At 46.7% G+C, this 144,179-nt stretch overlaps 1 protein-coding gene and 1 pseudogene across 5 annotated transcripts; one reads left to right on the forward strand and one right to left on the reverse strand.

Moving 5' to 3' along the window:
* Positions 1 to 18,722: 18,722 nt before the first annotated feature.
* On the reverse strand, positions 18,723 to 78,048 carry LOC139265775 (interferon-inducible GTPase 5-like). Of its 5 annotated transcripts, XM_070883173.1 has the most exons (5): positions 62,716 to 62,854; positions 38,749 to 38,846; positions 37,026 to 37,208; positions 21,002 to 21,153; positions 18,723 to 20,327 (listed from the first exon to the last, which is right to left on the reverse strand). In XM_070883173.1, the coding sequence occupies exons 4-5, from the start codon at positions 21,019 to 21,021 to the stop codon at positions 19,136 to 19,138; spliced, it is 1,212 nt and encodes a 403-aa protein (XP_070739274.1). In that variant the 5' UTR covers positions 21,022 to 21,153; positions 37,026 to 37,208; positions 38,749 to 38,846; positions 62,716 to 62,854; the 3' UTR covers positions 18,723 to 19,135. The 5 variants fall into 5 exon arrangements, with proteins under 5 accessions (XP_070739274.1, XP_070739273.1, XP_070739269.1 ...); XM_070883172.1 differs by lacking the exon at positions 37,026 to 37,208; XM_070883168.1 differs by lacking the exons at positions 21,002 to 21,153; positions 37,026 to 37,208; positions 62,716 to 62,854 and adding an exon at positions 77,933 to 78,048.
* LOC139265494 (interferon-inducible GTPase 5-like) lies at positions 63,830 to 73,315 on the forward strand (annotated as a pseudogene).
* Positions 78,049 to 144,179: the final 66,131 nt, after the last annotated feature.

Below are 144,179 nucleotides of genomic sequence, written 5' to 3' on the forward strand. Positions count from 1 at the left end.
TAAAAAAAAAACTGCATTATTATCTGTTTGGGCTTAAGTTCAAGTTAGAAACTGACTCATATCACTATTCTCAGAAAACAAAGGTATCAATTCCAATGCCTCTGCTCGCATCCAAAGATGGGCGCTCATGCTATCTGTATATACAATGTAATTTGCCACAGACCAGGCACAGAGAACTGTGCTGATGCCCTCAGTTAGCTACCATTGCCCACCCAGGGGTGGAAATGGCACAGCCTGCAGACTTGCTCTTAATGATGGATACATTTGAAAAAGTCACCTATTACAGCCTGCCAGATCAGGACCTGGGCCAGCCAAGATCCTTTACTGTCCCTTCCAAAAAAAACTGTCCTCCATGGGAGCTGGTCCAGTTTCCCAGCAGAGATAAATGGAGATCAAGCCGTTCCAGCGGCGTAAAGATGAAATGTCCATACAGGCAGACTGTCTTGTGGGGTAATCGCGTGGCTTTCCCCAAGAAAGGCAGAGAAACGTTCATACGCAACCTACACTGCACCCACCCAGGTGTAGTAATGATGAAAGCTATAGCCAGATCCCATATGTGGTGGCCCGGCAGTGACTCAGATTTGGAGTCTTGCATTGGCGCACGCAACACTTGCTCTCAACTGAGCAACGCATCCAGGGAGGCATCGCTAAGTTTGTGGTCATTGCCCTCCAAACTGTTGTGTATCTGTAAAGCATGCACTCCCATGTTCTGCCACCACGGAGCTCATCCCCTGAAGTCCCCAGGGGTCCCAGCGTCCCTTGAGAGCACTATACAAAAGCCGACCGCTAAGGCCTGTTCCTCACTGGAGTATCTTAAGACTGAGGTCAGTGTTACTTTAACCTCCCTGTGTGCAGTCTCATCTGTGTTAGGAACGCAATAACTGGCGACGAGTATACGAATCCAACGCAAAGATGCAGCAAACTGTGGGCATCCTGGAGAAATTCAGAGGGTGAGGATTGGGAAGCCTATGTCAAACGGCTCAGTACTTTGTAGCCAGCGAGCTGGACGGAGAAGGAAGCGCTGCAAAAAGGAGAGCGGTCCTCTTCATGGTCTGCCTCATGAAGAATCTTCTGGCACCAGTGAAACCCACAGAGAAGTCATATGAGGAGCTGTGTACACTGGTTCAGGAGCATCTTAACCCAAGGGAGAGCGTGCTGAAGCCAACGATCTGAAGGTCAGGAAGTGGCGAGCTATGTCGCAGAGCTAAGGCGACTTGCAGGACAATGTGAGTTTGATGGCTACCTGGAGCAAATGCTCAGAGACCATCCGACAAAAACATTTGACTATAGAGACACCGACCCTCAGGAAGGCCATTGTGGTAGCACAGGTGTTTATGTCCACTAGTGATAATACCAAACAAATCTCAGCACACATGTGCTAACATAATGTTCATAAATTAACTGGAACTGTGTTTGTGAGCAGAAACGTACAGGGCAGAAACCAGAAGTCTGCAACTGCCAACAAGCCTCAGGTGACCCAGGTGACTGAGTCCGCAACAAAAGGATGAATGCAAGGCATTCGCACCTTGTTGGCGTTGTGGAGGCTTCCATTCAGCCTAATCATGCCCCTTCAAAAGGGTATGTTTGCAAGAGCTGTGGAACAATGGGGCACCTCAAACGAGCTTGTAGATGAGCTGCAAGCTCTACAAAACCTGCTAACCATCATGTAGCAGAGGAAGATCGGTCCATTGTGGATCAAAGCAATTTTGAGCCTCAGAAGGCATATGCTGAAGTACACGGGGTGCACACATTTGACAAAATGTCCACCTATAATGCAAAATGTAAGATTAAATGGCTTACCCGTAGCCATGGAACTGGACACTGGTGCTCATGTGTAAAAAAAAATGTTTGAGAGACTGGTGCAACAAGGCATTCAGATCAGCCCCGAGTTCCATCCACACGAAACTGAGAACATACACCAAAGAGCTTATCACTGTCCTGGGCAGTGCCATGGTCAAGGTCACCTACAAGGGCACAGAGCATGAAATGCCACTCTGGATTGTCCCAGATGATTGCCCCAGTGCTTGGAAGGAGCTGGCTGGGCAAGATCCGCTGGAACTGGGATGACATCCGAACGCTATCACATGTCGATGAGGCCTCATGTACTCAGGTTCTTAACAAATTTCCTTCCCTTTTTGAGCCAAGCATTGGAAACTTTTCCGGAGCAAAGGTGCGGATCTACTTGGTCCCAGAGGCACGACCCATTCACCACAAGGCGCGTGATGAGGGAGAGAGTGGAAATAGAGCTGGACAGGCTGCAACACGAGGGCATCATCTCCCCAGTGGAATTCAGTGAGTGGGCCAGCCCAATTGTTCCAGTACTCAAAAGTGATGGCACGGTCAGGATTTGTGGCGATTATAAAGTAACTATTAAGTCGTTTCTCGCTTCCGAACCAATACCTGCTAATTAAGGCAGACGACCTATTTGTGATGCTGGCAGGAGGCAAGATGTTCACCAAGCTCAACCTGACTTCGGCTGACATGACGCAGGAGCTGGAGGAGTCTTCGAAGGGCCTCACCTGCATCAACACAAAGAGACTGCTGATCTACAACAGATGCTCATTTGGAATTCGATCGGCTGCAGCGATCTTCCAGAGAAGAATGGAGAACCTACTTAAGTCTGTACCACGCACGGTGGTTTTTCAGGACGACATATTGCTCATGGGTCAGGACACCGTCGAGCACCTACAAAATCTGGAGGAGGCCCTCCAGCAACTGGATCGCATAGGGCTGCGGCTGAAGAGGACGAAATGCGTCTTCATGGCAACAGAAGGGGAGTTTTTGGGGAGAAAGATCGCGGCGGACGGCATTCGGCCCACAGATGCCAAGACAGAGGCTATCAGGAACTCTCCCAGGCCATAGAATGTCACGGAGCTGCAGTCGTTCCTGGGACTCCAACTATTTCGGTAACTTCCTACCGGGATTAAGCACCCTCTTAGAGCCCCTACATGCGTAAAGGTGAGAACTGGGTAAGGGGGGAAAAAAAAAATCAAGTAATTGCTTGAGAAAGACAGAAACATTTTATGCTCCAACAAGCTGCTTGTATTTTATAACCCGTGTAAAAGACTTGTGCTAGCATGTGCTGTGTCGTCTTAGAGGCGGGTGTGTATTACAACACGCTAATGTTGCGGGGAAGTTGCAACCTGTCGCCGATGCCTCCAGGAACTTGTCTAAGGCCGAGAGAGCCGACAGCATGATTGAGATAGAGGCATTAGCGTGTGTGTTCGGGGTAAAGAAAATGCATCAGTACCTGTTTGGCCTCAAATTTGAGCTGGAAACCGATCACAAGCCCCTCATCTGTGTTCGCTGAAAACAAGGGGATAAATACTAATGCCTCAGACCGCATACAAAAGGTGGGCACTCACGCTATCAGCATATAACTTTACCATCTGCCACAGGTCAAGCACCGAGAACTGTGCGGATGCCCTCAGTTGGCTACCATTGCCCAGTACGGGGGTGGAAATGGCGCAGCCTGCAAACTTGGTCATGGAAGAGTTTGAAAATGATAAATCACCTGTCACGGCCCACCAGATTCGGACTTGGACAAGCCAAGATCCTCTGCTGTCCCTAGTAAAAAACTGTGTACTGCATGGGAGCTGAGCCAGCATCCCTGTTGAAATGCAAGAGCTAATCATGCCGTTCCAGCGGTGAAAGGACAAGCTGTCCATTCCGTCAGACTGCCTATTGTGGGAGTAACCGCATAGTGCTACCCAAAAGGGGCAAGGAGACGTTCATCTTGGATCTCCACAGCACACACCCGGGTGTAGTAATGGCGAAAGCGATGGCCAGATCCCACATGTGGTGGACCAGTATCAACTCTGACTTAGAGTCCTGTGTACGGCAATGCAGCGTGTGTGCTCAGTTGAGCAACGCGCCCAGAGAGGCACCACTAAGTTTGTTGTCCTGGCGCTCCAGACCTTGGTCGAGGATCCATGTCGACAATGCGGGCCCGTTTCTGGGTAAAATGTTCCTGGCGGTGGTGGATGCTTTTTCAAAATGGATTGAATGTGAAATGTCAGGAAGCACCACCACCACCACCATTGAAAGCCTGAGGGCCATGTTTGCCATCCACAGCCTGCCTGACATACTGGTCAGTGACAACGGGCCATGTTTCACCAGTGCCGAATTTAAATAATTCATGACCCGCAATGGGATCAAATTTGTCACCTCGGGCCCATTTAAACCAGCCTCCAATGGGCAGGCAGAGCGGGCAGTACAAACAATCAAACGGAGCCTTAAATGAGTCACAGAAGGCTCACTCCAAACCCGCCTGTCCCAAGTACTGTTCAGCTACCGCACGAGACCCCACTCACTCACAGGGGTGCCCCCAGCTGAGCTACTCATGAAAAGGACACTTAAAACCAGACTCGTGCTGGTTCATCCCAACCTGCATGATCAGGTAGAAAGCAGGCGGCAGCAACAAAATGTAAACGATATTTGGGCCACTGGGTCACGGAAAATTGACCCTGTGTATGTGCTGAACTATGGACATGGTCCCAAGTGGATCGCGGGCATGGTGATAGCTAAAGAAGATGTTTGTAGTCAAACTGGACAGTGGACAAATTTGTAGAAAGCACCTGGACCAAACGACGTGGTTCAGACTGCCCTGAACAACCCACAGCAGACACCACCTTTTGAGAACCCACAATACACCCAAAAGATCAACGACACCACGCCGGACCAGGAAATTGAACCCATCACACCCAAGGCCAGGCTCACCCAGCAGCCCTGCAGGGCCAACAACATGCCAGCCCAGCGAAGGTACAGCCAACACACCAGAACAGACATTTGTACCGAGGCAGTCCACCAGGGAAAGAAAGGCTCCCGACCGCCTCACCTTGTAAATAGTTTCCACTTTGACTTTGGGGGGTGGGGGTGGGGGCGGCGGGGTGAGCAGGGAGTGATGTTGTGGATCTGTAAAGCATGCACTCCCATGTTCTGCCACCAGGGATCGCATCCCCTGAAGTCCCAAGGGATCCCAGCATTGCTTGGGAGCACTGTACATAAGCCGGCCCCCAAGGACTGTTCCTCAGTCTGGTGTATCTTAATAAAGACTGAGGTCACTGTTACTTTAACCTCCCTGTGTGCAGCCTCATCTGTGTTTGGAGCACAATACAAACCACGTTGACTTAGCTGGTCTGTTCCTCGGCAGAATGTTCTTGGTTGTTGTGGATGCTTATTCAAAATGGATTGTGTGTGTGATAATGTCTGTAAGCACGTCCACTGCCACTATCGAAAACCTATGAGCCGTGTTTGCCACGCACAGCCTGCCTGATGTCCTTGTCAGCATCAACAGGCAGTGTTGCACCTGCGCTGAATTCAAGGAATTCATGACCCGCAATGGGATCAAGAAAGTCACATCTGCCCCTTTCAAGCCCGCATCCAACGGCCAGACAAAACAGGCAGTCCAAACCATCAAGCAAAGCTTGAAACATGTGTCGGAAGACTCCCTGCAGACCTGCCTGTCCCGAGTGCTGCTCAGCTACCACACCAGACCCCACTCACTAGGGTTCCCCCAGCCGAGCTTCTCATTAAAAGCGCACTCAAAACAAGGCTCTCCCAAGACCATCCTAATCTCCAGGATCATGTCAAGGGCAGGCAGCATCAACAAAGCATGTACCATGATCACGCAAATTTGTGTCACGCGCTATTGAAGTCAATGATCCTCTATTTTTCCTCAACTATGGACATGGTCCCAAATGGCTTGCTGGCACTGTCATAGCCAAATAAGGGAGTAGAAGGTTTCAGATCAAACTCGCAAATGGACTAACTTGCAGAAAGCATTTGGACCAAACCAAACTGCGATTCACAGATTGACACGAGCAACCTGAAGAGGACAGCATCAACTTCAACCCTCCGACACACACAAGTGGCAAGCGACATCACGGTTGATCACGAAGCTGAACTTATCCCCAGCAGTCCAGCAAGGCCAGCTGTGCAGCAGCTCAGTGAAGGCTCAACCAACTCACCTGCACCTGCATTTGTACCGAGACAATTGACGAGGGAGCGGAAAGCCCCAGATCGCCGCACCCTGTAAATAAGTGTACTATTGACTTTGGGAGGGAGTGATGTTATGTATGCAACACTATGTAACCAGCATTCTACCGCCACAAAGGGAGCACTGTATATAATCAGGCTTCCCATGCTGTACCAACACTCTGGATTTAGAATAAAGAGACTAAGGTCACACTTACTGATGTCTACAGTACTCAGTTACATTGCTTTATTCGAGACATAACACTCTATTCTTCTATTCTTATACCCATTAGCACGTGGCACCGATAGTAGCCCGGAGATCACTACCTTTGAGGTCCTACCCTTTAATTTTCTTCCTCGCTCCCTGAAATCTGCCTGTCGGACCTCATGCCTTATTTTACCGATGTCGTTGGTCCCAATATGGACTATGACCTCTCGCTGTTTACCGCCCCCCCCACCCACCCCCGGGATGCCCTGCATCTGCTCTGTGACATCCTGGACTCTGGCACCAGGGAGGCACCAAACCATTTGGGAGTCACGTCTACAGCCGCAGAAATGCCTGTCTGGTCCCCTAACTATCGAATCCCCTATCACTAGGGCTCTTTTGTTCTCCGTCCCTCTCCTCTGTGAAGCTGAGCCACCCGTGGTGCCTTGGAATTGGCTCTGGCTGAATTCCCCAGAAGCACCATCGTCCTTACCGATACTCAGAAGTGAATATTGGTTTGAAAGGGAGATGGACTCACGGGGAAGGGCGGGGGGGGAACTACTGCACAACCTGCTTAGCACACTTGCTACATCTGGTTAGCACCCACTTCCCCACTACCTGCACGTCTTTAAGCTGCGGGGTGACCACCTCCTGAAACATGCGATCCACGTAGTTCTCAGCCTCGCGGATGCACCTTATTGATCAGCCATGATCATATTGAATGGTGGTGCAGGTTTGAGGGGCTGAATGGCCTACTCCTGCACCTATTTTCTATGTTTCTATGACTCCACCCGCTGCTCCAGCTCCAAAATGCAGAGCTCGACCAGTTGAAGCTGGAGAAACCTCCTGCACACGGTTGTCTCGGCTGTGTGAAGTCCAGGATTTCCCACATGCCGCAGGATGTGCACTCCACGGGACTGAGCTGCACTGCCATCCCTCTAGTTAGTCTTATCTCGTTTAAAATAGATAGAGGATTGGCTAACCACCAGAAAACAGAGAGTCGGGATAATGGCTCATTTTCCAGTTGGCACAGTAATCTTACTTATTAGATTTCTAATGTCAATAAACACCATTTATAATTGGCTGCCGATATTAAGATCAATATTTAAGGTTTACACACTAGCCAATAGAAAGGATTGAAATTGGGGCAGAATCCTGCAGCTGCTCCACTCGGACCCCAGATGCTTGGTTCCCTAGCATTTCTGGGACATTATTTGTGTCCTCTTCCGTAAAGACAGAACCAAAGTAGTTATTTAATTGTTCAGCCATCTCCTTGTTCCCCATTATAAATTCTCTCATCTCAGACTGTAAAGGACTTACATTTGTCTTCACTAATATTTTTCTTTTTATGTACTTGTAGAAACTTTTGCAGTCATTTTTTATTTACCTTGCAGGTTTAACCTCACTATTTTTCCCCTCTTAAAATCCAATCTCAGTCCTTTTTTGCTGAATTCTAAACTGCTCCCAATCTCAGGCTTGCTATTTTTTATGGCTCCTCTTTGGATCTAATACTATCCTTAAATTCTTTTGTTAGCCATGGTTGGGCCACTTTTCCTTTTGTGTTTTTGTGACAGAAAGGAATGTATAACTGTTGCAATTCATGCATTCATTCCTTAAATGTTAGCCATTGCCGATCCACCATCATGCCTTTTAATGAATCTTCCCAATCTATCATAGCCAATTCATTTCTCATACTTTCATAGTTTCCTTTGTTTAGATTTAGGACTCTAGTTTCAAATTGGATTACTTCACTTTCCACCTTAAGAATTCAAATCATGTTATGGTCACTCTTCCCTAAAGGACCCCACACAACAAGACTATTAATTAACCCCTTCTTATTGGGTATTGTGCAATCTAGGATAGCCTGTTCCCCAGTAGACTCCTCATCATACTGGTCTAAAAAACCCATCTTGTACACACTCCAGGAATTCATCTTCCACAATATTATTAATTTGGTTTGGCCAGTCTATATGTAGATTAAAGTCACCTACAATTATTGTAGTACTCTTGTTACATGCATGTCTAATTTCCTGTTTGATGCCGTCCCCGACATTACCACTACTTTTTGGACACCTATAGACAACTCCCACTAATGTTTTCTTCCCCTTGGTGCTCCTTAGCTCCACCCAGACTGATTCTACATCTTGATTTTCTTAGCCAATATCCTCTCTCACTATTGCTTGGATTTCATCCTTTCTGAACAACACCACACCACTCACTTTTTGCCTGTCCTTCCTAAATATCAAATACCCTTGGATGTTCAGTTCCCAACCCTGGTCACCCTGCAACCATGTCTCTGTAATTGCAACTATATTGTATCCATTTACATCTATTTACACTGTTAATTTATCTACCTTATTACAGATACTTCATGCATTCAGATACAATGCTTTTAGATTTGTCTTTTTAACATTAGACATCTGAACATTATTTTGTACTATAGCCCTATTTGTATTATCACTACTTTTTCCTCACTTGGTCTCTTTGTTAGTGTTGGGTTTGTATGCTCTGTCCCTTCCTAACATAATCTGGTTACCTTTACCACAATCACTTTCCTGCATTGCTTCTTTTTCTCTTTAGCATTCCAGATTGCTCTCCACTTGGACCATCCTCCCCACCCCCTGTTATTTAGGTTAAAGCCCTGTCTACCTCCCAGTTATTCAATTCACTAGACATCAGGGAGGGATCAGGTGGACACATGTCCCCTACAACAACCACCTTTCACTTTACTCACCCCACTTGAATGGCTTTGTGCACCACGGTGCCTTGGTCAGTCTGCTCGTCCACCCTGCAGGCTGCACACTTATCCACAAGAGTTGTAAGAACCTCAAATCTAATGGATAAGTGCAGGGACTGAGGCTCATGCTCTTGGATCCCCGTACCTGCCTCACTCGCAGTCACACCCTCCTGTCCCTCACCACATGTCAATTCTAAAGTATTCCATCTAGGAGGGTGTGGCTGCCTCCTGGAGCAAAAGGTCCAGGTAACTTTCTCCCTCCCTGATGTCTTGCAATGTCTGCAGCTCGAACTCCAGCTCCTCAACTCAGAGTCAAAGTTCGTCAAGCCGCAGACACTTACCGCAAATGTCGTCGCCCTGGACCAAAATGTCCAGAAGCCCCCAAATATTACAGCAGCAACACAGCTCCTGTTTTTCCATTATTTTATTTAATTAGTTTAGTGTTAATCAAAGTATTTACCTTATATAGTTTATTAAATTAGTTAAACAAAGAAAGTTTAGTTTTAAAAGTATTATGCTATATATTATTTTAGAAGACAAACTTAGGCCACAATCACTACCAATCACTTACCTGCCTTACCTGTGAAGTCACACTGCAGAGTTCTCCCCACCCAGAGCCGTGCGATGTCCTGGGAGAGACAAAAAAAAAGATAAAAACCCAGGCCAATTGGGGGAAAAATTTGGGGAAATTCCTCTCCGACCCAACCAGGCGACCAAAGCTCGTCTAGGAGATCACACTGGCCGCATTAGATCCCTTGAAGTTACAGGTCTGCTGTTGCTTTTATCCCCACTCTCGGACCTCGGTCTGCTCCCGCTCAGGTACGCCGCCACTCTGCGGAAAAACAAAGCAAAGCAACACCTCCCGCTCCCACTTTACCGAACTCTCAGTTTCCCACTCCGTGCTCCCAGGACACAGCCCGCTGTTTTTAAACTGCTTGTGGCTCAGATGAGTCACCACTGGTCAGCTGTTTAAAGAACTGGTGTTAACTAGTTTTAACTAACTGGTTAATTAGCAAACTACTGGAGAGCTGGCTAGTTTGTCTCTGCTTAAGCCTGAAAGAATCCTCAATATTTAACTGTTAATCTTACTTAGAAGCTATTAGCAATTGCCACTCGCCTCCAAATGGTTTGAAAAGCGATTAATCCTTAAAACTTTCCCGCTTACCAAACTCTCAGGTTTCCCACTCTGAGCTGCTGCACTTTTAAATGAACAACAAATCCAGTTTAATACCAGAAAGTTTGTGAAGCCTTCCTGATCTCCTTCCAGAGGTTTTGGTGTTGATCCAATTTTCAGGCTGTTTTGTTTTGGTGCCGAGCTCAAAGATGAGCCTGTTTCCATCTCCGACTTGTTTGAACCTGTATGTTTCACTTCAATCCACTTTGCTGACAAGGCATTCAGGCTGCACAAAAGCACATTTGCTGCTTTTCAATTCGCCATTGTGGACATTCAAACTTTGAAGCACTATATCTAACACCCCTGGATTTTCTTCCTCACTGCTTATTGCGATCAGCACATCATCCTGATTTCACACTACGACCACGTAGTGTCAGAGTCGAAGAGTGGCGGGGTCGTGACCTGGAAATGTTAGGGTCATGAGCCAGGAATGGCGGTATAGGAGTCGAGGAGTGGCGGGGGCGGGGTCGAGGAGCGGCGGCGCGGCGGGGGGGGGGGCGGCCGAGCAGCAGTGGGGTCGTGACCTGGGAGCGGCGGGGTTTTGGCCCAGGAGCGGTAGTGTCGGTGTCGAGCAGCGGCGGGGTCGTGGCCCGGGAGCGGCGGTGTCAGAGTCGAGGAGTGGCGAGATCGGGGTCAAGGAGGCCAGCAGCGAGGCAGAGGCCCAGGAGCGGTGCAGCGTATAACAGTGGTGTCAGGGCCCAGGGAAGGTGTAGCACGGGCCAACCCACACTGCGATCTATGGACAGTAGGAGTATGTGCGAGTACTAGGTCCATGCCGCAGAGCTTGGACTCCAGTTGTCTTGGTTAACACTTACCACTGGACCAAGACCTAGCTCTGTTAAGCCCATGTGGTGGCTGGTGTGCAACGACCACTCCACGTTAAAATAATCCACGTACAGGCATCTTCTGCCCTTCTACATGTAGTTGAGGACCTGGAATGTGAGATCCCTCATTGAAACACCTGTGAACTCATCCCTTTTTAGTGTGGAAGCAAGTCATCCTCGATACGAGGGACTGCCTAATACTATAAGCAATTTGGAAGTCCGCTCCAAGTGTGTGATGGCTTCAAAGTGGGCGACGTCATCAAAACCCAGGTCGCCGTTTGAAGCGTGGGCAGGAACATCGGCGGGGCCCAGGTACAGCAGAGGAGCGGGAAGGTTGGGGTGGTCGAGCAGTGAGAGATCGAGACAGAAATGTGACGAATGATCGGGACAGAGGAGCGGTGAGGGATCGCGGCTGAGAGTCGGCGAGTGATCATGGCGGAGGTGCGACAAAGGTTTGGTGCGGAGGTGCAGTGAGAGATCGTGGCAGAGGTGTTGCGAAAGTTTTGTGGCGGAGGAGCGATGAGAGATCGTGACAGAAGTGTGGCCCCAGAAGAGCTGAGGGCCCAGGGGAAGCATGGGCCAGCCCACACTGACATATGTGTGCGCCCTAGGGCCGTGCAGCAGAGCAGGTCTCCAGTCGTCCTGGTTAACCCTTGCCACTGGATAAAGGCCGAGCTCTGTCAAGCCCATGTGGTGGCAGATGTGCAACGGTCACCACACATTAAAAAAATCCACACACAGGCATCTTCTACCCCTGGAGTTCAGGACTGGAATATCTGGTCCTTCATTGAAACATCTACAAACTCATCCCTTTTGGTGTGGAAGCAAGTCATCCTCGTTTGAGGGACCGCCTATGATGCTGATGATGATAAGTGATTTGGAACTCTTTGCAAAATCTTATTCATCGGAGCCTGGAAGGTTTTGGTGGCGGCCTTTACACCATACAGCAGCTTGGTGTATGAGTACAGTCCCTTGTGAATGTTAATGGTGAGTTATTGCTGGCTCTCTCTGTCAACATTCAGCTCAGTGTAAACGTGTGACGGGTCAAGCTTGGAGAAAACCTTTGACACTGAGAGTGCTGCATACGGATCTTGTGATGTCGGTAACGGGTTCTGCTCATCGTCAACTGCTTGGTTGACAGTAACTTTGTCGTCACCATACAAGCGTACAGTTTTGCCTGCTTTGGGCATTACCACAATCGGGTTAACCCATTCACTTCAGTCAGTTTTTACTAGCACTCCGTTCTCGCTGAGCTTTGCTAGCTCGTCCTCCACCTGACTTTTCAACGCATAGGGGACCAGCCTTGCCTTACAATAGACAGGCTTCGTGTTGGATTTGATGCGGATAGACACGTCATACCCAGCGATGCCCTCATAACTGTCTGTGAACATGCTTTCGTACTTGTTCAGCATTGTGTTGAGTCGCTTCTTTGAAACATCTACACTGAAGATGTTTTTCCAGTCTAGTTTTCACTTTCTCAACCAGTCTTTGCCCATGAGAGTTGGCCTGTTGTAACTCGCTACAATAAGCAGCTTTACTGACTGGCCGTTGTGTTGAACTGTACATTCCATTTGTCCACATGTCTCTAGCTTTACTCTGGAGTAGGTTTATAACTCTACAATACTCTTTGTAAGTGGTACATGATTAAACTTATTCTTATATCTGCCCTTGCTCATGATAGAGCAGTCTGCCGCCGTGTTGATACACATATCAATATATTGCTTGTTGATCATAAGTTTTGTATGGAAGTCTTTCTCACGACTGCTAGTGTCGCCGGTAGTGGCATAGAGACTGTAGATGCCCAGTTCTTCAACATCAGGTGTGTTCCCTTCAATATTGTGAACTCCTCCGTTTTTGTTGCCACTGCTTTGCATTGCCACTAGAATGGTTCTTCCTGCTTTAGATCGCGCTCTGCAAACTGTTGAAATATGGTCTTGCTTCTGACAGTGAAAACACTTCACATTTCAGTATTGGCCGGACTGTGGTGAGTGATTCCCACTGCAGCGAAACAATTCACTGAACTGCTCTGACCGACATGTGTTTGACCCGGTCTCACAGCTTTAGGTTTGGCAGTGGCTTTGTGACAGTTGACCTCAGCTGCACTAGTCACTGGAGTTGGACAGAGCTCCCCAGTATTCTTAGACACCATCTCCATAGATAGGGCAATGTTGCATGCTAGTTCAAACGTTCAGTTCGGAGTGTTCAGTAACTTGAACTGTGTGCGCTCATCCACCAGTCCACACACAAACTTATCTCGCAACGCACCATCAAAAAATGTGCCGAAGTTACAATGCAAAGGCAGGTTCTTCAGAGTTACAATGTATTCATTGATGGTTTCACTTTGTTTTTGGTTTCTGGAACCAAACTAATAGCTCTTGGCTATTTCTAACAGCTCTGGGTCGAAATGGTCCTCTACTTTCTCAACAATGTCTTCAAACGGTGCATCCTTCGCTTTCCCTGGCGCGAGTAGGTTTCTCAATGTTTCAGAGACGTCTGGCCTGATCTCCATGAGAAAGTTTGCTTTCTTCCTTTCATGGATTACTTTATTTTTAACTTGAATATTCTCATCTGAATTTCGGTCTCAATAATGATATTGGCCCTAAAAAGCACTTCCGTCCGCTCACTCTAAGAACTGAATGGTTGGCGAGCTCGGTCATACCTGCCAAGGCTTACGATGAATCCCGTAGGCGTGGCCATGATTGTCCCGATCCTGTCTAACAGCGACTCAGCGCATTACCTGTGTACCTGTGAGAATCAACGCCACTGTTACTATGGGTGTGGTGGTGTGGGCGGGGGGTGTGTTTGTGTGTGTGTGGGGATGTGTGTGTGTGTGTGGGGGGGGGGGGTAAGTGTCGGGGGTGTGTGTATGTGGGGGGGCGGTGTATGTGGGGGTGTGTGTGTGGGGGTGTGTATATGTGGGAGGGTATGTGTATGTGGGGAGCGTTGTTTGTGTGGGTGTATGTGTGTGGGGGGTGTTGTGTATGTGGGGAGGGCGGCAATGTGGGGAGGGCGGGTGTGTGTGGGGGTATGTGTAAGGGGGGTGGGTGTGGGTGTTTGTGTGTGGGGGTGTTTGTGTGGAGGGTGTGTGTGTGGGGGGGTGTGTTTGTGGGGGTGTGTGTGTGTGGGGCGTGTGAGTGTGTGTGGGGGTGTGTGTGTGTGTGGGGCGGTAGTGTGTGTGTATGGGGAGGGGTGCGTGGGAGTTGTGTGTGTGTGCGGGTGTGTGTGGGGGGAGGGTAATGTGTGTGTGTGTGGAGGTGGGTCTGTGAGTGTGTGTGTGTGTGTGTGTGTGGCGGGGTGTGGGCGGGAATGTGTGTGGGCTGGGGGGTGGGTGCATGCGTGAGGGTATGTGTGTGTGGGGGTGGAGGAAGGGGTGTGTGTTTGTGTGTGGGGCGGGTGTGTGTATGGAGCTGGCAGCTGTGTTTGTGGAGTGGGTGGCAGTAATTCTAACCCCAAAAACGGTTCTGTTGAGGTCAGGTGCGAAGGTAAATTGTTAAAAATCTGAATTCTGACCAGAACCCACCTCCAACCCACCCAATTACTGTTTCAACGGAGGTGGGCCGGGCCGTGCAGCCAATCGACTCCCAGGATGCAGGTTGCCTATTAAATATTATAATGAGGCTGATGTGACTCCGATTTAACCTGCAGCTTAAATGTAACTTTGGCTCATCGGGTTTCTCAGGCCTCGGGAAACGCGCCAGTGAATGGAAAGTGAGGGATGCTGGATCCAGGAGCTAAGTGCCTTTACACCTTTTACTGTTCACCATGATCCCTTGTGTCATTGAATCACTCCTGCCTTTCACCCAATCACAGACCTTGCCTTTGGCTCCCCCCACCCTTTCACTCGATCTGTACTTGCTTATAAACTGTTAAATCACTAACTTCTTCTGGTTCTGATGAAAGGTTATCTCTGTTTCTCTCTCCACAGATCCTGCCGGACCTGCTCAGTGTTCCAGCATTTTCTGTATTGTATTTTAGGATGCACCTCACAAGAAGATTTAACGTCGGATCCAAATGCAACACACTTAGAAACCCAGTTGAGCAAACCATCACTGGGGCTGTGATCCACTGAGAACAAATAAGGCACCATCTGACCACCAGATTGGGGTCTGTCAGTGATATTGGGGGTTTAGAAGAATCCTAAATTATCTGGGCTGTGGACTGTCCCACAAACCCTGTCCAAAAGATATTAACCAATTAACTGGCTTCAAAGACTGAGTCGGACACAGAGTTGCTTTATTTAACAAATCTATATTAATACAGTTACTACCATCACCGGGTTAAGTACTGATGATTGTAATAAAGTAGTTCATTATTTAATATCAATCCAACAATCTAAACCATCACAGGTGGAACAGTAATCAAATGCATCACATGACCCTCAGTGTCGCTGGCTTTAACTCAGTAACAGTAAAACACAATTACGTTCAATGGCCAAGATTACTCCACCGTTGTTTCTTTAACATTCGTTGATGGGATGTGGGCATCGCTGGCAAGGCTGGCATTTATTGGCCATCTCTAGTTTCCCTTGAAAAGGTGGTGATGCCTTGTTGAACCGTTGCAGTCCGTGAGGTGAAGTTACTCACACTGTGCTGTTAGGGAGGGAGTGCATGATTTTTGACCCAGTGACAATGAAGGAAGGGTGATATATTTCCAAGACAGGATGCTGTGTGACTTGGAGAGGAACTTGGAGGTGGTGGTGTTCCCATGTGCCTGCTGCCCTTATCCTATTAGGTGGTGGAGATTGTGGGTTTAGGAAGTCCTATTGAAGAAGCCTTGGTGAGTTGCTGCAGTGCATCGTGTAGATGGTACACGTAGCGCCGGTGGTGGAGGGACAAGGTGTTTAATGTGGTGGATGCCGGGCCATTCAAGCAGCATGGCCTGGATGGTGTTGAGCTGTTTGAGTGTTGGTGCAGCTGCACTTGTTAAACTCCAAGAACAGGACATCATGTAGGGGAGGGGCGAGGCCATGGAGGGATTTGAAAACAAGAATGAGAATTTTAAATTAGGGGCATTGCTCAACCGGGAGCCAATGTAGGTCACTGAGTACAGCTGTGATGGGTGAACGGGGCTTGGTGTGAGTTAGTATATGGGCAGCAGAATATTAGATGACCTCAGGTTAATGGAGGGTGGAGGGTTGGAGGCCAGCCAGGTGTGCATTGGAATAGTCAGATCTAGAGATAACAAGGGCCTGGGTGAGGGTTTCAGTAGCGGATGAACTGAGGCAGGGATGGAGTTGGGCGATGTTCCCGAGATGGAAGTAGTTGGTCTGAGTGATGATGTAGATCTGTGGTTAGAAGCTCCTCGGGGTAAAATACAACACCAAGGTTGTGAACAGTGTGGTTGAGACTCAGGCAGGTGCCAGGGAGAGGGATGGAGTCGGTGGCTGGGGAACACAATTTGTGATGGGGACAGAAGGCAATGCCTTTGGTCTTCCCAATATTTATTTGCAGGAAGTTTCTGCTCATCCAGTACTGGATGTCGGACAAGCAGTGTGACAATTTGGAGACCGTGGTGGGATGGAGAGTGCCTTGGGATGTTTTACTATGTTAAAGACTCTGTATAAAGTGATAGTTGTTAAGGCTCAGGGGCATCTTGCCCACCCGACAAATGTAACACAGTGCAGGAAGTGGTTTAATGGCCTCACGGGATTGGCCGCAGTACGTGAAGTCACATGTACCCATGCACACCCTGAGAGAATGCTGGAAGCCTGACTCACCTCCATATCATCCCTGCCCTCACTATCGAGAGATCGATGTGACCATAATATTCACAAAGGAACCTGATGCTAAACACACACGCACTCCTTTCCCACCATTCCAGTTTGTTATCCCAGATCCTGATACACAGCTGGTGGGATTTGATTCAATAGAGAACAGATTGCTGCATAGCCTGTACCTGAAAGCATCCTCCCTCTGCAATGTCTGCACACTCCTGGCTGTAATTCAATCTTGTGTTAATCAGGGGCCTTCCTCACTTTGCAGAGGGATAGTTCCCACAATCAGTGGGTCAAACACATGTTGTCAGAGAGGAACTGCACCCATCCCCCCACACCCACGAGGAGGAAGCTCCTCAATTCCTCGGGAACACACCGGGGAGGCGGTGGGAGATGGAGACGTTGGAGGTGAGCTGCTGAGAACACATGGTAATAGAAGGGATCGGTCTCAGTCCAGTGAGCTGTTACAGTCTCCTGACATTCACCTCAATTACAAGCTCTTCTGTTGTTGCTCACTGACTTCCTCAAAGTCACATAAGAGTGGCCACCCTCCTAAACCCTTCCCTTTGTAACCCTCGCAGGTGATGCACAGCCTGATGCCTGGTCTGAAGAGCAGGCTGGCAGCTCCAGAGTGAAGAGTCACTCACCTGACTCACCAATTCTGTCCTGGTACCTTCCTCATTGAAACAGCAGCCCCGATACAGCACTCAGGTCATAGGGTGTAAGAGCTGGTGAGGCACCGAGCACCAGTGAGCAGGAGAGGCTGGGAGGGGAGGAGGGGCAGACAGCACTGCCTCAGCATGGGGAGAAATGACTGCCTTGGGCTGAGGAGCCTGATTGCAGGGTCCCAGTGCCTAAGGGATCAATGATCCTGGAGTATTGAACCCATGTGCTGCTGGGTCTGTTTCGGTGAATGTGCGAGGGTCTCACGCTCCAGGCTTGCAGCTTGGTCGCACTCTGGTGCTTTTATCCATGAAGCCAGTGAAGATGTGAGTGAGCCAAAGACTTTCCATTGTAAGATCCAACTGTGATGTGTGTCCAATGGGTGAACAGGGTCAGCAATGAACGAGCTGTATCGTGTGCAGACTTCACATGGCTCAGCAGGAAATGAGTGAAAGGTTGCTCAGCAACACATTGTGGGATGGATACCTGGGCCATGATCCTGGCAACTGGTCCCATTGGGTAATCACCATGGAAACTGCCTTAAGGGCATCTCCTGACTGTTCCCATGTCTTGCAGGAAGTGCAAGCTGCATTGATCATGGCAGCCTCCTCCAGCTCGGCATGTGGCCCTGCTGGGCCCTGGGGAACGGGCCCTGGGGAACGGGCCCCATCATTCCTCATCATCTCAGATCTGAAATGGACCCTGGCAGTGAGACTCTGCTTTTCCAATGTGAAAACACACAGGATATTACAGAGTGTGGGAGAAATTGAATAGGATCCGGGGCGTATCGTGAAGCTTAATTTGGTTCTCAAGGTAATTATACCAATTAATTTAATTTAACCTGCACAGCCACAGCCTGAGCAGCAGGAGTCAGTCCAGCAAGGGTAGGATTACCCCCCAACACTGAGCGACCAGACAGACATCATGAACCGGACAGGACACAATTCAGTGTGATGCTAACTTTATTTCATTGGTTCTCCCATTCAAGGAAACTCCAATGATCAAAACATTCACTGAAAATATAGCAAGAAATTAACATTCAGAATTACAGTCACACATATTACATTATACTGCAATTGTCTCTATACTATTAGATTATACTGCAATTGTGTCTGTATATTAGATTATACTGCAATTGTCTCTATACTATTAGATTATGCTGCAATTGTCCCTATACTATTAGTGTCATGTATCTAACCTTCTTCTAACTGTAATCTTCATGTAACAACACTGCATACTGTATACACCTAAGAAATGCACACCTTGACCACAGCGGGTGAACTTGTGGGAGACACTCCTCACCTGGTCATCCAGGTATATAAAGGGAGGTCCCACGCAGGGTCATCATTTCTTGGTCCTATGAATAAAGGTTCGGGTCACAGAGTGACCTTGTCTGCAGAATATGCCTCGTGTGAATTTATAGTGGTGTGTAAATACATTACAATTAGATTATACTGCAATTGTCTCTGTACTATTAGATTATACTGCAATTGTCTCTGTACTGTTAGATTATACTGCAATTGTCTCAATACTATTAGATTATGCTGCAATTGTCTCTCACTATTAGATTCTACTGCAATTGTCTCTGTACTATTAAAGAGTGTGATGTCTATGGGGTGAATTTCCGAGGCTTTCTCTTGCTTGTTCACCATAACTTCAGCAGAGGTTCTGTGAAAACTCCGGAAAATATCAACCATGTTGATGTGGGTTTTCTGGAGTTTCCACTGGTCTTCGGATGTCCTGAGGATGTGGAAGATGCCACATTCACACTACTTTCTGTTTTATTCTTGAACTTTTAACGATGTACAGGAGAGCGATGTGCTGATGTTTTAGTGCAATCCATTTAATCAGTCCCAAATGCAGCCTTCACCACTCTCTGCGCATTCTTCACAAGCTCATTCAGTGCATCATTCAGCAGCTTGTAGGTCATTCCAAATGATGATCCTGCTCCAAAGATGGATCCAACGACTGGTACAAAGTCGAGGCCGATCTCAATGGCTGAAATGGTAACAAAGGCGGAACCCATCAACATTCTTTTCACAAATTCCTTATTTATTTCACCCACCAGAGGAGTTTCCACCACTGCTTTCAGATCTCCCACAGGTTTCCCTGTCACATTGGCCAGTCTTTGAAGAGAGGCGTCATCCAGACCCAGATATTGACGGAACTGTATTATTGCTGTAACCAGTATCCCAATGTCACAAGCAAAGGACAGGCCAGGAATGGGCACTGCTCCCACTGTTCCTGAAAGTGTTGCCAACATCCAGACTTGTTTCTTTAGCTCTTTTCTTTTATTCTCTACAATCTCCAACGTTGTGTTTGGAAGTGACAGCAAGAAAACATGCTTCTTTATATCGTCAAGGTTATTTGAAAGGGCTTCCTTTAATGCTGGAAAATCAAAGTCATTCAGTTTAAAGCTTGATATCAGGAAAACAGTGGGTGATTCAATCCCTGCCTCTTGCAAGTTGCTGACACAGTTATTCCTGATTTTGTCCAGTTCTTTCTGTTTGTTAAAATCCACACCCTCCTTTTCAAATGAATCGAGATCATTGTCAATTTTAGATCGAATGAAGTAGAAATTCTTCCCCAGCCGTTTAATCTCTTTGGCGAGTTTTACATCATTTTCTTTGAATCGACAGGCTGAGAAAATGATGAAGAAATCGTATATTTTAAAATCCATTTCCCGCAGGTATTTATCCGCTGGGAATTTTGTCGTTCCAATTCCAGGCAGGTCCCAGAAGTAAACATTAGGCAGGCTGGGATGTGCGTATCGGGCTGGCTTCATTGTGGTTTCTATCGGCCCAGTTTTAGCAGCTCCCTCACCATCGCTCCGAAGCCCTCTCATAGCATTGATGAAGGTGGATTTCCCTGTGCCTGATTCTCCCGTCACGGCAATGTTAAGTTCTGTATTGTTGAGATCTTTTATCTTCTTCTGTATCAGAGGCACAGCTGCCTCCAGCCCGCCCGTTTCATAATCAGACTTCAGTTTCTTGAGCTCATTCGGACAGAAGAATGTAGTATTCAGAGACTGATCACTGAAAGGAAACATTTTACATGTTGGTTTGTAACAGAATAAAAGAACTTGCATTGATGCAGCAGATTGTCACAGCCTCAGGACATCCCCATACACTTCACATCGAACAAATTACTTGATATGTGGCAAATGTGATAATTTACACACAACAAGGACTCCCAACGAGCAATGAGATGAACGACAATTTAATTTGCCATTGCTGAAGGTAACCACCCTTCCTTTAACTGATGGACTCCTTAGATCTGGGCCCTGAGGTACCACAGCTGAGGGCAAACATCTCCTGTCCCTCCGGACAGTAGTGACTACCCCATCTACCACCCCAAGCTCATCCTCACCACTTGGCCTCTGTGCATCACCCCGTAGACCTCCCTCAGTCTGACTAAGCCCTACCGAGTGAGCGTCTCTCGGCCGGTGCTTGTGAGGCTCAGGTACAGTGATGGGGTTGGTGAAGTGAAGGTTGGATGGAGCCCAAGCTGAGGGCCCTGGGTCTTGAGGCTGCTCCTCCTGTGCTGAAGGGCTGGAGAAGAGCAGAGGTTAACAGGGGAACATGAGCTGCAGAATGGCCAGTGCACTCAGTACAAGTGACGATATTAAACACTGGCAATATATTGCGATGACAGATTGTGCTGTAACAGGAGGAACTGGAGACACAGTACGAGGAGTTCCCTGACCAACCTGGAGCTGGCTTCTCCCATCCTACTTCTCTCGCTGCTTGCTCCGTGTGACTGCCCAGCGATTCCAGAGCTCCCTCAAAGGGTGAGAGGTCGGAGGCTTGTGGCTCCTCCCCCGATGCCACTTCTTTGTCTCTGGTTGTGTGCGGTTTTCTCCTTTAATAGGAAAGTAGAGCGTGTGAATGGTGACACTTTATTTGCCATGAGATAAAGTACAAGCCTGGTGTGAGTAATCTTCCTGAATCAGGGCAAGAACAGCTGCAAGAAACTGGAAAATACATAATGCAGCTTTTTCACATTTTCACTTAGACTGTGAGGGAATGAATGGGATAGGAAGGGTCTCGTGTTTCCTCCTCAATATTTAAGGGAAGTAGCACCTGGTGTGGGACACAGGGAGGGCACGGTGGGTGGAAATGGAAAACATGATTTCACATTTGCTTCAGTTTGAATTGTGTAACTCTTTTACCTTTGCATCCCTTGTGAGGTCATTAAATTTCTTCCAGCATTGCGTTCCTGACTGGGAGTTCCTGACCGGTGGTTGCTCTTACTGCCAAGGCCCCGTCCACAGAGACTGGACCATGCTTTTCACGCGACTCCTTCCCTCAGTCCTAAAAAACCGTGGAGCTCCTGTGCGCCGAAGAACCTGCCTCAAACATTACTGAAGCTTTCTGAGTTGCTGCTCAAACACATATTCCGGCCCTTTAAGCTTCTGTAGCAGCACTGGAATTTCCTCCTCTCCAGAGACAGCCTCCCAACAGGGGGAGTGAATATCGCTGGAACACACCCTGAATAGTTCGTAAAGCTCCACACATTGGACAGGGTCACGGCGGGAGCACATTGGTGAGGAACGTGCAGTCCTGGCACAATCGCAGGGTAACTCTGCACAGAGGCAAATCTCCATCTTGGCTTCAGTCAAACCAATGCGAGATTATTCTGCTGATGCTGATTGAATGTCGAGTTATGGGCATTGTTAAAGCATTATTTGAATGGCAAATACTGGTACAATATGCTGCTCTGACACAGATTCACAGAGTGTTCAAACAGAAGGGCTGAGGTTTCAGGATCAGACCCCAGAATCCGGTCAGCCTGGAGTTGGTGATTTTGATTGACAGCTGTATGTAAGAGCAGTGAGGAGGGGAGGGTCAGTGATTGTGGCTGTGGTCATTTTGAGAGACAGGTCTGTGGCCAGAGGTCAGTATTGGGCGACCTGCACTTCACTCGTTAGTCAGTGTACAACCAGCAGAGGGTCAGGGTTATCCCGTGGGGGAAAGTGAGTGACCATTTAATGAGTGGTCTAAACCCATTTAAAATAAATGTCTATGTTAGAATAACAGACACAGGAATATTTTGAATGTGTTACGCATTCATGCAGTAATATCAAACAGTTATATCTCATTTAAAAGGACTAAACATTTGGAATAATCAGATGGGCAGGGAAGGAGAGACACAACAGGAGAGGTGATTTGCCCTTTTGTTGATTTTCTGAGGTGTTTGCAATGAGTTGTTTGGTTTCCTCTCTCTGTATTGTGAGCAATCTCCATACCCTGCCTCTTGTTAGACACCACTCCCCATTCTGATAAATACACGGTCCCGTCATTTCATCACAAGGCATTTCACGCAGTTTGTTTCTTGAGTAACTGTTTCATTTTCACCCAATTATCATATAGAACTCTGAATAAACCTTCTTACTGTTAGAAGTTTGGCCAAATTTTCATATAAAAAAGAACGTGTTAATTTGCAACAACAAAAGCTCGGATTGGTCCCCTTGATAACAAGTCCTGATTGCTGATTGGTCCCCTTGGAGGATAAGACACACCCAGCAGTTAGTCTGGAATGTATAATCGGATCCTCACTGCCGATATAATCCGTGACTTTGTAAACTGTAATTCAAACAATGCTGACTGCTGACTCCAGACAGAGCAGAGCTCACTTGGAACAGACAGGGCTCACTCTCATGGGTTGACCATCTCCCACAACACCCAAACAAGTTCTTGCCCCCAACACCCCCACCGCCTGTGATATATTCACAGAGCACAAGCACACACAGCTCCTAACATGGCAGGCAGCTCTCTCGGAAGCCTCCGGAATCTGCCTGGTGCTGTTTATTATTAACTCCGCAGTTGCAGTACACAATACGTCCACATCCACAGTGTGGAGCTACAAACATTCAGATATTACACTTCTCTCTACCAAATGAAGAAATTATAACAACAAACCTCATTCATAACTTTCATGTTTATACATAACACAGGATATAGACTTATTTTTTTTCCATATTTACAATGTTAACTTTAGCACTTGTTTTCTGTTTCAAAGAGGATACATTCGCTCTTGAACAGAACCTTCCAAACCTCGTGTAGAATCTAAACTCATTCGAGGCTCATCCTGAGGAACGTTTTCTTCCATGGAATTAACTTGATTTGCATTTGAACTCTCTCTTACTTCAGGCTCTTTGTTTTCCTAACTCGGACTCAGACTTTCATCCTGATTCTCTACTGGATTTGTTTCCAGTACATTGGATTTAGGATTTGCTACTGGTGTATCAAAACTATCTGATGAGTCAGAAATAATAGAATTATTCCCACACCTTCAACTCCTTCCATGTCCGTCGGTAAAATATGATCAATATGAACAAACCTAACCTGTCCATTATCAAACATCTTTACCAAATATGTGTGAGAACCACATATCTTCACCACTCTTCCTGGTAACCACTTTAACCATTCATGGTGATGGTTCTTCATTCTCACCTGCTGGTTTAATTTCATATTTCTCTCTTTTACTCTACCTCGATCATGGTTCTCTTTCTGTCTCAATTGTGTCTCTTCTACGGACTGTGCCAAATTTGGCTTTAAAATGAGAATCTGGTTCGTGGCTGTCATTTGAGAAACAACTCTGGTGGTGTTCTACCAGTAGTTGTGTGAGGAGTATTTCGATATGTAATCAAAAAATTAGCCAATTTGTGATCCAATGACAACATTCGTTTCCTTGGATTTGGATCTAACATTTGTTTTACAACTTGTACAGTGCGCTCTGCTGCACCATTCGAAGCAGGATGGTATGGTGGAACCTTGGTATGTTTCACACAATCTTTGCTTGTGAATTGTGCAAATTCTTCTGAACGAAATTCATTACTACGAATGAAGAATGGATGTGTATCTTTGTCTGTTACCTGGTTTGGCCATCCATTTGCAATATAATCATACACCTTTGACATCACTGGGTCACGGTTGGTTGCTCTACCAATCTCTTCAGCTGTGACTGGCAGTTCATCAATGTATGAAAAATAAAACACTTTTTCCTGATCAGGTGTAACTTGTGATGGGAAAGGCAATCTCGACATTGCATCAGCATTACTGTGATCAGCTGATCATCTGTATTCAATATCATATGTATATGCTGACAAAATCAAAGCCCATCTCTGCATTCGGGCTGCAACTAATGTTGGAACTGGGGACTTTGGATGGAGGATTGCTGTTAGGAGCTTATGATCCGTAACGATGGTAAACTTACGACCATACAAGTATTTATGAAACTTCTTGACCCCAAAAATTAATGCCAAAACTTCCCTTTCAATTTGTGCATAATTACTCTCACTGGCACTGAGAGTGCATGAAGCAAAATCAATTGGTCTCTCCTCCCCACTACATGATACATGAGAGATCACTGCCCCAACTCCATACGGAGAGGCATCACATGCTGGCTTAATCATCTTAGATATGTCATAGTGAACTAACATGGTGCTCTCTCCCAATTTGCTTTTATACTCCTTGAATGCTATATCGCATTCTTTTGACCACTTCCAATGGACCTGTTTTTTTAATAGTTCATTCAGTGGATGTAATACTTAGCCAAATTTGGTAGGAACTTCCCATAATAGTTCAAAAGACCCAAGAATGAACAAAGTTGAGTGACATTCCTGGGAGTGGGTGCATTTCGAATTGCATCCAATTTTTCCATTGTTGGATGTAAACCATCTTTGTCTACTCTGTACCCTAAGTCGTCCACTGAGTTTTTAAATAACTCACACTTACGAGCAGACACTCGTACTCTGTGCTTCTCTAGCCATTTGAGGACTTCATCCCCTTGGAATATGGCAGGGGCAGAAGACACTCCAAACGGTAGCCTATTAAATTGATATAGGCCTCGATGAGTATTTATAGTCAAACATGACTTGGACTCCTCATCTAGTTCAAGCTATAAGCAGGCATTTGTAAGATCCACTTTTGAGAAGATCTGACCACCTATTAGTGTTGTGAACAAATCATCTATATTCAGCAATGTATTGGGGACATTACCCTCTGGAACCTGGTTTACGGTTACTTTATAATCAGCACACAATCTTACCTTACCATCGGACTTAGGTACAACAACAGTTACATCGATCTAGCTTCCAAATAATGTTCTCAGTCTCTAGTCTTTTGAGTTCTTGCTCAACGTTCTCCTTGAGTGCATATGGAACAGAACGTGGCTTGTAGTAAACCGATCTAGCGTCCTTCTGTACCCTGACACTCACCTTGAAGCCTTGGATCGGACTGCCCGATTCGCAGAACACCTTTGGATACTTCTTGATAACCTCATCCGTTGACGAAAATCTCGCTTCCACACAGAAAATTTTACTCCAATCCAGCTTCAGTGAGCTCAACCAATTTCTTCCTAGTAAGGCAGACTTGTCTCCTTTCACTACTATTAGAGGCAAGTTCTGAAATTCATCTTTATATTTCACCTGTACAGTAATACAACCTACCACAGGAATTTTCTCTCCCGAGTAGCCTCCAGTTGGAAATCACGCAATTTGTCGAGGTACAGCGACTCTGGTACTACACTCACGGATGCACCTGTGTCGATTTCCATTGGTATCTTGAATCCCGCTACATCTATGTGGATTTTGATGCTTTCCGAATCGCTGTCCGTTAGCCTCGTGCTCCTGATGACATGTAACTCAACCATCTCCTCGTCCTGTTGTTGTTCTTCCATGCTATGTAGTCTCTTGGGATTTCTACTCATAGCTTTGAACACTGGACTCATAGCGTTGGAAGCTGGTTTACCCTTCAGTCAGCATGCCTTCGCAAGATGCCCAGTCTTCCTGCAGAAGAAACACTCTGCCTTCACGTATGGGCAACTTTGAGCTCCTATAGCACGACTTCGACGCTGTTAGAATTTCCAGTTTCTGAGACTTTGGGTCCCCACCGTTTTTTACTTTGAACCTGCAGGTGATTTACCTCGCTTGACTGACGACCGTAATTATTGTTGAATTCTCGGGAATATTGTTCGGCCATGCCCATCGACCTCGCTGTCTGACAAGCAATCTCAAAAGTCAATTCAGCCGTCGTCAATAACTTCCTTCTGATCGCATCATTTTTCACCCCACAAACAAAACGATCCCGTAATGCTCAGATTTGTAAGTTTCCAAAATTACAGTGCATCGATAGCTTTTTTTTATGCTACGATGTAATCACTGATAATTGAATCAGTCTTTTGATTCCGAATCCCAAAACAATAGCTTTAAGCAATTTCTAACGGTTTGGGTTTATGTTACTGTTCCAGCTTCGTTAAAATCTCTTTAAGCATTGTGTCCTTTGGCTTGTCAGGCAAAAGCAGATTTACAAGGGTTTCGTACAATGCCGGACCCGCCTCCGATAAGAAGATCGCTTTCTTACGTTCCAACACAGCCCGGTTCTGGACTGCATTGTCTGGAACTTCGATTATGTTATTTGCGGTGAAATACATTTCTAGCCGATCCACATACGCTTTAAAATGTTCCTGGTCATGTCTATATTCCCCCAAATGTCCGATTACAGCTGACATTTTAATCTCTAGCTGTTCACACCATGTGCTGTATTTTACCTCGGATTTTTAGCTTTTTTCCAAAGACAGAAACTTCCAAAGTCTCTCTGCCGGCTGGCTGAATCCTTCCCCAACAAAATGTAAGCTTTAAATCATCCGAAAAGTCCCATCTCATCGCCAAATGTGATATCTTCACAGCGCACAAGCACATACAGCTTCCTACATGACATGCAGCTCTCTCGGAAGCCTCCGGAAACTGCCTGATTCTGCTTATTATTAACCCTGCACTTGCAGTACAAAATAAGTCCACGTCCAGTGTGGAGCAACAAACATTACAAGCTTGCAGACATTACACCGCCCAAGTTCTTGAGCTTCTCCCTCCCACCATGGCTCCTTGACCTTCTCCTCCTGCTCAAGTTCCTGACCTACATCCCCCCAATTCTGCCCCTGGATTCCTGATATTCTCCCCCTGTTCCTCCCCCATGGATCCTCGCCCTACTACCCTGAACAAGTTCCTGGGCTCCACCCACTCACGCCATAGATGGGGCATTGACTATGGGTCATGGACTGTTAACAGGTGTATTGGGTATAAAGTGAATAGTGACATTGTCGTGACATCAACATTTTGTCCACTCTGACCATCTGGATCACATTCTCGCTCTCATCCCCCGCCCCCGACCCCCGCTTTAGACCTGGATCATGTTATTCCACCAATCGCTCTCCGTACTTTTTAGAACCCCTCAGCTTGAGTTTCTGACCTCGTCTCTCCCTTCGAATGCCCATTATCAGCCTCCGACCCCTCCTCTCACCCTCTGATCTCCCCTTTCTCTCTCCCTCCGACCTCCCCTGTCTCTCACCCTCCAATCCCCCTCTCTCTGTCCCTCCAATCCCTTCTATCTTCCCCTCTCCCCCACTTAGTCCCCCTCTCTCTCCCTCCAATACCCCTCTCTCTTCCTCCAATCACCTCACTCTTCCTCTCTCTCTCTCCCCCTCTAAACCCTCTCTCTCCCCCTCTCTGTATAAACAGACCGCATGACGGCATGGAGCTGCGGATGGACTCACTCTGGAGCATGCGCAATGCTGAGAATGTTGTGGATAGCACATTTAGTGAGTTGGTCACACCGCAGGTAAGGGTTAGGACAGATACTGAATGGGTGACCAAGAGACAAGGCAAGAGCAGGAAGGTAGTGCAGGAGTCCCCTGTGGTTATCTCCCTCCAAAACAGATGTACAGTTTTGGATACTGTTGGGGGAGATGACTTACCAGGGGAAGGCACCAGCAGCCAGGTTCATGGCACCGTGGGTGGCTCTGCTGCACAGAAGAGATATCCTGGGGGTAACATTTGCGAATGCAGTTCGGGAGTGTTTAAACTAATATGGCAGAGGGATGGGAACCTATGCAGCGAGATAGGGCGAAGTAATATGGAGTCAGAAACAGATGGTAGAAAGGTAAAAAGCAAAGTAGAAGGCCGAGTAAACAAAGGCAAGAAATAAAAAGGGCCACACTACGTCATAATTCGAAAAGGACAAAGGGTGTTAAAAAAATAAGCCTGAAGGCTGTGTGTCTTAATGCAAGGAGTATCCGTAATAAGGTGGATGAATTAACTGTGCAACTAGATGTTAACAGATATGATGTGATTGGAATTACAGAGACGTGGCTCCAGGATGATCAGGGCTGGGAACTCAACATCCAGGGGTATTCAACATTCAGGAAGGATAGAATAAAAGGAAAAGGAGGTGGGGTAGCATTGCTGGTTAAAGAGGCGATTAATGCAATAGATAGGAAGGACATTAGCTTGGATGATGTGGAATCTATATGGGTTGAGCTGCAGAACACCAAAGGGCAAAAAACGTTAGCAGGAGTTGTGTACAGACCTCCAAACAGTAGTAGTGATGTTGGGGAGTGCATCAAACAGGAAATTAGGGCTGCATGCAATAAAGGTGCAGCAGTTATCATGGGTGACTTTAATATGCATATAGATTGGGCTAACCAAACTGGAAGCAATACGGTGGAGGAGGATTTCCTGGAGTGCATAAGGGATGGTTTTCTAGACCAATATGTCGAGGAACCAACTAGGGGGGAGGCCATCTTAGACTGGGTGTTGTGTAATGAGAGAGGATTAATTAGCAATCTCGTTGTGCGAGGCCCATTGGGTAAGAGTGACCATAATATGGTGGAATTCTACATTAGGATGGAGAATGAAACAGTTAATTCAGAGACCATGGTCCAGAAGTTAAAGAAGGGTAACTTTGAAGGTATGAGGCGTGAATTAGCGAGGATAGATTGGCGAATGATACTTAAGGGGTTGACTGTGGATGGGCAATGGCAGACATTTAGAGACCGCATGGATGAACTACGACAATTGTACATCCCTGTCTGGCGTAAAAATAAAAAAGGGAAGGTGGCTCAACCGTGGGTATCAAGGGAAATCAGGGATAGTATTAAAGCCAAGGAAGTGGCATACAAATTGGCCAGAAATAGCAGCGAACCCAGGGACTGGGAGAAATTTAGAACTCAGCAGATGAGGACAAAGGGTTTGATTAGGGCAGTGAAAATGGAGTACGAGAAGAAGCTTGCAGGGAACATTAAGACGGATTGCAAAAGTTTCTATAGATATGTAAAGAGAAAAAGGTTAGTAAAGACAAATGTAGGTCCCCTGCAGTCAGAATCAGGGGAAGTCATAACAGGGAACAAAGAAATGGCAGACCAATTGAACAAGTACTTTGGTTCGGTATTCACTAAGGAGGACACAAACAGCCTTCCGGATATAAAAGGGGTCAGAGGGTATAGTAAGGAGGAGGAACTGAGGGAAATCCTTATTAGTCGGGAAATTGTGTTGGGGAAATTGATAGGATTGAAGGCCGATAAATCCCCAGGGCGTGATGGACTGCATCCCAGAGTACTTAAGGAGGTGGCCTTGGAAATAGCGGATGCATTGACAGTCATTTTCCAACATTCCATTGACTCTGGATCAGTTCCTATGGAGTGGAGGGTAGCCAATGTAACCCCACTTTTTAAAAAAGGAGGGAGAGAGAAAACAGAATTATAGATCGGTCAGCCTGACCCCAGTAGTGGGTAAAATGATGGAATTAATTATTAAGGATGTCATAGCAGCGCATTTGGAAAGAGGTGACATGATAGGTCCAAGTCAGCATGGATTTGTGAAAGGGAAATCATGCTTGACAAATCTTCTGGAATTTTTTGAGGATATTTCCAGTAGAGTGGACAAGGGAGAACCAGTTGGACTTTCAGAAGGCTTTCGACAAGGTCCCACACAAGAGATTAATGTGCAAAGTTAAAGCACATGGGATTGGGGGTAGTGTGCTGACATGGATTGAGAACTGGTTGTCAGACAGGAAGCAAAGAGTAGGAGTAAATGGGGACTTTTCAGAATGGCAGGCAGTGACTAGTGGGGTACCGCAAGGTTCTGTGCTGGGGCCCCAGCTGTTTACACTGTACATTAGTGATTTAGACGAGGGGATTAAATGTAGTATCTCCAAATTTGCAGATGACACTAAGTTGGGTGGCAGTGTGAGCTGCGAGAAGGATGCTATGAGGCTGCAGGGTGACTTGGATAGGTTAGGTGAGTGGGCAAATGCATGCCAGATGAAGTATAATGTGGATAAATGTGAGGTTATCCACTTTGGTGGTAAAAACAGAGAGACAGACTATTATCTGAATGGTGACAGATTAGGAAAAGGGGAGGTGCAACGAGACCTGGGTGTCATGGTACATCAGTCATTGAACATGTGGACATGATCTCCCAGGTCCCTTTGTTCCTCTACACTTCTGCATGTACAGCAGGCGGTTAAGAAAGCAAATGGCATGTTGGCCTTCATAGCGAGGGGATTTGAGTACAGGGGCAGGGAGGTGTTACTACAGTTGTACAGGGCCTTGGTGAGGCCACACCTGGAGTATTGTGTACAGTTCTGGTCTCCTAACTTAAGGAAGGACATTCTTGCTATTGGGGAAATGCAGCGAAGGTTCACCAGGCTGATTCCCAGGATGGCAGGACTGACCTATCAAGAAAGACTGGATCCACTGGGCTTGTATTCACTGGAGTTCAGAAGAATGAGAGGGGACCTCATAGAAACGTTTAAAATTCTGATGGGTTCAGACAGGTTAGATGCAGGAAGAATGTTCCCAATGTTGGGGAAGTCCAGAACCAGGAGTCACAGTCTAAGGATAAGGGGTAAGCCATTTAGGACCGAGATGAGGAGAAACTTCTTCACCCAGAGTGTGGTGAACCTGTGGAATTCTTTGCCACAGAAAGTTGTTGAGGCCAATTCACTAAATATATTCAAAAAGGAGTTAGATGAAGTCCTTACTACTAGGGGGATCAAGGGATATGGCGAGAAAGCAGGAATGGGGTCCTGAATTTGCATGTTCAGCCATGAACTCATTAACTGGCGGTGCAGGCTAGAAGGGCCGAATGGCCGACTCCTGCACCTATTTTCTATGTTTCTATGTCTATGTTTCTAGACGAGGGGATTAAATGTAGTATCTCCAAATTTGCGGATGACACTAAGTTGGGTGGCAGTGTGAGCTGTGAGGAGGATGCTATGAGGCTGCAGAGTGACTTGGATAGGTTAGGTGAGTGGCAAAATGCATGGCAGATGAAGTATAATGTGGATAAATGTGAGGTTATCCACTTTGATGGTAAAAACAGAGAGACAGACTATTATCTGAATGGTGACAGATTAGGAAAAGGGGAGTTGCAACGAGACCTGGGTGTCATGATACATCAGTCATTGAAGGTTGGCATGCAGGTACAGCAGGTGGTTAAGAAAGCAAATGGCATGTTGGCCTTCATAGCGAGGGGATTGGAGTACAGGGGCAGGGAGATATTGCTACAGTTGTACAGGGCCTTGGTGAGGCCACACCTGGAGTATTGTGTACAGTTTTGGTCTCCTAACTTGAGGAAGGACATTCTTGCTATTGAGGGAGTGCAGCGAAGATTTACCAGACTGATTTCCGGGATGGCGGGACTGACATATCAAGAAAGACTGGATCAACTGGAGCTCAGAAGAATGAGAGGGGATCTCATCGAAATGTTTAAAATTCTGACGGGGTTTAGACAGGTTAGATGCAGGAAGAATGTTGCCAATGTTGGGGAAGTCCAGAACCAGGGGTCACAGTCTAAGGATAAGGGGTAAGCCATTTAGGACCGAGATGAGGAGAAACTTCTTCACCCAGAGAGTGGTGAACCTGTGGAATTCTCTGCCACAGAAAGTTGTTGAGGCCAATTCACTAAATATATTCAAAAAGGAGTTAGATGTAGTCCTTACTACTAGGGGGATCAAGGGGTATGGCGAGAAAGCAGGAATGGGGTACTGAAGTTGCATGTTCAGCCACGAAGTCATTGAATGGCGGTGCAGGCTCGAATGGCCGAATGGCCTACTCCTGCACCTATTTTCTATGTTTCTATGAGCGCACCAGAAAGTAGAGTTAAACCAGGGAAAAATTGAAAGACAAAATTAAAAACTCTTTGTCTGAATGCACGCAGCATTCGTAACAAGGCAGATGAGTTGACGGCTCAAATAGAAATAAATGGGTGTCATAGACTTATAGAAATTTATAGCACGGAAGGAGACCATTTCAGCCTATCGTGTCCAACAGCTGACCAACAGCTATCCAGCCTAATCACACTTTCCAATTCTTGTTCCGTAGCCCTGTAGGTTACGTCACTTTAAGTGCACATCCAAGTATTGTTTAAATGTGGTGAGGGTTTCTGCCTTTACCACCCTTTCAGGCAGTGAGTTCCAGACCCAGCACCCTCTGGGTGAAGAAATTTCCCCTCGTATCTCCTCTAAACCTCCCACAAATCAGTTTTAAATCTATGCCCCCTGGTTGTTGATGCCTCTGCCAAGGAAAACAGGTCCTTCCTATCCACGCTAACCAGGGCTCTCATAATTTTATACATCTCAATCAGGTCTCCTCTCAGACTCCTCTGTTCAAAGAAAACAGACCCAGCATCTCCAATCTTTCCTCACAACCAAAATTCTCCAGTCCAGGCAACATTCTTGTAAATCTCCTCTGTACCCTTTCCAGTGCAATCACAGATTTGGTTGCAAGGTGACCAAGGCTTGGAACTGAATATTCTATATTAATGACTTGAATGAAGGGACCGAGTGTAATGTAACCAAATTTGCTGATGATGCAAAGATAGGTGGGAAATCAAGTTGTAAAGAGGACACAAAGAATCTGCAAATGTATAGGTTAACTGAGTGGGCAAAAACTTGGCAGATGGAGTATAATGTGGTAAAATGAGGTTATCCACTTTGGTAGGAAGAATAAAAGAGAGTATTATTATTTAAATGGAGAGAGAGGCACCTGGGGGTCCTTGTACATGAAACACAAAAAGTTAGTATGCACGTACAGCAAGTAATCAGGAAGGTAAATGTTGGCCTTTATTGCAAGGGGGATGGAGTATAAAAGTCGTGAAGTCCTGCTACAACTGTACAGGGCATTGGTAAGACCACACCTGGAGTACTGCATACAGTTTTGATCTCCTTATTTAAGGAGGGATATACTTGCATTGGAGGCTATTCAGAGAAGATTCACTAGTTTGATTCCTGAGATGAAGGGTTGTCTTTTGAAGAAAGGTTGAGCAGGTTGGGGCTATACCACCGCACAAGGCCTCCGATCACCTCACAAGGCCTTCCCGTCAACGATGCTGGTGAAGCCCACCATGACCCTCTCGCCCCTCCTGCTGATCCCTTCGAATCCCCTGTCGATGCTCTCCCCCTCCCTAGATCATCAACCCCGGCCGATGCTCTCACCCAGATACCTGAACCCTGATGATGAACCCACACCCTCCCCCGACCCCTGCAGATGCTCTCTCCCTCCGGATCCCCGACCCCGGCTGATTCTCTCCCCCACATCTACGACTCCTGCCGATCCTCTCTCCACTCCTCCCCCACCCCCACTTCCCGGATCCCCGATCCCAGCTGATGCTCTCCACCCCACAATCCCTGACCCCTGCCGATGCTCTGCCCCCCCGGCAGATCCACGACCCCTGCCGATGCTCTCCCCCCCCAGGATCCCTGACCCCTGCCGATGCTCTCCACCCCGCTGATCGCCGACCCCTGCCGATGCTCATCCCGCCCCTCCTGATGTTCTTCCCCCTGGCCGATCCCCATGATGCTCTCCCCACCACCCCCGATCCCCAACCCCTGCCGATGCTCTTCCCCCCTGATTCCCGTGATGCTCTCCCCCCCACCCCAACCCCTACCGATAATCTTCCACCAACCCCTCCCCCCCCAAGATCCCTCCCCCGGACTGGCCCCTCACTTCTGAGGTCTACCCGCCAGCAGCCAGCCGACCTCTCAACCTGGCTGCAGGCGGCAATCCGAGACCGGGGACTGTGCATATTTGATGCTCACTCAGCCTTTATCTCAAGGTGGTTGGAATTGAAAAGCGAGGAAGTTATGCTTTAAGTGTCCAGAGTCTTGGACAGACCCCATGCACTATGTTCAGTTTTGGACACCCCACCTCAGGAAAGACGTGTTGTCCGAGGAGGGGATGCAGCACAGATTCACCAGAATAACACCAGGGCTGAGAGGGTTAAATTATGAGGACAAGGTGCAGAAACCTGTCGTGTATTCCCTTGAGTTCCGACGGTTGAAGGATGATCTAATCGAAGCATTTAAAATGATTCAGTGATTCTACAAGGTAGATACTGAGAATCTATTTCCTCCAGTGGGCCAATCCAGAACAAGAGGCATCATCTTAAAATTAGAGCCAGGATGTTTAGGCGTGAAATCAGGAAGCATTTCTTCACACAACAGGAAGTGGGGATCTGGTCCAGAGGAGCACCCTGCACTACCTTTAGGAAGAGGCCTCCAGTGGTCCCTTTAAGGACGGCTGGTTAGGCCTCTCAAAGTCTGCAGACAGAGACTGACATGTACAATGCTGGCTTTACCCATTTCTGATTGCAGTATAGGAAGATATGTATAGGAGGAGGCCATTCAGCCCCTCGAGCCTGTTCCTCCATTCAATGGCAGATCTGTATCCGAACTCCATCCACTTGCCTTGGCTCTATATCCTTTAATAACCTTGGCCAGAAAATATCCGTCAGTCTCAGAGTTAACATTATTCATTGAGCTGGCACCTACTGCTCTATGTGGGAGAGAGGTTCCATACTTTTACCACCCTTTGTGTGAGGAAGTGTTCCCTAACTTCTCTCCTGAATGGCCTGGCTCTGATTTCAAGGTTTTGTCCCCTCGTCCTTGACTCTCCCACCAGGGGAAGAAAGTTTCTACCTACCCTATCAATTCCTTTCCATATCCTAAAAACATCAAACAAATCACCCCTTAACCTTCTGTATTCTCGGGAATACAAGCCTAGTTGGTGTAATCTCTCCTCACAATGTAATCCTTGGAACCCTGGGAACATTCTGGTGAATCTGCACTGCACTCCTTCCAAGGTCAGTCAATCCTTTCTAAGATGCGGTGCCCAGAACTGTGCTCCAGCCCTCTGGTTATAAAGGCTAACATTCCATCAGACCTTCTGATTATTTTTGTACCGTACTACTACATTTTAATGGTCTGTGCACATGAACCCCTAAATCTTTTGGACCAGCACCATTTAAATAATACTCAGATCTATCCTTTTTTGTCCAAAATGGATGACCTCACACTTACCTACGTTGATATCCATCTGCCAGAGTTTTGCCCACTCACTGAATCTATCAATGTGTCTGTAATCTGATGCTCCCATCTACATAACTTACTATATCACCAACCTTTGTGTCACTGGCAAACGTGGATATATGGCTCCCTATTGTGTTATCGAAGTCATTGATAAATATAGTGAATAGTTGAGGCCCCAGCACAGATCCTTGTGGGACACCACTAGTTCATTCCTTCCAATTGGAGTTCATACTCATTATCCCTACTCTGTCTTCTACTCCCTAACCAATCCCCTAACCAGATCACTAATCTGCCTTCAATTCCAGGAGCTTTAATTTAAGCTAACAATCTCTTTGTGGAACCTTTTCGAAAACCTTCAGGAAATCCATATCAGCAACACAGACATTCCCTTTGAATTCTCCGCTCCACTCCCACCCTGACCTCTCTGTCCTCAGCCTCCGAAACTGAAGCTCAATGAAGTTCAACGTAAGGTCGAGGAACAGCATCTCAACTTTCGATTTGACAGTTTACAGTCTTCCGGACTCAACATTGAGTTGAACAATTTCAGATCATAAACTCTTCCCTCATTTTCAGAACCCAGCTGTTGATGATTCAGTTATTCCCATCTATTGCAGCTTTACTCCTCTCATTACCAGCTCCTTTGGCCTTGCACCATCATCCCACTGTGTCATTTAATCTTTCCTGCCTTTCACCCTATCACAGACCTTCCCTTTTGTTCTTTCCTCCCCTCCCCCCTTTCACTGCCTCTGCACTTGCTTCAAACCTGTAACATCTCGAACCTTTTCCAGTTCTGACGAAGGGTCATCGACCTGAAACATTAACTCTGTTTCTCGCTATACAGATGCTGTCTGACCCTCTGAGTATTTCCAGCACTTTCTGCTTTTATTTCAGAATTCCAGTGTCCACAGTATTTTGCATTTGTATAGACATTCCACTGTCTACTACTTTAGTTACTGGCTCAAAAAAATCAATTAAGTTTGTTAGACATGACCAACCCTTTACATATCCAAACTGACTCTCCCTTTACATATCCACACTGACTCTCTCCCTTTACATATCCACACTGACTCCCCCTTTACATATCCACACTGACTCCCCCTTTACATATCCACACTGACCCCCCCTTTACATATCCACACTGACTCTCCCCCTTTACATATCCACACTGACTCTCCCTTTACATATCCACACTGACTCCCCCTTTACATATCCACACTGACTCTCCCCCTTTACATATCCACACTGACTCTCCCCCTTTACATATCCACACTGACTCTCCCCCTTTACATATCCACACTGACTCCCCCCTTTACATATCCACACTGACTCTCCCCCTTTACATATCCACACTGACTCTCCCCAAATCAGCTCAAATTTCTCCAAGTGCTCACTCACTCTGGCCTTAATTATCGATTCCAATAGCTGCCCCACAACAAATGTTACACTAACGGTCTATAATTTCCTGGTTTCTCTCTCACACCTTTCTAAATGATGGAGTTACATTTGCAATTTTCCAATCGAAAGGAATAATTCCTGAATCGAGAGAACTTTGAAAGTTTATGACTAAAGCATCTGTAATTTGCTCACCTGTCTCTTTTAAAACTCTGGGCTCGAAACCATCAGGACCTGGGGATTGGTCAGTCTTCAGTACCATTATTGTTTCTAATACTGTTTTCTTGCTTCGGTTAACTTTAGTGAGTTCCAGTCCGTGACTCATTATTAGTTTCCCTGGAATGTGAGGTATATTATCCTCTTCCTGTACTGTGAAGACTGACACAAAGTCGTTGTTCAACAAGTCTGCCATTTCCTTCTCTTCATTTGTAATATTACCCACATTGTCTCCAAGGACCCACACTACCCCGACTACCCTTTTCCTTCTAATATAATTATTTAAACTTTTAGTGTTAATCTTAAGTCTCGAGTCGTGTTATGTTTCCCCTTTCAATCTAACATTAAATGCGACCATATTACAATCACTGTTGAGTGAATGTTCCCTGACTGTTACATTATTAACTAAGTCTGGCTCATTCCTCATTACTAAACCTCGTACAGCCTGGCCTTATCTTGGTTCTCGAACATATTGCTCCAGGAAACTATCTTGAAGATATTTATGAAATTCACTACATTTCAAAGCTATCAGCGCCTCCCATTCTATATGAAAAATAAAGTTTCTCATTAAAACGATTCTAATTTTGCTGCAAACCTCTCTAATCTCTGAATTTATCCATTTTGCCACATCATTGCTGCTATGAGGGAGCCAGTTACAATCGGTGTCCAATAACAGGTACAGGACCCCCATTGCATTTGTTTAAGCAGACACCAGGCTGGGAGTGCTGGGCGATCCAGGCAGGCATTTGGTGCACATGATGCCACCTTTAATCAGAGTAATGTTCACTCCCTGGGCCTTATGGGGCAGCTCTGTCCATGGGATGAGTTACATCCTGTGACATTGTAAAGGCATTTCTGCAGTTTCCATTCCTATGGTGAGAGTTTCATCCATGCTCGATCCCATTACAGTCGTCTAACTGTAAGACTTGTCACATTTTAAGCTTTTGTCCTTTTTACAATTGAGTTGAAATTCTGAAATGATTTAGGCTTGGGAACCTGCAGTGACACACGCCATGACATAAAATTTATTTGCACACTTTATTCTATATAGAAAAAACGGTCATACATTACCGAAATGAGAGCGACCAGCAGTGGTCGCCTGGGTCTTGCTGTCAGATTGTCTCTTCAATGGGATGATCTCATGGAAGACTCACGATCTCGGTGTTTAAGCTCAAAACCCACGAACATACGTGACCACTGGTTTCCTGTTTACACTGAATGTACATTTCCCCAGAACATTGTTTTCTCAAGAGGAGAGACACACTCCATGTAAGACGAATGGATGTAATAAATCAGGAAACTAGGTGTGACCCCGTCTCTCACTGAGAGCAGAAGGTATTTGTTCCAATTCTGCTGTCTTTTCGGTGAACTTGCCCTGGGTCACAGCTAAGTTGCAAAGTTCTTATTATTTTTATAACCTGTCTGGGTCGTAACCACAAATGTTATCACATAACATTAACCCTTGAACCCTTCTGAACACTCGGAAAAGTTTTTTATTTTGAGGAATTTGTGCTTTAAATACATCAAAATCCGATGAGAAAATGAGAGTGGGATTGTGTAGTGAAAACACTCTGCTATCTGTATCTCCACAACTGCCTCTTCCCCTGACAATGAACTTAATTCAGGTTAATCCATAGAGCGTGCTTCACCCTGATAACTTGGATCAAAATATAATCTTTTCTGTCCCATTTCTTGTCCTTACCTGCAGTGGTTCCCTGTGGAGAATCTCAGTGAAGTGGATGCTGCTATTGACACAACACCTCGATCCAGTGACGATGCTGCTTCAGTGTTGGACCTGCACTGGGAGGATAAAGGGAAGCAGTCACGCTATTTACCTCTCCGATACCGCACCCTGTTAAACATTAGATAGAGTCCCATAGTCACACTATTTACCTCTCTGATACCACACCCTGTTAAACATTAGCTAGAGTCCCACAGTCACACTATTTACCTCTCTGATACCACACTTTGTTAAAGAGTAGACAGAGTCCCAAAGGTCAGACAATCAGACTCGAGGGAAAGTGAGACTGTTGCTGGCACTTTGCATTTTCCATAAACAGAAGAGAAAGAATGAAGGTGCCAGAAACAGACTCAGCCCATGCAGTGTAAGGACGGGAGATGTTGGAGATCAACGAACTTGCTTTGTTGAGTGAGCCTCAGTTATTCACACCTCTTACCCAATTCTCCCAGAATAACCCGATTGGTGAAAAACTCCACACAAGCCTGTTGTGTGGTTAATTGAAATTCTTGGACTGTTCCTATTCCTTTATTCACTTTTTTCTTTTACCGTATTTTGTCTGATTGTGCCTTGCTGGTTGTGTTTTATTTTTATTTTCCCCTTTACGGGATGTGGCCGTCGTTGGTAAAGCCGGCATTTATTGCCCATCCCTCATTGGCCTCGAGAAGGTGCTGGTGGGCCGCCTTCTGGAACCGCTGCAGTCCGTGTGGTGCGTCGTAGCGATTTGATGCAACGATGAGGGCAGTTAAGACCATATATAGGCCAAACCGAGTAAGGACATAAGAACTTAAGAAATAGAAGCAAGAGTCGGCCATTCAGCCGCTCGAGCCTGCTCTGCCATTCAATGAGATCATGGCTGATCTGATCTTGGCCTCAACTCGACTTCCCTGCCCAATCCCCAAAACCCTTGTGTTATGTATGTAACACTATGTAACCAGCATTCTACCGCCACCAGAGGGCGTAACTTTTGGAGTCCCAGGAGATCCCAGCATCATTTCAGAGCACTGTATATAAGCAGGCCTCCCATGCTGTAACTGGCTCTGGAGTTAGAATAAAGAGACTAAGGTCACACTTACTCACGTCTGCAGTACTCAGTCACATTACTTTATTAGAGACATAGCAACTGGCAACGAGATAACGAATCATCACGCAAAAATGCAGAGAACTGTTGGTATCCTGGAGAAATTCTCAGAAGGGGACAATTGGGAAGCCTTCGTGGAGTGACTTGACCAATACTTCATGGCCAACGAGCTGGAAGAGAGTGTAAACACTGCCAAATGAAGGACGATCCTCCTCACAGTCTGCAGGGCAACAACCTATGACCTCATGAAGAATCTTCTTGCTCCGGTTAAACCAACAACTAAATCGTATGAAGAACTGTGTACGCTGGTCTTGGAGCATCCGAAGGAGAGTGTTCTGATGGCAATGTATCGATTTTACACATGTCAATGGTCTGAAGGCCAGAAAGTGGTGAGCTATGTCGCTGAAATAAGGCGCCTTGCAGGATTTTGCGAATTTGGTGGATTCCTGGAGCTAATGCTGAGACTTTTTTGTGCTTGGCATTGGCCATGAGGTTATTGTTATGTATGAAGAAAGAGTCTGACTGGATACTGTGAGCTCAAAGTAAAGTGCGACCTTAGTCTTCTATTGCAGGTCTCCAGAGTGCCTCTCAAGCCTGTGAGCCCTCCTCAAGTACCTGTGCTCCCAAGTTTACATATATAACAGTTATCCTTCGCAAACTATTGATTGTTGAAACACAGAATTTGAGCAAAGCCGTAACGATAGCCCAGGCATTTATGTCCACCAGCGATAACACCAAACAAATTTTGCAGCATAAAGATGCATTGGCAAGTACTGTACACAAAGTAACGTCGCTTTCAGGCAGGAATGCATATGGCAGAAAGTACACACCGGCAGCTGCACGATCTCAGATGACTCAAGAGTCCGCCATCAAGCGTGAATGCGAGACAATTGACACCTTGTTGGCACTGCGGAGGTGTTCATCAAGCCCATCAATGCCGCTTCAAACACTATGCGTGCAAAGGCTGTGGAACAATGGGACACCTCCAGCAAATGTGTGGACGAGCTGCAAACCCTGCAAACCACCACGTTGCAGAGGAAGATCCATGACAGATCAAACTAAACTAGAGACTCAAACCGAGGAGGCAGAAGTGTACAGGGTACAGACCTTCACCACAAAATGTCCACCGATCATGTTAAAAGTTCAACTGAATGGAATTCCAGTCTCCATGGAATTGGACGCGAGTGTGAGTCAGTCTATCATGAACAAAAAGGCCTTCGACAGGCTGTAGTGCAACAAGGCACACAGGCCCAAGCTGAGCCCTATTCATACCAAGCTGAGAACTTACACTAAAGAGCTGATCCCTGAAATTGGCAGTGCAGCAGTAAAAGTCTCCTATGATGAAGCAGTGCACGAACTACCACTATGGATTGTGCCAGGAGATGGCCCCACACTTTTCGGCAGAAGCTGGCTGGGAAAAATCTGCTGGAACTGGGATGACATACAAACGCTTTCATCCATCGACGACGCCTCATGTGCCCAGGTTTTGAGCAAGTTTCCATCATTGTTTGAGCCAGGCATCGGAAATTTCTCTGGGGTGAAGGTGCAGATCCACTTGATTCCCAGTACACGACCCATCCACCACAAGGCACGGGCGGTGCCATACATAATGCGAGAGAAAGTGGAGATCGAGCTGGACAGGCTGCAACGAGAGGGCATCATCGCGCCGATTGAGTTCAACGAGTGGCCAGTCCGATTGTTTCGGTTCTCAAGGGCGATGACACGTTCAGAATTTGTGAGGACTATAACGTAACGATTAACCATTTTTCGCTGCAGGACCAGTACCTGCTACCCAAGGCAGACGACCTATTTGCGACGCTGGCAGGAGGGAAGACGTTCACCAAATTGGACCTGACCTCGGCCTACATGATGCAGGAGCTGGTGGAATCCTGGAAAGGACTCACCTGCATCAACACGCACAAAGGTCTGTTCATCTACAATAGATGCTCGTTTGGGCTTCGATCGGCTGCGGTTATTTTCAAAGGAACATGGAGAGTCTGCTAAAGTCTGTTCCGCGCAGCATGGTTTTCCAGGACGATATATTGATCACAGATCGAGACACCATCGAATACTTGCAGATCCTGGAAGAGGTTCTAAGTCGGCTAGATTGTGTGGGACTCAGATTGAAACTGTGTTTTCCTGGCGCCAGAGGTCAAGTTCTTGGGGAGAAGAATCATGGCAGATGGCATCAGACCCACCGACACCAAGACGGAGGCCATCAAGAATGCGCTGAGACCACAGAACGTGATGGAGCTGCAGTCATTCCTGGAACTCCTCAATTATTTTGGTAATTTCCTACCCGGGTTAAGCACCTTACTAGAAGCTCGACACATGTTGCTACGCGAGGGAGATGACTGGGTATGGGGGAAATCACAAGAGACTGCTTTTGAGAAAGCGAGTAATCTGTTATGTTCCAACAAACTGCTTGTTCTGTATGACCCATGTCAATGTTTACTGATAGCTTGCGATGCGTCTTCATACGGAGTCGGGGGTGTGTTACAACAAGCAAACGAATCGGGAACATTGCAACCAGTCGCTTATGCGTCCAGGAGTTTGTCCAAGGCCGAAAGGGCTACAACATGATTGAAGAAGATGCTCTGGCATGCATTTACGGGGTCAAAAGAAATGTACCAGTATCTGTTTGGGTTTAAGTTCGAGTTAGAAACTGACCATAAGCCGCTCATAACAGTGTTCTCAGAGAGAAAGGTATTAATACCAATGCCTCTGCTCGCATCCAAAGATGGGCGCTCACGCTGTCTGCATATAACTATGTAATTCACCACAGGCCAGGCACAGAGAACTGTGCTGTTGCTCTCAGTCGGCTACCATTGCCCACCATCAGGGTGGAAATGGCACAGCCTGCAGACTTGCTCTTGGTGATGGATGCATTTGAAAATGAAAAGTCACCCGTTACAGCCCACCAGATCAGGACCTGGACCAGCCAGGATCCTTTACTGTCCCTTGTAAAAAGCTATGTCCTCCATGGGAGCTAGTCCAGCGTCCCAGCAGAGACGCATGAAGAGATCAAGCCGTTCCAGCGGTGCAAAGATGAAATATCCATACATGTGGACCATCTTTTATGGGATAATCGTGTGGTTTTGCCCAAGAAAGGCAGGGAAACTTTCATACGTGACCTACACAGTACCCACCCAGACATAGTAATGATGAAAGCTATAGCCAGATCCCATGTGTGGTGCCCTGGCATTGACTCAGATTTGGAGTCTTGCATGCGCCAATAGAAACATAGAAACATAGAAAATAGGTGCACGAGCATGCCATTCAGCCCTTCGAGCCTGCACCACCATTTAAGATCATGGCTGATCATTCACCTCAGTACCCCTTTCCTGCTTTCTCTCCATACCCCTTGATCCTTTTAGCCGTAAGGGCCATATCCACCTCCCTCTTGAATATATCAAATGAACTGGCATCAACAACTCTCTGCGGAAGAGAATTCCACAGGGTAACAACTCTCTGAGTGACGAAGTTTCTCCTCATCTCGGTGCTAAATGGCTGACCCCTTGTCCTTAGACTGTCGGCGGCAGTCGGGAGCAGCGGCGAGGAGGTGCGTGGAGAGGCCTATAAAAGGCACAGCAGGGAGTCCGGGGCCCAGCGTCGGCGGCAGTCGGGAGCAGCGGCGAGGAGGTGCGTGGAGAGGTCTATAAAAGGCACAGCAGGGAGTCCGGGGCCCAGCGTCGGCGGCAGTCGGGAGCAGCGTCGAGGAGGTGCGTGGTGAGGCCTATAAAAGGTGTGACTTGTGCAGCTACAGGGAGAAGGCAAAAAAGAAGTAGAAAGAAATCAAAAGGTGACGTCACAGCCAAGAGGGTAAGTGATTGGCTGGTGATTGGTAAGTAGTTTTTCTTTTTTCTCTTCTATATCAGTGAGTAACTTTTAACATTGTTGTTGCCAATTTAAGTGTATCTAAGGGTTAAGTCATGGCAGGAGAGCTCGGTCGGGTGTTATGCTCCTCCTGTACCATGTGGGAACTCAGGGACGACACCAGTGTTCCTGACGACTATATCTGCAGGAAGTGTATCCACCTCAAGCTCCTGACGGTCCGCGTTGCGGAGTTGGAGCTGAGGGTGGATTCACTCTGGAGCATCCACGATGCTGAGAATGACGTGAGTATCACGTGCAGCGAGTTGGTCATACCGCAGGGAAAGGGTCCACAGCCAGATAGGGAATGGAAGACCAACAGGAAGAGCAGTGCAAGGAAGGTAGTGCAGGAGTCCCATGTGGTCATCCCCCTGCAAAACTGCTTTGGGTACTGTTGAGGGGGATGACTCATCAGGGGAGGGCAGCAGCAGCCAAGTTCATGGCACCATGGCTGGCTCTGCTGCACAGGAGGGCAGGAAAAAGAGTGGGAGAGCAATAGTGATTGGGGATTCAATGGTGAGGGGAATAGATAGGCGTTTCTGCGGCCACAACCGAGACTCCAGGATGGTATGTTGCCTCCCTGGTGCAAGGGTCAAGGATGTCACGGAGCGGGTGCAGGACATTCTAAAAAGGGAGGGAGAACAGCCAGTTGTCGTGGTGCACATTGGTACCAACGACATAGGTAAAAAAAGGGATGAGGTCCTACGAAACGAATTTAAGGAGCGAGGAGCTAAATTAAAAAGTAGGACCTCAAAAGTAGTAATCTCGGGATTGCTACCAGTGCCACGTGATAGTCAGAGTAGGAATCGCAGGATAGCACAGATGAATACGTGGCTTGAGCAGTGGTGCAGCAGGGAGGGATTCAAATTCCTGGGGCATTGGAACCGGTTCTGAGGGAGGTGGGACCAGTACGAACTGGACGGTCTGCACCTGGGCAGGACCGGAACCAATGTCCTAGGGGGAGTGTTTGCTAGTGCTGTTGGGGAGGATTTAAACTAATATGGCAGGGGGATGGGAACCAATGCAGGGAGACAGAGGGAAACAAAAAGGAGTCAAAAGCAAAAGACAGAAAGGAGATGAGGAAAAGTGGAGGGCAGAGAAACCCAAGGCAAAGAACAAAAAGGGCCACTGTACAGCAAAATTCGAAAAGGACAAAGGGCGTTAAAAAAACAAGCCTGAAGGCTTTGTGTCTTAATGCAAGGAGTATCCGCAATAAGGTGGATGAATTAACTGTGCAAATAGATGTTAACAAATATGATGTGATTGGGATTACGGAGACGTGGCTCCAGGATGATCAGGGCTGGGAACTCAACATCCAGGGGTATTCAACATTCAGGAAAGATAGAATAAAAGGAAAAGGAGGTGGGGTAGCATTGCTGGTTAAGGAGCAAATTAAGGCAATAGTTCGGAAGGACATTAGCTTGGATGATGTGGAATCTATATGGGTAGAGCTGCAGAATACCAAAGGGCAAAAATCGTTAGTGGGAGTTGTGTACAGACCTCCAAACAGTCGTAGTGATGTTGGGGAGGGCATCAAACATGAAATTAGGGGTGCGTGCAATAAAGGTGCAGCAGTTATAATGGGAGACTTTAATATGCACATAGATTGGGTTAACCAAACTGGAAGCAATACGGTGGAGGAGGATTTCCTGGAGTGCATAAGGGATGGTTTTTTAGACCAATATGTCGAGGAACCAACTAGGGGGGAGGCCATCTTAGACTGGGTGTTGTGTAATGAGAGAGGATTAATTAGCAATCTCATTGTGCGAGGCCCCTTGGGGAAGAGTGACCATAATATGGTGGAATTCTGCATTAGGATGGAGAATGAAACAGTTAATTCAGAGACCATGGTCCAGAACTTAAAGAAGGGTAACTTTGAAGGTATGAGGCGTGAATTGGCTAGGATAGATTGGCGAATGATACTGAAGGGGTTGACTGTGGGTGGGCAATGGCAGACATTTAGAGACTGCATGGATGAACTACAACAATTGTACATTCCTGTCTGGCGTAAAAATAAAAAAGGGAAGGTGGCTCAACCGTGGCTATCAAGGGAAATCAGGGATAGCATTAAAGCCAAGGAAGTGGCATACAAATTGGCCAGAAATAGCAGCGAACCCGGGGACTGGGAGAAATTTAGAACTCAGCTGAGGAGGACAAAGGGTTTGATTAGGGCAGGGAAAATGGAGTACGAGAAGAAGCTTGCAGGGAACATTAAGACGGATTGCAAAAGTTTCTATAGATATGTAAAGAGAAAAAGGTTAGTAAAGACAAACGTAGGTCCCCTGCAGTCAGAATCAGGGGAAGTCATAACGGGGAACAAAGAAATGGCGGACCAATTGAACAAGTACTTTGGTTCGGTATTCACTGAGGAGGACACAAACAACCTTCCGGATATAAAAGGGGTCGGAGGGTCTGGTAAGGAGGAGGAACTGAGGGAAATCCTTATTAGTCAGGAAATTGTGTTGGGGAAATTGATGGGATTGAAGGCCGATAAATCCCCAGGGCCTGATGGACTGCATCCCAGAGTACTTAAGGAGGTGGCCTTGGAAATAGCGGATGCATTGACAGTCATTTTCCAACATTCCATTGACTCTGGATCAGTTCCTATGGAGTGGAGGGTAGCCAATGTAACCCCACTTTTTAAAAAAGGAGGGAGAGAGAAAACAGGGAATTATAGACCGGTCAGCCTGACATCGGTAGTGCGTAAAATGATGGAATCAATTATTAAGGATGTCATAGCAGTGCATTTGGAAAGAGGTAATATGATAGGTCCAAGTTAGCATGGATTTGTGAAAGGGAAATCATGCTTGACAAATCTTCTGGAATTTTTTGAGGATGTTTCCAGTAGAGTGGACAAGGGAGAACCAGTTGATGTGGTATATTTGGACTTTCAGAAGGCTTTCGACAAGGTCCCACACAAGAGATTAATGTGCAAAGTTAAAGCACATGGGATTGGGGGTAGTGTGCTGACATGGATTGAGAACTGGTTGTCAGACAAGAAGCAAAGAGTAGGAGTAAATGGGGACTTTTCAGAATGGCAGGCAGTGACTAGTGGGTTACCGCAAGATTCTGTGCTGGGGCCCCAGCTGTTTACACTGTACATTAATGATTTAGACGAGAGGATTAAATGTAGTATCTCCAAATTTGCGGATGACATTAAGTTGGGTGGCAGTGTGAGCTGCGAGGAGGATGCTATGAGGCTGCAGAGCAACTTGGATAGGTTAGGTGAGTGGGCAAATGCATGGCAGATGAAGTATAATGTGGATAAATGTTATCCACTTTGGTGGTAAAAACAGAGAGACAGCCTATTATCTGAATGGTGACAGATTAGGAAAAGGGGAGGTGCAAAGAGACCTGGGTGTCATGGTACATCAGTCATTGAAGGTTGGCATGCAGGTACAGCAGGCGGTTAAGAAAGCAAATGGCATGTTGGCCTTCATAGCGAGGGGATTTGAGTACAGGGGCAGGGAGGTGTTGCTACAATTGTACAGGGCCTTGGTGAGGCCACACCTGGAGTATTGTGTACAGTTTTGGTCTCCTAACCTGAGGAAGGACATTCTTGCTATTGAGGGAGTGCAGCGAAGGTTCACCAGACTGATTCCCGGGATGGCGGGACTGACCTATCAAGAAAGACTGGATCAACTGGGCTTGTATTCACTGGAGTTCAGAAGAATGAGAGGGGACCTCATAGAAACGTTTAAAATTCTGACGGGGTTAGACAGGTTAGATGCAGGAAGAATGTTCCCAATGTTGGGGAAGTCCAGAACCAGGGGACACAGTTTAAGGATAAGGGGGAAGCCATTTAGGACCGAGATGAGAAGGAATTTCTTCACCCAGAGAGTGGTGAACCTGTGGAATTCTCTACCACAGAAAGTTGTTGAGGCCAATTCACTAAATATATTCAAAAAGGAGTTAAATGAAGTCCTTACTACTGGGGGAATCAAGGGGTATGGTGAGAAAGCAGGAATTGCGTACTGAAGTTGCATGTTCAGCCATGAACTCATTGAATGGCGGTGCAGGCTAGAAGGGCCGAATGGCCTACTCCTGCACCTAGTTTCTATGTTTCTATGTTTCTATGACTCCTGGTTCTGGACTCCCCCAACATCGGGAACATTCTTCCTGCATCTAACCTGTCCAGTCCCGTCAGAATTTTATATGTTTCTATGAGATCCCCTATCACTCTTCTAAACTCCAGTGAATACAGGCCTATTCGATCCAGTCTCTCCTCATATGTCAGTCCTGCCATCCCAGGAATCATTCTGGTGAACCTTCGCTGCACTCCCTCAATAGCAAGAATGTCCTTCCTCAGATTAGGAGACCAAAACTGAACACAATATTCCAGGTGAGGCCTCACCAAGGTCCTGTACAGCTGCAGTTAGACCTCCCTGCTCCGATACTCAAATACCTTAACTATGACGGCCAACATATCATTTGACTTCTTCACCGCCTGCTATACCTGCATGCCAACTTTCAATGACTGATGTACCATGACACGCAGGTTTCATTGCACCTCCCCTTTTCCTAATCTGCCGCCATTCAGATAATATTCTGCCTTTGTGTTTTTGCCCCCAAAGTGGATAACCTCACATTTATCCACATTATACTGTATCTGCCATGCATTTGCCTACTCACCTAACCTGTCCAAGTCACTCTGCAGTCTCTTAGCATCCTCCTCACAGCTCACACCACCACCCAGCTTAGTGTCATCTGCAAACTTGGAGATATTACTCTCAATTCCTTCAATTAAATCATTGATATATATTGTAAATAGCTGGGGGCCCCAGCACTGAGCCCTGCAGCATCCCCACTAGTCACTGCCTGCCATTCTGAAAAGGACCTGTTTATCCCACTCTTTGCTTCCTGTCTGCTAACCAGTTCTCTATCCACGTCAATACATTACCCCGAATACCATGTGCTTTAATTTTGCTCACCAATCTCCTGTGTGAGGCCTTGTCAAAAGCCTTTTGAAAGTCCAAATACACCACATCCATTAGTTCTCCCTTGTCCACTCTCTTAGTTACATCCTCAAAAAATTCTAGAAGATTTGTCAAGCATGATTTCCCTTTCATAAACCTATGCTGACTTGGACCGATCCTGTCACTGCTTTCCAAATGCGTTGCTAGTTCATCTCTCATAATCAATTCCAACATTTTCCCCATTACCAATGTCAGGCTAATCGGTCTACAATTTCCCATTTTCTCTCTCCCTCCTTTTTTAAAAAGTGGTGTTACATTAGCTATGCTCCAGTCCATAGGAACTGATCCAGAGTTCATAGACGGTTGGAAAATGATCACCAATGCATCCACTATTTCTAGGGCCACTTCCTTAAGTACTCTCGGATGCAGACGATCAGGCCCTGGGGATTTATCGGCCTTTAATTTCATCAATGTCCCTAACACAATTTCCTGACTAATAAGGATTTCCTTCAGTTCCTCCTTCTCGCTAGACCCTCGGTCCCCTCGTATTTCCGGAAGGTTATTTGTGTCTTCCTTCGTGAAGACAGAACCAAAGTATTTGTTCAATTGGTCTGCCATTTCTTTGTTCCCCATTATAAATTCACCTGATTCTGACTGCAAGGGATCTACATTTGTCTTCAATTATCTTTTTCTCTGCACATGTCTGTAGAAGCTTTTGCAGTCAGTTTTTATGTTCCCAGCAAGCTTCTTCTCATATTCTATTTTCCCCCTCCTAATTAAACCCTTTGTCCTCCTCTGCTGAATTATAAATTTCTCCCAGTCCTCCAGTTTGCTGCTTTTCCTGGCCAATTTATATGCCTCTTCCTTAGATTTAACACTATCCCTAATTTCCTTTGTTAGTCACGGTTGAGCCACCTTCCCCGTTTTATTTTTACTCCAGACAGGGATGTACAATTGTTGAAGCTCATCCATGTGCTCCTTAAATGTTTGCCATTGCTTATCCACCATCAACCCTTTAAGTATCCTTTGCCAGTCTATTCTAACCAATTCACGCCTCATACCTTCGAAGTTACCTTTCCTTAAGTTCAGGACCATAGTTTCCGAATTAACTGTCTCACTCTCCATCTTAATAAAGAATTCTACCATATTATGGTCACTCTTCCCCAAGGGGCCTCGCACAACAAGATTGCTAATTAGTCCGTTCTCGTTACACATCACCAAGTCTAGGATGGCCAGCCCTCTAGTTGGTTCCCCGACGTATTGGTCTAGAAAACCATGCCTAAACGACGTTAGGTGAGCCAGATGTTTTTTTTTGACAATCCAGTAGTTACATGATCACCATTACTGATACCAGCTTCTTACTCCAATTTATTTAATTCTCTGAATTTAAATTCCCCATCTACCATGGTGGGATTGTGAACTCATGTCTCCAGATCATTAGTCCAGGCCTCTGGCTTAATGGACCTATGCTACCCTTCCCATGTTACCATTGGCTGTTCTGTTGTGAACCTTTGACAACCTCAAACTGGTTAAACATTAGTCGATGATTGCTTTAATGTCCTTGAGTGTCCCACAGTTGTATAAGTTTCCTGGTCTTTATTGTTCATTAACTACTCTTAATCTGTCATACTCTTTTCACGAAATCAAGACGTGTTCACTTTAAGTGAAGAATATATTTTATGAATACATTAAGAGCAAGAAGATAACTAAAGAAAGAGTTGGGCCTATTGGAGACCATAAAGGTAATCTGTGTGTGGAGGTGGAAGATGTGGGTATGGTTCTTAATGAATACTTTGCTTCTGTTTTCACAAAAGAGAGGGGCAATGCAGACGTTGCAATCAGGGAGCAGGAGTGTGAAATATGAGATGAAATAAACAGAGAGAGAGGAAGTGTTCAGGGGTTTAGCATCTTTGAAAGTGGATAAATCTCCAGGCCCAGATAAAATGTATCCAAGGCTGTTATGGGAAGCAAAAGAGGAAATAGCAGAGGCTCTGACCATCATTTTCCAGCCCTCTCTGGCTGCAGGTGTGGTGCCAGAGGACTGGAGGACTGCTAACATGGTACCTTTGTTTAAAAAGGGAGCAAGGGATACAACGAGTAATTACAGGCCAGTCAGCCTAACCTCGGTGGTGAGAAAATTATTGGAAAAAATTCTGAGGATCAGGATAAATCTTCATTTAGAAAGACACAGATTAATCAAGGACAGTCAGCATGAATTTGTTAAGGGAAGGTCGTGTCTAAGTTGATTGAATTTTTTGAGGAGGCAACGAGGAGGGTCGATGAGGGTATTGCACTTGGTGCAGTCTATATGGATTTTAGCAAGTCCTTTGATAAGGTGCCACATGGCAGACTGGTCACAAAAGCAAAAGCCGGCAAAGTTGGATCAAAGATTGGCTCAGAGGAAGGAAGCAAACGGTAATGGTCGATAGGTGTTTTTGTGACTGGAAGGCTGTTTCCAGTGGGGTTCCGCAGGGCTCAGTACTAGGTACTTTGCTTTTTGTGCTACAGGTTGGACCTCTCTGGTCCGGGACTCTCTGGTCCGGTAACATCCGTGGTTCAACATCAATTGGGCGTGAGGGAGAAGAGGCTTTATTTTTTTTAAAAGTACCAAACCAGTGCGTTAATTAAAAATGTGACTGGGAGATTTCTACACGGAGAGAGAGAGAGAGAGCGCAAGGCCCGAGTTTCTCAGACTGTGAGTTTGAAATGCAATCTCAGTGAGTTTTGCAGTCTGGAGTTATCTGTGCCATCTCAGTGAGTGTTGCAATATGTTATCTGTGCAATCTGAGTGTGCAAAGCGCTGGTCGGGGGCAGTGCTGTGGGTCCGTAACTTTCAACCGTGTTTCAGAAAGCGGGGTCAGTTGTTGCTGCGGTGTGCATGCGGCGATTGGCTGGGAGCGGCAGTCAGTCAGTGAGCACGTGCAGCGATTGGCTGGGAGTGGCTGTCAGTCAGTGAGCGTGTGTGGCGATTGGCTGGGAGCGGCTGTCAGTCAGTGAATGTAAGTGGCGATTGGCTGGGAGCGTCTGTCTTTCAGTGAGTGTGTGTGGTGATTGGCTGGGAGCGTCTGTCTTTCAGTGAATGTAAGTGGCGATTGGCTGGGAGCGGCTGTCAGTCAGTGAATGTAAGTGGCGATTGGCTGGGAGCGTCTGTCTTTCAGTGAGCGTGTGCGGCGATTGGCTGGGAGCGGCTGTCAGTCAGTGAATGTGTGCGGCCCACAGGCTGCCAGCACACACACACGCACAAACACGCACCCCACAGGCACACCCGCCCCACCCCCCACACACACACCACACCACCCCCCACATACACACACCCCCCACCACCCCCCCCTCCCTCACATACACACATCCCCCACCACACACACAGACACATCCTCCACACACACACACACATACACACTCCACACACACCACGAGCCTGGGCGCTGTCGACAGGTACTATTAAGCCTAGGCCAGGTGTAACCTCCAGTGGTTCGGAAAATTCTCTGTTTCGGCACCAGTCAGGCGTCACCATTCAATATGATCATGGCTGATCATGCAACTTCAGTACCCCATTCCTGCTTTCTCTCCATAACCCCTGATCCCTTTAGCCGTAAGGGCCACATCTAACTCCCTTTTGAATATATCTAACGAACTGACCTCAACAACTTTCTGTGGTAGAGAATTCCACAGGTTCATAATTCTCTGAGTGAAGAAGTGTCTCCTCATTTCGGTCCTAAATGGCTTACACCTTATCCTTAGACTGTGACCCCTGGTTCTGGACTTCCCCGCCTTTGGGAACATCCTTCCTGAATCTAACCTGTCCAATCCCGTCAGAATTTTATATGTTTCTATGAGAGCCCCTCTCATTCTTCTAAATTCCAGTGAATATAAGCTTAGTCGATCCAGTATTTCTTCATATGTAAGTCCTGCTGTCCCGGAAATCAGTCTGGTGAACCTTCGCTGCACTCCCGCAATAGCAAGAATGCCCTTCCTCAGATTAGGAGACCAAAACTGAACACAATACTCAAGGTGTGGTCTCACCAAGGCCCTGTACAACTGCAATAAGACCTCCCTGCTCCTATATTCAAATCCTCTGGTTATGAAGGCCAATATGCCAGTTGCTTTCTTCACCGCCTGCTGTACCTGCACGGCAACTTTCAATGACTGATGTACCATGACACCCAGGTCTCGTTGCACCTCCCCTTTTCCTAATCTGTCACCATTCAGATAATATTCTGCCTCCCTGTTTTTGCCACCAAAGTGCATAACATCACATTTATCCACATTATACTGCATCTGCCATGCTTTTGCCCACTCACCTAACTAAGTCATCCTGCAGCCTCTTAGCATCCTGCTCACAGCTCACACTGCCAGCCAACTTAGTGTCATCTGCAAACTTTGAGATATTAAATTCAATTCCTTCGTCCAAATCATTAATGTATATTGTAAATAGCTGGGGGCCCAGCACTGAACCTTGCGGTACCCCACTAGTCACTTCCTGCCAATCTAAAAAGGACCCGTTTATTCCTACTCTTTGCTTCCTGTCTGCCAACCGGTTCTCTATCCACGTCAATACATTACCCCCAATACCATGTGCCTTAATTTTTCACACTAATCTCTTGTGTGGGACCTTGTCAATAGCCTTTTGAAAGTCCAAATACACCACATCCACTGGTTCTCCCTTGTCTACTCTACTAGTTACATCCTCAAAAAATTCTAGAAGATTTGACAAGCATGATTTTACATTCATAAATCCATGCTGACTTGCACCGATCTTGTCACTGCTTTCCAAATGCGCTGCTATTACGTCTTTAATCATTGATTCCAACATTTCCCCATGACCGATGTTAGGCTAACCGGTCTATAATTCGCTGTTTTCTCTCCCCCTCCTTTTTTAAAAAGTGGGGTTACATTAGCCACTCTCCAATCCGTAGGAACTGATCCAGAGTCAATAGAATGTTGGAAAATGACCACCAATGCATCCACTATTTCTAGGGCCACTTCCTTAAGTATTCTGGAATGCAGACTACAGGCCCTGGAGATTTCAATCCCATCAATTTCCTTAACACAATTTCTTGACTAATAAGGATTTCCTTCAGTTCCTCCTTCTCGCTCGACCCTCAGTCCCCTAATATTTCTGGAAGGTTATTTGTGTCTTCCTTTGTGAAGACAGAACCAAAGTATTTGTTCAATTGGTCTGCCATTTCTTTGTTCCCCATTATAAATTCACCTGATTCTGACTGCAAGGGACCTACATTTGTCTTCATTAATCATTTTCTTTTCACATACCTATTGAAGCTTTTGCAGTCAGTTTTTATGTTCCCTGCAAGCTTACTCTCGTACTATATTTTTCCCCTCCTAATTCTAAATTTCTCCCAGTCCTCAGGTTTATTGCTTTTCTTGGCCAATTTATATGCCTCTTCCTTGGATTTAACACTATCCCTCATTTCCCTTGTTAGCCACGGTTGAGCCACCTTCCCCGTTTTATTTTTACGCTAGACAGGGATGTACAATTGTTAAAGTTTATCCATATAATCTTTAAATGTCTGCCATTGCCTATCCACCATCAACCCTTTAAGTATAATTTCCGAATCTAACCTAGCCAATTCACGTCTCATATGATCAAATTTACCTTTCTTTAAGTTCAGGACCTAGTCTCAGAATTAACTGTGTCACTCTCCATCTTAATGAAGAAATCTATCATATTATGGCCACTCTTCCCCAAGGGGTCTCACAAAACAAAATTACCAATTTATCCTCTCTCATTACACAAGACCCAGTCTAGGATGGCCTGCTCTCTAGTAGGTTCCTCGACATATTAGTCTAGAAAACCATCCCTAATATATCACAGGAAATCCTCCTCCACCATATTGCTAGCAGTTTGGTTAGCCCAATCTATATATAGATTAAAGTCACCCATGATAACTGCTGTACCTTTATTGCACGCATCCCTAATTTCCTGTTTGATGCCATACCCAACCTCACTACCACTGTTTGGAGGTCTGTACACAACTCCCACTAGCGTTTTCTGCCCTTTGGTGTTCCGCAGCTCTACCCATACAGACTCCACATCATCCAAGCTAATGTCCTTCCTTACTATTGCGTTAATCTCCTCTTTAAGCAGCAACGCTACCCCACCTCCTTTTCCTTTCCGTCTATCTTTTCTGAATATTGAATACCCCTGGATGTTGAGTTCCCAGCCGTGGTCACCCGCCGTGCATCAATGGTGTAACTCTTTTAAAGCTTTCTACAGACGTCCGACAGCAGCTGAACATTGTCCCACAGCACGGTCATCAGCTCAAAGTGGTTTCATTGCCTCCTTCCACAGATCATTGATGCCATCTCTAACCCACATCTTCAGTCCAGATTGGCACTTTCACACCCCATTAGTTGCCAGCTGCGCCCATTGGGAATCAGCCCAGGCCAGCAGCAGAAGAACATTTGGGACCCCGATGAAGATCTCCAAGCTTTCCTCACCCACACCATCGGACCAGATTGGCACCTTCACACTCCATTAGGTGCCAACTGGGCACCACGACAGGGCAGCAGGCACAAGGTCTACAACTGGCTCCCTGGGGGAAGTTCCAATCCCTGCTCCAGAGGTACATGAGGGAAGACACACACTCCTGGGTCTTTTGTTCAATAATCTGGACACCAGCATCAGCTTCCATGGAGCAGGCACTGATTCCCCACTCCCTCACACCCAGCACCACGTTCATTTCAACAGTGCAGAGAAAATGAAAATACTTCGAGGGCAAGAAAGGAGAACATGTCGCCAAACTCTCTCTCTCAATCCCTCTCCGTCCTGCAAGCGACACTCTGCCTCTCCGTCCTGCCCACCACACTCTCCCTCTCCGTCCTGCCCACCACACTCTCCCTCTCCGTCCTGCCCACCACACGCTCCCTCTCCGTCCTGCCCACCACACTCTCCCTCTCCGTCCTGCCCACCACACTCTCCCTCTCCGTCCTGCCCACCACACTCTCCCTCTCCGTCCTGCCCACCACACTCTCCCTCTCCGTCCTGCCCACCACACTCTCCTTCTCCGTTCTGCCCACCACACTCTCCCTCTCCGTCGTCCCTACCACACTCTCCCTCTCCGTCCTGCCCACCACACTCCCTCTCCGTCCTGCCCACCACACTCTCCCTCTCCGTCCTGCCCACCACACTCTCCCTCTCCGTCCTCCCGACCACGCTCTCCCTCTCCGTCCTGCCCACCACACGCTCCCTCTCTGTCGTCCCTACCACACTCTCCCTCTCCGTCCTGCCCACCACACTCTCCCTCTCCGTCCTGTCCACCACACTCTCCCTCTCCATCCTGCCCACCACACTCTCCCTCTCCGTCCTGCCCACCACACTCTCCCTCTCCGTCCTGCCCACCACACTCTCCCTCTCCGTCCTGCCCACCACACTCTCCCTCTCCGTCCTGCCCACCGCACTCTCCCTCTCCGTCCTGCCCACCATTAGATGGACAGTAAAATGATGTGCAGGAGCTATTGATGAACATTTTTGCAGGAAGCAGTTGAAATACTTCCTGGGAAGCCTGTAATCAGTAAGTTATATTGGTGCACTCTTCCCTTCTCCATCTCCTCACTTCCACTGGCCTGAAGTACTCGGCGGGGGGGTCTGTTAGAATGGTGTAAATTTCCACCGTTTGTGGGAATTGTGTAAACCCAGGAAATATCAGAGCACTTGAACAGTACAGCTGTGCAAATGAGTCCTGAGGGGCTTTGGCGTGTGTTACGTTTGCAATGTTAAAAAGCTCAAGGTACTGAGCGAGTCAGGGACAGAGCGAGCACCTTTAAAACAGAATTCGGGTGAGAGTGGCAATTGGCTGCAGAGGGAACATAGGAACAGGATGGGCCAATCATGGCTCTCCCAGACAGTGAGAGGAATATCGGAACATGATGGGCCAATCACGACTCTCACAGTGAGAGCAACATAGGAACAGTTGGAGGCCATTCGGCCCCTCGAACTGAATCTGCTCCCCCATTCAATGAGATCACAGAGGGAAGGAGTTAATAAATATATTAACCAAGGATAAAAAGCTAATTGTTGTTTTATTTACACCCTTTAACATTTAATTATTTTGGTCAATTAGGGGACTACTAAACTTCAAATAGAAAAATTAACAAATAAGAGGCAAGGGAAAAAACGGAACAGCTTAAAGTAAGCAGCAAAAATTAAAGAATTATAAACTGCAGTCAAAGTACCGAAACAAATCAAATTAAATCCTTCTCATCAATAATATTTTGTATTTAAGGTGAATCGGTAAGCTCTGGAAATAAAAAAATACCAACATTTGAAGAAAGAAAAAACAGGTAATGTCAGCATAGAGATTGTGTTGGGACTGCAGAATGTGAGATGTGGTGACCACTCAAATTGTCCCAGATGACCACACTTGCGGGAATGTCTATCTCTTGATACACTTGGGCTCAGAGTCATTGAGCTAGAGTGTGAGATAGAGACACTCTGACACATAAGGAAGGGGAAGGAATCTCCAGGTAGTTTAGAAAGAAGAAATGAGAAAGAAAGTGTCATGTATCGTACATTATTATATATAACTGTATCCTACATGCTATACATGACTGTAATAAGATATGAGCTGTAACCACCAGCATACCCTACCACCAGGGGTGCACTTGCAAGAGACAGGCATACAAGGACAGGTCTCAGGCAAGTGCAGCATTCCAGTGCTGTGAAATAAAGGTGCAGGTCCAGAGTGACCTTGACTTCACTACATGTCTCGTGTGAATCTGTACTGAGGGGACAGGACTTTACAGTGGCGACAAGTTACGGGATCACAGAATCCACAGAATGGCGAACAACGGATCAGATGAAAAATACAATGCGGGAGACAATTGGGAGGACTTGAAAGAAAGGCTGCAGCAAAGCTTTGTAAACAAAGACTGGTTAGGCAATGATAAGGCAGACAAGAGAACAGCCCATCTCTTGACCAGCTGTGGCTCGAAAACATACGCTTTAATGAAGGATCTGTTGGCACCCGAGAAACCAGCAAGCAAGTTGTTTGACTTGAGCACACTGGTAAGAGACCACCTGAAGCCAGCGAGCAGCCTACACATGGCCAGACACAGGTTCTACAACTACAGACGCCGTGTGGGCCAGAGCATACCCGACTTCGTGGCGGAACTTCGGAGGTTGGCTAGTTTATGTGAGTTCTCCGAAGAACTGAGGAGCGAAATGCTGAGAGACTTTTTCATTGAAGGAATAGGCCACGCATGTATATTCCGAAAGCTCATAGAGACCAAGAACCTGACCTTAGAGGCAGCAGCACTGGTTGCACAGACATTCTTGGTAGGGGAAGAAGAAACGAGGTTGATTTACAATGCAGGTACGACAACTAACGAAATATCGGAACAAGAAGTTCACAGCACTAAACAAGCTGATACCCCCACACACAGACAAAACCGGGAGAACAGGCTCTCGACAGCAGGCAGAAGCCATCAATGGCCACAGGAATGGCCGTTCACACCTCATCAACCCACAATGCGAGCAATCAACTACAAACTGAGAGAAGCTCAAGAGAGATCAGCCAGACGCAGCTCATTCTTTGGAAACACTTTGAACAATGGAAGCGGTCTGTGCTGGAGGTGTGCGGGCGGGCACTCATCAAGGGGATGTCGATTTCAGCAGGCTGTTTGCAGAAATTGTGAATATACAGGGCATTTGGCCCGCATGTGCAAAAAAACGGCAGCTCGACTGGTATACGAATCGGATGGGTCGGAAAGCGGACCGGAAGATGGTGGGGACAGTACCCGGACACCGATGTACAGCGGGTCAACACGATCAATGGCCGCTGCTCCTACAACAAGACGCCTCCTATAATGATGAGGGTCCTACTCAACGGGATATCTGTCAACATGGAGCTGGATACAGGAGCGAGTCAATCTCTCATGGGCGCTCAACAATTTGACCAACTGTGGCCGCATAAAAGAGATAGACCAAAACTCACAAGGGTCGACACCACACTAAGGACCTATACCAAAGAAATCGTACCAGTCCTCGGCAGTGCCATGCTCTCTGTCACACAAAAGGGACAGTGAACCGATTTCCCCTGTGGACTGTCACCGGAGACCCCCCAGCACTGCTAGGGAGAAGCTGGCTGGCAAAACTAAACTGGAAATGGGATGATGTCCATGCCATGTCATTAGAGGAACGGACCTCCTGCTCAACAATTATAAAGCGATTTGAACATCTCTTTCAGCCAGTTGTGGGCACTTTCAAAGGGGCCAAAGTCAAAATCTACATCACACAGGATGCTAGACCGGTCCATCACAAGGCCAGAGCTGTACCCTATGTGATGAGGGAAAAGATTGAACACGAACTAGACAGGCTTCTGCGGGAAGGCATTATATCACCTGTGGAATTTAGCGACTGGGCAAGTCCCATCGTCCCAGTCATGAAGCCTGATGGATCCGTACGAATCTGTGGGGACTACAAATCTACCATAAACAGAGTCTCCCTACAGGACCAGTACCCGCTGCCCAGAGCGGAGGACTTATTTGCCACATTGGCTGGAGGCAAACTTTTCTCAAAATTAGACCTCACATCTGCATATATGACGCAAGAATTGACCGAGGAATCCAAGCTACTCACCACCACCAACACACATTGAGACCTTTTCATGTGCAATCGATGCCCATTTGGCATCAGGTCGGCAGCTGCCATATTCCAGCACAACATGGAGAGTCTGCTCAAGTGCATCCCGGGGACGGTTGTATTTCAAGACGACATACTTATTAAGGGCAGGGACACCGACTCCCATCTCCGTAATTTGGAGGAAGTACTAAAGCGGTTGGATCGGGTAGGCCTACGAGTCAAGAAATCCAAGTGCCTGTTTCTCGCACCCGAGGTTGAATTTTTGGGCAGAAGGATTGCCGCTGATGGAATCCGCCCAACAGAGTCCAAAACAGAAGCAATTCGCCTGGCACCCAGGCCCGGAATGTCTCAGAACTGCGCGCCTTTCTCGGGCTACTCAATTACTTTGGGAACTTTATGCAGAACTTAAGCACGCTGCTGGAGCCTCTCCATGTGCTACTCAGGAAGGGGTGCAATTGGTTTTGGGGGGATGCGCAGGAACGCGCCTTCAATAAGGCACGCAACCTTCTGTGTTCCAACAGTGTTTTGACTTTCTTTGACCCAGGTAAAAAGCTAGTTCTCACATGCGATGCGTCAGCGTATGGGGTCGGGTGCGTTTTGCAACAGGTCAATAGTGCGGGCAAATTACAACCCATAGCTTATGCCTCCAGGTCACTTTCGCGGGCGGAGCGCGGGTACGGAATGGTAGAGAAGGAGGCGCTCGCGTGTGTGTACAGTGTCAAAAAGATGCACGAATACCTTTTCGGGGCCAAGTTCACGTTAGAAACCGACCACAATCCCCTCACGTCCCTCCTATCCGAGAGCAAGGCAATAAACAGCAACGCCTCGGCGCGAATTCAACGGTGGGCACTCATGCTGGCATCCTACGACTATACCATAAGGCACAGACAACTGTGCCGACGCGCTTAGCAGGCTACCCCTGGCGACCATGGAAGGGTCTGACGAACAGGACTGTGAGATAGTCATGGCAATCAATGCCTTTGAGTCCACAGGTTCGCCCATGACGGCTCGCCAAATCAGAGCCTGGACGGCCAGCGACCCCACGTTATCCTTAGTAAAAAGATGTGTCCTAACCGGTGACTGGGCAGAGGTTCGCGATGCCTGCCCCGAGGAATTAAAACCCTTTCACAGACGCATGCATGAGTTATCACTACAAGCAGACTGCCTGATGTGGAACAGCCGAGTAGTCATGCCTCTGCGAGGCAGAGAGGCATTTGTCCAGGAGCTCCACCGCGAGCACCCGGGGATCGTTCTCTTGAAGGCCATTGCCAGATCCCACGTCTGGTGGCCTGGTATTGACGCGGACTTGGAGCTCTGCGTCCGAAGGTGCACCATTCGTGCCCAACTCAGCAATGCCCCCAGGGAGGCTCCATTGAGCCACTGGCCCTGGCCAACCAAACCGTGGTCGCGGGTGCACGTAGACTATGTGGGCCCATTCATGGGCAAAATGTACCTCGTATTTGTAGATGCATTTTCAAAGTGGATCGAATGCACCATTTTAAACTCGAGCACAACCTCCACCACTATGGAGAGCCTCGCAACCATGTTTGCAACGCACGGAATCCCTGACACATTAGTCAGTGATAATGGTCCGTGCTTCACCAGCGCAGAATTCCAAGACTTTATAATTGACCACGGCATAAATCACGTCAAGACGGCACCGTTCAAGCCGGCCTCCAACGGCCAGGCGGAGAGAGCAGTGCAAATCATTAAAAAAGGCATGCTTAAAATTCAAGGTCCCACACTGCAGGGTCGCCTGTCGCAACTGCTGCTGGCACACAGATCTCGTCCGCACTCACTGACTGGGATTCTCCCCCGCACAACTGTTGATGAAAAGGACTTTAAAAACAAGGCTCTCATTAATCCTCCCAGACAAGCACGAAATCATTGAGGCAAAGCGCCATAAGCTGACTGAGTACCAAGACAGAAATTCGAGGGGGAGATGGAATGAGATAGGGGACAACGTGTTTGTCCTAAACTATGGCAGGAGTCTCAAATGGCTTGCAGGGACAGTAATGGGCAAGGAAGGAAACATGCTACTGGTAGTACAAATGGACAATGGCAAAACCTGCCAGAGGCATGTAGACCAAGTCAAAAGCAGATTTACCAACAACACTGCGGAACCAGAGGCAGACTACAATGTGGAAATCGTACTACACCTGGTGGACAGACAGAGGGAACAACCTGAGGAAAGGGCAATCCCAACAAACAGCCCAGGCGAGTCAACAACAATCACACCAATCGAAACAGACAGCCCAGGCGAGTCAACAACAATCACACCAATCGAATCAGACAGCCCAGGCGAGATACCAGCAACCACACCCAAAGAAAAACAGACACCAAGGCAAACAATTGAACCACAACTCAGAAGCTCCACGCGAGATCGTAGACCACCTGAGAGACTGAACCTATAAAGACAATAAGACCTTGGAGGAGGTTGATGTCATGTATCTTACATTATTATATATTACTGTATCCTAACATGCTATAGATGACTGTAATAAGATATGACCTGTAACCACCAGCATACCTTACCACCGGGGGTGCACTTGCAAGACACAGGTACATAAGGACAGGTCTCAGGCAAGTGCAGCATTCCAGAGCTGTGAAATAAAGGTGCAGGTCCAGAGTGACCTTGACTTCACTACATGCCTCATGTGAATCTGTACTGAGGGGGCAGGACTTTACAATGAGATTATTTTACTGCAAGATAAAGCAACCTGCATTAATAAAATGCTCCTTTACTGCCTCACTGAGTATTAATATCTTGGGTGCAAAGTATGTCCCACTCCTCCTCAGCTTTAAATGGCTGCAGATTTAAAGGGTCAGTTTGCAGAAGGCCCAATGATGACATCTTGTACCCTGCCCCCACTTCAGATACTGAACACCACATTCACTGGGTCTGGGCTTCAGAATTGTGATGGCACCAGTTATTAAACTAATTCATGACACAGGATATACAGCACAGAAACAGGCCATTCGGCCCAACCAGTCCATGCCGGCGTTTATGCTCCACTCGAGCCTCCTCCCGTCTTTCCCTCTCTATCAGCATAACCCTCTATTCCCTTCCCCTCATGTTTATCGAGCCTCTCCTTAAATGTATCGAAACTATTTGCTCCAACCACTCCCTGTGGTGGTGAGTTCCACATTCTCCCCACTCTCTGGGTAAAGAGTTTCTCGGGAATTCCGAGGGATTTCTTGGTGACTATTTTATACTGATGGCCTCTAGTTTTGCTCCTCCCCACAAGTGGAAACCCTCTCTGTGTATTTACTCGATTGAAACTTTTCATCATTTTAAAGACCTCTATTAGGTCACCCCTCAGCCTTCTCTCTCCAAGGGAAAAGAGACCCAGCCTGTTTACCTTCCCTGCTGGGTATAACTTGCAGACACAGACATTCAACCCTCAGAGACCTGTGGCTGGCCCTACCAGCGAAACAGGGGTTGTATTGGAGTTACTTACATTGTGTAGTTCCTTCACTGCCTGCAATCTCTATTTCTCTTCAGGTTCTGGATGTGTTTGAAACACAAACTCCTGAAATTAGGGTGTTTCTGTGAGGGTTCGGCAGCTGCAAGAGGTTCCTGTGAAACTGAAACTGAATGTCAAGGGGCGGGCCTTTATGGGAACGGGGGAGGGGTGTGTAACAAGGGCAGGCTGTGAACTTTATTCCAACTGAAGGTGAAGTTCGAGTTAATACAGAAACAGCAACAGAACAACTCACTGTAAACACTTCACACAACCTTCACAATCCCTCAGCGTGTTCCCAGAGAAGTGCCCAGACCCTGATTATTGTCAGATGTTGGGCTATCTCCAGCAGACCCGGTTTTAAATGGGAATGTTGCAGTGGCTGTAGTACCAATAACCTGCACCAGGTGGTGCTATCCAGCTATCAGAAATTACTTGCCAGCAAGCACCGTTACTAAAGTTTCATCAGGACATGAGGGACAGGAAGAGGCCATTCGGCCCCTCTGGCCTGCTCCACCATTCAGTTCGATCTTGGAGAGGAAGGCCATTTAAATGTGGTGGGTCGGGGAAATTCTGCTGACCATAATTTTGGGGTAGGTTTTGGTGGAGTGTCTCTCTGCCTCATTTTCCTTTCCATAACATCTCGTGCTGCACAGGTTATGCCAGGAAAAGTCCAGGCCAAAGCACAGGTCAAAACAAGAGCTTGACAAGTATTTGTTCAATAGTTTCAGTTTTTAAGAAGAGAGAAAAGCAACAACAGCTTGTATTTATGTAGCGCCTTTAACATAGTAAAAGGGCCCAAGGTGCTTCACAAGAGCGGCACCCAAGACAGTTTGATGCTGAGCCACATAAGGAGCTATTGGGGCAGATGAACAAACATTCGGTCAAAGAGGGAGGTTTTAAGCAGCGTCTTAAAGGAGGAAAGAGAGATAGAGAGGTGGAGAGGGTTAGGGAGGGAATTCCAGAGCTTGGGGCCTAGGCAACAGAAGGCACGGCCACCGATGATGGAGCGATTATAATCAGGGATGCTCAAGAAGGCAGAATTAGAGGAGTGCAGTTATCTTGGAGGGTTGGGCTGGAGGAGATTACAGAGATACGGAGGGGTGAGGCCATGGAGGGATTTGAAAACATGGATGAGACTTTTAAAAACAAGGCATTGTTTGACTTGGAGCCAATGTGGGTCAGGGAGCACAGGGGAACGGGACTTGGTGCAAGTTAGGACACAGGCAGCAGAGTTTTGGATGACCTCAAGTATACGTAGGGTATAACATGGGTGGCCAACCAAGAGTGCATTTGAATAGACCAGTCTAGAGGTCGCAAAGGCATGGATGAGGATTTCAGCAGCAGATGAGAGGGGTGATGCAGACTTTGTAATGAGGGAGGAGGAGTGTGAAATATTAGATGAGATAACTATAGTGAGGGAGGAAGTATTAAGGGGCCTAGCAGCTTAGAAAGTGGATAAATCCCCAGGCCCGGATGAAATGTATCCCAGGCTGTTGAGAGAGCAAAAGAGGAAATAGCAAAGGCTCTGACCATCATTCTCCAGTCCTCTCTGGCTACAGGTGTGGTGCCAGAGGACTGGAGGAATACGAATGTACCCTTGTTTAAAAAGGGAGAAAGGGATAGACTGAGTAATTGCAGGCCAGTCAGCCGAACCTTGGTGGTTGGAAAATTATTGAGGGATCGGGTACATCTTCATTTGGAAAGACATAGATTAATCAAAGACAATCAGCATGGATTTGTCAAGGGAAGGTCGTGCCTGACTAACTTGATTGAATTTTTCGAGGAGGTAACCAGGACGGTCGATGAGGGCAGTGCATGTGATGTAGTGTATATGGATTTTAGCAAAGCTTTTGATATGGTCCCACATGGCAGACTGGTCACGAAAGGTTACTGCACAAGATAAAAGTTCACTCGGTTGGGAGTAATATATGTTAGCATGGATAGAGGATTGGCTAACTAACAGAAGACAGAGAGTCAGGCTAAATGGTTCATTCTCTGGTTGGTAACCAGTAACTAGTGGAGTGCCACAGGGATCAGTGCTGGGACCCCAACTATTTACAATCTATATTAACGACTTGGAAGAAGGGACTGAGTGTAACATAGCCAAGTTTGCTGATGATACAAAGATGGGGGAAAAAGCAATGTGTGAGGAGGACACAAAAAATCTGCAAAAGGACATAGACAGGCTAAGTGAGTGGGCAAACATTTGGCAGATGGAGTATCATGTTGGAAAGTATGAGGTCATGCACTTTGGCAGAAAAAATCAAAGAGTAATTTATTATTTAAATGGAGAAAGATTGCAAAGTGGTGCAGTACAGCGGGACCTGGGGGTACTTGTGCCTATAAAAGTCCGGGAGCAGGGAGGCAAAAAAGAAGTAGAAAGCAATCGAAAGGTGATGTCACAGCCAAGGGGGTAAGTGATTGGCTGGTGATTGGTAAGTAGTTTTTATTTTCTTTCTTTATCAGTAAGTAACATTTAGAATTGTTGCTGCCAAATTAAGTGTATCTAAGGGTTAAATCATGGCAGGATAGCTCGGGTACGTGTTATGCTCCTCCTGTACAATGTGGGAAGTCAGGGACGTTTCCGGTGTCCCTGACGACTACGTGTGCGGGAAGTGTATCCGCCTGCATCTCCTGACGGACCGCATTGCGGCACTGGAGCTGTGGGTGGATTCACTCTGGAGCATCCACGATGCTGAGAATGACGTGAATAGCACATTCAGTGAGTTGGTCTTACCGCAGGTAAAGGGTACACAGCCAGATAGGGAATGGATGACCAACAGGAAGAGCAGTGGAAGGAAGGTAGTGCAGGGGTCCCCTGCGGTCATCCCCCTACAAAACAGATACACCGCTTTGGGTACTGCTGAGGGGGATGATTTATCAGAGGAGGGCAGCAGCAGCCAAGTTCATGGCACCGTGGGTGGCTCTGCTGCACAGGAGGGCAGGAAAAAGAGTGGGAGAGCTATAGTGATAGGGGATTCGATTGTAAGGGGAATATATCGGTGTTTCTGTGGCCGCAACCGAGGCTCCAGGATGGTATGTTGCCTCCCTGGTGCAAGGATTAAGGAGGTCCTGGAGCGGGCGCAGGACATTCTGAAAAGGGCGGATCACCAGCCAGTTGTCGTGGTGCATATAGATACCAACGATATAGGTAAAAAATGGGATGAGACCCTACAAGACGAATTTAGGGAGCTATGAGCTAAATTAAAAAGTAGGACCTCAAAAGTAGTAATCTCAGAATTGCTACCAGTGCCACGTGCTAGTCAGAGTAGGAATCGCAGGATAGCTCAGATGAATACGTGGCTTGAGGAGTGGTGCAGAAGGGAGGGATTCAAATTCCTGGTGCATTGGAACCGGTTCTGGGTGAGGTGGGACCAGTACAAACCGGACGGTCAGCACCTGGGCAGGACCGGAACCAATGTCCTAGGGGGAGTGTTTGCTAGTGCTGTTGGGGAGGAGTTAAACTAACATGGCAGGGGGATGGGAACCTATGCAGGGAGACAGAGGGAAATAAAATGGAGGCAGAAGCAAAAGATAGAAAGGAGAATAGTAAAAGTGGAGGGCAGAGAAATCCAAGGCAAGAAACAAAAAGGGCCACATTACAGCAAAATTCTAAAGGGACAAAGTGTGTTAAAAAGACAAGCCTGAAGGCTCTGTGCCTCAATGTGAGGAGTATTCGGAATAAGGTGGACGAATTAACTGCGCAGATAGCAGTTAACGGATATGATGTAATTGGCATCACGGAGACATGGCTCCAGGGTGACCAAGGCTGGGAACTCAACATCCAGGGGTATTCAACATTTAGGAAGGATAGACAGAGCGGTAAAGGAGGCAGGGTGGCGTTGCTGGTTAAAGAGGAAATTAATGCAATAGTAAGGAAGGACATTCGCCTGGATGATGTGGAATCTGTATGAGTGGAGCTGCGGAATACCAAAGGGCAGAAAACGTTAGTGGGAGTTGTGCACAGACCACCAAACAGTAGTAGTGAGGTTGGGGATGGCATCAAACAAGAAATAAGGGATGTGTGCAATAAAGGTACAGCAGTTATCATGGGCGACTTTAATCTACATATTGATAGGGCTAACCAAACTGGTCGCAAAGCGGTGGAGGAGGATTTCCTGGAGACTATTAGGGATGGTTTTCTGGACCAATATATCGAGGAACCAAATAGAGAGTTGGCCATCCTAGACTGGGTGATGTGTAATGAGAAGGGACTAATTAGCAATCTTGTTGTGCGAGGCCCCTGGAGAAGAGTGGAATTCTTTATTAAGATGGAGAGTGACACAGTTAATTCGGAAACTATGGTCCTGAACTTAAGGTAACTTCGACAGTATGAGGCATGAATTGGCTAGAATAGACTGGCAAAGGATACTTAAAGGGTTGACGGTGAATAGGCAATGGCAAACATTTAAAGATCACATGGATGAACTTCAGCAATTGGACATCCCTGTCTGGAGTAAAAATAAAACGGGGAAGGTGGCTCAACCGTGGCTAAAAACGGAAATTAAGGATAGTGTTAAAACCAAGGAAGAGGCATATAAATTGGCTCGAAAAAGCATCAAACCTGAGGACTGGGAGAAATTTACAATTCAACAGAGGTAAACTAAGGGTTTAATTAAGAGGGGGAAAATAGAGTACGAGAGGAAGCTTGCCGGGAACATAAAAACTGACTGCAAAAGCTTCTATAAATATGTGAAGAGAAAAAGATTAGTGAAGACAAATGCAGGCCCCTTGCAGTCGGATTCAGGTGAATTTATAATGGGGAACAAAGAAATGGCAGACCAATTGAACAAATACTTCGGTTCTGTCTTCACGAAGGAAGACACAAATAACCTTCCGAATGTACGAGGGGACAGTGGGTCTAGTGAGGAGGAACTGAAGGATATCCGTATAAAGCGGGAAATTGTGTTCGGGAAATTGATGGGATTGAAGCCCGATAAATCCCGGCGCCGGATAGTCTGCATCCCAGAGTACTTAAGGAAATGGCCCTGGAAATAGTGGATGCATTGGTGATCATTTTCCAACAATCTATTGACTCTGGATCAGTTCCTATGGACTGGAGGGTAGCTAATGTAACACCACTTTTTAAAAAAGGAGAGAGAGAGAAAATGGGTCATTTTAGAGCGGTTAGCCTGACATCAGTAGTGGCGAAAATGTTGGAATCAATCATTAAGGATAAAATAGCAGCACATTTGGAAAGCAGTGATAGGATCGGTGCAAGTCAGCATGGATTTATGAAAGGGAAATCATGTTTGACGAATCTTCTGGAATTTTTTGAGGATGTAACTAGCAGAGTGGACAAGGGAGAACCAGTGGATGTGGTGTAATTGGACTTTCAAAAGGCTTTTGACAAGGTCCCGCACAAGAGATTGGTGTGCAAAATCAAAGCACATGGTATTGGGGGTAATGTACTGACGTGGATAGAGAACTCGTTGGCAGACAGGAAGCAGAGAGTCAGGATAAATTGGATAAATATCACTCTCGACTCACATGCCCTTCCCCAATCCAAACCTACTTCCTTCTGCATCCGCCCCTGGAAAAAACGCTCCAAACTCTCTTAAAACTGCACTTATCAACTCAAAACAGTCCAATCTCTGGCCCTCTTTTAACAATGCTATTTCTGTAGCCACCAATCTGCTCAATCACACCCTCAACACCACCTTTGATGCCCTAGTCCCTATTAAAAAGATTACTCTCTTCCATGCTAGCCGTTCCCACTGGTACAGCCCTGATCTTCGCTCCCTCAAGTCAAAAGGGCGCAGACTTGAATGGATGTGGTGGTTAACTGGTTTAGCTATTCACCGCTAGATCTGGCTCAAACACATAGAAACATAGAAAATAGGTGCAGGAGCAGGCCATTCGGCCCTTCGAGCCTGCACCAACATTCAATATGATCATGGCTGATCATGCAACTTCAGTACCCCACTCCTGCCTTCTCTCCATACCCCCTGATCCCTTCAGGGCCACATCTAAGTCCCTTTTGAATATATCCAATGAACTGGACTCAACAATTTTCTGTGGTCGAGAATTCCATAGGTACAGAATTCTCTGGGTGAAAAGGTTTCTCCTCTTCTCGGTCCTATATGGCTTACCCCTTATCTTTCGACTGTGACCCCTGGTTCTGGACTTCCCCAACATCGGGAAAATTCTTCCTACATCTAACCTGTCCAATTCCATCAGAATTTTATATGCTTCGAAGAGATCCTCTCTCATTCTTCTAAATTCCAGTGAATATAAACCTTGTCGATCCAGTCTTTCTTCATATGTCAGTCCTGACATCCTGGGCATCAGTCTGGTGAACCTCTGGAATTTTTGAGGATGTAATTGAAGAGTGGACACGGGAAAACCAGTGGATGTGGTATATTTGGACTTTCAAAAGGCTTTTGACAAGGTCCCACACAAGAGATTGGTGTGCAAAATCAGAGCACATGGCATTGGGGGTAATGTACTGACGTGGATAGAGAACTCATTGGCAGACAGGAAGCAGAGAGTCGGGATAAAAGGGTCCTTTTCAGAATGGGAGGCAGTGACAAGTGGGGTGTAGCAGGGCTCAGTGCTGGGACCCCAGTTCTTTACAATATACATTAATGAGTTAAATGCAGGAATTGAGTGTAATATCTCCAAGTTTGCAGATGACACTAAACTGGGTGGCGGTGTGAGCTGTGAGGAGGACACTAAGAAGCTGCAGGGTGACTTGGACAGGTTAGGTGAGTGGGCAAATGAATGGCAGATGCAATATAATGTGGATAAATATGAGGTTATCCACTTTGGGGGCAAAAACACCAGAAGATTTGTCAAGCATGATTACTGACATAAAAACTGACTGCAAAAGTTTCTGAAGATATGTGAAGAGAAAAAGATTAGTGACGACTAATGTAGGTCCCTTGCAGTCAGAATCAGATGAATTCATAATAGGGATCAAGGAAATGGCAGATCAATTGAACAAATACTTTGTTTCTGTCTTCACTAAGGAAGACACAAATAACCTCCCGGAAATATTAGGGGACCGAGGGTCTAGTGAGAAGGAGTAACTGAGGGAAATCCTTATTAGTCAGGAAATGGTGTTTGGGAAATTGATGGGATTGAAGGCCGGTAAATCCCCAGGGCCCTTACAGTCTGCATCCCAGAGTACTTAAGGAAGTGGCCCTAGAAATAGTAGATGCATTGGTAGTCATTTTCCAACATTCCATGGACTCTGGATCAGTTCCTATGGATTGGAGGGTAGCTAATGTAACCTCACTTTTTAAAAAAGGAGCGAGAAACCAGGGAATTATAGACCGGTTAGCCTGACATCGGTTCTCTCTCCTCAGGTACTGTTCCCCTCTCCTTCAAACCTGCTGTCATCACCCCTTTCCTCAAAAAACAACATTTGACCCCACTTTGCATGCTAGCTATCGCCCCATCGCCAAACTCCTTTCCTGTCCAAAGTACTTGAACGTGTTGTTGCCTCCCAAATCTGTGACCATCTTTCCATGACTTCAATGTTTGAATCCCTTCAATCTGGTTTCCGCCCCTGCCACAGTACCGAAACGGCTCTCATCAAAGTCACAAATGACATCCTTTGTGACTGTGACAAAGGTAAACTATCCCTCCTTGTCGTTCTGGACCTGTCTGCAGCCTTTGACAAAGTTGACCACTCCATCCTCCTCCAATGCCTCTCCACCATCATCCAACTGGGTGGGACTGCACTCGACTGGTTCCAGTCTTATCTATCTAATCGTAGCCAGAAAATCTCCTGCAATGGCTTCCCTTCCTACCCTCGCATCATTACCTCTGGTGTTCCCCAAGGATCTGTCCTTGGTCCCCTCCTATTTCTCATCTCCATGTTGCTCCTTGGCTATATTATCCAAAAGTCAGTTTCCAAATGTACGCTGATGAAACCCAGCTCTGCCACTTCTCTCGACCCCTACCTGGTATCTAAATTGTCAGATTGCTTGTCCGACATCCAGTACTTGATGAGCAGAAATTTTCTCCAATTAAATATTGGGAAGACCAAAGCCATTATCTTTGGTCCTCGCCACAAACTGCATTCCCCAACCACGGACTCCATCCCTCTCCCTCGCATCAAGCTGAGGGTGAGCAAAACTGTTTGCAACCTAGGTGTCATATTTGAACCTGAAATGAGTTTCCAGCCACATATCTGCAGCATAACTAAAACTGCCTGTTTTCACCTCCGTAACATTGCCCGCCTCAGCCCCTACCTCAGCTCTTCTGCTGCTGAAAACCCTTATTCATGATTGTTAGCTCTAGACTTAACTATTCCAACTCACTCCTGGCTGGCCTCCCATATTCTACACTATGTAAACTTGAGGTCATCCAAAACTCAGCAGCCCATGTCCTAACTCGCACCAAGTCATGATTACCCATCACTCCTGTGTTTTCTGACCTACATTGGCTCCCGATTAAATGCCTCGATTTCAAATTTCTCATCCTTGTTTACAAATCACTCCATGGCTTTGCCCCTCCCTATCCTGTAATCTTTTTCAGCCTCACAACCCCCCGAGATGTCTGTGCTCCTCAAATTCTGCCCTCCTGAACATCCCTCATTATATCTGCTCAACCCTCCAGCCTGCTCCAACATTCAATAAGATCATGACTGATCATTGACCTCAACTCCACTTTGCCGCCCGATCTCCATAACCCCCTGATTGCCCTAGACTCCAAAAATCTATCTATCTCGGCCTTGAAAATATTCAGAGATTCAGCATCCACAGCTCTCTGGGGCAGATAATTCCAAAGATTCACAACCTTCAGTGAATCAATTCCTCCTTACCTCTGTCCTAAATGGCCTACCCCTTATCCTGAGACTGTGCCCCCTGGTTCTAGACACTCCAGCCTGGGGAAACAATCTCTCAGCACCTAACCTGACAATCCCTTTCAGAATCTTGTAGTTTCAATGAGATCACCTCTCATTCTTCTAAACTCCAGAGACTATAGACCCATTCTAACAATCTCTCCTCATAAGACAGCCCTCTCATCCCAGGAATCAATCTGCTGACCCCCCATTGTACCGCCTCCAAGGCAACTATATCCTTCGTTAGATAAGGAGACCGAAACGGTGCACATTCCTGAGGTGTAACATTTGAGCATTGATGTTATTTTCAGAGATCAAATAGCCCAGTCTACATTCTCCAAGTTCTTCACTGCTGAGGAGAGCAGGAACCTGTGATCTATGTATCGCGCTGGTGATTTGGAAGTAGTGATTCTTCAGATAAAGAGCAGGTCAGGCAATTTAGACAACATGCAGCTGAACATCGCAGTGATGGGTGATGTGGGCTCGGGGAAATCCACCTTCATCAATGCTATGAGAGGTCTTCGGAGCAAAGATCAGGGAGCTGCTCAACTGGGAATGAAGAAACCGGGATGGAACCAACCAGATATCCCTATCGAGCTCTGTCTAATGTTCATCTCTGGGATCTTCCAGTGAATCCTTCAGTGACTTGTAGGTAAAAGCAAAGGACGACACTGCCCCAAAGATAGAGAGGGTCACCGGACTGAAGGTGTGATTGACCCCAGCTATCATGCAAGTGACGATGGTGATACCCAACAGCACCCTGGGAATTACTGGTGGTATCTTGCTTGGCACTCAACGATTCATTTCAGTTTTCAGAACTGAAGTGGGCTTCCCGACTTTGCTGGCCAGGCTTTGCAGAAACTTGTCATTGAGTTCCACCTGTTTCTGGAGGTAGATCAGCCCAGCAACTGTCAACCCGAAGAACAAATTCCTTTGGTTTTGAAATCAATAATTACCTAAAGAAGGTGAAGTTTGAAAGCTATGACTTTTTCATCGTTGTGTCCCAGTCACGATTCAGAGAGAACGCGCAGAGCTTGCCAAAAGGATTCAAGAACAGGGCAAGGAGTTGTACTATGTGCGGTCCAAGATAGACAATGATGCCCATGCACTGAGGATGCAAGGTGTTGACTTTAGTGAAGGGCGGAGGTCAATTCTCAGGGACTGTGTCAGCAACTTCCAAAGTGTTGGAGTTACACCACCAGCCATTTTTCTGATCTCTAGTTTTGACCTGGACAAATATGACTTTCCTGACTTAAAGACCAGCCTCGTCAGTAATCTCCACAGTATACAATCAAACACTTTCTCGCTCTCACTCCCAAAGATTATGCTGGAAATTATAGAAGCCAAAATAAGGATGTTGAAGAAGAGAGTCTGGCTGATGGCTGTTCTCGCTGGAGCACTGGGTGCAGTGCCAGTGCCAATGCCAGGGTTGTCTTCCATTACAGGCTTTGGGTTGACAGTTGCTGGGCTGATCTACCTCCAGAAAAAGGTGGGACTCAATGACAAGTTTCTGCACAAAGCCTGGCCAGCAAAGTCAGTAAGCCCACTTCAGTTCTGAAAATTGAAATGAATCGTCGAGTGCCAAGCAAGATACCACCAGTAATTCCCAGGGTGCTGTTGGGTATCGCCATCATCACTTGCATGATAGCTGGGGTCAATCGCACCTTCAGTCCGGTGACCCTCTCTATCTTTGGGGCAGTGTCGTCCTTTGCTTTTACCTACAAGTCACTGAAGGATTTACTGGAAGACCGTTCGGAAGCTGTACAACAGCTGGTGAAGAGTGCACTTGGATCAGATTGACATGATCCCCTGTACGCCACGCCTATCAACATCACTCCTCAGTTTGTAGAGACTGTAGTGATGTTTGATCTAGAATGTGACAGATTTACCTGCAGGGTGTCAAACTCATTCTCTATGGTGGGCCTGATCGGATATCCAGGCACAGTTATTGAAGTAGCAATAGACGAAGATAAACAATTGAAACTTGCTCGCATTTAGATTTTATTTACTCTTTACTGCTGCTCCCTGATACCTGCACCTCTCAAATCATTGCAGCAACATTTGGAGCAAATGACTGGGATGAGGCCTGCCTTGGATAAAAGCACAGGGACCACTTGTCACTACAGAACTTAGTGCCCCAACCACTAACTCTGGGAGTGATTCCACAGCCTCACAACGCTCTGTGTAAAGACATTTCTCTTGGTCACTGTTCTAAATATCTTACTTTCTTCTATCTCTGGCTCCTCGTCTTGACCCTTCAACCCCTGGAAGCAGTCTGCTTCTATCTACCCAAACCATCTTTCACCATTTTAAAACATTTCTATCATATCGCCCTGCAATATGTGTTGAATATGAGAAGGACGAGTCCCAACAGAAAGGGCACCAAGTCAGAATGGGCCCGAGACTGAGCCACCCACCTTTCTGGACAGGAATACACCTGTCTTGTGTGACTTCCTGTATTCCTAACATGGCTGTCTCAGATAAACCACAGGCACATCATACTCTCTGCAGCACACACCGTGTAAGCATTATTTCTGCATCCTGCTCACTGGGGAGGAAAACTGCAAGAAGAGGGGAAAAGAGGAGCCTTTCCTTCCCACGGCAATCTGTGTGCTCCACTCTGTAACTTCACTGTTCAAGTAAAATGTCTCCCTTCTGGCTGTTATCACGGTTTGTTGGAGGACATTTTGGCACCCCCCGCCCTCGTTCTGAGTGATTATTGACAACGCAAACAACCTGCATCATCGGTAACATCACAATGACTATTGACAACGCAACCAACCTGCATCATCGGTAACATCACAATGACAATTGACACCACTGCCCGATCCTACTTCACCAATGGCAAGGTGGCACCATGGCATGTCTGGATGGAAGATGAGGGACTTGTCCTCACAGTGTAATGGATCCTTGGATTTGGTCTCTTAAGTTGTAAGGTTCTGTGAATGTTGGCTTAAAGTTGACCAAATCTAATTGACCAATATGCCTCACAAAAGGACATTGGGTACTGCTGCAGTCAAAAGGCAACCTGATCAGTTGCCATTTAAAGAGCCACGTCTAGTCACTGCTGAACTGACCACTCGCTGGTGTTAGTACGTGGGTTTCTGTTGATGATCACTTGAGTTTTAAGTAATGTGATGGAGATGTTACCTGTCAGGGAGGGGTGGGTACCAGTCATTATAGACAGTGATGATCCGGTTTGTGAGGCCGAACAGTGGACACAAGGGTCCATGCGCCAGTCCAGAAAAATAAAGGCTCTCTGGTTGTTAGCCTATTGGAGGCAAGTTAAGAATGTTGCGTGTACGAAGATTAGGTTGCGAAAGGAGATAGGAGATAGGGACGAGAAAATTTGTGAGAAGGAAACGGTAATAAACTGACTTTTAAAGGAATCAGAGGAAGAGAGCGAGAGGAGTAAAAAGGATTAGAGGAAGGAAAGGAAAGCAAGAGGAAGCTGGAGGAACAGTATGAGAAGGAAAAGGAGAGAAGGTGCAATAAAGAACAGTACCTCGAGAGTCAGTGTATTAATAATCAGAATCAGTGTGATATGTGGGCCATGAAGGAAGCAGATCAGAGGCATCACACAGAACAGGCAGAAAGGTTTAATGAGGACCTGAAAGACACATATAGGGTTGCTCAGAAGCAGTTTTCAGAAGAACGAGTGCTAAGGGGGATTTCACAGATTGCAAAAGGAAGAGTAAGGAGTTGGAGGATCAGGTGTGTGTACAAAGGGGCATTGTGCGTGCAATGACCCCCTCGGTCAGAAGGACAGGAAAATGGAGAGAGCGCTGAGGGATGTGATAAAGGTGAAGCGGAATTATACAAGGGACCAGAACATGGCCCACCAGAGGGAATTCGGACCCCGCCTATCGTTGCGATGCGTCAAAAATGATAACAGACGCCGGCTGATAGGACGGATGTAGGAATCCTGGGGGCACTGGATAGCGAACTTGTGGAAAATGGCCAGTGATGTGAAAGGTTGGAGCAGGGGGCAGACCCCCAAAGGTGCTGCTTAGAGGTAGAATAGCTGCCTTGAACAGCTTGAATGATGCGGAAAAGAAAGGTCTGTTGCTTTTAACTCTCAGTCCAGGAGTGTTCGGCAACCTTCCGATGGATAAAAAGGCAGCTGGAGGCAATTATGAGGCTTGAAAGTGTGCATTGCTCAAGGATTGTGAGCTGGTAAAAGGGATCCTTTTATGGCCATAGCAGACATAGAGCAGGGCCCCAATGAATTCCTGGCAGATTTTACTGACAGACTTTGGCCCATCTATTCTGTGGCCATGGGAGGGGCAGTACGGTGGGTTCATTTAGAAGGGCAGCCGCACAACCATTGGTGACGCACCTAGATGTCCCACAGTCTGCCCCACCTACAGGCAGCTATGTCAGATTTTGATCCCGAAGTGGGGAAAATACGGAGGAAAGGGTTCTGAGGAAAATTACCATGCATTTTGAGACATGCCAAGCAGATAAAGAGAATACTGGGGTAATGATTTGGCCCACTGGGATATTGAGGTTCATCCTTGGATAAGGATTATCTCCACATTCTAGCCATTGTTCAGTTGGTGATTGTGTTGTATCTGTTGATAACCTGCCGTGTTAACAGGCAACGCAGGCAACAGGAGTTTGCCAAGCTGTTGTAGAAGACACCGAAGAAAGAAGACAACGAAGACAAAGTGTAAGTGCTTGTGACCCAAAATTTGGTTGCAGTCACTTGAGGGTGGACGGTAAGATTGTGTGAAAGTTGGCTTAAAGTTGACCAAATTTCATTGATCTATATGCCTCACGAAAAACAATATATTTTGTGTTGAGCAAAAGTGCCTGTTAACTTGTGAGCTGTTTTGTGATTGCGATATTTCAAAAGCTGTGTTAGATGGCAGATCGAGACAGAACATCTGGTTGTTAGTGCACGGGGTACACTCGATAAACAAATCCCTTTTAACTGAGATGAAGTTCCAGATTATTATTTACATGGAGAAAAATTGCAATACAGCAGGACCTGGGGATACTTGTGCATGAAACACAAAAGGTTAGTATGCAGGTACAGCAAGTGATCAGGAAGGCCAATGGAATCTTGGGCTTTATTGTAAAGGGGATGGAGTACAAAAGCGGGGAAGTCTTGCTACAGCTATATAAGATATTTGTGAGGCCTAACCTGAAATACTGCGTGCAGTTTTGGTTTCCATATTTACGAAAGGATATACTTGCTTTGGAGGCAGTTCAGAGAAGGTTCACAAGGTTGATTCCAGAGATGAGGGGGTTGACTTATAACGAAAGATTGAGTAGGTTGGGCCTCTACTCAATGAGAGGTGATCTTATCGAAACGTATAAGATTATGAGGGGGCTTGACAAGGAGGATGCAGAGAAGATGTTCCCACTGATAAGGGAGACTAGAACTAGAGGGCATAATCTCAGAATAAGGTACTGTCCATTTAAAACTGAGATGAGGAGACATTTTTTCTCTGAGGGTTGTGGATCTGTGGAATTTGCTGCCTCAGAGAGCTGTGGAAACTGGGACATTGAATAAATTTGAGATAGAAATAGGCAGTTTCTTAAACGAGAAGGGAATAAAGGGTTATGGAGAGTGGGCAGGGAAGTGGACCCGAGTCCATGATTGGATCAGCCATGATCATATTAAATGGTGGAGCAGGCTTGAGGGGCCGTATGGCCTACTCCTGCTCCTATTTCATATGTTCTTATGCAGTGTCTCCAATGGTCAATACATGAGACATTTGGGGCCTAAAGGAAGAACACATACCTTGGAAATTCTGCAAATAAAATACAAGGTAATGATGCATGATGTGACCATATGGTTTATTGCTCTTTTACAAACTATTATAAATAACTGAACAAAGGGGAATTTGATTGGAGGAACGCCCCTCGCAATCCCTGAATGATTAATTGGGAGAAGAGGGAAAAACCAAAGTCGGCCATTACCCATGCTGGATGAAACAAGTGTGCACAAAGGGACTGCCCAGGTTTTTGGGGGTATAAAACAGTGCTACGAAAGGTCATTGGGTACTGCTTCAATCGAAAGGCAACCTGGTCAGTTGCCCGTTAAATAGCCACGTCTAGTCACCGCCGAACCGACCACTCGCTGGTGTCAGTACGTGCGAGTTTTTGCTTATGATCACTTGAGTTTTAAGTAAAGGAATAGACCTGAGCCTGCTTATTGGTAAACCGGGATCACTGTGTGTAACAGTACTATTGGATGCTTAGTTGCAATCTTTTGTTGAATTTAAGTAAAGAGATTATTCCAGAAACCTTTGCCTTGAGTTGTCCGTTCCAGTGGGAAGTCTATAAAGGGTTGGAGGGGGTGAGGTGTAATTCCATGCGGCTCACACCGTGTGAGAGGTCCCGGGATTGGGTGTCAGAGTGGAAGCTGTGTGTCCCCACCTGCTCAGCCCAGGCGGCTTCACTCACCGCTTGTTCATCTTTCTTCAGCTCTTTCTTTGTGCGGCCTTTGCCCTTTGCCCCGTGGTCAATGCTGGCGAAGTGAGACCTCTCCCCACCGAAGCCCCTCTGCTCTCCCATTGTCTGCCCACCTTTGATGCTCAGATCTCCCCCTGCTGTAAAAGGCTGTTGAGCTGCGGGGCGGAGGGGCGTCAGGCCCTGCTGCAGAGCGACTGAAGGGCAGCCGCTCACGGGTCCCAGAGCCAAGGGAAAGAGCGCGAGCGGGGGGGAGCTGTGTTTGGTGGATCAGCGAGTGGGGGGAGCTGTGATTGGAGTTTCAGCGAGCGGGGGGAGCTGTGATCGGTGGATCAGAGAGCGGAGGGTATGCTATGATTGGAGGAGCAGCGAGCAGGGTGAGCTGTGATTGGAGGAGCAGCGAGCGGGAAAGAGCAGCTGAGGAAAGTTCCAGAGGTCCGGATTCATGTTTCGAGGCTGCGGGGAGCCCAGGGAAAGTTTCTCCCATCCGTCCGCCTCTGAGGGCACGTGTGGGGCCGGAGGGAGGGCCCGGATTGTGTGAGGCTGCATTTCACAGCAGTAAACCCCCGGGTAAAAGGGGCACCCGGGTAAAGGGGGCGCCTGGGTAAAGGGGGCGCCTGGGTAAAGTGGGCATCTGGGTAAAGGGGACATCCATGTAATGGGATACCCGGATAAAAGGGGACACCCGGGTAAACAACTACTTGGCTGAGGTCAGTGGAGATCGGTAACAAAGTATTATTCTGTTATTTTTCCAGCCCGAGTCTTGCTTGCAACGTACACTATGTTTATTAGGGAAAGTTTACAAAGCTGCTTTAAGGACGGTTGGGTTGTGGTGACCGTGTAATAGCCATGTGAATCTCAGTCTCCCAGCAGGGAGCACATGCTGTAAATCCGCCCGTGCTCTGTATCTGGTTTTCTCATCATTGTCTGAAAAGGTTGCTTGAGGAAGGCACAACTCCTGAATCCTCCAGCAACTGGCTGCCGACAAAAGGAGAGCTTGTACGTCTTATACTCATGTCCCAAAGGGAGCGCTTCAGTGCTGGGAACGTTCCCTGACAGGACACAGTCACATTCTAAACCTCCCCTGGCTAAGGCACTGCAGTCATTGTGAACATTGAACGAATGATGTTCTCCTGTTACTCAGTGAATCCCAGTTACACCGAGGGTCATGTCATGCATTTAAATTGATCGGCTGTGATCATTTAGATTGTTGATATTAAATATTGAGCTACTTTATTGTAATCATCAATACTTATCTCTGCGATACTGTGAATGGTATTAGCAGAGATGTTAAATAAAATAGTCTTAATCAATGTGTTCCCCACAGTTATTTATTTAATTGTGTTAATGCTTTTTCATTCTAAACTCCTTTTTTCATCACTTGTCCACATTTCTAGCTCCGCTCGTTTAGATTTTTTTCCAGTGCAGTGATTTGCTTCATGAGTTAATGCTGTTTCTTTCAACCAGCCATTGTATTCCTGTCACTGAACTCATTTCAACAGCTTCTTACCACCACTTGATTGTTTTAAGGAGAGTTTAACCTTTTTCTATCATTTATTGATGTTATTCTTTTATAGGCATTTCACAGCACATCTTGTATTAATTCCTGTAAAGTCAGGTATGTCTGGGAATGAATGCTCTGTCCTTTGGTCCATTTTATTCAATTGTGCTTCTTCTCACTTCAGTCCCTTTGAGGTGGTTGCTATATTTTAGCGACTCATTGCTTTCTCTTTTCAGCCATGTTGTTGCTTTCATTCTGGATCTTTCTATTTTGTTTTATCAAACCTTTGATTGTTTTCATGTAACTCCAGTTATTGCAGCGAGTTGCTGCTTTTTCTCTCATTCAGTCATTTTATTTCTTCCATTTTATTCATTTCAATGCTTCTGATCATTTTTTGACTTTCTCAATGTGTTGTGTTATTTCAGTTAGTTCAGCTTGTTCTCTCATTCTGCTGTTTGTTTCATCCATCATTCTCCTTCCGACTTCTCCTTGTCACTTTGTGTCTGTTTCCACGTAAAGTGATTTGTTTCAGCAAAGTTCATGTTTTTATTGTCATTTGTTCATTTCATCTCTTCAATTCTACCCATTTCTACAATTTCTCAGCACTCTCTCATTTCTCCAGAGGAAGTGGAGTTAGTTCAGTGGATAACTGCTTTTCCTCTCACTCAGTCCTGTCAATCCTTTCACTCTGCTCACTCCTCCTGCTTCTCACCACTTCCCATTTGTTCAGGAAATTGTGCTCATTGCTGCAGCATCTTACCACTTTATGATTGTTTTTCACTGAAAGAGTAAACGTGTCGGTAAAGGAAGGCTGAAGCCGAAGGGTGAGGACCACAGAGGAGATCTTCCTGTGGAGGTAGAGGGCGTGGCTGAGATATTAAATGAGTACTGTGCCTCTGCCTTCAGTACAGTAGAGGATGCTGCCAATGTCACAGTACAAGAGGAGACAGTAACGATGATGAATAGGATAACAACAAAGAGGAGCAACTTCAAAGGTTGGCAGTGCTCAATGCAGAAAAGTTCCCCGGTCCGGATGGAATGCATCTTATGATGCTGAGGGAAGTGAGGGTGGAGATAGCGGAGGCTCTGGCCACAATCTTCCATCCTCTTTAGATATGGGGTGGTGCCAGAGGACTGGAGGATTGCACATGTTTCACCCTGTTCACTAATGGGCAGAGGAATAAACCCGGCAAGTACAGGCTAGTCAGCCTAACGTCAGTCGGGGGGAAACTTTTAGAGACAATAATCTGAGGTAAAATTAATTAGCACTTGGATTCAGTTAATTAAATAAATATGGATTAATATGCTTATATCAGTAATGGTGACCGTGAAACTGCCGATTGTCTTAAACCATCGTTCACGAATGTCCTTTAGGGAAGAAAATCTGCCTTCCTTACCGGTCTGGCCTATATGTGACTCCAGACCACAGCAATGTGTTTGACTCTTAACTGCCCTCTGAAATGGCCAAGCAAGTCACTCAGTTGTAATAAACCGCTACAAAATACAATAATAATAAACCGGACGGAGCACCTGGCATCGACCTAGGCACAGGATTCGGTAACGAGATAGGCACATTTGACCCTGCAACATCCTTCTCACATCTGGGGACTTGTGCCAAACTTAGGAGAGCTGTCCCACAGCCTAGTCAAGCAACAGCCTGACATCGTCATACTCACAGAATCATACCGACGAAGCCTTGGCAAGTTTCTGCAGTGCATCTTGTACATGGTACGCACTTCAGCCACGGTGTACCCGTGGTGGTGGGAGTGAATGTTTAAGATGGTGGATGGGATGCTTTGTCCAGGATGTTGTTGTTGGAGCTGCACTCAACCAGGCCAGTGCAGAACATTCTATCACACTCCTGACTTGTGCCTTGTAGATGGTGAAAGGCTTTGGGGAGTGAGGAGATGAGACACTTGCTGCAGAATACTCAGCCTCTGACCTGCTCTTGTTGCCACAGTAGTTATGTGGCTGGTCCAGTTAAGTTTCTGGTCAAAGGTGACCCTCAGGATGTTGATGGTAAGAGATTTGGTGATGGTAATGCCGTTGAATGTCAAGGGACAGTGGTTAGACTCTCACTTGTTCGAGATAGTCATTGACTTGTCCTTAAGTGGCAGGGACCATTTGTGCCACACATCAGCCCAAGCCTGAATGTCGTCCAGGTCTCGCTGCATGCGGGCATGGACTGCTTCATTATCTGAGGAGTTGCGAATGGAACTGAACACTGCAATAATCAGCAAACATCCCCACTTCTGACCTTACGATGGAACGAAAGTCATTGCTGAAGCAGCTGAAGATGTTTAGGCCTAGGACATTGTCCTGAGGAACTCCTGCAGCGATGTTCTGGGGCTGCGATGATTGACCTCCAACAACCACAATAATCTTTCTTTGTGCTCGGTATGACTCCAGCCAGTGGAGAGTTTTCCTCCTGATTCCCATTGACTTCAATTTTACGAGGGCTCCTTGATGCCCCACTCTGTGAAATGCTGCCTTGATGACAATAGCAGTCACTCTCACCTCACCTCTGGAATTCAGCTCTTTTGTCCATTTTTGGACGAAGGCTGTAATGAGATCTGGAGCTTGAGTGGTTCTGGCGGAACCCAAACTGGGCATCGGTGAGCAAGTTATTGGTGAGTAAGTGCCACTTGGAAAGTTTCATCGACAGTGCTATCAAGACATTGCTGATGATTAAGAGTAGACTGATGGAGTAGTTATTGACCGGATTGGATTTGTCCTGCTTATTGTGGACAGGACATACCTGGGCAATTTTCCACATTGTCGGATAGATCCCAGTGCTGTAGCTGTACTGGAACAGCTTGGCTACAGGTATGGCTAGTTCTCGAGCACAAGTGTTCAGCACAATAGCCGGAATGTTGTCGGGGGGCCCTTGGCATTTTCAGTATCCAATATGCTAAGCCTTTTCTTATATCACATGGAGTGCATCGAATTGGCTGAAGATTGGCTTCTGTGATGGTGGGGACCTCAGGGGGAGGCTGATATGGATCATCCACTCGGCACTTCTGGATGAAGATGGTTGTAATCACTTCAGCCTTGTCTTTTGCACTCACGTGCTGTTCTCTGTCATCATTGAGGATGGGATATTCATGGAGCCTCCTTCTCCCGTTAGTTGTTTAATTGTCCACCATCATTCACAAATGGATGTGGCAGGACTGCAGAGCTTTGATCTGGTCCGTTGATTGTGGGATCGCATAGCTCTGTCTATAGCATGCTGCTTCCGCTGCTAAACATTCATGTAGTCTTGTGTCGCTGCTTCCCCAGGTTGGCACCCCATTTTTAGGTATGCCTGCTGCTGCTGCTGGCATGCTCTTCTGCACTCCTCATTGAACTAGGTTGGTCCCCTGGCTTGATGGTAATGGTGGAGTGAGGGCTAGGACAGGCCATAAGGTTTCAGATTGTGGTGGGATATCATGTGGCATTTTCAACAACTACTAAAATATCCTGATGTCCTCGTGCTGATCTCTCCATAGGTCCCTCTGGATCCATAGCGGTCCCTTCAAAGGGCATCTAAATTATTGAGAGAAGGACTAATAGAGTGCGATAGTGAGGCATGGGTCCACACAGCTGGCACTCTGGACAGGAAATACAGAACCAGCGTACTTCTTCATACAGTCCTGGCCAGAGGAATCACCTCAACAGCCGCTCCAGGGTCTTCTGCGATCCTCCGAATAGGTGCTTATGGGCCAAGTCAATGACTGTCCACCTATGAGTCCATAGCACCAACAATTGTTCCACTTCCTCACATTGCCCCTGAGTCATTCTGCAAAGGTCATTCTTTACTATGTTAAACGACTGACAGCATTTTGTTTTACACTCAACGGGTGCCCACTTATCACCATTACCTCTTGCTTTACATTTTGTAACACTGGATCATTTATCTGGGCCAAGAGGAAGAGAATTGCCTCTAAGAACCTCCCCTTTACAGTACAGTATTAGGCAGTCCCTCGTGTTACGGATAACCCATTTCAACACCAAAAAGGGATGAATTCACAGGTGTTTCATTCCATTCCAGATCCCGAACTACATCCTGAAAATGTCTGTGCATGAATTCTTTTAATGGGGAGTGGCCGTTGCACACCAGCCATTAAATGGGCTTGACAGAGCAAGGCCTTGGTCCAGTGGCAAGCGTTAACCAAGACGACTGGAGACCTGCTATGGACTCCTACTGTCCATAGTTCGCAGTGTGGGCTGGCTCGTGCTACACCTTCCCTGGGCCCTGACACCGCTGTGTTTTACGATGTGCCGCTCCCGGGCCACGACCCCGCCGCTCCCGGGCCACGACCCCGCCGCTCCTCGACCTTGACCTCGCCACCCCTGGGCCACGACCTCGCTTCACTCGTCGACTCCAACCTCGCTGCTCCTGGGCCCCGAACTCTCGCCTTTTCTGGGCCCCGATCATGCTGCTCCTAGGTCCCGAACTGTCGCCTTTTCTGGGCCCCGATCATGCTGCTCTTGGGCCACGATCTCTCGCCGCTCCTCCACCATGATGTCTCGCCACTCCTCCGCCACGATGTCTCACCGCTCCTCCGCCATGATTTCTCGCCACGCTCTCTTGCCACACTCTCTCGCCGCTCCTCCGCCACGATCTCTCGCCGTTCTTCCGCCACGATCTTTCACCACTCCTCCTCCCCGACCCCACTGCTGCTCACCAACTCTCCTTCTGCACCTGGGCCCGACCATGCCGATAGTCCCGCCCACGCTCCAATGGATTTTGGAGACGTCAATCCAATCGTGCTACTCGAATCCTTCGCCCTCCTGTAATGCCTCGTGCTGGGTCCCGGGTCACTCCAGCTTTATTTTTAGCCATGACCTGCCGATGGTGTTCTCTCGCAGGTCAGGCAGGGCAGGGGTGTGCCGGCAGTTGTAGCTTAATCGGGAGCCCCTGGAGTTGTTGAGGCGGGGTGCGGGGTGAGACACTTTCCCCAGACAGCTGAGCATAAAAAAGGATAGAAACATAGAAAATACATGCAGAAGTAGGCCATTCAGTGGCCCATCGAGCCTACACCACCATTCAATATGATCATGGCTGATCCTGCATTTGTACCCCATTTCTGCTTTCTCTTCATAACCCTTGATTCCTTTAGCTGTGAGGGCCACATCTAACTCACTTTTGAATATATCTAATGAACTGGCCCCAACAACTTTCTGTGGTAAAGAATTCCACATGCCCACAACTCTGAGTGAAGAACTTTCTCCTCATCTCGGTCCTAAATAGCTGACCCCTTATCCTTAGACTGTGATCCCTGGTTCTGGACTTCCCCAACATCGGGAACATTCTTCCTGCATCTAACCTGTCCAATCCTGTCAGAATTTAATATGTTTCTGAGATCCCGTCTCATTCTTCTAAATTCCATTGAATAGAAGCCTCGTCAATCAAGTCTCTCTTCATATGTCAGTCCTGTCATCTCGGGAATCAGTCTGCACGCACTCAATAGCAAGAATGTCCTTCCTCAGATTAGGAGACCAAAATTGAACACAATATTCAAGGTGTGGTCTTACCAAGGCCCTGTACAACTGCAGTAAGACCTCCCTGCTCCTATATTCGGATCCTCTCGCTATGAAGGCCAACATGCCATTTGCCTTCTTCACTACCTGCTGTACCTGTATGCCAACCTTCAATGACTGATGTGCCATGACACCCAGGTCTCGTTGCACCTTCCCCTTTGCCAGTCTGTCACCAATTCAGATAATAATCAGCCCTCCTGTTTTTGACACCAAAGTGGATAACCTCACATTTATCCATGTTATACTGCATCTGCCATGCATTTGCCCGCTCACCCAACCTGTTCAAGTCACCCTGCAGCCTCTTAGCATTCTCCTCACAGCTCACACCGCCACCCAGCTTAGTGTCATCTGTAAACTTGGAGATATTATTCAATTCCTTCATCTAAATCATTAATGTATATTGTAAATAGCTGGGGTCCCAGCACTGAACCTTGCGGTACCCCACTAGTCACTGCCTGCCATTCTGAAAAGGACCCGTGTATTCCTACTCTCTGCTTCCTGTCTGCCAACCAGTTCTCTATTCACATCAGTACATCACCCCCAGTACCATGTGCTTTGATTTTGCACACCTATCGCTTGTGTGGGACCTTGTCAAAAGCCTTTTGAAAGTTTAAATACACCACATCCACTGGTTCTCCCTTGTCCACTCTACTAGTTACATCCTCAAAAAATTCTAGAAGATTTGTCAAGCATGATTTCTCTTTCATAAATCCATGCTGACTTGGACCGATCCTGTCACTGCTTTCCAAATGCGCTGCTATTACATCTTTAATAATTGATTCCAGCATTTTCCCCACCACCGATGTCAGACTAACCGGTTTATAATTCTCTTTTTTCTCTCCCTCCTTTTTTAATAAGTGGAGTTACATTAACTACCCTCCAGTCCATAGCAACTGATCCAGAGTCCATAGAATGTGGAATGTTGGGAGGTTCAGGAGAAGTAGGGGACAGAAAGATGCTGGGAGTTGGAGCTGAAAGTGGCACTGTGTGGTCTTGCTTTGTGTTATGTGCATTAAAAGAAGGTATTTGAAATTGTTCGTGGATTACTGTTTGTAAAGGAAAAGAAGGCTCGAGACAGTAGGACCCTGTAATACGTGGAGTCAGAAGTGGGATCTGTGTCTCCAATGGAGGAAGAAAGTGACCAATCCCGATGGAGGGAATGTTTAGAGAACTGGTGTGGACCTTGCAAGCTCTGATTGAGCATCCACAGCTCTCTGGGGCAGGGAACTTCAAGGATTCACAACCATCATCTCAGCCCTAAATGGCCGACCACTTATCCTTAGACTATGCCCCCTAGTTCTCGACTCCCCATCCAGGGAAAACCACCTCTTAGTATCTACCCTGTCAAGGCCCTGAAGGATTCTATACATTTCAATGAGATCACCTCTCATTCTTCTAAACTATCGGGAATATTTACCTAGTCTACTCAATCTCTCCTCATAGGACAATTCCCCCCGCTCCCCCCTCCCCCGCCATCAGATGTTGCTGATACGAACAGATCTTGGTGTTAATATCAGAAACATTCTAGAAACTTGGGCACAATATCTAGGGTGATACTCCAGTGCAGTACTGAGGGAGTGCTCCATTTCGGAGGTGCTGTCTTTCAGTTGAGATGTTAAACCCTCTCAGGTGGATATAAGAGTTCAAGGAAGAGCAGGGGAGTTCTTTGTGGGGTTTTAGGCAATGTTTATCCCTCAACAAACATCAATAAAAACTGATTATCTGATCATTGACACCGTGCTGCTGAGGAAGCTTGCTGTGCACATATTGGCTGCCGTGTTTCCCAAGTTACAACAGTAACGACATTTCAAAAGTACTTAATTATCTGTAAATCACTTTGGGACATCCTGAAGTTGTAAAGGGCGCTGCAGAAATGCAAGCGGGTTTGTTTGATGTTCTTTCTGTGGTGAAAGCAGGAATGCTGCTGCTGGAGATGTGGATCATTGGGGCTGTGAATTAAGGAAATCACCAGCAGGGGGCAGGCAAAACACAAAACCCTCCCAATGCACAACGTTCAGTTAATCAACGCAACAACACCATCAGAATGTACGTCTCCTCATAGAAATCCTTGTGTGTCAGTGGTGGAGTTCATCAACAAACAGCTTGCAAGGCTCCAAGTGTTGGTTTTATGTGGTCGCTCAGCGGGTTTCGAGCTGTGCTGTAAAGCAGCACGGAGAATGTGGAGCAGGAGCACTGGCCTCGTGTGTGGCTGGTGGGAAGCTGATCCCTGAATTCAGTAGCACAGGATAGGCCCGAATGTTCCTTATCATTCACTGCTTGTCGTATGATGCTACACTCCCGAGCTCATTTATGGCCAATCTCTATATTCGCTAGAGTTTAGAAGAATGAGAGGTGATCTCATTGAAACTTACAAAATGCTTCCAGGGCTTGATGGTAGATGCAGGGAGGATGTTTCCTCTGGCTGGGGAGTCGAGAACCAGGTTCACAGTCTCAGAATAAGGGCATTTGGGACTGAGATGAGGAGAAATTTCTTCACTCAGAGGATGGTGAATCTTTTGAAATTCTCTGCAACAGAGATTCAGTCAGTGAGTATATTCAAGACAGAGATTGATAAATTTTGGGATATTAAGTGAATCAAGGGATATGGGGATAGTGCAGGCAAGTGGAGTTGAGTTAGAATATCAGCCATGATATTATGGAATGGCGGAGCAGGCTCGAGGGGCCAAATTGCCTACTCCTGCTCATAGTTCTAATCTCACTGCTATTATTAATAATATCAATAAACACCATTTATAATTGGCTGCTGACATTTTTAGATCAATGTTTTGGAGGTTTATGCTGGTTTCATTAATAAAGTAGGCTGTCTATGATTGGTGCTCAGGCTCAGTGAGGTAGCACACTATTGGCTACACACTATCCAATAGAAAGGAATGAAATTGGGGAGGAATCCTGCAGCGGATCCACTCGGACCCCAGTCACAGTCAGATTCTTTGCAAAAAGATGAATCTACCTTCCCAACTAGTGTTCAGTGGTGAACTTGCGTTCCCCGGTGATCCAGTGCTCCCGGTGATCCAGTGCTCCCCGGTGATCCAGTGCTCCCCAGTGATCCAGTGCTCCCTTGTCATCCGGTGTTCCCGGGTGACCCAGTGTTCCCCGGTGATCCAGTGCTCCCGGGTGATCCAGTGCTCCCCAGTGACCCAGCGCTCCCTGTGGATCCAGTGTATCCGCTGTCTGAGTAAATTGGAGCGATGGCTATGATCTGGCAGCATCTCAGACAGTAGGTGCTGGTAATAGTTATTCTGTAAACATTTACACCTCCTACGGACCCATCTTTTCTTTCTTTATTGTCCCATTACCATCGCCTTTCCCTTGCACTATCATCCCTTGTGTCATTGAATCATTCCTGCCTTCCACCCAATCACAGACCTTGCCTTTAGCTCCCCCCACCCTTTCACTCGATCTGTACCTGCTTATAAACTGTTAAATCACTAACCTCTTCAGGTTCTGATGAACGGTTAACTCTGTTTCTCTCTCCACAGATCAGATACTGCCGGACCTGCTCAGTGTTCCAGCATTTTCTGTATTGTATTTTAGGATGCACCTCGCAAGGAGATTTAACGTCAGATTCAAATGCAACGCACTTAGAAACCCAGCTGAGCAAACCATCACTGGGGCTGTGATCCACTGAGAACAAATAGGGCACCATCTGACCACCAGATTGGGGTCTGTCAGTGATATTGGGGGTCTAGAAGAATCCTAAATTATCTGGGCTGTGGACTGTCCCACAAACCCAGTCCAAAAGATATTAACCAATTAACCGGCCTCAAAGATTAAGTCGGACACAGAGGTGCATTACAAACATACAAACAATGATGGACAGGTAAAGACCATCTGGCCATCAAGCCTGTCCCACACCATTGCAATACCTTGTATATCACAATTTATACACTCCACCCCATCTGAACCGTGTATTCTCCTGGGAGAGGCAAAAAAACATAAACGACCCAGGCCAATTTGGGGAGAAAAAAAATCTAGAAAATTCCTCTCTGACCCATCTAAGCAATCAAAACTAGTCCAGGAGATCCCTCTGACCATGAACTCCCTGCAGTACCTACCTTCTGTAAGAGTTCATCTCTGCCACAGCCAGAATCAAATCCAGCTTTTGCTTGAAGGAATTCAATGAATCTGCATCCAACACGAGAGGGCAGCTTGTTCCAGAGGTCTACTATTCTCTGGGAAAAGAACCAGCTCCTGACACCTAACCTAGATCTGGCCTGATACAACTTAAATTTATGCCCCCTGGTCCTGCCTAACTTATTTAGTTGAAATAAATGGTTAACTGGAACACTGTCTGTTCCCTTCATTATCTTATAAACCTCAATCATATCCCCCCTAAGTCGATACTGCTCTGAGGTATAGAGTCCCAACTCTTTTAACCTATCTTGATAACTAAGGTGCTTTAGACTTGGAATTTGTCTTGTGGCCCTCTTCTGGATCCATTCCAGAGCCTCAATATCACCCAGCATGTGAGGAGACCAAAACTGGACACAGTATTCCAAGTGAATGAACTAACACTGCTTTATTTAACAACATCTATACTAATACAGTTACTGCCATCACTGGGTTAAGTACTGACGATTGCAATAAAGTAGTTCATTATTTAATATCAATCCAACAATCTAAACCATCACAGGTGGAACAGTAATCAAATGCATCACATGACCCTCGGTGTCGCTGGCTTAACTCAGTAACAGTGAAACACAATTACGTTCAATGGTCAAGATTGCTCCACCGTTGTTTCTTTAACATTCGTTTATGGGATGTGGGCATCGCTGGCAAGGCCAGCATTTATTGCCCATCCCTAGTTGCCCTTGAGAAGGTGATGATGGCCGTTCTTCTTGAACCGCAGCAATATGTGGTGAAGGAACTCCCACAGTGCTGTTCAGGAGGGAGTTCCAGATTTTTGACCAAAGCACATGCAGGAACATTGATATATTTCCATTTCAGGATGCTTCATGACCTGGAAAGGAATTTGGAGGTGATGGTGTTCCCATGTGCCTGCTCCTCTTGTCCTTCTGTGTGATGGAGATTGTGGGTTTGGGAGGTACTGCAGAAGAAGCCTTGGTGAGTTGCTGCAGTGCATCGTGTAGATGGTACACATAGCGCTGGTGGTGGAGGGACAAGATGTTTAATGTGGTGGATGCCGGGCCATTCAAGCAGCATGGCCTGGATGGTGTTGAGCTGTTTGAGTGTTGGTGCAGCTGCACTTGGTAAACTCCAAGGACAGGACATCATGTCCTATTATTGTAGTTTACCAAGGCTCCGGCAGGTCTTGCTGACACAGACATTTCTGTGCAAACATGCTCTATGCCAAGACCTTCATGCACTCTAATGTTAGCCAAGCTGTCAGTTCAGTGTCCTTTGGGGTGGATTTTCTGGTGATGTGCGGAGGGGCGGCAATGGTGGCAATGCGGTGTTAAGGGCGACCGGACAGCTTCCAGGGCCCCACAGCCACCAATGTTAGAGCGATTAAAATCAGGGATGTGCAAGAAGGCAGAATTATAGGAAGGTTGTGGGGCTGGAGGAGGCAACAGAGATAGGGAGGAGCAAGGCCATGGAAGGATTTGAAAACAAGGATAAGAATTTTTAAATTGAGGCATTGCTTAACTTGGAGCCAATGTCGTCATTATCATCATAGGCAGTCCTTCGAAATTGAGGAAGACTTGCTTCCACTCTTAAAGCGTGTCCTTAGTTAGCTGAACAGTCCAATATGGGAATTATAGTCTCTGTCACAGGTGGGACAGATAGTCATTGAGGGAAGGGGTGGGTGAGGAGACTGGTTTACCGCATGCCCTTTCCGCTGCCTGTGCCTGATTTCTGCATGCTCTCGCCGATGAGACTCGAAGTGCTCAGCGCCATCCCGGATGCACTTCCTCCACTTAGAGCAGTCTTTGGCCAGGGACTCCCAGGTGTCAGTGGGGATGTTGCACTTTATCAGGGAGGCTTTGAGCGTGTCTTTGTAACGTTTCCTCTGCCCACCTTTGGCTCGCTTACCTTGAAGGAGTTCCGTGTAGAGCGCTTGCTTTAGGAGTCTCGTGTCTGGCATGCGGACAATGTGGCCTGCCCAGCGGAGCTGATCAAGTGTGGTCAGTGCTTCAATGATGGGAATATTGGCCTGGTCGAGGATGCTAATGTTGGTGTGTCTGTCCTCCCAGGGTATTTGTAGGATCTTACGGAGAAATCGTTGGTGTATTTCTCCAGCGATTTGGGGTGTCTACTGTACATGGTCCATGTCTCTAAGTCATACAGGAGGGCGGGTATTACTACAGCCCTGTAGACCATGAGCTAGGTGGCAGTTTTGAGGGCCTGGTCTTCAAACACTCTTTTCCTCAGGCAGCCGAAGGCTGCATTGGTGCACTGGAGGTGGTGTTGAATCTCGTCGTCAATGTCTGGTCTTGTTGATAGGAGGCTCCCGAGGTATGGGAAATGATCCACGTTGCCCAGGGCTGTGCCGTGGATCTTGATGACTGGAGGGCAGTACTGAGCACAGGGGAGATGCTTAAATGGGACTTGGTGCAAGTTAGGATATGGCCAGCAGAGATTTGGATGAGCTTAAGGTTATGGAAGATGGGAGGCCAGCCAAAAGTACATTGGAATAGTGAAGTCTAGAGTTAACAAAGGCATGGGTGAGGGTTTCAGCAGCAGAAGAGCTGAGGTAGACGCGGAGTCAGGCGATGTTACGGAGTTATAAATAGGCAGTCTTATTGATGGTTTCAGACATGTGGTCGGAAGCTCATCTCTGAGTTAAATACAATATCAAAGTTGCGAACATTCTGGTTCAGCTCAGACAGTTGCCAGAGATAGAGTCACTGGCTAGGGAACGCAATTCTTGGTGGGGGCTGAAGACAATGGCTTCGGTCTTCCCACTATTTAGTTGGAGGAAATTTCTGCTCCTCCAGTACTGCACGACCAGCAGTCAGACAATTTAGAGACAGTGGAAGGTTTGAGAGCACCTTGGGATGTTTTACTACATTAAAGGTGCTATATAAATACGTTGCTGTTGTCGAGGCTCAGGCCACCAGCACCATCTTGACCACCCGACAAATAGTAACACAATGCTGGAAGTGGTTTAATGGCCTCACAAGAAGTCTCAGGTACCAGCTACCCATGAGACCAGTGTCATAGAATCATAGACATTTACATCATGGAAGGAGGCCATTTTGGCCCATCCTGTCCACACCGGCCGACCAATAAGGTCCTGGCGAATCAAATAACTAAGGCTGTGGATAGGACTTTAAACTAAATAGTGGGAGGGCACGGTTCCGGTGGGGGGAAATTAAAAAAGTCAAAGAGAAAGGAGAAGGCAATAGTACAGGGTAGTGATAGCGGTAATGTTAACCAGAGTGTGACTGGAAGGGACTGAGTGTATAAACATAAGAGTGCACCAGCAATTAGAGTCAGCAGGGAAAAATGGTAAAAAGAATAAATTAAAGCCTCTTTTTCTGAATGCACACAACATTCACAACAAGATAAATGAGTTGACAGCTCAAATAGAAATGAATGAGCATGATCTGATAGACATTACAGAGACGTGATTGTATGGTGACCAAGGCTGAGAACAAAATATTCTGGGGTATTTGACATTTTGGAAAGATAGGCAGAAAGGATAAGGAGGTGGGGTAGCTCTGTTAGTAAAGGATGAGATCAGTGCAGTAGTGAGAAATGATATTGGCTCAGAAGATCAAGCTGTAGAATCAGTTTGGGTGGAGAAAATAAATAATGGGAAGAAGTCACTGGTGAGAGTAATCTACAGGCCCCCCTAACAGTAGCTACACTGTAGGACAGAGTATAAATCAAGAAATAATGGGGGCTGGTAAGAGAGGTACTGCAATGATCATGACAATTTTAATCTTTATATAGATTGGACAAATCAAATTAGAAAAGGTAGCCTTGACGATGAGTTCATAGAGTGTATTCAGGATGGTTTCTTAGAACAATATGTGTGGATCCAAGGAGGAAGCAGGCTATTTTAGATCTGGTAATGTGTAATGAGATAGGATTAATTAATGAACTCATAGTGGAAGATCCTCTGGGGAAGAATGTTCATAGCATTTTATAATTTCAAATTCAATTTGAGGGTGAGAAACTTGGGTCTAAAACTAGTGTCCTAAACTTTAATAAAGGCAACTACAAAGGTATGAAGACAGAGTTGGCTAAAGTGGACTGGGAAAATAGACTAAAGGGCACGAAGGCAAATAAGCAGTGGCAGACATTTAAGGAGATATTTCATAACTCTCAGCAAAGATAAATTCCAGTGGAAAAGAAAGAATCTACGAGAAGGATGAACCATCCGTGGTTCACTAAGGAAGTTACGGATGGTATCAAATTGAAAGAAAATGCATACAAAGTTGTGAAGATTCGTGGTAGGCCAGAGAATTGGAAAATGTTTAGAAATCAGCAAAGGATGACAAAACAATAATAAAGAGGGAGAAGATAGATTATGAGAGTAAACTAACAAGATATAGAAAAACAGACAGTAAGAGCTTCTACAGGTATATAACAATGAAGAGAGTACCTAAAGTAAACAGTGGTCCCTTAGAGGATGAGACTGGAAAATTAATAATGGGAAAGACTTTGAACAAACATTTTCTATCGGTCTTCACGGTAGAACACAGTAAAAACATCCCAATAATAATAGATAATCAAGGGGCTGCAGGGAGGGAGGAACTTAAAACACTCACTCTCATTGGAGAAAAAGTACTAGACAAACTAATGGGACTAAAGGTGAACAATTCCCCAGGACCTGCATCTTAGGGTCTCACAAGTAATGGATGCTTTGGTTGTAATCTACCAAAATTCTCTGGATTCTGGAGAGGTCCCAGCAGATTGGAAAACCGCAAATGTAAAAATGTAACACCCCTATTCAAGAAAGGACAGAAGAGAAAGCAGGAAACTATAGACCAGTTAGCCTAACATCTGTCATTGGGAAAATGCTGGAAGCAGTAGCAGGACATTAAGAAAATCATAATACAATCAAGCAGAATCAACATGGTTTTCTGAAAGGGAAATCATAATTGACAAATTTACTTGAGTTCTTTGAGGATGTAACGAGCAGGGTCGATAAAGGGGAACAGTAGATGTGTACTTGCATTTCCAGAACGCATTAGATAAGGTGACACATAAAAGGTTACTGCACAAGATAAAAGCTCACGGGGATGGGGGTAATAGATTAGCATGGGCAGACGATTGGCTAACTAACAGAAAACAGAGAGTCAGAATAATTGGGTAATTTTCAGGTTGCAAAGTGTAATTAGTGGAGTGCTGGGGCCTCAACTGTTTATAATCTATATTATTTCTTAGACGGTCCCTCAAATTGAAGATGACTTGCTTCCACACCAAAAAGGTATGAGTTCACAGGTGTTTCAATGACAGACCTAATAATCCAGGCTCCAAACTGCATATTGAAGGGTGGAAGGTGCCTGTGCGAGGATCTTTTTAACGTGTGGTGGCTATTGCACATTAGCCATCACATCGGCTTGATAGCGCTTGGGTTTGGTCCTCAAAGCCTCCCTGATAAAATGCAATATCCCCGCCAACACCTGGGAGTCCCTGGCCAAAGACCACTCTAAGTGGAGGAAGAGTATCCGAGAGGGCGCTGAGCACCTCAAGTCTCGTCACTGAGAGCATGCAGAAAATAAGTGCAGGCAGCGGAACGAGAGTGTGGCTAACAAGTTCCATCCACCCTTTCCTTCAACCAATGTCTGCCCCACCTGTGACAGAGACTGTAATTCCCATATTGGACTGAGAACTCACTTTGTGTGGAAGCAAGTCTTCCTTTTTTTTGAGGGACTGCCTATGGTGATGCAAGGGTTAAGCAAGATGACTGAAGACCAGCTGTGCTGCACATACCTAGTGCGCACACATATCGCAGTGTGGCCTGACCCGTGCTGCCCCTGGGCCCACACCCCTTCTGGGCCCCGATCACATCACTTCAATCTCTCGCCGCTCCTTTGCTTCAATCTCGCCGCTCCTGCTGTACCTGCCCACGCTCCAATCACCAACCTGGATTATGGTGACGTCCAATCCAGTCACCCTCTTCAGTGCCATTGCCCTCCTGCACCAACTCGCGCTGCTCCCTGGAGTGGTATACCTCCACACTAGTCCCAGGCCGTCGCTCGCTGCTCCTTTTAAGGCCCCGACCTGTCCCTGATGTTCCCTCGCAGGTCCGGGCCGCCACACTGCTCCCAGGCCTCTGCTCGCTGCTCCTTTTAAGGGCCCGACCTGCGAGGGCACATCCATCTATAGTAATGACTTGGTTGACGGGCGTGAGTGTAATGTAGCCAAATTTGCTGATGATACAAAGATCAGTGGTAAAGCAAGTTGTGAGGAGGACACAAAGAATCTGAAAAGAGATTATAGATAGGTTAAGTGAGTGGGATGTGAGGTCATCCACTTTGGTAGGTTAAAATAAAAAAAATTATTTAAATGGAGAGAGACTACAAAATGCTGCAGTATAAGGGGATCTGGGGTCCTTTTACATGAAACACAAAAAGTTAGAATGCAGGTACAGCAAGGAAGGCAAATGGAATGTTGGCCTTTATTGTAAGGGGGATGGAGTATAAAAGTAGGGAAGTCTTGTTTCAACTGGACAGGGTATTGGTGAGGCCACACCTAGTGTACTATGTACAGTTTTGGTCTCCTTATTTAAGGAGAGATATACTTGCATTGGAGGCAGTTCAGAGAAGGTTCACAAGGTTGATTCCTGAGATGAAGGGGTTGACATGAAGAAATGTTCAGCAGATTGGGCCTATACTCATTGGAGTTTAGAAGAATGAGAGATGATCTAATTGAAACATATAAGATAATGAGGGGATTTGACGGGGTAGATGCAGTGAGGCTGTTTCCCCTTGTGGTGGAATCTAGAACTAGGGGGCATAATTTCTGAATAAGGGGTCACCTATTTAAAACGGAGATGAGAAGGAATTTCTTCTCTGAGGGTCGTGAATCATTCTAATTCTCTACCCAGAGAGCTGTGGAGGCTGGGTCGTTGAATATATTTAAGGTGGAGATAGACAGATTTTTGAACTACAGTGGAGTCCAGGGCTATGGGGAGCGGGCAGGAAAGTGGTGCTGAGGCCAAGATCAGATCAGCCATGATCTTATTAAATGGCGGAGCAGGCTTGAGGGTCCAAATGGCCAACTCCTGCTCCTATTTCTTATGTTGTTATGCACACCCTGAGAGAATGCTGGAAGCCTGACTCACCTCCACACCATCCCTGCCCTCACTGCCGGGAGATGGATGTGACCCTAATATTCACAAAGGAACCTGATGCCAAACACACATGCACTCCTTTCCCAACATTCCAGTGTGTGTTATCCCAGAGCCTGATACACAGCTGGTGGGATTTCATTCAAAAGAGAACAGATTGCTGCATAGCCTATCATGTTTGTAACCTTCACATAACTGTAACCTTGATGTAACAACACATTACACTGTATACACCTGAGTAATGCACACCTTAACCACAGGGGGTGAACTTGTGGGAGACACTCCTCACCTGGTCATCCAGGTATATAAAGGGAGGTCCCACGCAGGGTCAGCACTTCTTGGTCCTGGGAATAAAGAGTCAGGTCACGTAGTGACCTTGTCTGCAATACATGCCTCGTGTGATTCCATAGTAAGGTGTAAGGACACTACATTAGGCAACGAGAAATGGGAATCAACGACCCACGAGGGTGGCCACCGGTAGCACAGAGGTACGGTACTGTGTTGGTGAGGACTGGGATGATTACGTTGAGAGGCTCCAGCAGAGCTTTGTCACGAAGGACTGGCTGGGAGAGGAAGTGGCTGGCAAGCGGAGGGCACATCTACTGACCAGCTGTGGATCCAAGATGTATGCGCTGATGAAAGACCTGCTCGCACCCGAGAAGCCGGTAGACAAGTCCTTTGAAGAGCTCAGCACTCTGATCGGTGAGCACCTCAAACCAGCGAGCAGCATACACATGGCCCGGCACCGGTTCTACACACAGCAGCGTCAGGAGGGTCAAAGAATATCGGGTTTTGTTGCGGACCTTTGGTGGTTGGCCAGTCTCTGTAAGTTCACAGTCGCCTGCAGGGGGGAGATGTTAAGGGATTTCTTCATTCAGGGCATTGGTCATGCCGGGATTTTCAGGAAGCTTATTGAAAACCAAGGACTTGACTTTGGAAAGGGCAGCGTTAATAGCTCAGACCTTTATGGCAGGGGAAGAGGAGACCAAGATAATTTATGCACGCAGCCCTGGTTCCAATGTGGCGATGAACCAGGGAGTTAACATTGTAAACGAGATTCAGAACCCCACAGGCAGGCAAGGGCAATTCGACACCGCCCAGGCAGCAACAGTCTCTTGGGTGGGCCAGCAACAGAGACAATGGCAGGGGGATCGGCAATTCACGCCATCACAAGGGACAATGCATCCTGGGATGGGACCAGTGACACTCAGCAACAGAGTGCTCAGGAGTAGTCAAAGAGACAATCAGAGAGGAAATCCTGTTAACAGTTCCTTTGTTCACAACAATCCCAGCTCATGCTGGAGGTGCGGTGGCAGACATGTGGCGAAAACCTGCAGGTTTCAACAATTTATCTGTAGAAACTGTAACTTCAGTGGACATCTGGCAAGAATGTGCAGAAAGTCCATAGCGAGGCTAGTCTACGAGGCAGAGTAACCAGACGAGGGGTCTGCAGGGCAGGGTGATGCTTGGGGCAAAACTATGGACGCGGAAGTCCAGCGGGTTCATGTGGCAGACGTCCACAGTTCATATACCAAAACGCCACCTATGATGATGAAAGTTCTATTAAATGGCATCCCGGTATGCATGGAGCTGGACACAGGAGCCAGCCAGTCACTTATGAGTGCCCAACAATTTGAAAAACTATGGCCACTCAAAGCCAACAGGCCAAAACTGGAACGCATTGACACACAGTTACAGACGTACCAGAGAGATCGTCCCAGTACTAGGCAGTGCAAACTTGGTGGTCACACACTGGATCGAAGAACTGGCTGCCACTCTGGATTGTCCCGGGGAATGGTCCCGCGCTCTTGGGGAGGAGCTGGTTAGCCGAGATGAACTGGAAATGGGGGGAAGCGCACGCCATCTCATCTGTGGAGCGAAGTTCATGCTCACAGGTCCTACAGAAATCCGAGCCACTTTTTCAACCAGGTGTCAGGACTTTTAAGGGCACCAAAGTAATGATACGCATCACCCCGGATGCCAGACCAGTGCACCACAAAGCCAGAGCCGTGCCGTATGTGATGCGTGAGACAATTGAGAGTGAGTTGGACAGGCTGCTAAGAGAGGGCATAATTTCGCCCGTTGAGTTCAGTGACTGGACAAGCCCCATCGTTCCTGTCCTTAAAGCGGATGGCTCAGTCAGGATTTGTGGCGACTACAAGGCCACCATCAACCAAGTGTCACTACAGGACCAATACCCGCTTCCGAGAGTGGAGGATCTTTTTGTCATGCTGACAGGTGGCAAGCTGTTCACCAAGTTGGACCTCACTTCAGCCTGCATGACTCAGGAACTGGCTGAAGAATCCAAGCTTCTGACCACCATCACTACGCCTGCACTCACTCACGGGAGTCCGCCCACGGAACTACTCATGAAACGCACGCTTAAAACGCGCTGTCCCTCATTCATCCAGCCCTGTCAGACATTGTTGAGGGCAAGCGCCAGTCCCAAATCAAGTGCCATGATCGCAACTCAGTGGGGAGATGCATAGAAATCGATGACCCAGTATTCATTCTCAATCATGCTTTGGGACCCAAATGGCTTGAGGGTACTGTAATTGGCAAAGTGGGGAATAGGGTCATAGTGGTCGGACTTAACACTGGGCAGATATGCCGCAAATATCTGGACCAAGTGAAAAAAAGGTTCAGCATGGACACTGAGGAACCTTAGGAAGATCATGAGATGTCACCCACACCACTGCCAGTGAACGAGCAACAAGAACATTCACCAGCATGCACAGTCCCTGCAGCCAGCAGGACAGGCCGGAATCACCTCAGGCAACAGAGACGCATGCCAAGGCCCAACCACCAGAGCCCCAACTGCGGCGCTCCACGAGAGAGAGCGTCGACCACCTGAAAGACTCAATCTTTGACCCAAAGACGCTGGGGGAAGGTGATGTCATGTTTGTAACCTTCACACAACTGTAACCTTTATGTAACAACACTGTAATGTCTTGTAATGCTTGTAGCTCCACACTGTGGATGTGGACGTATTGTGTACTGCAGCTGCATAGTTAATCATTAAAGAACAGGCAGCTTTCAAGAGAGTTCCGAGAGAGCAGCCTGCCATCTTAGGAAGCTGTGTGTGCTGTGCTCTGTAAAGATATCACAAACACTGTACACTGTATACACCTGAGTAATGCACACCTTGACCACAGGGGGTGAATTTGTGGGAGACACTCCTCACCTGGTCATCCAGATATATAAAGGGAGGTCCCACGCAGGGTCAGCACTTCTTGGTCCTGGGAATAAAGAGTCAGGTCACGTAGTGACCTTGTCTGCAATACATGCCTCGTGTGATTCCATAGTAAGGTGTAAGAACACTACAGCCGGTACCTGAAAGCATTCTCCCTGTGCAATGTCTGCACACTCCTGGCTGTTAGTCAATCTTGTGTTAATCAGGGGCCTTCCTCACTTTGCAGTGGGAAAGTTCCCACACTCAGTGGGTCAAACACATGTTGTCAGAGAGGAAGTGCACCCATCCCCCCACACGCACGAGGAGGAAGCTCCTCAATTCCTCGGGAACACACCGGGGAGGCGGTGGGAGATGGGGACGTTGGAGGAGAGCTGCTGAGAACACATGGTAATAGAAGGGATCGGTCTCAGTCCAGTCAGCTGTTACAGTCATAGCCAGAGAATCACCTGCAATGGCTTATCTTCCTGCTCCTGCACCGTTACCTCTGGTATTCCCCCAACGATCGATCCTTGGCCCCCCTCCTTTTTCTCATCTACATGCTGTCCCTTGGTGACATCATCTGAAAACAGTGTTAGTTTCTACATGTATATTGTGGACACACAGCTCTACCTTACCACCACCTCTCGACACCACTACACTGTCTCTAAATTTTCAGACTGCTTATCCAACATCCAGTACTGGATGAACAAAAATTTCCTCCAACTACATATTGGGAACAATAAAACCATTGTCTTTGGTCCTTGCCACAAACTTCGATCCCTCACCACAGAATGTGCGAGGGTCTCACACTCCAGGCTTCTTGCAGCTTGGTCGCACTCTGCTGCTTTTATCCGTGAAGCCAGTGAAGATGTGAGTGAGCCAAAGACTTTCCATTTAAGATCCAACTGTGATGTGTGTCCAATGGGTGAACAGGGTCAGCAATGAACGAGCTGTATCGTGTGCAGACTTCACATGGCTCAGCAGGAAATGAGTAACAGGTTGCTCAGCAACACATTGTGGGATGGATATCTGGGCCATGGCTACTGGCAACTGGGTAATCACCATAGAAAATGACTAAAGGACATCTCCCAGGAAGTGCAAGCTGCATTGCTTATGGCCGTCTCCTCCAGCCAGGTCTGTGGCCATGCTGTGCCCTGGGGAACCGGCCCTGCTGTGCCCCAGGGAACCGGGATCTGGGGAACCTGCTCTGGGGGACATGCCTTGGGGAACGGATCCTGGGGAACTGGGCCCTGGGGAATGGGCCCCTGGGAACCTGCCCTGGGGAACAGGCCCCTGGAAACCTGCCCTGGGGAACGGGCCCGAGAGAACTGGGCAACGGGCCCCAGGGAACCTGCCCTGGGGAACCTGCCTTGGGGAACGGGACCCTGGGAACCTGCCCTGGGGAACGGGCTCGAGAGAACTGGGCAACGGGCCCCAGGGAACCTGCCCTGGGGAACGGGCCCGAGAGAACTGGGGAACCAGCCTTAGGGAACGGGCCCCAGGGAACCTGCCCTGGGGAACCTGCCCTGGGGAACGGGCCCGAGAGAACTGGGGAACCGGGCCCTGGGGAACGGGCCCCTGGGAACATGCCCTGGGGAATGGGCCCGAGAGAACTGGGGAACCGGGCCCTGGGGAACGGGCCCCAAGGAACCTGCCCTGGGGAACGGGCCCCGGGGAATCTGCCCTGGGAAAAGGGCCCCGGGGAACTAGGGAACCGGACCCTGGGGAACGGGCCCTGGGAAACCTGCCCTGGGGAACGGGACCCGGGGAACCGGGCCCCATCATGCCTCGCCATCTCCCCTTTAAGGGCTCCGACAAGTGATTCCCTTTCGCCCTCTGGTGATCACCCAGTGCCAGGCCCTGGTTAGCTGGGACCTCACCACCCTGATTAACCTGAGACTGAGTCCGGAAGACCCAGTGAGACCAACACTCCTCCAACTGGTCACATCCTATTCCAGCTTTAGCCACCTCTCACAGGGCCTGTTAGTAGATCTGAAATGGACACTGACATTGAGATGCTGCTTTTCCAATGTGAAAACACACAGGATATTACAGAGTGTGGGAGAAATTGAATAGGATCTGGGTTTGTATCCGGGGCATGTTGTGAAGCTTAAATTGGTTCTCATGGTAATTATACCAATTAATTTAATTTAACCTGTAAAGCCACAGCCTGAGCAGCAGGAATGAGTCCAGCACTGGTAGGATTACCCCCCAACACTGAGCTACCGGACAGACATCATGAACTGGACAGGACACAATTCAGTGTGATGCAAATGGCAACTTTATTTCATTGCTTCTCCCATTCAAGGAAACTCCAATGGTCAAAACAATCACTGAAAACATAGCAAGTAATTAACATTCAGAATTACATTCACACATATTACATTATACTGCAATTGACTCTATACTGTTAGATTATACTGCAATTGTCTCTATACTATTAGATTACACTGCAATTGTCTCTATACTATTAGATTATACTGCAATTGTCTTTATACTATTAGATTACACTGTATTTGTCTCTATACAACAAGATTATTGTGATATTTTCACAGAGCACAGCACACACAGCTCCTAACATGGCAGGCTGCTCTCTCGGAAGCCTCCGGAAATCTGCCTAGTTCTTTTTATTATTAATTTGCACTTGCAGAACACAATACATCCACATCCACCGTGTGGAGCTACAAACATTACAAGCTTACAGACATTACACTGCTCCCTCCTTAATGAAGAAGTTATTATAACCAACATCATACATAACTTTCATGTTCATACATAACTTTCATTATTATACATAAAACAGGATATAAACTTTTTTTTTCCATATTTACAAATTTAACTTTACCACTTGTTTTCTGTTTTGAAGAGGATACCTTCGCTCCCGAACAGAACCTTCCAAACATGGTGTTGAATCTAAACTCATTCGAAGCTCATCCTGAGGAACATTTTCCTCCATAGAATTTCCTTGATTTTCCTTTGAACTCACTCTAACTTCAGGCTCTTTGTTTTCCTGACTCGGACTCAGACTTTCATTCTGATTCTCTCCTGGATTTGTTTCCAGTACATTGGATTTAGGATTTTCTACTGGTGGATCAAAACTATCTGATGAGTCAGAAATAATTGAATCATTCCCACCTTCAACTCCTTCCATGTTTGTAGCTAAAATATGATCAATATGAACAAACCTAACCATTATCAAACATCTTTACCAAATATGTGCGAGGACCACATATCTTCACCACTCTTCCTGGTAACCACTTTAACCATTTATGGTGATGGTTCTTCACTCTCACCTTCTGGTTTAATTTCACACTTCTCTCTTTTACTCTACCTCTATCATAATTTTCTTTCTGTTTTAATTGTGTCTCTTCTACGGACTGTGCCAAATTTGCCTTTAACAACAAGAATCTGATTCGTGGCTGTCATTTGAGAAACAACTCTGCTGGTGTTCTACCAGTAGTTGTATGAGGAGTATTTCGATATGTAATTAAAAAATTAGCCAATTTGTGATCCAATGACAACTGTCATTTCCTTGGATTTGGATCTAACATTTGTTTTATGAGGGCACGTTTTACAATTTGTAAGTGCACTCTGCTGCACCATTCGAAACAGGATGGTATGGTGGTACCTTGGTATGTTTCATACCATTTTTGCTCGTGAATTGTGCAAATTCTTCTGAACGAAATTGTGGTCCATTATCCGAAACAATCTCTTCAGGGAGGCCAAATGAAGAAAATAATTTTTGTAAAATGTCTTGTTGTTATTTTCCACATTGAAAACACCTCAACCCACTTCGAATGGCTATCAATCACAATAAACAATTGTTGTCATTCTAACTCAGCAAAATCAATATGTAGCCTTTGCCACACCCTGGGAGGCCATTTCCATGGCTGTAATGTACCGGTGGTAGTTGTTTGCTTACTGAATGACATGTTGTACACTGACTCACAATGTACTCTATATCTTTATCAAGACCTGGCCACCATAAATAACTGCATGCAAAACTCTTGATCAAGCACATTCCCAGGTGCTGGTCATGGAGGTCTCCTCATAATTTGGACCTGAATTTATTTGGTATAACCACTCTTGCACCCCACATGATACAATCTTTATTGACTGATAATTCATTCCTACGAATGAAGAATGGATGTGTATCTTTGTCTGTTACCTGGTTTGGCCATCCATTTGCAATATACTCATACACCTTTGACATCACTGGGTCACGTTTGGTTGCTCTATCAATCTCTTCAGCTGTGAGTGGCAGTTCATCAATGTATGAAAAATAAAACACTTCTTCCCTATCGGGTGTAATTTGTGATGGGAAAGGCAATCTAGACATTGCATCAGCATTACTGTGATCAGCTGATCATCTGTATTCAATATCATATGTATATGCTGACAAAATCAAAGCCCTTCTCTGCATTCAGGCTGCAGCTAATGTTGGAACTGGGGACTTTGGATGGAGGATTGCTGTTTGGGGCTTAAGGTCCGTAACGATGTTAAACTTACGACCATACAAGTATTTGTGAAACTTGTTGACCCCAAAAATTAATGCCAAAACTTCCCTTTCAATTTGCGCATAATTACTCTCACTGACACTGAGAGTGCATGAAGCAAAAGCAATTGGTCTCTCCTCCCCAATACTTAATACATGAGAGATTACTGTCCCAATTCCATATGGAGAGGCATCACATGCTAGCTTAATCTCCTTAGATATATCATAGTGAACTGACATGGTGCTCTCTACCAATTTGCTTTTACACTCCTTGAATGCCGTATCACATTCTTTTGACCACTTCCAATGGACCTGTTTTTTCAAAAGTTCATTCAGTGGATGTAATACTGTAGCCAAATTTGGTAGGAACTTCCCATAATAGTTCAAAAGACCCAAGAATGAATGAATTTCAGTGACATTCCTGGGAGTGGATGCATTTCTGATCTCATCCAATTTTTCCATGGTTGGATATAAACCATCTTTGTCTACTCTGTACCTTAAGTACTCCACTGAGTTTTTTAATAACTCATACTTACGAGCAGATACTCGTACTCTGTGCTTCTCTAGCCGCTTGAGGACTTAATTCAATATGTTATTATGAATTTGCCTATTTGGTGCTGAAATTAGTATGTCATCCAAATAACATACTACCCCTTCAATACCTTGCAAAATCTGCTTCATCACCCCTTGGAATATGGCAGGGGCAGCAGACACTCCAAACGGTAGCTGATTAAATTGATATAGGCCGAGATGAGTATTTATAGTTAAACATGACTCAGACTCCTATATTCGGCAATGTATTGGGGACATTACCCTCTAGAATCTGGTTTACGGTTACTTTATAATTACCACACAATCTTACCTCACCATCGGACTTAAGTACAACAACAATGGGTGAAGCTCAATTACATCGATCTATCTTCCAAATAATGTTCTCAGTCTCTAGTCTTTTGAGTTCTTGCTCAACTTTCTCCTTGAGTGCATATGGTACGGAACGTGGCTTGTAGTAAACCGATCTAGCGTTCTTCTGTACCCTGACACTCACCTTGAAGCCTTGGATCGGACTGCCCGTTTCGCAGAACACCTTCGGATACTTTTTGATAACCTCATCCTTGGATGAAAATCTCGCTTCCACACAGAAAATCTGATTCCAATCCAGCTTCACTGAGCTCAACCAATTTCTTCCTTGTAAGGCATTCTTGTCTCCTTTCACTACTATTAGAGGCAAGTTCTGAAATTGATCTTTATATTTCACCGGTACGGTGATACGGCTTACCACAGGGATTTTATCTCCCGAGTAGCCTCGCAGCTCTATCTTGGATTTCTCCAGTTCGAAATCACGCAATTTGTTGAGGTACAGCAACTCCGGTACTACACTCATGGATGCACCCGTGTCAATTTCCATTGGTATCTTGAATCCCACCACATCTATGTGGATTTTGATGCTTTCCGAATCGCTGTCCGTTAACCTCGTGCTCCTGATGACGTGTAACTCTTAACATCTCCTCGTCCTGTTGTTGTTCTTCCATGCTATGTAATTTCTTGGGATTTCTACTCATAGCTTTGAACGCTGGACTCATAGCTTTAGAAACTGGTTTACCCTTCAGTCGGCATGCCTTCACAAGATGCCCAGTCTTCCTGCAGAAGAAACACTCTGCCTTCATGTATGGACAACTTTGAGCAATGTGTTGTCCCAGGCACATATAGCACGACTTCGACGCTCTGTTAGAACTTCTCATTTCTGAGACTTTTGGCCCCCACCATCTTTTACTTTGAACCTGCAGGTGATTTACCTCGTTTGACTGACGACCATAATTATTATTTAATTCTCGGGAATATTGTTCGGCCATGCTCATCGACCTCGCTGTCTGACAAGCAATCTCAAAAGTCAAGTCATCCGTCATCAATACCTTCCTTCTGATCACATTATTTTTCACCCCACAAACAAAATGATCCCGTAATGCTCGGTTTTGAAGGTTTCCAAAATTACAGTGCATCGATAGCTTTTTTAATGCTACGATGTAATCACTGATAATTTAATCAGCCTTTTGATTCCGAATCTCAAAACGATAGCTTTCAGCAATTTCTAATGGTTTGGAGTTATAGTGCTGCTCCAGCTTTGTTAAAATCTCTTTAAGCGTTGTGTCCTTTGCCTCGTCAGGCACAAGCAGATTTACAAGGGTTTCGTATAATGCCGGACCTGCCTCCAATAAGAAGATCACTTTCTTACGTTCCAAGACAGCCCGGTTCTGGACTGCATTGTCTGGAACTTCGATTATATTATTTGCAGTTAAAATTCATTTCCAGCCGATCCACATATGCTTTAAAACGTACCCGGTCATGTCTATATTCCCACAAATGTCTGATTACACCTGCCATTTTAATCTCTAGCTGTTCACACCGTGTGCTGTAGTTTACGTCAGATTTTGTAGCTTTTTTCCAAAGCTTTTTTTTCGGCTGGCTGAATCCTTCACCAACAAAATTTAAGCTTTTAATCATCCGAAAAATCTCATGTCGCTGCCAAAAGTGATATATTCACAGAGCACAGCACACACAGCTCCTAACATGGCAGGCAGCTCTCTCGGAAGCCTCCGGAAATCTGCCTGGTTCTCTTTATTATTAACCCTGCATCTGCAGTACACAATATGTCCACATCCACAGTGTGGAGCTACAAACATTACAAGCTTACAGACATTATAATTATGCTGCAATTGGCTCTATACTATTAGATTATACTGCAATTGTCTCTATACTATTACATTATACTATTGTCTCTATGCTATTACATTACCCTTGTGGTATTGGGGGTAATGTACTGACATGGATAGAGAACTCGTTGGCAGACAGGAAGCAGGGAGTCGGGATAAACGGGTCCTTTTCAGAATGGCAGGCAGTGACTAGTGGAGTGCCAAAGGGCTCAGTGCTGGGACCCCAGCTATTTACAATATACATTAACAATTTAGATGATGGAATTGAGTGTAATATCTCCAAGTTTGCGGATGACACTAAACGGTGGTGGTGTGAGCTGTGACGAGGACGCTAAGAGGCTGCAGGGTGCCTTGGACAGGTTAGGTGAGTGGGCAAATGCATGGAAGATGCAGTATAATGTGGATAAATGTGAGGTTATCCATTTTGGGGGCAAACACACGAAGGCAGAATATTAACTGGATGGCAGCAAATTAGGAAAAGGGGAGGTGCAACGAGACCTGGGTGTCATGGTTCATCAGTCACTGAAAGTGGGCATGCAGGTACAGCAGGCAGTGAAGAAGGCAAATGGTATGTTGGCCTTCATAGGTAGGGGATTTGAGTATCAGAGCAGGGAGGTCTTAATGCCATTGTACAGGGCTTTAGTGAGGCCTCACCTGGAATATTGTGTACAGTTTTGGTCTCATAATCTGAGGAAGGACGTTCTTGCTATTGAGGGAGTGCAGCGCAGGTTCATCAGACTGATTCCAGGGATGGCTGGACTGTCATACGAGGAGAGACTGGATCAACTGAGCCTTTATTCACTGGCATTTAGAAGGATGAGGGGGGATCTCATAGAAACGTAGAAGATTCTGATGGGACTGGACAGGTTAGATGCGGGAAGAATGTTCCCGATATTGGGGAAGTCCAGAACCAGGGTTCATAGTCTTAGGATAAGGAGCAGGCCATTTAGGACTGAGATGAGGAGAAACTTCTTCACTCAGAGAGTGGTTTACCTATGCAATTCCCTGCTGCAGAGATGATGATGCCAGTTCATTGGATATATTCAAGAGGGAGTTAGATATGGTCCTTACGGCTAAGGGGATGAAGGGGTATGGAGAGAAAGCAGGAAAGGGGTACTGAGGGAATGATCAGCCATGATCTTATTGAATGGCGGTGCAGGCTCGAAGGGCCGAATGGCCTACACCTGCACCTATTTTCTAGTTTCTATGTGTCTGTACTATTAGATTATACTGCCATTGTCTCTATCACCATTGGATTATACTGCAATTGTCCCTAAACTATTAGATTACACTGCATTTGTCTCTATACTATTAGATTATACTGCAATTGTCTTTGTTGGGAGAAAAACCTCGAGGTAGAAATAAATGAACTCTGAGACTACGTTAGAGATTTGAAAACACACACAGTTTATTAATACAAGGTACCAGGGGAGTTGTATGCAGGTCCCGCAACCAGGCAACAACTCAATTTGGGTTTACAAAAAATGAGTATTTAAATTCATAAACTGCAAAGGTCACATGTCACTGCTTCTACATTTGGCATTTCAAAAAGCATCTACACAAGGAGTCTTTTTCGTCTTTGGCCGGCTTACTTCGTTATCTTCGGCCTGCGTCTGGTGTGATTGGTTTCTTTCTTGCTCAGCGTCTTGTGAGCTTTTCGCAATTGCTTTTCTCATTCTGTCATATAGTACATTTTCTAAAGCACAGCAATTTCGCACGAACACTATTAACCCTTCAATTCCTCATTTGGCCAAAAAATTTTATATACATAATTCTAGGCCAACGTATACTCGGTCTTCATGAAGAAATTAGTGATGTGATCTGCCGGTTTCTGAGTCCCGGGGTCTCCACTTCGGGGTGCAGGTTCCCATCTCCTGTCGCATCTCATTCTGCTGCTTGTAAAACCTCATCATATAGGTATTTTGGGCGTGTGTACGCCACCTTCTGAGACACTGCAAGGTTCTCGTAGTTTGAGGGCGGTTGGGTTACAGGTCTGCTCTATAGTAAAGATGACAGTGCTTTGCTTATACAACATTTAAATAACATACATAGGCAATACAGCATTATTACCACCACCACAAAGGTAACCAGACCTTGGATTTGTGACATTCCCCTGGACCCGAACCACCCTGAGAACCAGTCCCACAATGTGGAGGCTGGTTGTTGCTTAAGCTTTTTAACCTCTTCTTGGATATGCTCTGTCAGATTGGTAATTTCTTCCGAGCTATCCGGGATGTATGAACAACATTCGGCCCTGCTGATGGCACAGGTTCCCCCTTTTTCTGCCAACACATAGTCAAGGGCCATCTGATTTTGCAGAGCTACTGTGCGGAGGGCTACCATCTCTGCATTAACCTTAACTAGGGCTTCAGCTGTATCATTGGCCACCTGTTCCAGGGCGGAAACCATGTTAATGGATTCCCTTGCCAATTTACCAGCTCCATACCAGGGAAACGCAATGGCAGAGAATCTTTCAGTCTCCGTGATGGCTCGTCTGGCTCTCCGCTGATGGTCCTTCAGAGAACCCAGATGATACATGTAGGGTACGCTATAAGCCAGATAACAAGAACCCGTCCATTCCCGGGGCAACCAGGGGTAGGCCCTGTGACCGCACACAAAATGAGTCCCGTTGTAGGGGGTATACTTATTTATCGCTGGGGGGTCCCATTGGACCGAAAAGTCGCCGTTTCCGTTTAATGACGGGAGTGTCACCCTACCCCCTTCGGCAGGCAAGGTAAGGCTATATGTGTAGTTACTGTACCCCACAATAGGATCTTCCGGTCGTCCCTGCCTTGTGAGACATAGCCCCCCTCCTTGTCCCTTCTTACACCTTGTTCTCAGGAACGGTGGTAGATAGGAATCGTTATCACTACATTGTGGGCGGATTCCTTCCTCCGAGTGTGTGGGGACATGGGCACAGACCCAACAGCTGGCAATATTGGCTTTCTTGGCATAGGTGTGTGACATGTACAAAAAAGTGTTCACATACAACTCTCTCTTGGTCCGTGGGGGTACTCTGGCCTGAGTCCTCCCTAGGCCACATATTACAATTACACAAAAAAGCAAACTGCACATAATATCGTGTAACACATTCATCATTTCTTCCGGCGTTTTCTGCTGATGCGTCCGCCTTCAGTTTCCTAGAATGTGTATGAAGGCAGGGTTATTTGTTTTGTTCACTTGTACTGGGGTCATTGGATTCATATTCTTTGAGCTGAGACCAACGTTTCCATCGGCCAACCCCACCCATATCTATGCAGGCACACGTATCTCCGCTAATTAGGACTTCAAATGGGCCAGACCAACAGACATTTTATCATTACCTTTGCGCCTACCTGCGGGACCTCCCCCTGGTCCTCCAATTCCTTCTGTTCATCTCTGCCTGCTTGCCGTTCCCTCACTTCCTTCCTCAATTCCTTAAGTTGCTTACTCAGTTCCAAGACGTACTTTCTAATCCGATCCGTCAGGGGTCCTACGTCGGATGCCCCAGTTATGATTCCTTCCGGCAGGTGCATCGCCCTGCTTGTCATCAACTCATATGGAGTTAATCCTGTCACTCAGTTAGGAATTGCCCTTTATCTCATCAAGATTGTGGGTAGTAAATCCGCCCAAGCTTGTCCCGTCTCTTGGATGGCTTTTGTTAGGGATGTTTTAAGTTTCCTGTTCATACGTTCTACCATCCCAGAGCTTTGCGAGTAGTAGGGGATATGAAACTTCTGTCTAATACCCAACATAGCACACATCTCCTTCATTATTTGTCTGGTAAAATGGGTTCCCTGGTCGGAATCAATTTGGATAGGGACGCCCCAATGTGGGATTACTTCCTCTGCCAATATTTGGGCCAGCGTGATTGCAGTGCAGTTTCGCATGGCGAACGCTTCTACCCACCGCATAAACTGATCTATTATTACTAGACAGTATTTCTTGCCCGTTGAGGATGGTAACGGTCCCGTGAAGTCTATCTGTATAAAGTCCCATGGCCCCCTTTGTCATGGTTGGTGAGCCATTCTAACCTTAACGGCCTTTCCTGGGTTGTGCTGGGCACACGTGACCATTGCTGACAGTACTTAGCTACGTCCCGTGCCATTCTTGGCCACCACCAATCCCCAGTTATGTTTGTTATCATGACGTTCCATCCGACATGACTGATGCCGTGGTGTAGTTCCATGAGCATTTGTCGAAAACAAGCCAGGGCTATCACCTTCCCATCTTTCCTCCATATGAAGTCGTTACCCTGGCTCCCTCCTTTTGTGCCCCAATCTTTCTTTTCTTCATCACTTACATCGGCATGTAATCTCACAATGTCTATATCTTCCCTGGTAATGATACTACATACAACTTCTTCCTGCACTTCTAAGGATATATCTGCTTCCTGTGCCGCTTTATCCGCTGCTTCATTGCCCCGTTGGACATTGTTTACGACTTTCTGGTGAGCCTTAACCTTGATCACTGCTGCCTCTGTGGGTTTACTGGCTGTGTCTAATAGTAGTCTGATTCAGCCCTCATGTTTGATAACCTCCCCGCCCGAAGTGACGAACCCTCTCCTTGTCCAGGCAGTCATGTAGTCATGGACTACCCTGAAGGCATAGCGGCTATCCGTATATTTGCCTGCCGGCCTTCGGCCAGTTGGAGGGCTTCAGTCAGGGCAGTGAGTTCAGCTACTTGGGCCGACAGTCCTCCATCTAACCTTCCCTTTCGGACAGTGTTTAGCGCTTCGTCTACCACTGCCCATCCCGTATGCGGGATCCCCTGAATATATTTCCGGGACCCATCCACGTACAGGGTCAGCTCAGGGTTTTCAAGGGGAATCTCACTTATGTGTCCTGGTGAGTCCTCCCATTCCTGTGCCTGGTACTCATGAGGCTCACCCACGGATAAGAGGCCCTCTGACGGCTTCTCCCCCCGTGTCTCGTACAATTTTCACGGATCCATGTAAGGGAAGTAATACTGCTTCCCATTTGGCCTGGCGGACGTTGAACACGGAGCGCAATTTCCCGGTGTTGAGCATTTCCACCAAGGTATGTTTGGTATGTAGTATAACCTCCCCTGTCATTACTACTGGCTCACTAACTTTCACCGCCCATGTTGCGCAGTCCAAGGCTGCTACACGTCTTGACAGACCTCCTGTCACAGGCGACTGTTGGGTGGAATAGTAAGCTACTGGGCGGGCTCGGTCTCCATGCATTTGAGTAACTACATCTCTGTAAAACCCGCCCTCGTTTTCACAATGAATGTGAAACGGTGCATTCATATGTGGCAGTCCTCGGCCTGGTGCCGACATCAGGGCTTCCTTTATCTGGCCGTATGCTGTTTCTTGTTCCGGGCACCACGCCACACTTTCTAGAGCTGGTTTTCCTCCTTTAACTAGTCTCTGTATGGGTTCCGTGATTGCCGCGAAGTTGACTACTGTATGACCGACAGTAGTTAAAGAGTCCTAATACCTTACGCACTCCTCGGACCATTTTCGGTCGGGTCATAATGCGAATTGCTTCCTTTCTGTCGTGGGGCATTGTTTTTGTCCCCTGCGACAGTTGGTGTCCCAAGTACTGTACCTCCTTCAATCCGATCTGAGCTTTCTTAGGGTTTACCTTAAATCCTGCTTTCTTTAAGGCTTCTAGGGTTTCTATTAGAGCTCCCATATGTTCTCTTTCATCCTCTGAGGCAATCGACAGATCGTCCACATATTGGAGGATGGTACTTAGGTAAATCTACGGTCTCCAAGGCTCGACTCATAGTTCGGTGAAATATGGCCGGACTGTTGTGAAAACTCTGGGGCACTCGTGTCCAAGTGTACTGCCTATCTCTGACCATGAATGCGAATTTATCTTGGGACTCCTGGACTACTGGTATGGACCAAAATCCATTAGCTATATCTAAGACCGTGAATATTTTATGTTCTAGTTTCAGTCCATTAAATATGGTCGCTGGGCTTGCTACGATGGGGTGTTGGCGGGGAGTTACTTTGTTTACCGCCGTATAGTCTATGGTCAATCGGTATGACCCATCTGGTTTCTTTACGGCCAGGTTGGCGAGTTCGTAGTGCTTTCGGCTTCCTGAAGGACACCGCTCCGCAAGAGGTCCTGCACTATTTGTTTTACGGCCTCTCGGGCTTCAGGTTTAATGGGGTATTGCTTATGAGGAGTGTGTTCGGGCCCAGTAATGACCACTGGCTTGGTCTTTACCAGCCCACAATCCTGCTTTGATTGAGCTCACACTTCCCTCATTTGTTCGCATAATGGGCCGTAGTCTCCTGCTGTATCCCAATCTCGGGTGAGAAGTTGCACACTTCCGACCGTTGCGTGATTGTGCAAATTAGTCTGTTCCCCATATGTCGTAGTTTTGCGTCCTCCCTTATTTCTCCAAACTATTCTCTTATTCTGTGGGTCTATTGTTGCCCCTAACCGTTCCAGGAGGTCGATCCCCAATATGTTCCCTTCTGCATTTGGGCATACATAAAATTGTGCCGGGATCAGAATACCGGCAACTCCAACAGAATTACTTCACTCTGGTGGGCTTTGGTGGCAAATCCTCCTACGCCAGTTATATGGACTACATGTTTAGTTGTAGGTGAGGGAATATCTGTCATAGATACCGATGCTCCGGTATCCAACAACATATCACACTGCCGGCTCCCTAACAGCGCTGTTATGTGAATACGCAGATCCTCTCCCTGCCCACGGGGGCTGCTGGCCTTCAGTCCTTCTCTAAGTCCCTCAACACTGTGATTAGCTGCTGTCGGTTCATCTCCTCTACTCTAAGGCCTGACTGACTATTTCTTTTCTCCTTGGGCACCCACCATTTATCAGTGGCATGTCCCTTTTTCCCACAGTTGTCACATCGGACGGTTGGCCTTTTGGGGCCCCTACAGTCGATGGCAAAATGACCCGTCTTGCCACAGTTGTAGCATTCCCCTCGGCCCGCTAGCCGCGGCCACTTCTTGTTTTATTCTCCCAGAGTTAATGAGGCATGCCCACTGGACAGCTTGGTCATAGGTGTCCGCAACTACCACCCCCATTTTTAAGATCTTTTGATAGTCGGCTGGAATGCCATCCTTAGACATTTTCACGAAGACTGAGTCATCTCTGTTCAGAGCCGCCTGTCCCGAGGATTCTTGGTATGGGAACCATAACCTCTCTCTGTGGTCATTGGCGTTTTCGCCCTTTTTCTGGCAGGTCTGCATTATCAATCGCCAATTTGGAGTGGATGCTCCCATTAAGGCCTGTACTACCTGGATGAACCCCGTTCTGGCAGCGTCCTGTTGTGCCCTTATGGCACCCACGGCAGGTATCCATGTGCCGTCACTGTGAGGGGGTGCTAGCCCTGTCCACCGGTCCTTTGAACACTTAGCCCAAACTATTTGGTGGACATCTCGCTCATGCATATCGTGGGTCTCATACAATTCTTCTAACTTTTGCCAAAATTCTACATTTCTCTTCCGTGGTTGTAGACTCCCCAAATCCTGATTCATCATTTGTTTTTCTGTGGGGGTGAAAGTGTAGTATTGATATTGGGGGTTCCCTCCCTGTGCGGTTACCCAAAGGGGTAACCTTAGGGGTTACCCTAAGCGGGGCTGCCCTTTCTGTATTTACTGAATTTGACCCTTCCATCTCGGTCTCCTCATCAAAGGGAGGAGCTGAGGCCGCTACTGTGATAACATAAGTCGGAGGGAGGTCATAATCTGATCCCCCCACTTGCCGGTTTGTTCATACCGCTCTCTCCACTTATTATTCTTGGCTTCTGTTTCCTTACTTTTCTCTACTAATTGTTTGCTTTTACTTTGTAACACACATAACTGATATACTAAAAGTACTCCGGCTTTCTTTGCCTTTTTCTGTTTCTGTTTCTCCCACCAATTCTTTTGCTCCTTGGGGACAGCCAAGGGATCCCACCCATCTTTAATCATTTTATCTATTAAGCCTTTCTGGTCATCTTCATAGAAACTATTACGAGACCCTCCTGACCCCATTCAAGGTCTTCCCCGACGCCGTTATGTGATCTGACCTTCCCTCGCTTCCTCTGTGAATGAGTCTCTTCACACGGGACTACTTCTACTTCGTCACTTATTTATTGCGATGGGATTATCCCTGAGCTCTCCCACCAGTTTATGCTTATCACACAGTCATTCACAGGTTTCCGCCGTCACTTTGACCTCCCGGTGTTCCCTTCGACCTTAATCCTTGGCCATCACGTGGGGCATTTGCCCTCTTAATTCCGGCTCAAGTTAGGTGATTGAGATAGTGTGTGACAATTGAAGTGACGGGGACACTCGTTTCTCTTACACACCACTTATCTTACTTATATTCTACTTTATTTCTACTCACTGTGTCTGTTATCAAACCTCTCCAAGTCTCACTTGTTCGTTGAGTGTCCGGCAGTCTCACCCCTGCCGGTTCGACGTTCCAATTTCTGGGATGTCGTGAAATCCGACCTTATCCCCGTACGTTCGAGTCTTGGTCAGGAGGGCTTACTGGTACACCTTGCTCGCAGCGCCAAAACTGTTGGGGGGAAAACCCCGAGGTAGAAATAAATCTACTCCGAGACTTTACGCTAGAGAATTAAAAACACACACAGTTTATTAATACAAGGTACCAGGGGAGTTGTATGTAGGTCCCTCAACCAGGCAACAACTCAATTTGGATTACCAAAAATGAGTATTTAAAGTTGTAAACCGCAACTTTGCAAAAAGCGTCTACACAACGCGTCTTTTTCATCTTTGACCGACTTACTTCCTTATCTTCAGCCAGCGTCTGGTGTGATTGGTTTCTTTCTTGCTCAGCGTCTTGTGACCTTTTCGCAATTGTTTATCTCATTCTGTCATATAGTATATTTTCTAAAGCACAGCAATTTAGCACTAACACGATTAACCATTCAGTCTCTATACCATTGGATTATGCTGCAATTGTCTCTATACTATTAGATTATGCTGCAATTGTCTCTATACTATTACATTATGCTACAATGTCTCTATACCATTGGATTATACTGCAATTGTCTCTATACCATTAGATTATACTGCAATTGTCTCTATACTATTGGATTATACTGCAATTGTCTCTATATTATTCGATTATGCTGCAATTGTCTCTATACTATTGGATTATACTGCAATTGTCTCTATATTATTAGATTATGCTGCAATTGTCTCTATAACTATTAGATTTTACTGCAATTGGGTCTATACTGTTAGATTAGACTATAATTGTCTCTGTTGCAGGGCGCTTCCGAAGGCAAAGGCACCTGCAGGGCATATGTATGTACGTGTGTATAAAATGGCTGCTAGATATAAAATGGCTGCCAGCAATTTTGCAAAGCATGAGGGGAACTCAACTGGCTGATCTAGCCACATTCCTAGGTAACTGATACAACTGTGTTCCTCACACAGGCACACACAATTAAGTCCAAATCAGCACATTCCGAAACCCAGACCCGATGTCTCTGCCCAATGGTACAGAATGGAACTCTGTAATTGTATTAAGATAAGAAAGCTAGGCTCAGGCAGAACCCAAGGACAGTAGAGATAAGGGGGTCTGGAGAACATCACGAGGGCATGAGATGATCACCCAGTCCTCTGGTGACAGGGGGCCAACTCCATTCGTCCAGAGGAATCGATTTGTAATCTATACTCATTATGATTGAATTGTGTCCAGCTGAAGTAAGCTATGTAACTGTAGCAAACTGTCGTAAAACATACAAGTATTGATGAACTCCTTTGTTCAGTGGAGAGAAGTGCCTGGAGTAGCCCAGAGGCTTCCTCCCCGCCGGCGTAATAAAGACCGTTTTGAAATTGGAACTGACCCAGTGTGGCGAGTGATTCTTCCAGGAAAACATTCGCGCTAACAGTGGCATCACGAACAGGATTCCAAAGTCGCTGGACACCCTTAGAAGAACTAGGTGAGTACAGACCTTTCCCCGGGGGCAGGCGGTGCACAGCAACCAATGAATACTAAACCTGTGAACGGAATCGGACCAATAGGCAAAACGGTGGTAGGTAGTTCGTTAAGGAGGCATAGAGCGCTGTCGGGAATTGCTTTAAGTATTTAAGGATTGCATTATAAGCCTGTTGTAAGAAATTATCACAGACTTGTGACCCGGCAGTAAGCCAAGGGACGGTCTACTACAAGTTAGCTGAAAGCGGATCTCTGAGAGTAGATTCCTAATGGTTCTAATCCAATCCAGAAATGGCCAATGTACCAACAAAACCGAGTAGGGGCCAGAAAGGTCCCTTACCCACCACCTGGCGGAGAAACAAAAGAAAGTAATAGAAAAGGCCTGGGTTCTGATTCTTCGAGCCCATCTAAAATTAACAGAGAAAGTAAATCAATCAGGTATTAATCTATCATGTATTAATTGTAACTTGCGTAATTATGTAATGCCATAAAAAAAACCTGATAGTGATTATCTTAAGTGATGTATGGATCCAAAAATAGAGTTGGCCAAACAATAAGCTTTGTTGAATGAAGAGAGGCTTTTGTGAATGCCTGTCTTTGAATGAGAATGTTTGTGTGATTTTTGACTGCGGAATATTTGAGGTGGGAATTCATGAATTTTTCTCGTGTCTGAAAGCCTCTTTGAAAAAAAATGGTAGAGCTGTCTATTTGTTTTAGCTCCACCCACTTTTTCAGACAGAGTGAAAGTTTTTTAACCCTTTGCAGTGTTGTCCTGTACGTGGAAAGTTTTAAGAAAATGTGAACCTAAAATTGAATTACATTTTAAGTTAGAAATGAAGGTGCGTATTTATTCGGATGATAAGTTACGGAGTTAGGAAATGCACAAAGGATATGTTTCTTGAGCAAAAGATAAAAAAATACATGGTCCCGGTGTTTTTTTTTAATTATTTGACAAACGCACTTACTTGTCAAAAGAAAACACACAATCATTGATTACATTGGGTTGAAAGACATAAATTTAGTCTAGGAATGAGATAAAGAATGGAGAAGGGAAGTTGTAATTGCCTTGAAACTGGAACATTTGAGATAATGGAAAGCAGCTTTCAAAGCCTACGTGCTAGACTCTCTTCTAGTTATGGAAAAGAGGAAAAAAGATAAAGACTCAACCTTGAAAGAAAACAAATTGAACGAATTTGAAAGATAAAGTGTTTTCGATTGTCTGATGATTTTAAATTAACAATTTACGGAAACTCAAGCCCCCTGTGTAAGATACAAAGCCTAATTTGAAGAAAGGAGATCTAAGTGAAAAAAAGACGTAACGTACTGAATAAGTGCTGGAAAAAAAGTGTTTGCGATGGAAAAAGACATAACTTACTAAATACTAGTTGATATTGGTTGTGAAAAAGATATTGGTTTAATTGGGAAAAGGAAGAAAATAAATTGGAGAGGTGAAAGATGCTCTACATTGATAATGATTTTAAATTACAAGAAAGTTTCACTGCAGTTTGAAAGATTTCCAAAATGGACGCTGTTTATCAAGAAAAGTCCCGAACAATCTAAACAAGCAGGAGGGTTTTGAAAATAATGAGGAGAAAAGAACTAAGCTATGCGAACTCAGCACAGAAAGAAAAAACTGGGAATTAGAAAATCTTACTGAATTTTAAAATTCTTATAGAAAATGGAACTGGCACAGAAGTTCAGATTTTGTGCCGAGAGAGAAATAAAACACAAAATTTACCCAGTGAATGGGGCCGTTAAAAAAAAATGAAATTTTGGAATGTATACAGCTTGTGTGAAAATTGGATTTCAGTAAACAAAATAGCTATTAAAAATGTGTGGTCTCATTGTAAATCAATTTAAAAAAAAATCTTTGGCAAGTACTTGAATTAGAAGTTTAGAAAAAATTGGAGTTTAATCTAAAATGCTGTCTTTCCCGATGAGAAGATTTTTATTTATGACGGCTTTACTAATGATTTCTGCTGTTTTAATGATTCCTAATTTCTATGCAAGTTTTGAAGGCACAACGATTTGGAAAAAAATTTCGGATGATTACCCGAAGTCATGTAATGACATCAGGCCTTCTTACAAACCTGTAAAGGAGTTAACCCTTTCCATTGACAGTTGTTTTATACTGGACATTATTAATTTGGATTTCTTAATATAATAATAGAATAAACAGACAGAGGAAATGTGATAGTCAGAATAAAAAATAAAACAGAACTAGCCTATTTAATAATACTCGCCTGCTTCAGAGGACAGATAGATACCCAAACAAAACAAATTCAAGAGTTAAAGTTAAAATAAGCTGGAAGAGATTTAAAAAAAAAACAGGACCAGGTGGATAGTGCAGTGCGCAGCCATAGCACCATTACCTACGGCAATAGAGCCAATGTACCCCACGGTGGGTAAGTGTAGTCCACAAACCCAACCTAACCGTAAACCAGACTGGGATAACTAGTGCGGAGTAGAGTGACCTCGACATGCATGGATAAAAGATGAGTAGATCAGAACCTAACACCTGGTGACAACCAGGCTATCTGTTTAAAATTTGCAGATAAAACACTCACCGAGATGGGACTGCAGTGGCTACTTCGGCCCTGGGGACTCATGATACTGGGAACCTTAAGGCCCAGGCAAGCACTGGATAATACAGATGGACTACGAGAGATACAGCACACGCAGGTAAGACATAACTACATGAACTATGGGGCTTTGTTTAATTTAACTAACGGAATATGCATCCCAGCAGCCAAAGACTGGAGCAAGGTCAGAACTTATTTTAACACATAATGTTAAGCATGAAATTGTGCCTGATCTGATCAATATCTCAGGCATACGAATGCTGGAATATTGTACGGAACAAGCAAGAAATATGTATAGTGTATTAAGCAAGGTTGTAATGCAGCAAGCTTCCGATGCCGTGGGTGCCAGTAGATTCCGAGGACAGGAGCAAGTTCATAGGACCAAAAGGGGAATAGTTAATGATGCTGCTACCGGTTTTAACGCCGGAACCTCCATAGTAAACTCACTGGATATACAAGGACTAAACGAAAAGGTGGAACAATTTAAAGGGGTGATGAAAGGACTATTAGAATGGGCAGAGCAGAATCAGGAAAATCAAGCCAAGCTAGGAAGAGAGGGTGCAGAAATTCAACTAGATGAAATTTCTGTTCTAGAAGCTCATGCCAAAACAATTAATAGCCTTATCGACAGAGAAAAGGAAGATGCTGGAAGGCATAGACAGGGACACGCTTATGGCTTATAGATGGTGGGGCAGATATGCCACAACCTCGATCAGATCCAAAGGTGGGGGGGCGGTGGGGGTGATCGACTGGATAGATAGCTCACATCTGGCTCGACTGGCAAAACGAAAAGGGGCACTGGATAACTGTATCTTGAAAGGACTAACCAGAGTACACCCGATGGTCCCTGACTGCCAGATGGGCAAAGCTACCGGAGTGGAAATAGTCATGATGATTCCCATAGTCACACACGACTCGTGACCGTTTCCCCTGTACCAGCTGGAAAATATTGGGGTAATACGGGAAAGCACCTCCCTCCATTACTATCTGACCACGACCTCTGCTGTCCGCAGAAACAACACACTCTATGGGATCTCCTTAACGGGATACAAGCAAAGGGGTGACATAACGGTGTGCCCTCACCCAGTGGGACAAGGAGTGCGGGTTCAATCGAACCGATGGATGCGTATTAGAGACAGTATCTGCCAGGGCAGGTTACGGGGGCAAAGGGAAATACTATGTCTCGACTACGGAACGCTCTTACCAGTATAATGGTTTACAGTGTCAGATCCCACAGCCAAACTTTTGCTTTACCCCTCTACGACCTGTTACTATTGGACAAGCCCACATTATCCAGGTTAGACACCGAGGTACCAAAATCATTAATGCCACCGATCAGCTTCATGATCACCTACAGGATTGTGACGAGCCAGAACAGGTCCCTATCCCACATTTAGCTGAGCAACTAAGGGAACTAAGAGTCAGAGTGGGCCAGTCTGTCAAGCTCTACCATCAACTACAGGCAAAGATTGAAATACTAGAGAAGGATACCGACACAGAGTTACAGGATGAGAGTTGGGGGAGGAGGGTTTGGAACTGGGGGATGAATGTAAACATACACCCCTGGATTCGAATAATATCGCACATACTGGTCGGGGTACAGCTGGTCTTTGCACTGACATGGGGTGCTATGGCCTGTCGGACCTGCAGGCATTATGCATGGCAAAGGAGAATCAGAATCAGAGCTCAAGCGAATAAAGAGATCTGTCCAGCAGAGGGACAGGGGAATTTGAACTATATCAATTTGATCTAAGCAACCGGAATTCCTGAAACCACGTGACCGGCCAGCACGCTGAGGCAGGGAGTACCGGGTAGTACGTAAAGATATAAATGGGGTAATAAATTATAACCAATGTTGTCGGTTAAAGTGATCTAGGACCAATCCCTTACCGAAAGGGGATAATTGTTGTAGGGCGCTTCCGAAGGCAAAGGCAACGGCAGGGCATATGTATGTACGTGTGTATAAAATGGCTGCTAGATATAAAATGGCTGCCAGCGATTTTGCAAAGCATCAGGGGAACTCAACTGGCTGATCTGGCCACAGTCCTAGGTAACTGATACAACTGTGTTCCTCACACAGGCACACACAATTAAGTCCAAATCAGCACATTCTGAAACCCAGACCCGATGTCTCTGCCTAATGGTGCAGAATGGAACTCTGTAATTGTATTAAGATAAGAAAGCTAGGCTCAGGCAGAACCCAAGGACAGTAGAGATAAGGGGGTCTGGAGAACATCACGAAGGCATGAGATGATCACCCAGCCCCCTGGTGACAGGGGGCCAACCCCATTGGTCCAGAGGAATTGATATGTAATCTATACTCATTATGATTGGATTGTGTCCAGCTGTGTAACTGTAGCGAACTGCTGTAAAACATATAAGTATCGATGAACTCCTTTGTTCAGTGGAGAGAAGTGCCTGGAGTAACCCAGAGGCTTCCCCCTCGTCGGCGTAATAAAGACTGTTTTGAAATTGGAACTGACCCAGTGTGGCGAGTGATTCTTCCAGGAAAACATTTGCACTAACAGTCCCTATACTATTAGATTATACTGCAATTATCTCTATACAATTAGAATATACTGCAATTGTCTCTATACTGTTGGATTATACTTCAATTGTCTCTGTACTATTAAATTATACTGCAATTGTCTCTATACTATTAGATTATACTGCAATTGTCTCTGAGTTATTAGTTTATACTGCAATTGTCTCTATACTATTAGATTACACTGCAATTGACTCTATACGATTAGATTATACTGCAATTGTCTCTATACTGTTGGATTATACTTCAATTGTCTCAATACTATTAGATTATACTGCAATTGTCTCTGAGTTATTAGTTTATACTGCAATTGTCTCTATACTATTAGATTACACTGCAATTGACTCTATACGATTAGATTATACTGCAATTGTCTCTATACTGTTGGATTATACTTCAATTGTCTCAATACTATTAGATTATACTGCTGTAGGGGTTTTTCCTTTTACGGTTGCTGGTGACCGAGCGCAACCTTCAGACTATGGTGATTTGAGTTGCTATCATCAGTGGACCTTTTTTTTCCTGCTTATACCCAATTACAGCTTAGTGATATGTTTGAGACCACCAATATGTCTGCGGCTGCTTATACCCAATTACAGCTTAGTGATAGGTTTGATATCACCAATATGTCTGCGGCTGCTTATACCCAATTAAAGCTTAGTGATAGGTTTGATACCACCAATATGACTGAGGCTGCTTATACACAATTACAGCTTAGTGATATGTTTGATACCACCAATATGTCTGCGGCTGTTTATACCCAATTACAGCTTAGTGATAGGTTTGATACCACCAATATGACTGAGGCTGCTTATATCTAATTACAGCTTAGTGATATGTTTGACACCACCAATATGTCTACAGCCGCTTATATCCAATCGCAACCTTGACGTTTTTGAAGCGTCCTGTACCCCTATCTGGTTCTGACCTCAGAATTTAGGTGGATCGTGAGCTTCCCACAATAAAATACTCAGATGCAAAAGACAAGAAATGTTCCTGGAAAATTCAGGTAAGTCCTACTTTATTAAAACCCAGGTGAGCGTTAAAAGGTTACATTGCTAAAACAACACAAAGGCTAATACACACATGTATATTTGGTGCGAGCCCTCAAAGTGTGGACCAAGTCGACGCACTGGCTTGTTGAACCACCTTGAACTAAGAAAAAGGTCTATGGGAGGAACGGACATATCGAAAGTTTTACACAAGTTTAAAATCCTTACACCCACTCTATCACCCACCCACTCCTTTACACCTAACTAGCCTAAGCTGACAGTTGGGGAAAGACTCCAGGGTGATACTCCCAGTTTCCATTTTGACAGGTATAGTGGGTCCCACATTAAATCAGGCTTCTCCAGTCGTCCTCGGAGGTTTTATCTGCTGCGAGGCTGAGTCCCTCTCTCTTCCTTCGAGGTGTCTTCGGGTCTCTGTCTCTGTCTGAATGTGTCTCATTCCATAAGAACATAAGAACATAAGAACATAAGAATTAGGAACAGGAGTAGGCCATCTAGCCCCTCGAGCCTGCTCCGCCATTCAAAAAGATCATGGCTGATCTGGCCGTGGACTCAGCTCCACTTACCCGCCTGCTCACCATAACCCTTAATTTCCTTATTGGTTAAAAATCTATCTATCTGTGATTTGAATACATTCAATGAGCTAGCCTCAACTGCTTCCTTGGGCAGAGAATTCCACAGATTCACAACCATCTGGGAGAAGAAATTCCTTCTCAACTCAGTTTTAAATTGACTGCCCCATATTTTGAGGCTGTGCCCCCTAGTTCTAGTCTCCCCGACCAGTGGAAACAACCTCTCTGCCTCTATCTTGTCTATCCCTTTCATTATTTTAAATGTTTCTATAAGATCACCCCTCATCCTTCTGAACTCTAACGAGTAAAGACCCAGTCTACTCAATCTATCATCATAAGGTAACCCCCTCATCTCCGGAATCAGCCGAGTGAATCGTCTCTGTACCCCCTCCAAGGCTAGTATATCCTTCCTTAAGTAAGGTGACCTAAACTGCACGCAGTACTCCAGGTGCGGCCTCACCAATACCCTGTACAGTTGCAGCAGGACCTCCCTGCTTTTGTATTCCATCCCTCTCGCAATGAAGGCCAACATTCCATTTGCCTTCCTGATTACCTGCTGCACCTGCAAACTAACTTTTTGGGATTCATGCACAAGGACCCCCAGGTCCCTCTGCACCGCAACATGTTGTAATTTCTCCCATTCAAATAATATTCCCGTTTACTGTTTTTTTTTTCCAATGTGGATGACCTCACATTTTCCGACATTGTATTCCATCTGCCAAACCTTAGCCCATTCGCTTAACCTATCTAAATCTCTTTGCAGCCTCTCTGTGTCCTCTACACAACTAATCTTTCCCACTAATCTTTGTGTCATCTGCAAATTTTGTTACACTACACTCTGTCCCCTCTTCCAGGTCATCTATGTATATTGTAAACAGTTGTGGTCCCAGCACCGATCCCTGTGGCACACCACTAACCACCGATTTCCAACCCGAAAAGGACCCATTTATCCCGACTCTCTGCTTTCTGCTAGCCAGCCAATTCTCTATCCATGCTAATACATTTCCTCTGACTCCGCGTACCTTTATCTTCTGCAGTAACCTTTTTGTGTGGCACCTTATCGAATGGCTTTTGGAAATCTAAATACACCACATCCATCCGTACACCTCTATCCACCATGCTCGTTATATCCTCAAAGAATTCCAGTAAATTAGTTAAACATGATTTCCCCTTCATGAATCCATGTTGCGTCTGCTTGATTGCACTGTTCCTATCTCGATGTCCCGCTATTTCTTCCTTAATGATAGCTTCAAGCATTTTCCCCACTGCAGATGTTAAACTAACCGGCCTATAGTTACCTGCCTTTTGTCTACCTCCTTTTTTAAACAGAGGCGTTACATTATCTGCTTTCCAATCCACTGGTACCTCCCCAGAGTCCAGAGAATTTTGGTAGATTATAACGAATGTATCTGCTATAACTTCCGCCATCTCTTTTAATACCCTGGGATGCATTTCATCAGGACCAGGGGACTTGTCTACCTTGAGTCCCATTAGCCTGTCCAGCACTACCTCCCTAGTGATAGTGATTGTCTCAAGGTCCTCCCTTCCCACATTCCCGTTACCAGCAATTTTTGGCATGGTTTTGTGTCTTCCACTGTGAAGACCGAAGCAAAATAATTGTTTAAGGTCTCAGCCATTTCCACATTTCCCATTATTAAATCCCCCTTCTCATCTTCTAAGGGACTTTAGTCACTCTCTTCCGTTTTATATATCGGTAAAAGCTTTCACTATCTGTTTTTATATTTTGCGCAAGTTTACTTTCGTAATCTATCTTTCCTTTCTTTATTGTTTTCTTAGTCATTCTTTGCTGTCGTTTAAAATGTTCCCAATCTTCTAGTTTCCCACTAACCTTGGCCACCTTATACGCATTGGTTTTTAATTTGATACTCTCCTTTATTTCCTTGGTTATCCACGGCTGCTTATCCCTTCTCTTACCGCCCTTCTTTTTCACTGGAATATATTTTTGTTGAGCACTGTGAAAGAGCTCCTTAAAAGTCCTCCACTGAACCTCAATTGTGCCACCATTTAGTCTGTGTTCCAAGTCCTCTTTGGCTAACTCTGCCCTCATCCCATTGTAGTCCCCTTTGTTTAAGCATAGTACGCTCGTTTGAGACATTACTTCCTGAGCCTCAATCTGTATTACAAATTCAACCATACTGTGATCACTCATTCCGAGAGGATCTTTTACTCGGAGATCATTTATTATTCCTGTCTCATTACACAGGACCAGATCTAAGATAGCTTGCTCCCTTGTAGGTTCTGTAACATACTGTTGTTAGAAACAATGGCGTATGCATTCTATTAGTTCCTCCTCCAGGCTACCCTGTGCAATTTGATTTGACCAATCGATATGTAGGTTAAAATCCCCCATGATTACTGCCGTTCCTTTTTCACATGCCTCTATTATTCCCTTGATTATTGTCCGCCCCACCGTGAAGTTATTATTTGGGGGCCTATAAACTACACCCACCAGTGACTTTTCCCCCTTACTATCTCTAATCTCCACCCACAATGATTCAACATTTTGTTCAGTAGAGCCAATATCATCTCTCACAACTGCCCTGATATCATCCTTTATTAACAGAGCTACCCCACCTCCTTTCCCTTCTTGTCTATCCTTCCGAATTGTCAGATACCCCTGTATGTTTAATTCCCAGTCTTGGCCACCTGGCAGCCACGTTTCTGTAATGGCCACCAAATCATACCCATTTGTAATGATTTGTGCCGTCAACTCATTTACTTTATTTCGAATGCTGCGTGATTTCAGGTAGAGTGGTTTAATACTAGTTTTTAAACCATGATTTTTAGTTTTGACCCCTCCTGCAGCCGCTTTATATTCATACATATTGTCCCTTCCTATCACCTTGTGGTTTACACTTGCCCCAGTGCTACTCTGCTCTGTTGCCTCCTGCCTTTTGCATTCTTTCTTGGGGTCCTGTTCATCTGCGCTCTCACCCACTCTAACTAGCTCAGAGCCCTCTCCTGGGTTCCGAATACACCTCGCATTGAGACACCGAGCTTTCAGGCTTGCCTTTTTATTACACTTTCACCCTTTAGAATTTTGTGTGTTTCCTTCTTGTGTGTATCTCCTTCTCCGCCTCTGTGTCATTCTTGCTCTTTCCTTTATATCTGGTTAGGTTCCGGCCCCTTTTGCGCCCAAACAGAATCAATGTCTCATTGTTTGAGTCGAGGTGGGGATGAGGTGTTAAACGTAAAGCATTGTTTCTTGTGCACCTCGGTGCCTAATCGTCTGGCTGGCTATTGTGTCAGGGTCGGGATGTACTGAGGTGTGAAGCTTTCCTATTGTCTTTATGTACATGGGTAATGGGCTGGTAATAGGCCCATCTCCTTGATTAGATCCAGGTAAGCTGTTCTTTACAAAATGGGCCGGGTATTCCCCATTGGTCGACGATTTCCCTGCTTCTGGCCCGGCTCGATTCACTGATTGGCCGGCCCAGGATGCACTTTTCCGGGATTGGCTGGCTTCTCAGCCTGCCTGTGGCCGTCGAATTCACAAAGTGTCTGGCCACAGACATCCTTCCCAGCCTGCCTTTCTTCCTGTGGCTTGCCTTGGCCAAAGTTCAATTCGAGGATGATCCCATGCTCTGTTTCCTTGTTACCGGGTGCCCTTTTTTTTATAGTGTAGCACTGGATTTTCGACCCTTACACTCCTCCACCTTCACACATCTGGAAATAAACGGAATGTGTCAAAGGACTGTAAGAAAATCCTAGGGTCTTCCAAGTGTCAGCCTTCCCCAATAATTATCTTCGACTATGGGCCCGTTTACTCCCAGGTGCACAAACAACATTCTTACTATGTACATTAACCCCACTTTCTTGCAGGTAAATTACAAAACAGGTACCTCTTTGTCTTAGTTACATAGCGCTTTCAAACCCAAAATTACACTATGTCGTGTGGTTGTTGCACTTCTTGCGCCATGTTTCAAAACACTACAACACACCAACACACATAGTTACTGCACAAAGAATGTCCATGGTATAGGAGTCCATGATATGCCTCATGTGACAGGGTTGGTCCGTCTCCGGGTGCGACTTCTAGGGATGTTAAGGCAGCCAGAGTGTCCTTCTTTGTTTCTGAAAAAGGGAAGAACACCTGGAAACAAAAAGCGTTCTTAATGATCAGACGAGGCTGTCTTGCTGCTGTCTCTGGAACATTACGGAATAGCCCTGTGCCCTCTTAGCCTGCCTAGAATTACAAGCGCTGGCTAGAAGGTACAGGACAATAATTAACTGGGCAATAACCAGTGCGTGGGAGGCCATACGGAGCCAAACAGGGATGTCCACTCGGGTACCCCAGTCCCACCATGCTGGTGACTGTATGTTTGCAATCTCGAGGGCTATACTCTTTGTCCTTTGTTCCAGAGTGTAATAATGCTTTTGGCTGAGTTCCACCGCCTTCAACAAGGCGGTGAGCTTCTCGGAGTAATGGTATAGGATAACCAAAATGGACAGCATACTTCTGCAGGTCACTCGCACTGTATTATACCATGAGGTGAACTGTGGAGGTTCTTGGATTGGAATGATCCTTTCCTGGGCCATTTGAACTTCCGTCCTGGGTTTAAAGCAAAAACTGCTGTCCAGAATATCACACCACTCATTCGGGCCGTGTCTATCGGTGGGCAGCCGTGGTGACACAATATGTCCCACTACCTACATATGCTATCTATGGAGGGACATGGCCAGGTGCCATCACCTCCATCGTGCAATTTATAGGTTCTGCCCCAGCAGTGCTAAACCCGCACTGTGGTCTCCCGAAGATGTTCAAATGCTGGGGACACAGGATGACCTGTCCTCCCCGGCTATGGCAACCAGCTAGGTCTGTACCCCTCATTGCGCGCTCCCACATAATGACAGAGGGTGGACCATTGCGAAACGGACGTGTAACCCCCTGTGAATGACTCCAATGTTCTCCACACGGTACAGGAGTGCTGGCTTGGCGGATGGCCCCATCACTGGCATTCTCACAACTACACCCATTATAGGGTGGCCGGATTTATGTCCCCAACACACGTTAAACACACTCTCCTTCCCTCTGTCACCCTAACCCGGGATGTGGCCATCTCAATTTAGGGACAAGGGATGGAGGCCTCCCCATAGGTAAAACTCTGGTGTCTCGAATACCGGGTGGAGTTCGAACCCAACCACCCCGGCCATCTCCCCTTGTGGAAGTAGGTAGCCTGGCATTCTGCCTCCATGATCCCTTCTCCCATGGTCACGATTAGCGCCCTGCCCCCGGAGCACCTGTATGTCAAAGACATCTCGATATCGAGTTTCTGTCTGGTGCAGGTCCCCAGGTAGGTAAATAACATTGCGACGGTCCGGAGCATCTTCTGGAATACAAGATTGAATACAGCCTTGTCTGAGACTTCTTCAGGCTCGACTGGAGTAACATCACAAAATAAAAACACCATCACCTCACTTTAAAATCTCCCTAAACGATATACATAACACCGGGCTATATACAATGCCACCCGTCTCCGGGTGGCCAGGTCAGTCTCTGATACTGACTTGGCTTGGTTGGCCATCTTGCTGACCTTGCCCAGGAGCCGGACTGCCCCTTTTTGTAGGGCTTGCAGGAGGACTTCTTTTAAGTGTCCTGCTTCAATTTCTGTGGGCCCTTTGGTGTCTGGGATCTTTCCCGGGCCTTTCGGTGGTGTCCCTTTTACCGCACAGAGTCTGCCACTCTTGGCTTCTTTTCTCATCTGACTCTGGGACGGGCGGGAAGGTATTCGGGGAACCAAGGCATCCTAGGCTGCCTCACTCTGGAACTATGCCTAACCAGGGGCGCAGAGTCCCATGTTACGGGCTGCACCCCTTGGTCCTACCACTGGTCTATCCCTTCCTCTACCTGCCCTGTCGTTATACTGCACAGCACTCTCTTCTCCTGTGCTAAGTCCCTTTCCTGCCTATCAGGCTGTGCCACTTCACTCTGCTGTGTGATGGTCCTACTGTGGCAGTGGACTATTCCGGATTGTGGGGCTTCGGGGCCGGGGTTGACCTCTGTTACAGTCTCCACATCCACTGGAATGTCCTCTGTCTCCCGTGGGGTTTCTTTACCTGTGGGAGCCTTCCCTTTTCCTGCCATAATGGGGTTGAACCGCTTGCATTGGTTCATGTGGTACCACTTTATCCAGCGGGGTAATTGGACCGCATAAACCATAGGGCTTGCCTTGTCCACTATACTGTAGGGCCCCATCTACAGTGGCTCGAACACCCCCACCCTGGCGAAGTTGCGGACCATAACCTGGTCGCCTACTTCCCAATCGTGGTGGCTGCAGGGCTCCAGCAGCAGCTTGTTGCTAAAGTGCTGCTTTCCCATGTTGGTGGCTGCCTGCCAGTGAACCTGCTGCAGCTGTTCCAGCAGATTCCCAGCAAAACGGTCTCGGTTAGCTTCCCGAACTTGCCCTTCTGTGAGGCTCGGCACCAGTAGGTGTACTGATACGTCCTGGCGGATGTGTTTTCCAAGTGGGTGGAAGCCTTCCCTTGCCGAACAGCTACTGCATGGGGGAACGGCTAAGATCCTGGTTCGGAAAGTGTTCTCAAGATGGGGTCTGCCACAGTTTGTGGAGTCTGACCGGGGGAGTCACTTCACCAGCCGTGTGATGCACGCTACCTTAAAGCATGGTGTACTGGGGCTCTCATGGGCTGCCCGGTCATTATTTCGTGGGGTGAATACCCTGTGCTTTTGGACTGACCGGCCCGGATACCCATGAGGACTAGGGGCAGGACCTCTACTCATCGATTGGGGAAATTCCCTGTCTCCTTGCAGAGCCTTTCTTTTCTAGTGCGGTTGAGGCGCTCTACAGGGCCTGAGGACTGGGGGTTGTAAGCCACATGCCACTGTGCTTTAATCCCCAGTGCCTTTAAGGTAGCCTGCATCACCCGGCCGGTGAAGTGACTTCCCCGGTCAGACTCCACAAACTGTGGCAGACCCCATCTTGAGAACACTTCCCGGACCAGGATCTTAGCCGTCCCCCATGCAGTAGCTGTTCCGCAAGGGAAGGCTTCCACCCATTTGGAAAACACATCCGCCAGGACGAGGCAATATTTATAACCTCCCTGGGCGGTTGGTAGGGGCCCTATATAATCGATTTGGATCGACTGCCATGGTCCCTCTACCCGCCCGATGTGCCCCATAGGTGCCTTCCTTTTCTGGGGGTCTGGGTTGTTGGCTACACACACCAGACTGGCTGCGCAGAAATCACGGACGTCATTCCGGATCTCTGGCCGCCATGCTGCCTGTTCCACATTCTGCCAGGTGGATTCTGACCCGGGGTGTCCCGCACCTGGACCCTCATGGGCCAGTTGTAGGAACTCCTGCTGGTGTTGTGCTGGAACCACCTACTTATCCCCTTTGAACAGCATCCCTTCCTTGAAAGCTATATCTGCGGTACTGTATGGGCTCTCTGCCTTTCCTCCACTTAGGATGGTTGCTATGGCAGCCTTGAGGATGGGGTCCTGCGCCTGAACCGTTCTCAGGTCCGGGGCCACTGCTACCCCTGCGCTCCCTTGTTTCCCTGGCTTGCCTCTAGCTCCTTTCTCATACGGGTCCCAGAAGCGACCTTTCTTGGCTCCTTCTCTGGCCAGGAGGTCCACCCGCTGATTACCCTCTGCCCTGGGCTCTGTCTTAGAATGTGCCTTAACCTTGTGGATGTAGATGTCCCTATTGTTCCCTTGGGCTGCCACTATCCTTACTAGCAGGGGCTTGGTTACCAGGGGCTTCCCATCTGCGGATGTGTACCCCCTGCATGACCAAATAGCCAGATACTCTGTACACGAATTGCAAGTAAACATACTGTCCAAACAAATCGTGTACGGGGTGGGGAATTCCTCGGGGTGTGTCACCACGTACATCACCGCTGGGTGCTCAGGGTGCTGGGGAGTTTAAGCGCCAAGGCTATGCCTGCCTCGGGGTCCCAAACTCCACAGCCCGTGAGTCTTGTACCCGCGGACACCGAACTGGATCCATCGACGTAGATCTCGCGGCCTGTGGGATGTACCCCTGCCCGAAATCCAAAGTCGGTGTCCCAAACCCCTTCTACTGAGCATCTGTGTGGCTCCCCTGCATAAATGAGGTTAGCTGTGAGCCTGAGCTCGCAGAGGCCCCTGACCCTGATGGCCACTTGGGGGAGGAGGAGGGTCCAGCGAGTGATCCTGGCACTGCTGACTGTTCCATCCTTTATTCTCCCATCTAACAACATCTGGGTCAGGGTGTGATGGGTGAGGAGTGTGATAGGGGATACTCCTGTGAAAACCTGTGCTCTTTTCACAGCCCAGTGAGTGGCTAACAGATGCCTTTCACAGTTGGAGTACCCCTTCTCCACTCTGCAAGGACTCCAGACGAGTACACCACTGTTCTCAGCTGTCTGTGCCTTTCCTGTAAAAGCACTGCACTCAGACTGTCCCCACTGGCTGCTATTTCTAAATAGAAATCCTTTCCCCCATCAATAGCCCCCAGTCCAGGTGCCTTCTGCAGGTTCTGTTTCAACTGAAGAAATGCAGCTTGGCAGCCTTGATCCCACTCCCACTCGACCCCTTTGTGTAGGAGCCTGAGTAGAGGGGCTGTGGTTGCTGCATAATCTTCTATGAAATCTCTGCAGTAGCCTGTGATCCCTAAAAAAGATCTGACTCCGGATACGGTGGTCGGTACCGGGAGTTCCTGCACAGCTTGCCTTCGGGCCTCATCTATACCTCGTTCCCCTGCTCTGAGTGTTAGACCCAGGAATTTTACTTCCTTTAACCCTATCTGGGCCTTCTTGGGGTTGATCTTAAAACCCCCCTCCTTGAGCACAGCCAGCAGTTCTGCCAGCAGGGGACCATGCTCTTTACTGTTGTCAGTGAAAAGGAGCAGGTCGTCCACATACTGCACCAACTGTTGTGGCTGGCTGAAGCTCTTTAACCAGTTCGCCATGCACTGGTGGAAGATGCTGGGACTGTTTTGAAATCCCTGAAGGAGACAGCTCCAAGTATATTGCTGTTCCCTGAAGGTGAAAGCAAACTTGTACTGGTCCTCTCTCCTCACAGGGATAGACCAGAAGCCATTTGAAATGTCGAGGACTGTGAAGGTGGTTGCAGACGCAGGGATTTCCCTGATCAGCTCTGCCACTGCTGCCACTGTAGGAGCACAAGCCGGGATGTTTCTGCTGAGCACCCGGTAGTCCACGGTGGCCCTCCACAAGTTGTCCGGTTTTCTGACTGGCCACAGGGGAGATTTCACGTGCGTGACTATGGGCCTCAACACACCCTGCTCCAGCAGTGAGCTCAGTGTCAGTTCCAAGTCGGTTTCTGCCTCTCTCGGGAAGTTATATTGCCTCTGAGGTCGGGACATGGGATCCCCATCTATCCTGACCTCTACTCCGGTGACTCTCCCACAGTCGTGTTTGTGGGTGGCAAATGCTGCGAGACTGGCTCGCACGTAGGCCCTGTACTCTGCCGGGGTGACCCTGACCAGAAGCTCTAAGTCATAACCCCCTTTTGGCTTCACAGTACACAGAGCCCCTTTGTCTTGTATTCTTTCTGTAAGCATGACCTCGTTGTTTGTACCTGGGTCCACTGTTTCCCATAAACAGTGATTTCGCAGATCCACAAGGATCTGGTGGGCTATACTGAAGTCTGCCCCCAATATACCTTTGTTAGCCTGCTCCCACCTTCAGGATGCACTTCCATTTGGTGGTCAGTGCTCCCAACTTAAGGGTCAGTGGGATCGAAAAATATCCTGTTCTTTCATTCCCCGTGAAGCCGACAGCGCTGGACAGGGGTGAGGAGGCCGGGTCCTCTGTGTGGACATGGGTGCTTGAAGCCCCCGTGTCCAATAAGTTTCCTGGTTTCCCTCCACCTCCATTTTCACCAACGGTCTTTCCCACGAGTCATAGTCCAGTAGACACAGGTAGGCAGGCTTGGCTGGTGCTAGTCATGGTTCCTGCCGTATGGGAGCTGTGGGGATCTCTCTACCCACCGCTACATTGATACGGCCGGGACTGTCAGCAGCTGCCTGAGGGTTTCTACAGCGGTTTCAAACACTGTTGTGGCACCCGCTTTCTCATTACCCGGTTTCACCTCCGTGAGTGTTTTTACTTCTTTCACGTGGTAGAGGTTGGCCCTGCAGTTGTTGCGGTAGTGGCCAGGTTTACCGCACTCGAAACACACCCCCCTTCTATCGGGAGGATGTCCACCCTCCTGATGCCACTCTCTCCTGGGAGTTTGGTTGGGTTGCACCACATGCACCCGGCCTTTTACTGTTTTCTCTGGCTTCCCCTCTTCCTCCCCATCCCGCCGCCGTGTGGCAGCCAGTCTGCCTATCACAATGGCTTCGGTGAGATTGGGGTCTCCCGGGATGAACCAGAGATCTGCCCTTTCCCTGACACTGGGCAGGCTGTTCGCAATTATGGTGCGAAACCACGCTTCCCTTTGTTCCGCTATAAGGTTGTTTCTGACAAGCAGGCCACCACATGCTGTGCTGTAGACCTGCCATAACCTTTCTATGTATATCTGTGGGGCCTCTCCTGCTAACTGGCGTGTTTTCGCTATCCTTTCAAAGCGACTCCCTTCGTTCCACCCCATGGCCTCTAGGATACCCCTTTGTAGTGCTGCGAGGGTGCTTTGTCCCTCACGACAATCTGGGGGAAGAGCCTGGTAGATCTTCCCGTCAATGGAAAAAAGGAGCACTTTAACTGCTTCCTCATTATCGCATGTGTTCATGTCCACTGCCTGCGCTATCTCCAGGAAGTGAGCATACGGATCTCCCAGTCTAGTGAGCTTTGGGATATGTGACACCATGGCCTTTAATGCAGCAACTGAATGCGGAATGATAAACTCGCTGTCCAATGGTCCTTGGGGTTGTGCACCTTGTGGCGGACCGTACTTCCTCTGCACAGCCAGGCACATCGGTCCCGCGGCAGACACCACCACTGGCTCCCCCCTTTCCTCAGCCTCAACTGCCTCTGAAACTGCAAACTCGACCCTTTCTGCCGGTGTCCCATACCCCTTTGGCTGGACCGGCTCTACCTGGCCGATCCCATGCCCTGTGGGTTTCTTGGGCTGCACCCTCTGATCCTCCGTAAGGCCTGCCGGACACACCACCGGCGCCTCAGGAGGCGGTCGACTCTCCTCTGCCGCCGATCCTCTTCCACTCCCCAATACCCTGACTTGTTGGTTGCCTCCCTGGGTCCCAACAGACAGACTGCCCCCTTTACCTGGGACAGAGCCTGGAGGAGGGATTGGATCCACTTATGGCAGGGCGCATGATCTGCCTTCTCATGGCTTATTTTGGTGTTAACTTTATAGGCTGTGCACAAATCCCTTAATTGGACCTGAAGCTCTTGGACCTGCTGGGCATAAGCTGCACTCTGCTCCCTGTACTTCTGTTCCGTAGCCCGTGACACCGTAACCTGACTCTGCAGGTACTCCTGATGGTTGCAGAACGTTTCCTCCAACCGTGCCCTTCTATTCCTTTCCTCTATTAACTCTTCTGTGACCTTAGTACCCGCGGCCCCCCCTGGCCACTGAGGTGATAACGGCATCCTTTAATTCCTCCTGTAATTTTCCTACCTGGAGGTCTAACTCCCAAACCTGCCGAATTAAACATATCAGCCAAATTGCTTTTTCTACCCTTTTGTTATGTGTAGGCCCTTCTGTCCACTGGGCTGTCGCGTCCGCTGGACGTGGTGCCCTGCTCAGGTTCTGAACCCATGTTTTGGCAAAATTGACCTTGGAGAAAACATATTCCGTGATTCTCTCCTCCATTTTAGATTTTTCCAGTACCACCCTCTCTGAGGTAGTAAGCTCATTCTCCCACTGAGCTCCTACCTGGCTCGCCATGAGTGTAGGGGATTTTTGCTCTGCCCAATTAGGGGGGTCTTTGGTGGCTGTTGGTGTATTCGACCTCTCTGTCCCTTCTAGGAGACGGTCCAGCAGCTTATGGCTCGCTGACCACTAAACTGGCGGTTTCGAAGCGCCCTAGCACCCCTATCTGGTGCTAAGCTCAGAATTTTGGTGGATTATGAGCATTCACAAGGGAAAACAAAACACTCAGAGACAAGTGGTCCTTGGAACGAAAAAAAAACGGGTAAGTCCAATTTATTAACCACGGTAAGTTTCCAGCAAGGTCAAACTTCATCAAAACACATATCTGATACACATTTATAAACTATGAAAATCTATGGGAAGAAACGGACACAACAAAAACCTTACACAAGACAGTTCCAACACCACCCCCACCCCCTTTTTACCTGACTGACCTAGGCTGACAGTTGGGAAAAGAAACCCCAGGATAATACTTACGATCCCTTTTGACAGTTATCTTTTTAACCTTAGGATGTTTGGTTTACGGGGTAGCTGGAGTGAATGTTGCCTCTCCCAGTTACTTCGGTCTCCAGTTCTTCAGTTGGTTGGCCTTGGAGCGTTGTTCGGTGTGCAGCTCGGCTTCTTGAGACTATGTTGGTCCTTTCAGTAGTTGGGTTGTATATTCTGCACACAAGTCGAGTCCAGGGCCCGTACGATGGTATGTTGCTTCCTCTCTGTTGTTGTCTGTGGTTCTCTAGGTCCTACTCCTCCAGCTGCTTTTTCTACTATATTCAAACTGGGCCGGGTAGTGCCCATTGGTTGAGTATTTCCCCGCTTCAAGCCCGACTTGACCCCTGATTGGCCTGCCAGAATGCACTTTTCCCCCATTGGCCAGTGCCTCTGTCTCGCTTTTGTGCCTGACTCCACAATGTAATCCGAAGATGTCATAGGTAGGTGTGAGGGCTGGGGTATTGTTTCAGTGCACATTGGTCCATTGTAACGTCCTGGGAGTCAATTACCACAGTGATCTCCGGGCTATTGTCCATTGTCCATATTAATTAGGTAGATAATGGTCCACATTCATAATTTAATTATGGGTGAGTCATAGTTTCAAACTGGGCCGGGTAGTCCCATTGGTTCAGGATTTCCCCGTATCAGGCCCGACTCGACCCCTGATTGGCCTGCCAGAATGCACTTTTCCCCCATTGGTCAGTGCCTCTGTCTCGCTTGTGAGCCAGACTTCACAATGTCTGTATCCGCCCACATGTTTCCCAGCCTGCCTGGTTTGAGGGTTTGACTTGGCCAAAAATGTTCATTTTAAAATGTATAGGACGATCCCTTTTAGTTTTCTTGTCCTTAGGGTGTTCCAATAAAATGCAGCCGTAGATTTTCGAACCTTACACCGCTCAACTCCCATCACGCCCCGCCCAGGTCCCGCCCCGCCCATTTCCCGACCCACCCCGCCCTGCTCCTGACTCTGTCCCGCCCCTGCCTCGCTCCCGCCCCACTCCCGACTCTGCCCCGCCCCGTCCCCGCCCTGACTGCAACAGCAGCCAAGAGTATCAGGAGGCTCCCAAATAAACAAAGTCCCGAATATCGCTCCATTGTCTGCCCCATTTCTACAAGCGTTAGTTCTTCAGTTCATTCAAATTATCTGTCCCAAACGGGGCGGAGGATAATTTCGGCCCCAACATCTCGGACTCTCCAGCGCTCCCTCAGGGCCTGATTAGATTGTGTGCTCAGTACTCTGTGTCTTGAACCCTGTCTATCTGACCCAGAGCAAGAGTACCACCACCGAGCCAAGGCTGGCACCTCCACTCAGTGGTCTGTTTCCTTGTCACATCCCTTTTGTAACTGGAACATCTGCTGCACAGATGTTCAGGTTGGGAAGGGATTTTAGTCACCATCAGGTAAAACCACTGCAAACAGGAACAGTGCTGGTAATGTGTATTAATCAATCATTATCGCACACCGACACTGTATTAATGGCGTTATAATGTGTTTGTTTTAAGTAATGTAGTCTCTGGTAACATTTACTGATATTCGATAACTCAAAATATCAACACACAGGATTCAGTGAAACACAATAAAAGGGATGGAAATGCATTGTCAAAAACTATTCTGTACATTAAACCTGTGTTTTTTGTTTAAGTGAAGATTTATAAGCTCAATCTTTCACATTTGAATGGAAGTTAGGGTACATTAGACATGTATTTATTTTGTGCGTGAGTTGGATCTCATAACTCATGGTTGATGAGGCCACAGTCGATAGACTATTATCCAAATGTTAACGAATCTCTTGGTGGAATTGTCGCTTACACCCAGTGCGATCAAAGTCAAATTCTGTCTATCGAGAATGACGGAGTCGAAGGATTCAGGTTGTCAAGGAAGCTGGAAGTGTTAATAAATGCAGCCACGAAACCAGGCTAGATCCCAGGTTGCCCCATACCAGGGCCGAAGATCCTTCTCCCTGGCTAGTCCTTCACCTTTTTAAATTCATTGAGAATCTAAGCTGTGGGTCAAGTGGTGCAGAGCACTGCCAAGGTAGAAAGGACGAGGTAAGTCAAAGGAGTTGTGGGGCCAAATGGCCAACTCCTTCTCCTATTTCTTATGTTCTTATAATTAGATGACACCACGTGTGAGTTTTAAAATTGTGGAAGGAAGGGAGCAGATAAGGAACCCATATTTACAGTATAACCAATGACAAATCATCAGCAAAGCGATGGAAGGTGTTGTCGGCTGTGATATACAGAGGCACTTACTCACCAATAACCTGCTCACTGATGCCCAGTTTGGGTTCTGCCAGGACCTCTCGGCTCCAGACCTCATTGCAGCCTCGGGCCAAACATGGACAAAAGAGCTGAATTCCAGAGGTGAGGTGAGAGTGACTGCCCTTGACATCAAGGCAGCATTTCACAGAGTGTGGCATCAAGGAGCTGTAGTAAAACTGAAGTCAATGCGAATCAGGAGGAAAACTCTCCACTGGCTGGAGTCATAACTAGCGCAAAGGAAGATGGTTGTGGTTGTTGGAGGTCAATCATCACAGACCCAGGACAACGCTGCAGGAGTTCCTCAGGACAGTGTCCTCAGCCCAACCATTTTCAGCTACTTCATCAATGACCTGCCCTCCATCATAAGGTTAGAAGTAGGGATGTTCACTGATGATCGCAGTGTTCAGTGCCATTCGCAACTTCTCAGATAATGAAGCAGTCCATGCCCGCATGCAGCAAGACCTGGCCAATATTCAGGCTTGGGCTGATAAGTGGCAAGTAACATTCGCACCACGCAAGTGCCAGGCAATGACTATCTCTGACAAGCGAGTGTCTAACCATCGCCCCTTGACATTCAACAGCATTACCATCACCGAATCCCTCACCACCAACATCCTGGGGGTCACCATTGACCAGAAACTTAACTGGACCAGCCACATAAATACTGTGGCAACAAGAGCAGGTCAGAGGCTGGGTATTCTGCAGCGAGTGTCTCACCTCCTGACTCCCCAAAGCCTTTCCACCATCTACAAGGCACAAGTCAGGAGTGTGATGGAATACTGCCTGGATGAGTGCAACTCCAACAACACTCAAGAAGCTCGACACCATCCAGGACAAAGCAATCTGTTTGATTGGTACCCCATCTACCACCTTAAACATTCACTCCCTCCACCACCAGCACACCGTGGCTGCAGTGTGTACCATCTACAAGATGCCCTGCAGCAACTCATCAAGGCTTCTTCGGCAGCACCTCCCAAACCCACGACCTCTACCACCTAGAAGGACAAGAGCAGCAGGCGCACGGGAACACCACCACCTCCACGTTCCCATCCAAGTCACACACCATCCTGACTTGGAAATATATCACCGTTCCTTCATTGTCACTGGGTCAAAATCCTGGAACTCCCTCCCTTACAGCACTGTGGGAGTACCTTCACCACACGGACTGTAGCGGTTTAAGAAGGCGGCTCACCACCACCTTCTCAAGGGGCAAATAAGGATGGGCAATAAATGCTGGCCTTGAATTTTAAAAAAGTCACTGCTATTTATTCCACCTTTCCTCCTGATGGTTGATGCCTCTTATGGGCTAACATGGTGGCTTATCATTATAGCAACTTGATAAATAAAGGTTATCCTTGTTGATTGGACTGTGGTTTTCACCGATACCATTCACAATTATTTATGCCACAGAAAACATTCATCAGGGTGTCCATCTTAAATGATCCCAAATTACCGGAAACTATGCATCATCACAGGCGGTCCCTCGAATGAGGATGACCTGCTTCCAAATGAGTTCACAGATGTTTCAATGAAGGACCCGATGTTCCAGTCCTGAACTCCAATTGAGGGGGTGGAAGATGGCTGTGCATGGATTTTTTTTAACGTGTGGTGACCATTGAACATCAACCACCACACGGGCGTGACAGAGCTAGGTCTTGGTCCAGTGGCAAGGATTAACCAAGATGACTGGAGACCAGCTCTGCTGCACGGACCTAGTGCACACACATATCGCAGTGTGGGCTGGCCAGTGCTGCCCCTGGGCCCATGGCTCTTCTGGGTATTCCAGTGTGCAATCAGCCAGAGCTCCCTCAGTAGCATCTGGTGCAAAAGCTAAAGTAGCATCATAAACACTATATACATCAATATTCTCTTCATTGTTCTCACATCCCTGCTCATTCTCTGTCACTTTTGGCCACTGTACAGTGTCAGTTGTCCGATGGACAATTCTGGCAAACTCTCCAGCAGATGGTGAGAAACTCCGACAGTCAGCAGCTTCCTCCAGCGAGCTGATCGTTCTCTGGATGCTGACTCACCAGAGAACACATAATTTGGCACTGCAAACTTTGGATGGCGTCGCATTCCAAAGGTTCACTTTGACACCTGCAGTTTATCTGCTGATGCTGAATTGTCCTGGGGAAGAAACAATCATCATGATCTAATCATATTGCCCTTTCCTAATCTTTATAGACAGTCCCTGGGGAAGATTTACCATACAACTCAGCCCCATTTCATGTCCTGGAGTGGATAGAGAACATTAAAATCTCATTAACTGCCAAAGAAATGCACATTTTAATTCCTGTCAGAAGATATTTATTCAACACTAGACTTAAAAATCCAACTAGTTAGCCTTGCTCATTATTGGGGCCTGGAGGGATATAGCTGTCACTGAGGTCTGAGACTCTTCCCACTCAGCTCCAGATACCCTAATTGACGGTGCTCCCTGGTGGAAAAGCAGAGGGAAGTTTATCAATGCTCCATTATCAATCAGTATCTGATGATCATAGAATCATAGACAGTGACAGCAGAGAAGGAGTCCATTCGACAAGTCATGCCTGTGTCGGCTCTTTGAAAGAGCTGTATTGCTTAGTCCCAAACCCCCATTCTTTGGCTGGAAATGCGGTTCTTAGCGATAACGGTATTTTTCTGCCATAATTACCATTATCGCTGCGATATCAGGCCGGAAATTCAATCTTGAATTTGCGCAGTGGTAAAAATCAGCATTGCACGAGGATTCGCAGCGCATAAATATGGAAATATTTATGGTAATAAATTGGAAAAAACAAAAATAAAAAATTCACAAAACATTCACAAGATACTTATCTATCGAATCGCTGCAAAAGAATTAAAAAATAAAAACTTTAACTTCCCTTTTTGCAGATTCATACTTATCGCCGCTGGCAGGACCGCATCTTTTTCCAGGTCGGTATTTTCCGTGCAAAATACGGATGCGCACAGAGCTAAATTTTTGGCGAAAGCGACATTTCGGGTCTTGCACGGCGGCACTCCTTTCTCCAGCGGTATTTGAAAACCGCCGCCGCAAAACGTCACCGACGTTTTTCGCCAACTAGGTTTTCACCAAAAAAGGTGAAATAGCACCAAAAAACCCGGTCGCAAAATCGGCGAATTTCCACCCTGTCTTTAGCCCTGTAAGTTCCTCATCCTCCAGGACCTGCCAACTCCGTGTTAACATTATTTATGGAATCAGCTTCCAACACCTTTTCAGTTAGAGCGTTCTAGATCCCGACAACTGCCCGAGTGAAAAAATCTCCTCATCGTCCCTCCAGATCTTTGTCCAATGAGTTTAAATCTCTGACTTCTGGTTATTAACCCACTCACCAAAAGGAATAGATTTTCTCCATCTACTCTATCAAACCCTCTCATCATCTTGAAAATCGTTACTCGGTCAGCTCTTAGCCTTTTCTGTTCCAAAGAGAACAGTCCTACCTTTCCAACCTCGCCACATAACTGAAGCGATGTGTCCACTTGTGCAACCGGCTTGTACAGCCTGCTCCAGATAGGCAGAGCTCAGCTGGAGTCTCTGGCAAACTTGTTGAAAGTTGTTGTATTGCGTTGATTTGAAGCTGGGATAAAGTTTACGGCCCAGAGTTTGCCGGAGTGGGACATTTCGGGGCATGTCCCATTAGTTAGACTTTTCCTCTCACCCTTCGGTGCAAACCTGTTTTATCCGATAACTTGCTGAAAGTGCAAGCTGATAATAGCCGGCGAGGGATGTCTGGGACCTTAGTGAACTGCTTGATCAACAGTGTATCTCCTTAACCAATGGGATTTCAGGATTGAGAGAGCACAGAGGAACGTCATCATCATAGGCAGTCCCTTGGAATCGAGGAAGACTTGCTTCCACTCTTAAAATGAGTCCTTAAGTGGCTGAACAGTCCAATATGAGAACCACAGTCTCTGTCACAAGTGGCACAGATAGTCGTTGAGAGAAAGGGTGGGTGGGACTGGTTTGTCGCACGCTCCTTCCGCTGCCTGTGCTTGATTTCTGCATGCTCTCTGTCATGTATTTAATTGTCATTGCAACCCATGTATAAACTGATCTCAGTTTAAATGTGACAACATTGACCACTAGGTGGTGAACTTGTGGGAGACACTTCTAACCTGGACTTTCAGGTATAAAAGGGGAAGCTCCACCCACCTTCATCACTTTTTCCTGTGGGTTTCAGACACCAAGACTTATAAGAACACTGAAACACAAACTGTCATGTATTCAACTATCAGTGTAACCCATGTATAAGCTGACCTAAGTTGTACACCTTGAGAACATTGACCACAAGTAGGTGAACATGTGGGAGACACTCCAAACCTGGACTTTCAGGTATAAAAGGGAAAGATCCACCCACCTTGAGGTCTTGGTAATAAAGTTAACTGGTCACAGAGTGACCTTCTCTCAAGTATGGGCCTCGTGTGCATTTGTACTGTATAGTAAGGACATATCATTGGCGAAAAGAAACTGGGATTTAAACCACGTGAGCATGGCCACCAGCAACACAGATGAGAGGTACTGTGTTGGTGATGATTGGGACGACTTTATTGAGAGACTACAGCAAAATTTCGTCACAAAAGAATGGCTGGGACAGGATTCGGCCGACAAACGCAGGGCTCATCTCCTGATGGTTTGTGGATCCAGGACGTACTCCCTGATGAAGGACCTTCTAGCGCCAGAGAAGCCGGCGGACAAGACTTTTGAAGAGCTCAGTAAGTTGATCGGGGAACACTTTAAACCGGCGAGCAGCATGCACATGGTGAGACACCGGTTTTACACGCACCGGCGATGAGAGGGGCAAAGTGTTCCAGACTTCGTGGCAGACCTCCGGCGACTGGCGAGCCTATGTAAGTTCCCAGATGCATGCAGAGTGAAGATGCTGCAAGACTTTTTTATTGAGGGCATCGGGCACACTTGGGTTTTCAGGAAACTGATTGAGACCAAAGATTTGACCCTGGAAACGGCGGCTTTGATAGCCCAGACATTTATCTCAGAGGAGGAAGAGACCAGAATGATGTTTGACAAAAATCTTGGTTTAAATGCAGCAAATGGACAGGGAGTCAACATTGTTAACGCGGCACACAGTTTTCCAGGCAGACAGGGGCAATCGTACATGCCCGAGCATGTCGTCGAACCCAAAGGGGGAATTCAATAGAGACAAGAGCGAGCTGAACGGCGATTCATGCCATCGCAAGGAACAATGCGGCCAGTAATGGTGCCATTAACACCTGTCAATGGTGCGTTTAAGGACAGTTACAGAAACAATCAGAGACGATCGACTGGTAATGGACCTTTTGTTTCCAACAACGGCTCATGTTGGAGGTGTGGAGGCAAACACACAGCAGTATCAGCAATATACCTGCAGAAACTGCAATGTTAGCAGTCACTTGGCGCGTATGTGCAGGAAGTCTGCAGCCAGGTTGATGCACGAGGAGGACGGGCCCGATGTAAGCCCTATGACGCCAAATGGACACTGGGGGAAATCGCTGGAAGCTGAAGTTCAGCAAATTCATGTGGAGCACACATACAGTTCATACACCACCGATAATGATGAACGTGCTCCTCAATGGCATCCCAGTATCAATGGAGCTAGACATGGGGGCTAGCCAGTCCCTGATGAGTATCAAACAGTTCAACAAGTTGTGGGCGTCCAAGGCCAGGAGACCAAAATTAATGCCGATTGATGCACAGCTACAGACATATACAAAGGAGATCATTCCGGTGCTAGGCAGCGCCATGGTAGTCGTGACCCACAACGATTCGGAGAACAGGTTGCCACTCTGGATTGTCTTGGTGGACGGTCCCGCACTGCTGGGGAGGAGTTGGCTTGCTGTCATGAACTGGAAATGGGGCGATGTCAATGCAATTTCTTCTGTCGAGCGAATATCATGCTCACAGGTCCTGGACAAATTTGACTTACTATTTCAACCCGGCATTGGCGCTTTCATGGGGACCAACGTAGTGATTCACATAAACCCGGACGCCAGGCCAGTACACCACAAGTCCAGAGCGGTGCCGTACATGATGCGGGAAAAGATAGAAGGCGAATTGGACCGCCTGCTGAGGGAAGGCATCATCTCACCAGTCGAATTCAGTGACTGGGCGAGCCCGATTGTGCCAGTGCTCAAGGCGGATGGGCCGGTCAGGATATGTGGTGATTACAAGGCCACCATCAACCGGGTGTCACTCCAAGACCAGTACCTGTTACCGAGAGCGGAGGATATCTTTGCGACGCTATCCGGTGGCAAACTTTTTTCAAAATTGGACCTGACCTCAGCTTACATGACCCAGGAGCTGGCGAGTGAGTCGAAGAAGCTGACCACCATCACGATACACAAAGTGTTGCTTGAGTACAAAAGATTGGGATTCGCTTGGCTGCCGCGATCTTTCAATGAAATATGGAAAGCCTCCTCAAGTCGATTCCAAGGAAGTGGTTTTT

Source organism: Pristiophorus japonicus, chromosome 6, assembly GCF_044704955.1.
Source record: "Pristiophorus japonicus isolate sPriJap1 chromosome 6, sPriJap1.hap1, whole genome shotgun sequence".
NCBI lineage: Eukaryota > Metazoa > Chordata > Chondrichthyes > Pristiophoridae > Pristiophorus > Pristiophorus japonicus.

What these genes read in the sequence shown, in the direction of transcription:
- LOC139265775 (XM_070883168.1), bottom strand. Translation starts at nt 78,043, where the DNA reads ATGGGAGAGCAGAGGGGCTTCGGTGGGGAGAGGTCTCACTTCGCCAGC. An exon ending in TGAAGAAAGATGAACAAGCG is followed by an intron (nt 38,847 to 77,932) that starts GTGAGTGAAGCC and finishes TTATCCTCCCAG; the next exon opens with TGCAGGTCCAACACTGAAGC. An exon ending in TCCACAGGGAACCACTGCAG is followed by an intron (nt 20,328 to 38,748) that starts GTAAGGACAAGA and finishes GTTTCCTTTCAG; the next exon opens with TGATCAGTCTCTGAATACTA.